Below are 116,897 nucleotides of genomic sequence, written 5' to 3' on the forward strand. Positions count from 1 at the left end.
AAATTTCCTTTCAGGCTCTGCATGAACCGACTTGAATAAATACAAATTCCATTTTGTAACAAAACCTTGTCTGTCTTTCACGGTATTAGCATAACATATTTCTTACTAGAGCAGTTTCCCTTGGCCGATCCAGTTTTCCCCTGTGCCTTTTTCTGGTCCTCATAGCTGCCAGCTTTAGAATACTGGACTTTGGTATTTCCTGTGTAGGGTGTCCCTTTACATAAATACACCCCCCCCCCCCACTCACACACACACAAAATCATTCAGGCAGCAACATAAACTAGAAAGAACCAGATCTAAGGGGAGAAGAGTTTTTTTTTATATGAATATCATGTAGACCTGCTGTCTACAGACGATTTTGTGTTTGATTAGTAACATAGTAAATGACGGCAGATAAAGACCTGAATGGTCCATCCAGTCTGCCCATTAGTTATTCCCATTAAAAATACATGATTAAATTAACTTGGGTTATAGACTGTAAAGTCTGCCTGGTATTGTCCTAGGTTCCAGATGCTGAAGTTGCCATCCTATTTGCAGGATATCTACCGTAAAGTCTGGCCAGTAACATCCTCATGTTCCAAGTTACTGGAATTCTCATTGATGCCCTCCCCAGCCCAGTCCTACACCAAATCATTACATATGGGACACAGACCGTGCAGGTCTGTCCAAATACCGGCCTTAGTTCATTAATTTACATTCTTCGTTTACTAATTAGAGATCCTCTGTTTATCTCACGCTTTTTTGAATCCCATCACTATTTTCCTCTCCACCAATTTCCTCGGGAGGGTATTCCATCCTCTCCATGAAAAAGAATTTCCTAAAATTGCTCCCGAGTCTTCCTCCCCGCAACCTCAAATTTTGCCCTCTAGTTTTACCATTTTCTCTTCTCTGGAAAAGATTTGCTTCTATATTAATATCTCCTCTTCTATCAGGCTTACAGGAAATAAGGAGCCCAAAGCTGTGGTTACTTTGGGCACTATATTAGCTTCAGAAGATCTCACTTTGAGAGGATATGGGTAGTGGCTTCTTCAAAAGGGTAAAAGAAGACACAGCTCTATATCTGTTTATAAGAAAAAAGAAACATCAAAGCATCAATGGCTCTATTCTCCTAACCAGATAACCACTCTGCCTCCAAATCATTAATTACCCACCACCAATGCGTCCTCTAAGAGTTGGCCGGGTGTGTGCAAATGATTTTTTTTTCATGTCAGCAACCAAGTTCTAAAACCCCAAAGATTTTCCAGGTTTGCAAATATTTTTGTGAGTGGGTGTATGAGCAATTGCACGTGTGCTCCACTTAGAGGGAACATAGCCCACCACTGGTTTGCAAAAAGGCACCTTATAGATTTTGAGATTGAAGGCAATTGAAATCCTTTACAACTTATATTCTATCTCCTGGGCTCTTTCGTAAACAAGCAACTAGCAGGGAAGAAATATTCCACAGAATAGCACTGGGTCACTTTTTAATGAAGGCTCTTGACAAAGTTTTCAAAGGCAAGGACCTCTAACCTCTGAAAAAATGGTTTCTATGATAACAGTATAATGGATTTATCCATTTCAATGTTTTGTACGAAGCAGGTCCACATACGTGTTGCTCGGAATAAGCAAATGAAGCAGTTTGACTGGCACTGCTGGAATGAAGGGTGTAATTGCCCCGGATTAATACCTAAGAGGCATTGTCATGGCGGTCAGCCATGCTAGCTGTTCTGCGGTGGTTTGGATGCAGGGCTTACTGTGTGCCTAGCAACATTTTGCTGTCAACTGTTGGTTCTCAGGAAGTCTGAGCTGCTCAGTACCCAGATTTGCAAGCATCTTCCATGATAAAGCTAGCAAGTAGAAGTTGTGGCATCACATGGCTCTCGGTGATTGCAAGACGTTTGCAGGAATGTTGGATAGAATGAGCCTGACCTGGTGCTTAACCTATTCTTAAAATCCTTCACTGACGGAGCTTTCACCATCATCCATGTAACATGTTCAGTGTCCTCAGGTACAAAGGTCTCCCCAAAGGTTTGCTAATGTCTTGTCTCGCTGCAATTTAATATTACAGATCTTTTCGTTTAGAAATGACCTCAGAAATGCAAAGTATTAAAGTTCTGGATAGGGCTCTGGGCTCACAGTATTCGCCATACCAGAAACCTTTAAAAATATATAACTATGTATTATTTAAGAATTATTTGTCATGATTTAAATTAGTTTTCCATTGCCTAATAAGTGTGTGATTAGTATAGACATTTTCTTCTTCTTGGAGCACAGCATGGCTCACTTTAGGTGTCTCACCTTGCTAAATGTGCCAGAATCCTATAAATTTCCAGCAGATTGCTTCCTCTGATCTTCACAAAATGACTTGCCTAAGCACCATTTAAGTTTTGGTTGGGACTCTTATCCCAAAATCTTGCTCACACTTTCTGATTCTATTCCTATTCTTGAAATGCTGGTCGACATCCCTTTTCATATGTTTTCTTTTATTCCTGATTTTTGGGCCTGCTTTCACAGAGAGCCGCGGATCCCACAGATTTGGGGCACCTTCCTTTTTCAGTGCTTTGTGTTCACTCATTCCTGGCTCATTCTTTGAGAGGCTATAGGATGGGGTAGAAGTTGGTTTTTGGGGCTCCTTTTCTCGGAGAATTTGTACATAGGAGGTTTGGCGGCTGCTACAGCCGGCTTTCTTATAGGGACAAATGAGAGAACAACTGAAGGGAGGACCTGTTAGATGCAGGCCTGTTAAGGAGAAATACTTCATAGGTAGCCATACCAGCTGCTCCCTACCTGTGCACCTGCCTTGCTTCTCCACCTGGAACGCCACTCTATCGAAGCTGTTGAAATTTAACTTAAGCTGCTTTAACTCTTGGAGCTTTATGGAGTTCCTTGGGCTGAGAATCTTCTCTGTGTGGCTCACAGCGCACACTTTGGGACTGGCTAATCGGTGCTTATGTTGCATCAGCCCTTCTCTCATGAATGCAGCTGCGTTACATATCAGTGAGGTTTCATCTTCCCATTTGGCTTCAAAATTGCAAGGATACCTCAGTCTCTCAATATATGTTACTATATTGTCATCCTTCCACGCAGCTTTTGCTCTGTTTTCTTTCCCAGCGATGATCTTGCTCCTCGGCTCTCCTTGATTCCTCCAGCAGTCTGAAACTTTGCCCGTGATGGGCCAGAAGAAGTTGGGGGTCATATTGAAATTGTACTTGCGGGTGCCCTGCTGCCCGTTTCTCAAGTCTGCGTTTGGTCTCAAGCTTCTAGATGGTCGTGGCAGGGAACTGCATTTCTGGGTGTGGTAGATGATATCGGAGGCAAAAGTGGCTTCATTTCTTGGCTTTTGGGTTCGTGGTTTTTTAACTGTGGATCCTTCCACCAAAAGACTTATTCCTAAGTACTGGGGAATTTCTACAGCTGGCTAAAAAAAGAAAGAGCACATTAGTCTATAGTTTCAACTGCTGGACTCATAATTTTTCATCTTATTTGGCATAAATAGAATTTCAGATATTTGTAAGCAGCGATTCTATTACCTCTTAGCCTTTTCCTCTCCATTGTGAACATTCTTCACTTTTCTAGTTTTAACTCCTAGCAGAACTGCTCCGTATAGCTACCGTGTTTCCCTGAAAATAAGACCGGGTCTTATATTAATTTTTGCTCCACAAAACGCATTAGGGCTTATTTTCGGGGGATGTTTTTTTTTTGTGTGGTTTTTTTCCATGTACAACAATCCTCTCTCCCTTCCTCTCCTCCACTCCAATTCTTCCTATTTCTTTTCTCCCTCACCCCCCATGTGCAACATCTTTTCTCCCTTCTCACCCATTCCCTTGTGCAGCATCTTTCTAGCCCTCCCTCCATCCCCCTGTTCAGCAGAACCCCACCAGCTCTCCCACCGTGAGACTGACATACCGTACCTCCGAGGCCTCCAAAAATAGCGGCGGTGGCAGCCCTCTGAATGGGCTGCTTCGCAGCCTTCCCCGCCGGGGCCTTCCCTCTGCTGCATCACTGATGATGTCATCAGTGACACAGCAGAGGGAAGGCCCCGGTGGGGAAGACCGCAAAGCAGCCTGTTCAGAACGCTGCTGCTGCTTTAGGAGACCTCGAAGCGGAGGTATGTCAGGTCTCATTGGGGTGGGGGCCACTGAATCGGTGACCGGACAGCACTAGTGTCAGGAATGGAGTCAGGGAGTGTCGGGGGACTTCGGGGGTCAATCTTAACTAGGGCTTATTTTTGGGGTAGGGCTTATATTAGGAGCATCTTTGAAAATCATTCTAGGGCTTATTTTTGGGATAAATCTTATTTTCAGGGAAACACGGTATTGTGTAACAGCCTTATCCTGTGTTCTTCTATTTACAGTTACTTTTAGGAGGGGGGAATAGGACATGATATCCCACCTTTCTCTGGTTACAATCAAAGTGGTTTACATTTTGTACCTGGGGCCATGGAAGGTTAAGTGACTTGCCCAGAGTCACAAGGAGCTGCACTGGGATTTGAACCCACTGCTTCTCAGGCTATTGCACTAACCTCTAGGCTCCTCCTCCCCACCGAAAGCCTTTCCCATGCATAAAGCAATTTTGCACCTGCACATATTGGTGCTTTGGTTTTTGCACCCCCCACTTCAGCGGGGAAAAAGGATGCCTGTTTGAAAATGCACACAGTTTTAGATAGTGTCAGGAGGCAGAGCCCAGAGACGGGCACATAAAGGGCAGGTCTATAACGAAAGCACTCACATTTATACACAAATTTAGCGCATAAATTCTGAAATGGCATATGCAAATAGCATATCACATAAATGCAAGAGGGGCATAGACATGAGCGGGGTTCCCATAGAATCTTGTCTGTTACATGGGTCTCTGCTGCATTAACATGACTACGGTTACGCCAAGTCTGCAGCTGATATAACTGCAGGCATGTTAATAAGGTACCCCAAAAACAGATTACACTAGTATTCTATAAAGGAATTTGGATGCCCAGAAGCTGTTATAGAGTAGCCTCTCACTGCATGTTGACAGGGTGCCTAAATTGAGGGCCCGCCTGCTTGCTTGTGAAAAAATTAGGACACCCCATGAAATATTCAGTTCTTTCTTAAGAAATGTTCACATATCAATACCAAATCTTTTTTTAATTTATCTATGGAAAAGAAAGTGATGTAATTGCAGGTAAACAACAAATATTTTCCTTGATTTACTCATGAAACAAAAGATATCCACAAAAATGTGTATTCTTAATTGAGGAATAAATTAGGATATCCCCACATATCCTCCCACTTAAAATGGCTCAAATCACACACGGGTGTTCACATCAGGTGTACATGATTACAACATTGTTACTCAGCATTTTGAAGGAGGTTTGCCCTACTTCGGTATATAAGAAATAAATTATTATTATTATTACTTAAACCTCAGACATTTAGTTTGGTGAACTCATGACTGCTGCGGTAAGAGTGAACACCATGGTGAGATCAAAAGGGCTGTCTTGAGGCCTTCAGAAAGACGATTGTAGCAGCTTATAAGTCTGGTAAGGGGTTTAAAAAGATCTCGAAAGAATTTGACATTAGCCATTTCACAGTCTGGAAAATAGTGTACAAGTGGAGGACTTTCCAAACAGCTGCCAACATGCCCAGGTCTGGCCGTCCAAGCAAGTTGACCCCCAGAGCAGCCCGCAAGATGCTAAAAGAAGTCTCCAAAAACCCTAAAATTCAAGCTTATTAAGTTTTGATATACTGCTTTTACAAACCAAAGCGGTTTACATCTTTACAGTGTTAAAAAAAAAAAAATAGTTAAAAATCAGGGGAATAGAACAAAACTTAAAGTAACTATTGAGACAAAAATTGAAACGAGGGGAGAAAGGATAAGGATACAATTTTAAAAATAAAAGGAAGAGGTACAGGGAAAAACATCAGGGAAGTAGGGTTGACTGGAGCAAGCATCTTTACTTTTTTTTTTAATATTGTGTTTTTTCCAATTGTCAGTCATAAATCTTATAAGTGTCTTTAAAGAGAAAAGTTTTAAGATTGATTTTAAAGTTACTTCAACTAGTTTCTTGCATAGGGAAAGGGAAAGTGCATTCCAAAGTGTTGGCGCAACTACCGAGTAGATGGTTTTGCGTGTTGTGTCGTAGAAAAGCTGTCAGATTGAAGGAATGGTCAGTAGATGTTGTTGAGATGATCTCAGTGACCTAGAAGATTTGTAAGGGATTAAAAGACTGTCAATGAACATGGGAGAGTGATTGAATTGAACTTTAAATGCTAGTAAAAGAGTTTTAAATGAGATTTCTGTGAGTGAAGGGTAACTAATGGGCATTTTTAAGAAGAGGGGAGACATGGTCAAATTTTTTTGCCTTAAAGATAATTTTAATAGCTGTATTTTGGATTATTTATAATCTCCTGCTCTGTTTTTGGGTGATTCCCTGGTAGAAGGAATTGCAATAGGCTAAGCTGGAAATGACTAAAGAATGGATTAGAATATTGAGATTTTGGGTCGAGAAGAGATGAAATAGAGCGTATCATCCTTAGTTTAAAAAAACATTTTTGCACAATGGAGCTGATTTGGGCTTTATAGAAAGAGTATTGTCGATAATTGCACCTAAAAGTTTAATAAGCGGTACCAGTTGGACTGGAGTGGAAGAAATGCATAATTGAGACTTCAGTGTTTCGTTTTCTTTAGTTGGAAAAAGCATGGCCTTCATTTTGTTGATGTTAAGGGCAAGTAAATTTTGAGATAGCCAGTTGCTGATGAGGGTAAGTTTTGGGCTGATTTCCTGAATTTGCACAAGATTGTCTGATTGATTAGGATGAATGAGTTAGATATCATCCGCATATGCAAAGATAGTAAAGCCGATGGATTATGTGATAGTAAGGAGAGGAGAAATAAAGCGATTGAATAACATTGGCGATTAAATGGAGCCTTGAGGCGCTCCTGAGTCTTGTGTGTAAGATTCTGATGAAGATGTTGAAAGGCAAACCTGGTATTGCCTTTCTGAGAAGTATGATTGGAACCATTTTGATGCGGTCCCAGAAATGCCCAAGGCGGTTAAGAAGAATTGAATGATCGATAGTATCGAATGCAGCAGTCAAATCTAATAAGATCAAGAGGACTGATTTTCTTTGCTCAATGTAATTCCAGATGGTTGTGATTAGGCCTAGCAGCGAGAGCTCTGTGGAGTGATGTGGTCTGAAACCAGTTTGGTTAGGGTGGATTGTGTTAGTTTGTTCCAAGAACAGAGCTGGCTGATAATCTTTTCAGTGACTTTTGCAAGAAAGGGGATGTTGGCTATTGGGTGGAAATTGCAGCAATCTGGAGAAGTTCATTTCAAAATTGGCTAGATACTAGCTAACTTCCATTGTTTTGGCATAGTGCTGGTTCCTATTAAACTTTGGATGAAAGGTCCGAAGATGGGGAAGTGTTTTTTTTTTAAGTAGGAAAGGTGGCAAGCAGTTGCTTGATGTGTTGACTGATTGGATAACTTTTTGGATTTCTGACAATGAGGGGGTATTGAATTTGGTGAATGAACTAAAAGAAATGGAATTAGGCTACAGCAGGCTCTTGCTACCGTTGATGTGCCTCTACGGTCAGAAAGAGACTTGCTTGGGAAGTGTGCAGGGAGGAAACCTTTGCTCTCTTAGAGAAACATCAAGGCCAGACTGGTTTACCAGAGAGAATGTAGACACTCCCCAGGACTTCTGGAAGTGTTCTATGGACAGATGAGTCTAAAGTTGAATTATTTGGACACCAGAAAAGAGGACATGTTTGGCGTACACCAAATGCAGCATTCTAGGAAAAGAACCTCATTCCAACTGTGAAGCATAGTAACATAGTAGATGACGGCAGATAAAGACCCGAATGGTCCATCCAGTCTGCCCAACCTGATTCAATTTAAAAAATTTTTTTTTTTTCTTCTTAGCTATTTCTGGGCAAGAATCCAAAGCTTTACCCGGTACTATGCTTGGGTTCCACCTGCCGAAATCTCTGTTAAGACTTACTCCAGCCCATCTACACCCTCCCAGCCATTGATGGAGGTGGAAGTGTTATGGTTTGGGGATGCTTTGCTGCAGCAGGATCTGGCCAGCTCACCATCATAGAATCCACCATGAATTCTACCGTCTATCAGAGGGTGCTTGAAGAACATGTGAGACCATCTGTAAGATAATTAAATCTGAAGCAGAACTCGACCCAAAACATATCAATAAATCCACCAAGGACTGGCTTAAAACTAAGAAATGAAGAGTCCTGGAGTGGCCGAGTCAAAGCCCTGATCTTAATCCCATTGAGATGCTGTGGGGTGATTTGAAACGGGCTATACATGCAAGAACCCCTCAAACATCTCACAGCTGAAAGAATTCTGCATTGAGGAGTGGGCCATTCTCAGGCTGATGTCAGAGATTGGTAGATGGCCACAAGAAGCTTCTCACTGCAGTTATGTCAGCCAAAGGGGGTAACACTAGCTATTAGGGCATAGGGTGTCTAATTTATTCCTCAGTTAGAATACACATTTTTGTGGATATCTTTTGTTTTATGAGTAAATCAAAGAAAATTTTTCTTGTTTACCTGCAATTAATTACATCACTTTCTTTTCCAAAGATAAATAAAAAATAACGATTTGACATCGATAAGTGAACATTTCATAAGAAAGAACTGAATATTTCATGAGCTCGATTCTGTAACTGGTGCCGAAATCAGCGGCCGCCTTAAAAGCGGCAACCAATCGCATGTCAATCGCGCATCGGCGCTGGTTTCAGAATTGTGCACCGGAAATTTAGGCCAGGATTTTCCAGACCTACATTTCCGGCACCTATCTTTGCATGAATCGCGCCTCCCTAGGCACTTTAGGCCGTCTAACTTCCCTTTCGGTGTTGGCCACACTTATTGTGGCGTTCGGCGATTCTGTTGCCTTGCATTTAGGCACTTCAGCCTCGCCATTTCTAAAGGCATTCTTCCATTACCTTAGGCGCCATCGCACCTAAGTTTAGACACCGGTTTTAGAATTTCCCCTATGCTGTATATATACGAGGGTTCTTCAAAAGGTTTCTGCGCTTTCATATTTTTGCAGGAAATAGGGCTTAAGAAGTTGTAAGATGGCGTGTCGTAGAATGTCGGATGACTAGTCAGGCAAAACAGGGTGATTATGTGGAAAAGTGATGTAATTTGCTTTTGAGATATTTAATAAATAATTAAAAAAAAAAAAAAAAAGTGCGGAAACCTTTTGAAGATCCCGTGAGTGTATATTATACACACACATTCTGCACTATCTTTACCATTCTAGGCCGATTACAAGTCAACATACAAATTCAAATAAACATAAAATAACAATAAACAAACAATACAATATCAAAATAAAATCATAATAATTAAAACAAACCCATTTTTACAAAGCTAGAGCAGCAATTAATAAAACTACAAACAACTAATAAGAGGGCTGTCTCAAATGCAGGTCCTAACCTTTGGAACTCCATGCGTCACGGCTTCCTCGAGGAAACATCCTACTTCTCCTTCTGAAAACTATTGAAATCAATTCTGTTTCTTCAACGTTATGGATTTCTATGCAATACTTTCCAAATTCCACAAATGAGCGCCTTCCACTATTTCTTTTCTCCTGCCTGATTTAGTCATTTATATTTATCTTGTTGGATTTACTATTCGATCTTTTTCTCTACAATGTAACCACTCTGCTTCACTTTCCCTGGTTCTCTACATCTCTCTGAGGCTCCTTCCAAAGTGCCTAATGTATTTACTTTTGTAAACCGCTTAATACTCTTGTATCAAATATAATCAATACAATACGTTGTACACATGATTTCCTGCAGTAAAATTATGCATACATAAGAAGATGTAATCTCTGCATACTGGGGCTAATAGTCACCTGTAGGGTTGCTTTGATTACCACTGAAGACCCCACAGATCAAAGTAACTCTGGACTTCATACCAATGTGATTATTGTATGTATTTTTTGTAAATTTTTTTTATAAAACTCTCATTCAATAGGGACTGCAGTTTGCGCTATAAAATACACAAATTATACATAGTAAAAGCACAAACCAAATAAATAACATAAGGCCTGTGTATTCTGAATGGGCTCTTACATGTAGTATGGTGGTTTTAAGCAATTGGCGTGTCTCACCTGCTTGCAAATGAGTTCAAAGGCCCCAGTGGTACAGTTGCGGTCAAACTTGCGGTCAATCACCACCCGGATGGTGTCCTCCTGCACGTTTTGGCAGAGTTTGCTTGTGACTGCTGTAGACGGAGCCATGGTTGGACTGGCGTTAATCTCAATGAGCCAGGGTTGGAAATCTTCTCCAAACATGAAATCTGCACCGTACAGCTCAAAGCTGTTCTTTCGAAACTCTACCACATCCTGGGTGGTCTGCATGGCATGGATCACTGCTGCCTTCATGCCAGGAGTAATGACTTCTGACCAGACATGTTTGGCTCCCACCTGTTGCAGGTACTCCTGGAACTGTTCACTTGACCACATGTTGTCAGCAGGAACGTGGGGATTTCGGCGCAGCGAGTTTACATAATGTTTCTGTATAGAGTTGTTGCAGAGATGTATAGAGCTAAACAAGGTAGATAACAGCATGTCAGACTTTACAAACTGGACCATCTTATGTTGAGGATGCCCCTCCCAACTCTTTACCTATGTTCAATAAATTAATTACAAATGTACTGGCCTGACATTGTGTCGTGAGGATGAAATGTCAATAATTCAGCCACAGGTGTAAAGTTCAAAGTTCACTGCGAGGACAGGAAAATATCTGGTGTCCAAAGCGAAGCCAAGGATCACGAGTGGACATCAGATATTTTCCTGTTCCTTCTAAATTTGACCTGTATTGAATGCTGTATTTATGTGATAGAACTACCAGCTGTTGAGACTCATGACAAAGGCATAGTTGCCGAAACACTGTCAGTGTCGAGTCTTTGAGTCCTCCCAGTGCTACTATCAATAAAGTGAACTTTGAACTATTCAGCCGTGGCTGAATTATTGACATCTCAGCCTCATGATTCCTTTGTTGTACCTTGATTGTCTCGTCGTTGAGGCCTCCTTGGGCTCCCTTTTTGGTGTCTGAGTGTGTCGGTCATTTGAGTTATGTTTCCTATTAAACAGGCCGAGACCCACCATCACACTGTCCCTATTTACAGTGTGTGTTTCATGTTATTATCGGTTCTTTAGTAATATTGGAATACAAAAACAAATATGCTACTTCCATAATTCTTGTTTATACACTTTATTATGCAAAGTGTCTCTTAAAATTGAGCTCCACCCCAACTGCAATCGGCAAGCATGATGTATTAAACCAGTTTCACACTGGTTTCTTCAAATATTCAGTAAAGCAGGAACCCATACAGTCTACACTAGGATACTCTCAGTTTAGAATTAATCCTGGTGTTTGATATTTACATCATGGCCGTGAGAACAAAGAGAAAGGGGAGCAATGAAAGAAAGTATTTGCTGGAAGACAGCAGGAGAAAATGCAGCCATAAAGGATGGTGATGTCATGTGATTGATGACAGCGGGCAGCCAGATGCAGACACTAGCAGAGCAATTCAATTGAAGGCTTCTCTCCCTTGCACTCAAATATTCCAATGTTTCCTGTGGCAGTCTTTTCATGGAAAACATGAAAAGATTTGCAAACAGTTGGAAGAATGGTTTAATGTTTGGCAACTTATAATTCATTGCAAAGAAGTGCAGAGTAATGCATTTGGGGAGTAGAAATCTGAGGGAGCTGAATATACAGGCAGGTGAGAGGCTGATGTGCAGACAAGGAGAGAAACCTTGGGGTGACTGTGTCTGAGGATCTGAAGGTGACTAAACAGTGTGATAAGGTGGTGCCTGTAACCAGAAGGATGCTGGGCTGTACAGAGAGAGGCATAACCAGCAGAAGAAAGGAGGTGTTGATAGAAACATGGCAGATAAAGGCCCATCTAGTCTGCCCATCCGCAGTAACCATTATCTCTTTCTCTCTCCAAGAGATCCCATGTGCCTATCCCAGGCCCTCTTGATTTCAGACACAGTCTCTGTTTCCACCACCTCTTCTGGGAGACAATTCCATGCATCTACCACCCTTTCTGTATAAAAGTATTTCCTTAGATTACTCCTGAGCCTATCACCTTTTAACTTCATCCTATGCCCTCTCATTGCAGAGTTTCCTTTCAAATGAAAGAGACTCGACTCATGTGCATTTACATTATGTAGGTATTTAAATGTCTCTATCATATCTCCCCGCTCCCGCCTTTCCTCCAAAGTATACAGATTGAGATCTTTAAGTCTGTCCCCATATGCCTTTATGATGAAGACCACATACCATTTTAGTAGCACCTGTACCATTTTAGATGCATCTGTACAGGTCGTTAGGCTCCACTTGGAGTACTGTGTTCAGTTTTGAAGGCCGTATCTGGCTAAGGATATAAGAAGATTTGAAGCAGTTCAGAGGAAGATGACGGAAATGGTAGGGGGGTTTGCACCAAAAGACATATGAGAAAAGACTGGAAAACCTGAATATGTATACTCTAGAGGAGAGAACCGTTCTCCTTAATTGTATCATGACATCTTGTTTGTCTGTCTTGCCTGTTTAGATTGTAAGCTCTTTCGAGCAGGGACTGTTTTCTTACTCTTTGTGACTGTCCAGCGCTGCGGGCATCTGGTAGCGCTATAGAAATAATTAATAGTAGTAGTAGAAGGGATAGGAGTGATATGATACAGATGTTTAAAAACTTAAAGATATTAATGTAGAAAAATATTTTGCAGAGAAGGGAAAAGGGTAGAATTAGAGAGCATAAAGGTTGCGGGGTGGTAGACTTATGAGTAATGTTATGAAATGATTTTCACAGAGAGAATGATTGATGCCTGGAATGCCCTTCTGAGAGGTGGTGGTGGAGATGAAAACGATGATGGAATTTAAAAAAGTGTGGGATGAACACAGGGGATCTCTAATTAGAAAGTGAATGGTGTAAATTGAAGAACTAGGGCCAGTACTGGGCAGACTTGCAAGGTCTGTGCCCCGTAAATGGCAGTTTGGTTTAGGATGGGCTAGGGAGAACTTTGACGGGAACTCCAGTAATTTGGAACATGAGGATGGAGCTGGGCAGACTTTTTTAGGGTTTGCATCCTGCAAATGATGAGATGGTTTGGATAGGGAGGAGTGAGCTTGGATGGCAACTCCAGTAGTTGGAACCAAAGGACAGTAATAGAAACATAGAAATTGACGGCAGAAAAGGGCCATAGCCCATCGAGTCTGCCCATACCAATGACCCACTCCCTGACTTTTACTCTCCTATTGATCCCATGTGAATATCCCATTTTCTCTTAAAATCTGACACGCTGTTGGCCTCAATCACCTGCTGAGGCAGCTCGTTCCAATGATCGACCACCCTTTCGGTGAAGAAGTACTTTCTAGCATCACCCTGAAATTTCCCTCCCCTGATTTTCAGCGAGTGTCCTCTGGTTATCGAGGGCCCTGTAAGACTGAAGATATCATCTTTCATCTCTATACGCCCCGTGATATACTTAAAGGTCTCAATCATGTCCCCCCTCTCTCTTCGCTCCTCCAGCGAGTACATCCGCAGTTTTTTTAGTCTTTCTTCATATGTGAGATCCCTGAGCCCCAAGACCATCCTGGTAGCCATTCGCTGAACCGATTCAATTCTCAACACATCTTTCCGGTAGTGTGGTCTCCAGAATTGAACACAATACTCAAGATGAGGTCTCACCATGGATCTGTACAGTGGCATTATGACTTCAGGTTTTCTGCTGACAAAACCCCTACGGATGCAGCCCATCATTTGTCTTGCTTTGGACGAAGCCTTCTCCACCTGATTTGCAGCCTTCATATCATCGCTAATGATCACTCCTAAATCACGTTCTATCGTGGTACTGGACAAGGTTTCACCATTTAGTGTGTAAGTTCTGTGTGGGTAAGTACTGGGTGGACTTATGGTCTATCATTCAGTAATATTAAAGAAAAAAAAACTATTCAATTTAATCATGAATTTATGATGAGTGTAACTATCGGGGTATCACAAATAGAGAAAAAGTATCACAAATGAACTGAGTGTTTCAACGTCAAGTTCGGTAAGACAACGAACAATATCTCAAGGATATTTGTCAGAAAATTGAATCAAAACATGTAAATGGGAAAACCAGATTAGCTTTTCAGGAGATTAAGAGATTGCGGCAGAAATTCCAACCTTGATTGGGGATGCTTAAAGATGCCAATGGAATGATATTGAATGATCCAGAAAGAATATACGGAAAATGTATACAAACAAGGCAATGAGGATAACATTGGGGAAATTGAACTGGAAACTGAAGCTGAAGAACCAGATAATTTAAAAGAAGAAGTCATAGCAGCAATTAAAGCTTTATCGAAAAACAAGTTACCTGGTGCTATCATGGCCCTCACTCAACTGTGTCAACAGATTTGGAATGAAAATACACGGTCAACTGATTGGAGAAGATCACTGTTCTTGCCTATATCGAAGAAAGATGACACCAAAGATGGTAGGCTAGGAACAATTTTTGCATCCCTCATATTTGTGCCTGCATTGTTTACAAAGCTCTTGGTACAATGCTGGTTGAAGATTGTGACTGCTTTATTGGAAGGGGCTTTTCCAAAAACAAAACAAACTGTACTTTGTCTCATCCCTAAAGTATCATATTGATTAGATTCTTGGTATGCCACCTTTCAGTAGTGAAACCCAGGTCGTTCACGTTCTCTGTTCTTCGTGAGCTCACAGTCTAAATTTTGTACCAGGGTAATAATGAGGGTTAGAACAGTTGCCCAGAGTCATAAGGAACTGCAGTGGGAATCGAATCCTGTTTCAGTCCATTACACTAACAGTTAGTACTCCTCTGCTCTTTCATATTGTAACCTCCCAAGGGAAGGGCTTTTTCCTAGAAGACTGAATTTTGACAATTATCTCTTTTTGTCACAAAATTTGCAATGCAAAAATTCAAAAAGCCTGTAAAACTCTCATAATTTTAGGTCACACGACAGCTTCAGTTCCTGGCTTACCTCTTAAGCTACAAGATATCTGTAACTTTGGTAATGGCAGCTAAAATTTCAATGGATCTAATAGACTCCAGCAACTTTCCTTCAGAATCAACATAACAGACATAAACTAGCTTCTTTATGCCCATCCCACCTTTTCTGATAATTTCCAAGGTTGTACAGAAAGTAATTTGGTATAGAGCTACTATCATTCTCATAAAGGGAGTGTGTGACGCAGTGGTTAAAGCTACAGCCTCAGCACCCTGAGGTTGTGGGTTCAAACCCACGATGCTCTTTGTGACCCTGGCCAAGCCACTCAATCCCCCCAGTAGATTGTGAGCCCACCTCGACAGACAGCAAAAAAATGCTTGAGTACCTAAATAAATTCATGAGCTCATCTAGGAGAACAGTATGGAAAATTGAATACATAAATAACACCTTATTGGTTTTATCAAATTTGGTTCCCTTGTGCTAATTGCGCTGTCATTAGATCATTTGCTTTTCCTGGGGGGTCACAACTGAACGTGCCTACACACCATGAAGTCACCTATTGTACATAAACGAGCAAATGTAGCAAAGGAGCAGTACCTATTGCACCCCTGTGTGAATTTCCTCAATTTCAAGGCATAGATACTGAAAGATACTTGCTCTCAAAACACCCAGTCTCATTGGAGATACAGGACATCCTGTTAGCCTCAAAAAAGCCTTCAACTGTTAAATCTTACCAGTTGATATGGAGTCAGTTTGCAAAGTAAGTTGAGCATAATCATCAAAACATCCTTTACTTAGCTCCATTAATTTCAGCCTGCAACTCACTCTCTCCAAGTGCATCTATCAGCCATTTCCACTTAAACAGACATAGGATTGGCAGACCTATATTGGTTCATCCCTTAAAAGCTCATTTTATGCAATAACTTATGTAGGAAGCCTGTTCCATTTTGGGATCTTAATATCTTGTTGGTACAACTCTTTAGATGCATCTTTTTTAATCTCAGTTGGAAATCACTTTTCCTGACCGACATTACATCAGCATGCCAAGAGAGTGAACTTCTGGGCTGGCAATAGTATGTTATTCCCAAGTTCAACTTATTTAATATAGTTTATTTAAAATTTGATAAAACGCTTTACAATATATATTTCAAAGCGTTGTACAATTAAAATCAAAAATAAATAATGGGTAAGGACAATACAAGGCAGACATACTAAGGTAGGAAGGAGGAATAAAACAAAAGGGAAGTGTGGAAGAAAATTACAATTAAAAAAAATAATAAATTAAAAACAGAGGGAAAAAGATAGGGGAGAATTTTAGAATTGATAAGAAATAAAGGTGAATTAAGATTGTATAAGATACATCAAAATTGAGTCAGATACATTAATCATATGCATCTTTAAAAAGGAAGCATTTTAAGCTGCTCTTAAATTTAACCAAGTTTTGTTCAACTCTTAACTGTAAAGGTAGTGAGTTCCAAATAGTGGGTGCTGTTACGGAGAAAATGTATGAACGACGAGTGCCAATTATTTTTAGAGATGGAACGTTAAGGGTAAATTGTGATGAGGATCTTAAAATTCTAGGGGAGTCATCTGGAATGAGTAGTCTGTCAATAAATGCTGGTGCATTAGTCTGACGGGTCTTGAACGTAAGGAGGGCCATTTTATAGATGATCCGATGATGACTGGGAAGCCAGTGGGTATTTTTCAACAGAGGAGTAATGTAACCGCAAATATAAAACCAGATGGGAAATCTAAACGGTTTACAATAAAAAAAAATTTAAAAACCAAATAGGGTAAGAACAGAAAGAAGACAAAATGTAAAGGAAGACAATTGAGAACATGAGGAAAGAGGGAATCGGGGATTACAATAAAAATAAAAAGGTTGGGGAGAGGGATGAACAATGTGGTAAGGGAGGGACAAAGAATTTAAATCTGTCCACACCGAAGAAAAGTAGCCATCGGGAGGAATTAAGTTAAGAGCTAAAGGCCAAAGAGAAGTAGTATGCCTTTAATTGTGCCTTAATAGAAGCAAAGAATTCCAGAGAGCAGGAGCCATAACAGAGAATAAAGAATTCCTATGGAAATCCAGAAAAAGTTGTCTAAATGAAGGAATGACTAATAACTGCTGTTGTGAGGAGCGTAAGATTCTTTGAGGCGAGTATGGGACCAGAAGATTTATATAAAAACGAGGGAAGACCACTCGATAGAATCTGGTGGGAAAGGCTATTATATTTAAAGGGGGTGCGATGTGACCCCGGAAGCATGTGTTCTGATCTTAGAAGGGTGAGATGTGATTGATCTTAGAACAGTGATGGAATAATCTCACTGCAGTGTTCTGGACATATCTTCAGTTCTATTTTAAGCAGGTGGTGCTTCATTCACGTCTGAAGATATTACCAAAGATCTTTTCAGATTTTCATCTCAATCAAAATATCACACTTCCTGGTTCCACCCCTCTTCCCCCCAAAACCATACTCGCTCCCAGGAGTCAAAAAATTACATGCTTTTGATTGTAAATGTGTTTTATCTCTTTTTAAATGCTTGAGTGTTTTCTTAAGATTGGCTGTCTAGTTTCCAAAATTATTCAAGATTCTGTTCCTTTATATTTTTTTTCATTTGATTTCTGACATAATCTAGATCAGGGGTAGGCAGTTCCGGTCCTCGAGAGCCACTGGCAGGTCAGGTTTTCAGAACATCCACAATAAATATGCATGAGATAGATTTGCATCTCAAGAAGGCAGCGCATGCATATTCATTGTGGATGTCCTGAAAATCTGACCTGCCTGTGGCCCTCGAGGATCGGAACTGCCTACCCCTGATCTAGATTATGTCAGAAATCAAATGAAAAAAAATATAAAGGAACAGAATCTTGAATAATTTTGGAAACTAGACAGCCAATCTTAAAAAACACTCAAGCATTTAAAAAGAGATAAACACATTTACAATCAAAAGCATGTAATTTTTTGACTCCTGGGAGCCTACCCCTGAACTAGATTATTGAGATCTTGTTTCCAAATTAATTAAATGTTTCTGGCACTGGAGCATTAGTGGAGAGGAAACTTAAATTAATTGCGCTGGCAGTGTCTCTGCATCGCTTGCATTAGTTGGATGACACTACCCTCATCTGTGGCTGCATTTCCTTGTGGTCAACAAAGGACATCCATTACATGTAATGAATTTTGCTTAATTGATAGGGAGCTCTTATCAAATTCACTGAGCACAAAAGTTGTAAGTGAAAAGGGGAAGGTGTGCAGAGAGACACAGTTAACAGCAGGAATATGGCAGTCCCAGTTCTCGTGTCCCACGCGTGCTCTCTAGTCACACCTACGTGTCCAGGTTGTCCAGAGAGAATGGCTGGGTGGAGAAACGTATGTAGCTGTACCGATAGAACCAAATGGTTAAAGGGTTCCAGTCTGTCACTAGAAACCACTGCCTTAGGTCGAACTTTGTGCCAAAGATGAGGAGGGGTTTCTCAATGTACTTCTGCACCACCCATTTGCCGTCCAGGACCACTGTGGGGTTACAGTCCACCAGTTTGAGCATCTCATCCAAGCGGTCCATGCAAATTATCCCTATCAGAAAAAGATTGAAATGCAATTTCTCACCTTCATGCTCAAAGGAGAGGCATCAATACATTGTTTATTGTTTATTTAGTTATTTGATTAAACGCTTTATCAATTCTACAAAGCGTTGTACAGAGTAAAAAAATTTTTTCCTTTAGACAAACAATATTACAGTTAATACATACTTTCTAAAAACTACAAAGCGAACAATAATACATGCAAAGTTATTGTGGACGAACGAACAAAAGGGAGGAAATACAATAGCTATAGTAAATGGAAGAAACATTAATGGCAAGTACAAAAGGGCAGGGAGTTAAAAAAAACAAAAAAAAACTAAAATGACATCAGTTAAAATCAACTTTGAAATAAAATAAAACTTCAGTTAAAAGCATATTTAAAAAGGAAGCATTTTAAGTTGCTTTTGAATGTTTTTAAATGATTTTCCATTTTTAAATAAAGCGGAAGAGAGTTCCAAATCGTTGGGGCTGTTACAGAAAAAATGGTAGTACGGCGTGTGCCAATTATTTTTAATGAAGGGATATTGAGGTTAAATTGGGATATGTCAGTGGCACAAGAAATGGGCAGTTGGAGGGGTGGGGGGGGGCCACATGGCCTTTATCTGCCATCATCGTTATGTCTCTTTGAGGTTAAAAAAAAGTTCACTGATAAAGCAGAGTACATGGTGATGGAATGTTATGTGGGGAAAATGGCTATATGGACATCTATAAGCAAAACCTTTATGGTCTGGCTGAAGCCATGCAAAGGAGCCCTTCATGCCTCAGCAGTCGGCCATGTGCTTTGGTACACAATTATCCTTTGCTTACCTCTGCCACGGGATTTTGCTCCTGGCTTTACAATCCAGACATTTCGGACTCCCTCAATGTTCAGCTGAGGGGTCACTAATCTCAGCTGATCCAGGGCACGTTCACATTGCTTTGTGTAAGCCTCCGTCCGTTCTATGATTGCACCATCACTAGGAGCAGAGACAAACAGTGGAAGACCTTATTGGTGAACCTTAGTCCTTGTTCAAGGAGGAAAGAATCATCTTTCACTATAAGGATCTGGCTGTTCTACTGTACCTGAAGTGTATAGAGCAAGAGACACACCATGTCACCAGAAAAACGACATTCTTTGACAAAAAAGGGATAAACGGCCTAGAAGAGGATTCATATACGAGAACATACTTTCCTGTATTGTACATATAATACACCAAATCGGAGTGTGGCAACAAACTTGACAAGTCTGTGGCAGACGCAATGCATAGTGGAGTTATTTGTACGTTATAACCATTTGGGCTTAGAAATCATGATCATACTACCTGGCTAAACAGTTCCCTTTAAGACAAATTTGCCCCTGTGGGATCCATAAAGTATTCAAGGCTTATGCAAATGAGGACAGAGCTTGCAGGGATGTAGATCCCACGGGGACGGGGACAAATTTGTCTCCTTGTCATTCTCTGTAATGGCCACATATTGCTACATACTGAATAACTTGGTAATAGCTCTGCAGAAACTTCTCCCACTGAGAGTTGGACAAATTGAATGGTGATTTATTCTGCGTGTCGATATCCTCGTGTTCCAGGCTGTTGAGATATTCGTCACAGGTGCATAGAGCCATCTCGATTAACTGAGACGAAACACGATCTCCTTTCTTCTTACCAGCCTTTTTACCTTCTGTAAGGGAAAAAAATTGCTAATGGTAGATGCTTAAAGAAATGTAGCGTAGTCAAAGAGCGGATTTTGGGTGGGCCTAAGAGGAGAATGGGTAGCCACAAAAAGAGTGCTCTCTCCTCTCCCCCCAAGACACTTCCCTGCCGCTGAAACTCAACCTTCTAAATAAAATTATAAGTGACTGGAGCTGGAGGGGATCCCGCCAAGTTGAAGATTTCCCTTATGGCAGCCAACACACCGATGTTCAGTTTGGCGGTCGGCAGCTCCATCCTAGGCTGCTAACGCCAGCACCCCTGTGCCTACTCATTTTCTCCACATGTATGAAAAGTGAGCATGCGCAGAGTACTAGCACTGGAGGCTCAGGAAGCAGCTGCCGATTACCGAGCTGGACACAGGTGCTGTTGTTGGGTGGGCCTTAGCCCGCTGGTGTGTTTGGAGGGGAAGGGTAAGGGTGTGTTGGGTTGGTACAACCAGATTTCAGTTGCAACTCTTGTGTGAAAATATTGATATTTGCAAAGCAGAGGCACTGTATCAGATATTAGTGAAGGTAAGGATGGAAGTTAGCTTAGCAGAGTGGAATAACAATGTGAAGGGTCATTAGGGTTGGTGCAAAATGCCGACTTTGAATGTCAAGGAGCGAGTAATCTCCATGCCTTAGTACGTGCCAGAGCTGAGTTAGGCAGGTCTATGTTTATGACACAAGAGAGGTTCACGCGAGGTCTGTTATGTTGTGTTTCTATGTATCAAAGAAGTTTAATTGATCTCTATTGTGCTCATGTTCTATAAGTAAATGGGAGATGGGAATTGCGCCAAGGAGAAGGTAAAACTCTACTTTTTGTTGATATATGTACGCTTATATAGAATAGGTGATGTGTGTGTGAGGTGGGGCTGTGGGTAGGGTTGATGGCAAACAGTGCTTTGGTATCTGTTGATCTGATGGGGAGTGAATGTCCACGGGATATTTTTCTTCTAAAAGGAAAGCCAGGAACTTAAAAATGTTTGTCTATGCAATTGATATTACTCTCAGCCTAACAGAGCCATAACGCAGTGAGTTACCTGGCTGCCTGCGATCTTGAAGGAAAACGTCTTGGTTTGTTGATATATGCCTCTCTTTGTCTTTTTGCACCACCAATTTGAGAATGCTTCTGGCAGCAGTCAGCCAAAAATCCTCTGAAGGGGAAACACTGAAGAATTAGCTACCGACAGTCAACAAACTCATCGGTGAAATACTCTCTTCTTCAACCACATCACAACTTTCCTACACTCAGAACTTGCAGCCTCTCGGGCTCAAAGCTAATGTTGTTTTCTCTTGCATTAATGTTGTCCTAGTATCCTTTGATGATACTAGAAATAATGGAAATAGAAAAATAATAACTAGTCCCAGGCTTGGATTTAGTACAGGCAACATAGGAAACTGTCTTAGCAGTGGCATAGTAAAAGGGGGAGGGGGCCACTTTGGTGAGGGCACAGGCACCCGTCTTCCTCTCCATCCCCTTCCACGGCCATGCACATGCACCGCTTCCATTTTCCAATACTGCCGTAACATTCCTGGTGTGAGCAGCAACCCCCCCCCCCAACCTGCCAGCATTGGCTCTTCCTCTGACGTCACTTCCTGGACCCACACCTAGGAAGTGACATCAAAGAAGAGCTGACACTAGTGCGACAGCAGGTTGGGGATTACTGCTCGCGCCAGGGATGTTGCAGAGGTACGGGGGGCAGGGAAGGAGTGTGTGGAGGTGGGAGTTGGAGAAGAGGGAAGGGGAGGGGTGCCATTGCCCTGGATACCTCTCAACCTCGCTAGCCTTAGGTGCCAAGTTGTATAGGCACTGGAGGTTGGCACCACTGTTGTGTCTTACTCTGGGCCTGCCTCTGAAGTGCCATTTGGATGATCCTATGGAAAGTATGCTAAACCTCAGTTTTGTGGATTTGTGGTTTTTTGGATTTGGAGGAAAAGTCCATAGTCTATTATTGAGAAAGACATGGGGGGAAGCCACTGCTTGCCCTGGATCGGTAGCACTGAATGTTGCCATTCTTTGGGGTTCCAGGATCTTGCTATTCTTTGAGATTCTGCCTGGAATCTTGATAACTCTTTGGGTTCTAGAATCTTTTGTTACTTTTTGGGATTCGGGAATCTTGCTACTCTTTGGGTTTTGGCCAAGTATTAGTGACCTGGATTGGCCACCGTGAGAAAGGGCTACTAGGCTTGATAGACCATTAGTCTGACCCAATAAGTCTATTCTTATGTTCTTATATCAATATTTATCTATGGACTAAGCTAAAAGAAAGTGAATTTCAGATTTTTGCATGTGATTGAATGGGTCGTCTCCATTGGTCAAATAGACATAGGTATGATAAATGGGTTAGCCCACTTGTCTGTAAGACTATCCTTGCTTTCAGTGTACTTTTATTCAACGATTCTATATTGTAACTTATCGCTGACTGTCCAGCGCCTCTTGTTGTAAACCGCCTCGAACTACCATGGCTTTGGCGGTATATAAGAAAATAAATGATTATTATTATCCTTTGCTTCTGTAGAACAAAATAGGCCTGAGCAAGACAATTCAGCATGGGACCTACCAGTGCTTGTGTGCTGACATGCCCTACAATGACTCTCAGTGGGTAAGGGTTGCCAGATCCCAGGCTATAGTTTCTTTATGGAGATGCTGTAGTTGGGCTCCGATGATCTCGTTCTACGTGACCAACGTCACCATGGCAAAGGTGAGAGAGAACACCAGGCCAGGAGAATAGCTGGACAGGGATTTTTTAAATTTATTTTTAAAACGTATCCATCGCCTAAAACTTAGTCCGTTTCCATGAAATTAAAATTCATAAAATAAATGGCCAACAAATCATAACATACAAAATATATATATATATATATTGCCCACAGGCTAATAAATTCCTTCCATCTATCCACTTTTACAGTTACATAAATGCTTTTACAAAAGTTGAGTTTTCAGGAGAGGTGAGCCATCTCTCTTCCCCCCCCACCCCCACCCCCACCCCAGATGTCCACGGGCATTCACAATTCAAATCTGGCCCTGACTACTGACAGGTTTACATATGCTTTGTTAGGTACCAAAGATACAACATGTAAGTTCAGAGAATGTCCTTTCTTACCAATAAATGCTTGTTTCTCGTCCTCAGCACCTAGCCTGTAGCATCGGGGGAAAAAGGTGTCGGCGTCGGCTTCATCAAACCAGTGCAGATTCCGCAAATTGAGACACAGTCCCACCTTGATAGAACAATTCAGCTTAACATCAGATTCCTCCCTGAACATTTCTGACTAATCCATATTCTCCACAGGGCGCCTAAAGTTAAGCAATATAATGCTGTTTGCCAAGTGCAAATTCTATAAGGATAATAATGTGCCTAATTGTTTTTATAGAATACTAGTGCAAAGCCATAGCAACCCACCAACATTTAGGTCCACTGCTTCCACCATGTGAATGGCTGGTGTAAATGCTACAACTTGGCTGCTCAGGGGTGATATAATAGAGGTCTGTAAAATAATGAGTGGAGTGGAAAGGGTAGATGTGAATCACTTGTTTACTCTTTCCAAAAGTACTAGGACTAGGGGGCATGCGATAATGCTACTAAGTAGTAGATTTAAAACAAACCGGAGAAAATATTTCTTCACACAATGTGGAATGAAGCTCTGAAATTCTTTGCAGAGAATGTGGTGAAATCAGTTAGCTTAGCAGGGTTTAAAAAAGGCTTGGATAATTTCCTAAAAGAGAAGTCTGTAGGCCATTATTGAGATGGTTTGGGGAAATCCACAAATTCCTAGGATAAGCAGCATAAAATCTGTTTTTCTACTTAGGATCTAGCTAGGTACTTGGGACCTAGGTTGGCCACTGTTGGAAACAGGATAGTGGGCTTGATAGACCATTGGTCTGATCCAATATGGCAACTCTTACGTTTTTATATGAGCCAAGTATAGGGCAATCAAGCCATTGTGACATCACTGATGAAGTTGGCTCTTAGGCATTGGTGGAATGAGGCATTATGACATCACATTCTCAGCTCTGGAATGTTGCTGCTCTTTGGGTTTCTGCCTGGTACTTGGGACCTGGGTTGGCCACTGCTGGAAACAGGATATGGGCATGATGGACCTTCGGTCTGTCCCAGGATGGCAATTCTTATTTTCTTATTCTAGAAGCTTAGGAGTAAATTCTATATATGTTGCCTGAAAAATTGGCGATGAAAAGGCCAGCATTTAGTACAGCTCTATAAACCACCTCCAGAGCTAGGTGTAGTTTATTGAATCATGTGTAGCACCTGTCCACATGACAAACATTTGGGCACCAGCATTTATGCCAATGACAACAGGGCCTAAATGACTAGGAGCCAGATTCTCTGAGCTCTGATACCACGGTAAAAAAAAAAAAATACCTCGGTGGGAGTGATTTTTGTTTTACTGGCGATATTCAACATAATAGCATGCAAATTACATGCATAGGTGCTTAAAATCGCTGGTGAAAGGGGAGGAGCTGTGCTCAGAAGAAAAATTGCTAGCCCAGCTCCTCCTCCTGCCTGCCTACCTATCAAAAAAAAGCAGCCCCTGCTCTCCCTGCCTGAACCGGTAAGCAGAGAGATCAAAGGCTGCTTTTTTTAAATGGGCACAACTGTTGTGTGTGCACAACATACAAACTTAAAAGCTGTGCCTTTAAAAAAAACAACACCCCTCTCCCCAGCAAGCTCCATCTTCCCATCTCCATCCCCCCCCCCCGGTACCCCAACAGTAAGATCCCTCCACCAGCAGCAAGCTCCCCTCGACAGCCCCCCACCACCAAGCTTGATGGTCTAGTGAGCTATTTTCCCCTCTGACCCCCCCCCATACCTTTTTTAGAAGACCATCAGAAGGGATGTTCACTCCCTCCTGCCGGCAGGCCAACCTCTTCAAGATGGCAGGCGTCTGAGTCAATCAGGCCTTCGGCACCTCCCTCTGTATCCAGGATACTGAGGGAGAAGCCTAAGGCCCTGATTGGTCAAGCCAATCCTGCCATTTTTGAGGGGTTCAGTGGGGGGGATGGTGGCTGGGAGGTGCCTGGCACGGGGTGGGGGCTTTTTTTTCTTTTTGTTATGGGACAGATTGTGCGTATGTAACACACAAACATTTGTGCCATTAAAAACAACAACCAGGAAGCCCTAACCTAAGCTTCACCTGTCACTGCTATTAGGGCTTTGCACATGTGTCAATTGCTCACTGAGCGATTGATCGGTCATGTTTGCATGCAAACTTGATAGCACATCAATCGCTGCTGGAGAATCAGCCAGAAAATCGGCCAACAGCGATCAAGTTGGTATCTTTTAGTGCAGGGGTAGGGAACTCCGTTCCTCGAGAGCCGTATGCCAGTCGGGTTTTCAGGATTTCCCCAATGAATATGCATTGAAAGCAGTGCATGCAAATAGATCTCATGCAGATTCATTGGGGAAATCCTGAAAACCCGACTGGAATACGGCTCTCGAGGACCGGAGTACCCTACCCCTATTTTATTGCATCTAGCCCTAAATGCACTTACACGCATAACTGCAACTTAATATCAATTAACTCCAATTATCACTGGTGACTAATTTTCCGAATAATAAGTGTATTCTATAACCCACGTGTGCAATTTAGCGTGCCATGCATAGAAATGTGCATGAAAGATTATGGAATCAAGCGGATAATATAAAAAGCAATGGACACACTTTATAAGGACCACCAACACTGCCTAGGATAGGGGGTACATCTACAATAGCATCTCCTTCTTTTCTTATCATGTATATTAGCCCCCTACTGCAGCCAACAAACTCTTAGAACAAGTTAGCAAAACCTACTTAGCATACCCATGTTTAGACAAATAATCAAGAAACTTGAAACTTCAGCATTCACCTTGGTTGTGAATGATCCGGCCTTAGCATAATGGTTTGTCATCTGCTCCTTTCGTAGGCATCTACAATCGACTGCATCTCGACGTGTTGTCCAGAAAAAATAGACTATTTCATTTTTAAGAAGACGAGACTGAAATTTAAAAAGCGGTAAAGGACATCAGTAGCAGATTCTCGGCCAGGTAGGGCTAGAAAATAAGGAATGTATAAGAAATTTATTTATTTACAATTATTTGTAGCCCACCTATCTACAAGGCTAGGCGGGGACAAATGTAAACATGCACAATGAGCAAATAACAAACAATAAAATACAATCTCAGTACACATTAAACCCCCCCCCCAAAAAAAAAAAATATTATAAAACATCTGAGCATCTTTACATAATCATAAAATTCATCTTCAAAAAGAAATATATGCAAAGCTTTTCCAGGGGTACTTAGAATAATTTATTTTTAAACATGAATAAAACCCTCATCTTTGGGCAGGCAGGTGATGAGACTGCACCAGACCATGTAGACTTACAGACGACCCTGTAGCTTAATTTGAGGTAGAGAATGACACGGGGACAAATTTTTCCCTGTCCCCGCGGGAACTCATTTTCCCATCCCATCATAGCGAGTTCTTTTCCTGTCCCATTCCTGTAAGCTCTGTTCTCATCTGCACAAGCCACAAACACTTTAAAATCCTGCAGTTAAGGTAGAACTTACAGGAATGGGGCAGGGACAGTGACAAAACTCATGGGAACGGGACAGGTGACGTGCATAGGAAGTGATGTCAGAGGGAGAGCCAACAGGGTCGCGAGGAGCATGTTGTTGACTGCCGTGAGCAACAACTTCAACTAGAAGTATGGGAGAAGGGAAGGGGCACACATGGCAGGTGGGATCGGGGAAGGAGCAGGGGGCGGAGATGGTGGACACTTCTCACCCTCGCTATGCCACTGGTTGTGTGTGTCAGAATAAAGATCTTACACTGAAAATGGAAGTAAACATGATTCAAGTCTACAAAATCCCGAATTGACGTCAGATGGGGAAGGTTGGTTGGCCCGGCGCTTCAGTGTCCTCTTTACAACGGCAGCCTGTTTCCTGATGGCGGCAGCGGTGGCGGCCTGTTCCCGGATGGCGGCGGCAGTGGCTTGGGGGAGAGCAGGGAGACGGACAGAAATGGGGCATGGAGAGAGAAAGACAGGGAGACAGACAGAAAGGGGGCATGGAGAGAGAAAGACAGACATACAGAAATAAAGGGGGGGCAGGGAGACAAAAAGAAAGGGGCAGGGAGACAGAAAGAAAGATGGAGAGAAAGAAAGGGGAGGAGGGCAGGGAGAGAGGAAGAAAAAGTTGGGGGAGGGAATGAGATCTGGAGGAGAGGAAGCATACAGGAGGCTGAAAGAAGGGAAGAAATATTGGATGCACAGTCAGAAGAAGAAAGTGCAACCAGAGACTCATGAAATCACCAGACCACAAAGGTAGGAAAAATGATTTTATTTTCAATTTAGTGATCAAAATGTGTACGTTTTGAGAATTTTTATCTGCTGTCTATATTTTGCACTATGGCCCCCTTTTACTAAACCGCAATAGCGTTTTTTAGCACAGGGAGCCTATGAGCATCGAGAGCAGCGCAGGACATTCAGCACAGCTCCCTGAGCTAAAAACCGCTATCACGGTTTAGTAAAAAGGGAGGGGGTATATTTGTCTATTTTTTGTATAGTTGTTACTGAGGAGACATTGCGTAAAGTCAGCTGCTTTGACCTCTTTGAAAACCCGCGGAATATAAATGATAATTAACATATTCTCTGCGTACAGTGTGCTTTGTGTTTTATAAAATTTTATTGTTGGAACATCATTTTGACTTGGTCAGTTTGAAAGTAGCTCGCAAGCCCAAAAAGTGTGGGCACCCCTGCTCTAACCCTTCTCTTGCAGCCCTCTCAAATCAAGGCCCAGCCCAATGTTTCTGCTAGTGGCAGTCTTGTGGTACTACCGCAAGGTTTGTTTCCATTTCAGGGCAAAGAAACTTTTATTTGGGGAGAACCGCAAGAGGGGATTAGATTGGGGGGGAGGGAAGGATGCTCTGACCACATCTATTTGGTACAGCAGCTGGTCCCTTTAAGATGCTTCCAAGTGGTATAATAACAAGCTTTGTGCTGGGGTTATTTTACTGACTATAATGTGGCTTGCAGTGTGCACGTGAAGCCACTTTATAGTATTTAAATAGCAATGAACTATACCACCTAACTAATGCTGCATTACAGCATTGTAACTTATTATTGAAGAGCAAATAAAACAGTTTAGTGCCCTAAGTCAGGACTCTTTATCATGCAAATAACACCAAGGAGTACAAGAATGTAATAACTAACCATGAGATTATAAATTCCATCTGGATCATCTCTTTCATCATCTTCCTCACCATCGTCATCTAAGGTAGAGAGTTTATGGTCAGGTTTACATATGGCTGTCTTAAAAATCTCCAGAGGTATTTCAGACCTACAGTATACCTAGGGGCCAGCCCAAGGGTTTCTAATGCTCTAGGTCAGGGGTAGGCAATTCCGGTCCTCGAGAGCCGGAGCAAGGTCAGGTTTTCAGGATATCCACAATGAATATGTACGAGGTAGATTTGCATGCACTGCCTCCTTGAGATGGAAATCTATCTCGTGCATATTTATTGTGGATATCCTGAAAACCTGACCTGGCTCCGGCTCTTGAGGACTGGAATTGCCTACCACTGCCCTAGGTGAACTTTTAGCCATGTACTCCGCCCTAAGAGCAGCTCAAGCCCTGATCCCTCCCCTTCCCCCCTATGTCCAGCATCTTCTCCTCCCTTCCCCTGTGTCCAGCATCTCATAAGAATAACCATACTAGGTCAGAACAATGGTCCATCTAGCCCAGTGTCCTGCTTCCAATGATGGCCAGTCCAGGTCACAAGATCCTGGCAGAATCCCAACGAGCAGCAACATTCCATACTACTGATCCTAGGATTAAGTAGTGGATTTCCCCATGTCCATCTTGTGGACTTTTTCTCCAGGAACTTGTCCAAACCTTTTTTTTTTTTAATTCAGATATGCTAACTGCTGTTATCACATCCTATTAGTTTTAAAAGTATTACCATGTAACTACATGGAGTGTTCCCTAGTCTTTGTACTTTTGAAAGAGTAAAAAATAAATTTATATTTATATGTCCTTTTGCACTCAGGATTTTGTATATTCTATCATATCTTCCCTCAGCCATTTCTTCTCTAAACTGAAGAGCCCTGACTGCACCACTCTAGAAATCAAACCCATAGTAAAAGTGAGCTAAGTAAAGGACAATGAAGCTATTGTGACATCACTGATGAGGTTGGCTCCTAGGCATTGGTGGAATGAGGCATTATGATGTCACAATACCAGCTCTTGTCTGGTTATCAGAGGCTGAAACTTTTCACACTATCTATTTATTCAGTTTTCTATACTGTTCTCCCAAGTAGAGAATGACACAGGGACAAATTTTTCCCCGCCCCCTCAGGAACTCATTTTCCTGCCCTGTCCCGGCGAGTTCTTTTTCTGTCCCTGCCTCATTCCTGCAAGCTCCGTCCTCATCTGCACAAGCCTCAAACACCTTAAATCATAAGTGTTCGAGGCTTGTGCGGTTAAGGCAGAGCTTACAGGAATGTGTCAGGGACAGTGACAAAACTCGAGGGGTCGGGATGGGAAAATTGAAATCCTACGGGGACAAATTTGTCCCCGTGTCATTCTCTACCCTAATCTTTTAAGCCTTTCCTCATATAAGAGGAGTTCCAGTCCTTTAATAATTTTGGTTGCCCTTCTTTGAATCTTTTCCAATTCTGGTATATCTTTTTTGAGATAAGGTGACCAGAATTGCACACAATTCTCATAGTGAAGTCTCATCTTCCCCATCTGTAGCCCTCCCAAAGCGTCCAGCATCTCATCTTTTCTTCCCCTGCCCCTTGTCCAGCATCATCTCTCTTTGCTCCCCACATGTCCAGCATCTCATGTCAAGTTTTTCATTTATTTATTTAAAATTTTATGTTCACGCATTGTCAAATATTTCAAAGGACAATACAATACATGGACAAAATTTCCCTTTCTCTATCCTCTCCATGTCCCAAATCTCATTTCTCTTTATCCCTCCATGTGCCTAGCATCGCATCTCTCTTTAACCCATGTCCAATGTATCCCCCCAGTTCCCTTTCCCCCACTGTGATCCATGTGCTGGAAATGGCAGTATATCTATCAATCAATCAATAAATAAACTTCTATCACCACTGATAGACATATGCAGCGCTGTACATCAACACATTTAAACATAAACATCGTGTCCGCCTCCAATGGGTGAGATATGGCAGGGCTTGAGCACGGGCCTGTACTGGAAGGTTTTGCTGCACAAGAGCCATGCCACCACTCCCCAAATTCTGCTACCTAAGTGGACACCTAGTCAGCCTGCTGACAGGACCAACCTTGAGGAAGATTCACTTAGTATTTTAGCCCTTTCATTATTTCCCTTTCACTTTGCCACTGTTGGAAGCTAGATGGACCTTTGGTCTGACCTAATAGGGGAATTCTAAAGTTATGCTCACTTTTCGTTCTGAAATCTCACTCTTCCTAGGATCCAGCAATTGTGGATCTGACACCACAGGAACCTTAGTGAGCTGGGCTTACTCCCTGGACTATGTGTCCACTGGGAGATGGCAGACTGGGAGCAAATGTTGTGCCCATCCATATTTGCGCCAGTGTTTGCAATATGTTTCCAGGCTAGCTCTCTACATTGTATGGAACCTTAGAGACCACACTTCCCCCCAGTAATATGACAGAAAATATTGGCAAGGTCCTGAGCTGTGAACATGAAGTCCTCATCATCTAAAGTCTTCATATTTTAAATTTACACATTTCCTCTCTGATTTTGGACCTATTTCTTTTCTGTTGAAAAGTCCGCAAATACTTCATTTCCCCCCTCTCTTATGATTACTTGGCCTCTCTTAGCTAAAATAGTTATAATCCCTTTAATCTATATCCGGTTATCTGTGTTATCACACCTGCTGCAGCTCATAGAGTTCCTATGAGTGTCGGGAGCAGCGCGGGCCATTCAGTGCGTCTCTCTGCGCTAAAAACTGCTAGTGTAGTTTAATAGAAGAAGGGGTAAGTGAATAGCCCTCGATGGAGACTATGTTGAGAAATATAACTCTTTTTTAAAAAATATTTGTTTAACTTGATTTTTTACTGAACTTTTCAAACCACGCTCGTATGTTCCTCTCTATGCTGTCTATTAAAATGTTTTCATATGTTTTTCAACGGTGCCACTTTGTGTAAAGCCCTTTCCAGGGTTCTATACTATTCTGTAACTAGACATTCAAGATCCCCTTCAAAGTCAAGCTGAGCAAACTCATTTCCCATGGCAGTTAATAAGGTCTCCATCTCAAAAGAAGGTCGAATGAACTTCTTAGTATGGTTTTCCTTAATATTTGTAGAATACACAAATTCAAGGGTGAATTCAATCAAGTAATGGTCTGTCCATAACATGGGAGTAACCTGTGGAACTTCAACTAGACCACACCTCAGTTTTTCTTCAAGAAATACCAAATCTAACATATGTCCTCCTACATGAGTACTTTCATCAATAATTTGAAAAAGTGAAAATGTTTCAACCAACTCTATAAAATAATCATGTTTATAAAGATCACCATCAGCTGGATTGGTCGGGATATTAAAATCTCCCAACATACAGAGACTATCCATATCTAGCTGGAGATTCAAAAGCATTTCAAACAATGTAGACAGGTCAGAACGTAAGTTTTTGGGTGGACTATAGATCACACAGATTGATACATTTGAGTTTGTCACTACCACATATTCTAAACCTGAATCTATCTCTGCAGCAGATAATTTAAATCCCAAATCTGTCTTAAAAAATACAATTACCTCACCTCCACATCAATCTTCCCTGTGTTAGAAACATAGAAATATGACGGCAGATAAAGGCCAAATGGCCCATGTAGTCTGCCCATCCACAGTAACCATTCTCTCTTTCTGTCTCCGAGAGATCCCATGTGCCTATTCCAGACCCTCTTGAATTCAGACACCTCTTCTGGGAGACACTTCCACGCATCTACCACCCTTTCCATTAAAAAGTATTTCCTCAGATTACTCCAGAGCCTGTCACCTCTTAACTTCATCCTATGCCCTCTCATTGTACAGTTTCCTTTCAAATGAAAGAGACTCATTACGTAGGTATTTAAATGTCTCTATCATATCTCCCCTCTCCCACCTTTCCTCCAAAGTATACAAATTGAGAGATTTAAGTCTGTCCACATATGCTTTACCACGAAGACCACGTACCATTTTAGTAACCTTCCTCTGGACCGACTCCATCCTTTTTATATTGTTTTGAAGGTGCGGCCTGCAGAATTGTACACAATATTCTAAATGAGGTCTCACCAGAGTCTTATACAGAGGCATCAATATCTCCTTTTTCTACTGGCCATACCTCTCCCTATGCACCCTAGCGTCCTTCTAGGTTTCGCTGTCACTTTTTTCAACCTGTGTTGACATGTGTACTGCTATAATTGTCCATTGCCTGTATTTCTTCAAAAAGATGGTAAATAAATCCTAATAAATAAAATAAAACTAAACAAGTTGTTTCCTTAATTTTGATTGGTTCATCTCTATAACTGTAGATAGACATCTGTTGATATCAGCTGACAGACATCTATTGTAATATACACTTTATTTATGGACTTTGTTAACTGCCTTTATGAAGAGATTCTGCCAACATAGTATGTACATTCATAAATATAGGGGTCAATCACTCTCTAAATGCACCACTGTCTGTGTAGCATAAGTTCTCGGAGTTTAGGTTACAAGGTTAGCATTTTTTAAATGATCTGTGTTGATTTGATTTTCTGACTGTTGTTTTCATAACAAACCAACACAGTGGAGAAGATGTTGGTGTGCAGAAGATTTTACGATTTGTTGAATAAAATTGCACTATCAACATCTTCCATTGTTCCATTTGGATTGAGGGGGTTTTCTCCTGGTCTTTTTTTGCTGTTGTTTTCATAGCCACATATAACTTGGCTTAAGCTACTACTGAAAAGGCCTAATCTAAGAATTACATTCACTGACAGATAATTACTGGACTACTCCACAGTGCTGAGTTCTTCCACCATTTGTGGTTGTTTTTATTGTTTTGTTATTTTGACATCGTAATGCTAGAATTGTAGGATAGTGCGGTCTCGAAAATTTTTAAATAAATAAATAAGGGCTCCTTTTATTAAACCGCGGAAGAGCTTCTTACCGCGGACTTGTGAGCTAAATGCTCCAATGCTCATTCAATTGTCCCCCCCCCACCTCTTCGCATCAGCGTCCAAGGAAATTATCATATGGATCAACTCTCTTCTGAACAAATCCCTAAACCAAGGATGCCTACTGGAAGAAATGAGAAAAATAGCTTTAACCTCAATTCCTAAATCTTCTAACACAGATCTCGCCACTCCTTCAAATTACAGGCCCATCGTTGGCATCCCCATTCTCACCAAACTTCTTGAAACCCACATAAGCAAACAACTAACAGCATACATAGAGCAACATTCATGCCTTCATCAGACACAATTCGGTTTGAGACAACACAGAACTCTTCATCCTGACCTTACTAACCAAAATCAAACAACTGCTAAGTACAGGCCGTCAGGCCATACTCCTTCAATTCGACATATCCGCAGCTTTTGACTCAGTCAATCATCAATTACTCTTAACAAAACTCTCACATAGGGGTAACAGGTACGGTACTGCGCTGGTTCACCGACTTCCTCATGAACAGAGAATACACCGTCAAAAAAGACGGCATTTACTCCAACACCTGGAGAGCCTTCTGTGGAGTTCCACAGGGATCACCGCTCTCACCTATTCTTTTCAACTTGTTCATGAGCTCACTCGGAGACATCCAACTTGAAGATGAGAGCATAATATCATACGCAGATGACATCTTACTCCTCATACCGGTGGCAGGAAATCACTGACACTCCCAAGAAAATCTCTGATAATATAGAAAAATCCAAGCATGGGCAACCACTCAAAAACTAAAACTAAACGCCACCAAAACCAAGGTTCTCTATTTCCACAATGTCCAACAAGCAGCGCCAACAAGCATCACGCTCCAATCGAGCAGCATACTTACTATAGAAAAAACCTCTAAAATTCTAGGCTGTATACTAGACTCCACATTATCCATGGAACCTCAAGTATCCCGTCTTCGAAAAAAAGCCCTCTTCACCATGAAACAACTAAGACTCATCAGGCCATACTTTCACCAGCATCACTTTGCCACCATTGTCCAGACGATGATTCTATCCCAATTGGATTACTGCAACTCTGCCTACCTGGGAATCAACACCACCTTCACCCACAAAATGCAACTTATCCAAAACACTGCAGTAAGACTCATCTTTGGTCTGAAAAAATATGACTCCATCTCAACCTACCGCAAACAACTCCACTGGCTTCCCATCACAGCTCGTATAAAATTCAAAACAGCCAGTATCGTGCATCACACTATCTACGGCAACTCAGCAGTCCCACTCATCAATCTCTTAACTGATACATGGTTTATGGTTTATTAATCTTGTTATACTGCTCGTTCATTTTACTGGTCCAAGCGGTTTACAGAATATAATAAAAGTAAAAATAAAATAAAACAAATATAAAAAATAACTCCATTATTAGATAGTATAGATCTAGCTCATATAAACAGCAAACATGTTCCAAGCATGGTCCAACTCACGCAGAATTCTCAACAGGATCCAATTGAACCTCTCCTCAACAAAAAATGTCAAGTACAAAAGAATTTTCCAGTCTATGTTCACCTTCCTCGGAGTCAAAATCTGGAATGATCTCGCAGAGACTGTAAGAACGGAAACCCTATTCCGAAAGAAACTGAAAACTTCACTCTTCGACAATTAGTTCTTCTAGGATCATCATTAACACCTGACCTTTACTTAATTCGCTTAAGTTTTATGTTTCCTGTCCCCCTTCCGCTCCTTCCTTCCACCCTAACCCTTTTCCTTTCCTCAAGTCGCCTAGAGCCTGTTTAGGTGTGCACGACACACTAATATTAGATTAGATTAGAGCAACAGAGCATTTACCTCGCCTGCCCGCGTTAAGAAGCTCTTCCGCACTGTAGTACAACCCAATGTAAATTAAACTCTAGGGGAAATGCAAGCTTCCCAGGTTTCATGGGCTTCCCTTTTCTCTGATCTCTAGCAGACGTATGTCCTAATCTGCTGCTACTCTGTTGCCTTCCCAATGCCATTTACCATCGTCATCATCATCAGAATCATTGTCATTGTCGTCATCAGCTGTTTTTTTTTTCTGCACCCCTCTGGAGACTTTAGGAAACATTTTCTCCACCCAGCCTCTGTTGCGTAAACTGTTCCGGATGACTGGATAAGGACCATGGATGCTGAATATTTTCTTTTGCTAGAGATAAAAAAAAAAGAGGTGGAGAAGGGGGATGCAACATGATTGGGAAAAATATGGAAGATATGGATAATAGAGATACAGTTTTGAAAAGCAGGAGGAATTACAGAATATAAGCTCCAGAGATAAAATGTCAACCATAAGACATCAATGGCGAGAGTTAAAATCTTTATCTATCCAATCTGCTTGAAAAAGAAAAAGGTGGAAGAGTCAGGCAAGCAAAACACTTAGGTGGACAGACACATATGACATACAGGATTGGTGAACAGACATTTGCATTGATAGAACTAACCTTAACTGCTTTATCCACCCAAACTTTGGCATTTTTCAAGCGATCTGGGTTGATTATCTGACTATTGTTGTTCTTCCGGAGACGGCCCTCTGACGTGGGTCCTGTGTGACCTGCACATAAAAGAATAACCTAACTAAAGTTTCCAGTTCCCATCTGACAAAGAACAAGATCATCTGCCCCCATGACTAATCCTGGGTGGAGCCTCCGAGAGAGAGACACAGGAAAGTAAGAAAATAATACACCGATTTGTTTTGAATGTATGTCTCTTCAGGGCTTGGCACTTTTGAGAAGGAATATCTTGAAATGTAAGGAATGGCGGAGGCGGGGCCCCATTTTCTCCACTTTCCCTCAAAAATGATTCTAGAGTCCTGATCCGCTAAGGCTTTTCTGTGTCTTTGGAAGAAAAGCAGGATCAGCAACAGGGTGTGCTGGCCAAACCTTTTCCTTATACAGTAAAACCTTGGATTGCAAGTAACTTGGTTTGCAAGACAAGCAAAACATTTTATTAAATTTTAACTTGATATATAAGAAATGTCTTGCAATACGAGTACATACAGTATACACGCATCACATCATCACAACTGAGCCAATGGTTCTTCCCTCTCTGACGCTGCAGGAGTGTAGTGACTGTTCTAAATCAGCGAGGTCTTGCAATACGAGTACATGTAGTATTTTGAATTAAAGTTTTTGGGTTGTGGAACGAATCGTCTGAGTTTCCATAATTTCCTATGGGGAAATTCGCTTTGATATCCAAGTGCTGTGGATTACAAGCATGCTTCTGGAACGAATTATGCTCGCAAACCAAAGTTTGACTGTATTTAGTTTTACATGTTGCGTACAAAATGGTCCTACTTCCCATCCCACCCTCCCGATACTCCAGGGCCTCACGATTCCTCAGAGGCGCTTTATCTACCTGACGCTGTTGACAGTCAAACGATTGATCTTACAATATTGGACCCAGACGGGGGCCATACCCCTGGATTGTTGGATATATCAAATGCATGAGTTAGCCCGCTTTGAGCTTAGTTACTACAAGCACTCTACAAATATTGAGGTACTAGCCTACCTGGCCTTATGGCAGGCTTTTCTACATCTGCCTATAGTTTCCAGCGAGGAGGGTTTAGGGGGGGGGGGGGGTCTGGCTGATGGGGGTTTGGTTGTAGAGTATGTCTGTGTGTGAGGATGGTGTGTTTGTACGGGTGAATGATGAGATTCTGGTTTGGGGATTTTCCTGAGGGGTTAATTTGTTTGTTTTATGTGTGAAAACAAAAAATTTTGATGGGGTTGCCCTGAGGACCAATTTGTTGCTGCATTGGATTAAGTGCAATGGTTTTTCTGGAGGTGCTTTACACTATTGCTTAGCCAATTGTATTTCTGTTGACTTGTGTTTTACTCTCTCTTCTTTCTGTACTCTTGGTCTCTCTTGTTGACTCCTCAATAAACATATTTAAAAAAAAAAAAAAAAAAGATAATTCAATACAAAGATGTCCACCTTCACAAATCCAGTTTGCTGCTTTAATACGATGAAATCCCAGATTACGTGTCATATTTTAAGCAGAGTTAAACCCCTCCATGCAGATTCAAACGCAGATACTCTTCCTGTTTTCTGAGATATACTTTATTGAGTAAATATAACATAGATACTCACAGTTGTAGAGTTTTCTCAGAGGACAGATGGAAAGATTCCTTCTGGGTACAGCTTCTTTATTCCAGTATGATGTAGAGGTGAAAAGGTTTGAAGAGTAGAGGGGAAGGGGAGAGGCACATACCGAAAAGTCCAAGAGCCAGAGAGGGGAACAGGATGATTCTTGGGAAAGGTCAGACGGAAAGGGTGAAAACGATGGTCCGTTTAATCAAAGAGAGACATCAGGGTGGCCTAAATTGCCATGTGACCAGACCATGTGGTCAGAGGTGAGTTCCAGCACGACTGCCAACACACAGTGGCTGCAGGGAACCCACCAGGTAAGAAAAGGGGGGCACTAGAGAGAGGCCAATCAGAGCTGAGATTAGCTCTAGGTGGCTGAGGAAAGGAAGCACCTTGAATGACCTTATCAGGCAGAGGTCGGAGATAGCCAGGAAGTGAGAATAGACAAAAGGAATCCAAGTTTAGCTGAGAGGGAAATACAGACCAATAGAAATATAGTTTATACAGTTTCTCAGACTACATTTCCCACAATACTTATCTCACATGTCCTGGCTGGAAATAGCTATAACAGTGAGATCTTAAAACAATACTGAATTACATAGAGCATATTTTACAACCCTGTTACAATTAGGGTAAGGCTGCAAGAGGCATAACATCCAGCCCTCTGCAACATGCATATGATGTTAATGAATTCCAAAAAGGCTCCCAGTTCATCAAAGATTTCTTAATAGATTAGTCAAGAACTTTGCTAAATCCATGCTGGCTGTTCCTCATTAAGCTACATGTATCCATATTCCAGTAATACTATAGAGAGAGGAAGTCTGCCTCCTACAGAGCACAAACTGACAAATCGGCTCCATTTGAATACATGTGTATTTCTTGGAGGCCATGTCTTTTTTTTTTTCTGTGTTCCTCTTGTCCCCAGAAGCACAGGATCTGAGTGTTTCCATGTGTTCGGCTACTTGTATGTTTTAAAAGTGTACTGTAAAGTATTCACGATGGGTTCACATTTCTGTTGGCCACTAATGAGATTTTGTCAAGTGACACATGAGATCTGGCTCTCTTGTCTCTTGAATAGATGGTGTCTATGTTTCCTTGTACAGCCTTCACTGGCTGCTAATTAGTTTGCATGAGAATTTAAAGTTCCTTCTTTTTCTTTGATACAGGCTACTATCCTACATAAAGTCTAAGGTCCTCCAGGTTCCTTGGTTGTCCTGTGGGTCAAATAAGTTTAGATAGCAGAAGAAAAAAAAAAAAATTTAAATTGAATCAGGTTGGGCAGACTGGATGGACCATTCTGGTCTTTATCTGCCGTCATCTACTATGTTACTATGTTACTATCTGTTTCTTGTTTGATGAGTCTTATGATGTGGAACACCTTGAGACATTCTACGAGGGGTCTTCAAAAAGTTTCCACACTTTTATTTATTTTTTTTAACATTATTAAATATCTCAAAAGCAAATTACATCACTTTTCCACATAATCACCCTGTTGTTTGACTGGCTGGTCACACACCCTCTATAAACCAATTCTATCAAACCTTGAAAGTGTTATGATATATACAGTATAAAAGTACATTGACGCCCTACCCTCCTGCTTGTGTTTCTCTGCTCCAGGCCCAGGATTCATTTTATGTGGTAAGAGGTTCTGAAGTATGGCTTCAGGATGTCGTCTCCCATCATGGCTTTCTGAGTTAAAGTAGAAAAAACCCAAAGTTTACAACTCACGAGAATTTCCACCAACAATTCAGAATTGCCTAGGTTAGGATTTTTAAAGAGTTAAAGCAAAGCTTCTCAAACGGTAGATCAGGACCCCAAAGGGAGTCACAAAACCTGCATTTGGGGTCATGACTTGGGTAGGCCTTCCATAGCTTCACTTTGGGGGGGGAGTCGTCACAATTTTATTTCCCGTTATGGGGTCATGGCCACAAAAAAAAGATTGAGAAGTACTGGATTAGAGGTTCAGTAATTCACTTATTTTCCGATTCCCTTATTGCAACCCTGGGAAGTTAAAACTTGGAACTCATTTCTATTAAAGGTAAGATAATGATGGATAGTGAAATCGAATTATTGATTTTCAGAATTTTTTTTATAATTTACATTCTGCATATCCCACAATTCTATGTGGATTACAAATTATTCAGGTACTCCAGCATTATTCCCTAACTGTCCCGGCGGGCTCCCACTCTATCTAATGTAACTGGGGTAATGGGGATTAAGTGACTTACCCAGGGTCACAAGGAGCAGTGCAGGATTTGAACCCACAATCTCAGGGTGCTGGGGTTGTAGCTCTAACCACTGCACCACACACTCCCACATATTTTTTGCCAGAAAGTATAATACATGGGCATTCGAAGATCATATTTGCTAAAGTGCCATCATTTTAATTTCAATGCCAACAAAATTTTGGTACTGGCAATGTTTGCTCTCTACTTTTTAACTGGAGTCCATATTTCCTTATGCTAAAATTGCAGCCAAACTCTTCATTGGTCCAAAAAAAGCTTTCTTTATATATATATATTTTCTTACACTTGTATTTCTCTATAAACTTTCTCCCAATGGATTCTCAGTTAATTAAATACTTATCTTTTATAATCTTGCCATGGATAAACATAAGGGCTACCTCTCCTGACATGATCATGTTTGAATTATCTTCTTCAGGGTCGAGGCACCACTCACTTATCTCGGCCATTATATATAGACTATCTCCATTCTTTCTACGGGCCAAATGTTGATGGCATTCTGATGGGAGAATCCGATGGCCCAAGAAAAGGTTTAGCTGCAATTTGAGTATAATCATATTAGCTCAAAGAAGCCTTCTGAGGATCCATGAAGAACCAGTGCTATTCAGAGGGACTATACAGTCCATACAGTCAGTGTTTGATATTGGCGAACTGTCAGTCACTATTAGCCATCGAGTGAGTGAATGATTTATTGCCCCAAAGGCACATGACCTCACCTTGCTCTCTTTCAGCACCTCTGCTGTCTTTGGCGTCAACCTGTCCCTTAGTGCTTTCTTTTTCTTCAGGTTTGGCTGTTTGAATAGGCTACAAAAGCGAAAGAATTGAAAAATTCAGAACCAACAGCCTGCAATATTTATAAAAGAGAAGACATGAAGATCCCTTCCCTCCTCCTCCGAAGATAAAACTGGTAATGAACCCCTCCCACCGTCCCTCAAAACCCCATTAAGGAATGTGAGCAACAAACGAAGCCCTCTTACGTCTATATTGTGCAAAATGATTTCACTGTTTCGGTAAAAACCCTTACGTCCGCCTTACCAATCACAAGAGCTCAGGATATTGGATCCTGCAATCAAGGTCACGCACCTTCAAACCCTCGTCTGCATAAGACTGAACTTTGACCTTGGTGACCATGGTGACAACCGGCCTCCTTGGTTTCTTATTCTTTGGCATATAGTAGCTTGCGACGAATAGGTCTGTCACTCATGGTTAACGGTCCGCCTACAGATGCAGCAGCAGAGAAGACCATGCATGTGAGAAAGCAAATGGGAGGAAAGAAGAAAAGCACTATTACAGAGAGAATAACACAGCGGAAGACAGAAGGATGAGAGCTTTGGCTTGGTGGCATTAAGCAACTTGCCTGGGAATTTCATTCATGTACCACCTGCATCCTGATTCTGCTGCAACAGATTTGTAAAGACATGTCAGCACTGACTTGCAAAGCAACGAAAGCAGCCAGATTCCAGAGTAATGCAAACAGAACGTTGTTTGCCAGTGACTTTGCCGTACAAATGTCTTGCAACCACACATCTCCCTGTCCTATGCAGCTCTTTCTGCATGCACGATACCAGACGGGTTCTGGCCATGTAAGGCTTTACAGCATTGTTGGATCCAGTGGCGTAAGCGAGGGTGAGTGGCGCCCCTCCCCCGCCCTCTTCTCTGCGCCCCTGCAATGCGTGCCCCGTGCTCCCCCCTTCCCTGTGCCTTTTAAATTTTCCAGGAGGGAGCAACAGCTTGAACTTGCTACCCACGTCGTGTCGGCTATCCCTCTGACGTCATTTCCTAGGCCCGGGGCCCGGAAGTGACATCAGAGAGAGGCAGCAAGTTCATAATGCCTCTTGTGCAGGGAAATTGAAAGAGGTACGTGTGCAGCGGGGGGGGGGGGGGGGTTGGATGACTGCGCCCTTTACAAAGACTGTGCCTGGGGCAGATCACCCCCATCCCCCTTAATATGCCAGTGGTTGGATCATATTAGATTGGAATTCTGTGGCGTGAATGGTAGGGATGTGTAGTCAAAAATAGAGAAATTCTATAAATGGCACCTAAAGTTAGGAAACGTGTACCGCCTTTGGCATTTCAAATGCTGACATCAAAGCAGCGGGCACTGGAGGATTGAGCGACTTGCCCAGGGTCACAAGGAGCAGCACCGGGATTTGATCTCACCACCTCTGGGTGCAAAGGCAGCAGCTCTACCAGCGAGCCACAGTGTGTCTCAGTCTGGCAGTTCTTGTGTGAGCTGAGTACAGGACAATCAAGCCATTGTGACATCACTGAAGAGGTTGGCTCTCAGGCATTGGTGGAATGAGGCATTCTGACATCACAATCTCAGCTCTGGAATGTTGCTACTCTTTGGGTTTCTGCCAGGTACTTGGGACCTGGGTTGACCACAGGATACTGGGCTTGATGATAGGGAAAGGGGACTTGTATGCTGCCTTTTTGTGGGCACTGGAGGACTGAGTGACTTGCCCAGGGTCACAAGGAGCAGCACCGGGATTTGATCTCACAACCTCTGGGTGCAGAGGCAGCAGCTCTAGCAGTGAGCCACAGCCTCTTAATAGGCTCAATAATTGGGAAAAAATTAATTGTGTGAAAGGTGCCTATCGGATTCTATAAAAGATAGGCACCTATCGCATGGCACTTAGCAATACCTGATGCCTAAGTGGGCATTTTTATGGGCGGGATGTGACTTAGGCGCCGCTGATAGAGAATTATCTCCCCTCAGCCATCTCTTTTCCAAGCTGAAGAGCCCTAACCGTTTTAGTCTTTCCTCATACGAGAGGAGTTCCAGCCCCTTTACCATCTTGGTCGCTTTTCTTTAAACCTTTTCTAGCGCCATTATATCTTTCTTGAGATAAGGAGACCAGAATTGAACGCAATACTCCAGATGAGGTCACACCATGGAGCGATACAGAGGCATTATAACATTCTTAGTCTTGTTAACCATCCCTTTTTTAATAATTCCTAGCATCCTGTTTGCTTTTTTGGCCGCCGCCACACATGGAGCAGAAGGTTTCATTGTATTGTCTACGATGACACCCAGATCCTTTTCTTGAACACTAATCCCCAAGGTGGACCCTAGCATCCGGTAACTGTGATTCAGGTTATTCTTTTGGAAAGAGTACACCAGAGGTCCCTCCTCTCAGAAACTGCCCGCAAACGCTCCTACTGCCACTTCATTCCCCATCTCTGGAACCAACTCCCCCCCCCTCAACTCAGACTACAGAACTCTTTAATGACATTCCAGAAAATGGTAAAGACCCTCCTCTTCAACTAAAGATCGCCCTCAGTTTACACCCCTCCCCTTAGGCCCCACCTCTACTCTTAGAATATAAGAAGTTGCCTCCACTGGGTCAGACCAGAGGTCCATCTCGCCCAGCGGTCCGCTCCCGCGGCGGCCCATCAGGTCTGAGACCTGTGAAGTGGTTTCAGACCACTTCTATAACCTACCTCAAGTTTTATCTGTACCCCTCTATCCCCTTATCCTCCAGGTACCTATCCAAACCCTCCTTGAACCCCTGTACAGAGTTCTGGCCTATCACATCCTCCGGAAGCGCGTTCCATGTGTCCACCACCCTCTGGGTAAAAAAAAACTTCCTAGCATTTGTTCTAAACCTGTCCCCCTTCAACTTCTCCGAGTGACCCCTAGTGTTTGTGGCTCCCCTCAGTTTGAAGAATCTGTCCTTATTTACTTTCTCTATCCCCTTTAGGATTTTGAAGGTTTCTATCATGTCCCCTCTAAGTCTCCTCTTCTCCAGGGAGAACAGCCCCAGCATTTTTAACCTGTCAGCGTATGAAACATTTTCCATACCTTTTATCAGTTTAGTCGCCCTCCTCTGCACTCCCTCTAGTACCGCCATGTCCTTCTTGAGGTACGGCGACCAGTATTGGACACAGTACTCCAGGTGCGGGCGCACCATTGCGCGATACAGCGGCATAATGACTTCCTTCGTCCTGGTTGTGATACCCTTTTTTGATGATGCCCAGCATTCTGTTTGCTTTCTTTGAGGCTGTCGCACATTGCGCCGATGGTTTCAGTGATGTGTCGACCATCACCCCCAGGTCCCTTTCAAGGTTACTTACCCCTAGCAGTGATCCCCCCATTTTGTAGCTGAACATCGGGTTCTTTTTCCCTACATGCATGACCTTGCATTTCTCTACGTTAAAACTCATTTGCCACTTTTTTGCCCAGTCTTCCAGTCTCGTTAGGTCCCTTTGCAGCTCTTCACAGTCTTCCGTGTTTCTAACCCTGCTGCAGAGTTTGGTGTCATCAGCAAATTTGATAACCTCACATTTTGTCCCCGTCTCCAGATCGTTAATAAATATATTGAACAGTAGAGGTCTTCCTCTCCTTTCTAATCTTCCCCCTAATTCCTATACAGTCCTCTCTCAGCCTGTACTCAAATAACTCGTATCTAAACTTAACAACTTATATTTAAACTACTGTTCTTAATTTGCTGTATAGTCCCTATATTTAAACTGCTGCACAGTCTTGTATGTCCAAGTATTTAAATCTACTGTATAATCTTGAATGTCCAATTCACTCCATTGTGAATGTTTACTTGTAAACAATTCTGAGATACTGGGAGGACGGGATAAAAATTGAAATAAATAAATAAATTAAATAAACATCTAAATTACGTGTGTGGGGGGGGGTTCTTGCTCATTTTAATTTGCAATGACATTAACCCAGTCCTCAAGGCATCCCCAGCCACAGGACATCCACAATGAATATGCATAAGATAGATCTGCATACCAAATAGGCTATACATGCAAATATATCTCATATATATTCAATGTGGAAATCCTGAAAACCCAACTGGGTGTGCCTTGAGGACTGGATTGAGAAGCCCAGCACAGGACATATCAGTAGGAAGCAATGTAGTTTCAAACAATGCACGTTACTAATGAACATTGCTGTCAGTTTGGCCTTAAAGCAACAAATATCCTCAAATCTAAATGGAATTCTACTGTTTTGAATATATCTTTATATTTGAGTCTTACGTGGTTCTCAAAGGCCAGTACACTTCTCCCTCCGTATTTGCGGTTTCAGCAATCGCGGTTTTGATTATTTGCAGTTTTTAGCTTGCTGGCTCCTCCTCCCAAATTACATCAGCTTGCATAGAGAAATCGCCGATTCCCGGCCCTTTCTTCACTGTGTTTTGCCTCTCCTTCAGGAATAGGCCAGGTCTCCCGCCATTTTATTTGCGGTTTTACTGTATTCACAATGGTTTTTAATAGAAAACTGCAAATAACATATGAAAAAGTTATTTGCAGTTTTTCTGTATTTGCGGGTCTGTTTATCCTCTATCACAGCGAATACGGAGGGAGAAGTGTAATGTGAGTTCTATGACTTGGTCTTCCTTGCGAGTAGACAGAACTCTTCAATATGATCAGGCGGGGGAGGGGGGGGTCATCCCTGGTCGCCATGTTGGTGAGGGCGCCTCTCTGCCCCGTCTCCTCCGACTCCCCCCTTGCCATGCATGTGCCCCCCCTTCCCTCTCTAATTGTTCACCACTGCAATAAGTTTGACATGCTCATCGTGACCACTACATCTCTTCCGCTGATGTCACGTGTGGATGATGTCAGCGGGAGAGACGACAGGGGTCGCAAGAAGCGTGTTGAAGTTCTTTTTGCTCATGACTGAACAATTCAAGGTACAGGGAAGGGAAAGGGAGCATGTGTGCGGCAGGGGGGATCGGGGCAGGGGGGATCGGGGAAGGGCTGGAGATGAGGGTGGGGGAGGGGCCTCTCACTCTCGCCACGCCCCTGTGATCAGGAGCTTAAGCCTAAAAAACAATATACAGAGCATGTTATATGCAATCTTATATCCAGCTGCATCCTCGCAAATCGGAGTTCTAGGCAGGTTCCAAGCAGAATATCGCTACACAGAATTATAAAGTAGACTCTCAGTTAACCGGCACCCATGAGGATTGATAGATGCCTGATCAATGTAGTTTCTGGTTGTTTGAGAGTTACTATTAAAAATAGACCTAACTAATACTATACCCCATACCATAAACTGATCCAGACAAACTACTGGACGTGCTAGGCAAGACGTGGGCGTACTCCGGTGTGGCGTGCCAAGTTTATACTTCAATTTCTGCCAGAAATTGATTTTATTACAGTATTTTTTTGATTTTTTTTTGCTGGGTGCTTGCGTTCCAATTAACAGAGCATCAACTGTTCATAGAATCATACATGTTGCATAAAATTATACATGCAAAAAGAGAAGTAAGCACTCACCTTGTCATTCTGTAGAGAGTAGACGTTTATTAACAACGCTGATGCATTTTCATTTACTAAACCATATCTATGAGCGTAATAAAGAGCCCAGAAACTCGGAGAAAGCACTCAATCAAGTTCCATAATCTACTCAGAATGGTCATGCAACAGAATTAAAATCGTGTCTTCTGCCTGCAGAAAGGCCAACAATGGTTGACTCGAGTTGACCTTGAACAGAGCAGGCAAGAAAGAAAACTTTGTTGTGGCAACTCGTTCCCTAATCTTTGGTGAGAAGCTCTTTGTCAAGGCATTTTGCTTTCAACAGGTGTCAACTCGAGTCCCAGTGGCCTTTGTAACGTGGCCTGTCAATGTCAGAGGGCGTTTGTGACGTCATAAACGTACGTGACAGCGTTAATCACGTCCGACTGGTCGGAGACGTCTATTGCAGAATCATTCTGAAAAGCAAAGTTGCATCTTTAATTGAAGGATGGGCGGAGGCCCAGCCTCAAGTTAGGCATGATTCTGGAAATAAAACTCAGCTCTGCAAACACGCACTCTTTCAAGACGAATAGCAACCAGAGAGCAAAACTATTTAATATATATACTCGTGATGTGAAACAAATTTTTAAAATAGATCCAGATTCCTTCCCACTTGGATCTGCATCGAGACGAATCCGAAAATCGGCTAATGCACAAAATCAAATGCTGATTTTAGGCACAAAGATGGATCTAGCAGGGAAACGTCTTTATTTGCTGCTTTGGCACGCGGATTTCTCCCTACTGGCGATCTGGGAGCCCCGTTTGAGACGGAATCGGTGGGACGATTCACTGTCATATGCTCCCCGGCAAATCGTGCCTATCGCACCCACACACATGGCGATCCATGCTGAACTATGCACATCCGTCCAAAGCGCTTTTCAATCGGAAGCAGAAGAGCTGACAGAGAATTGCACGCTAAAAGTTTGCATTTTCCTACCCAGGGCAAGCTTCTCCCTCTCTTCGCCGTCCTCCCCCTCCCCATGCTCCTGCCAGAAGCAAGCGAGATGCTAGAAAGAAAACCCCTCCCCTCGTTTGTTTGCGGTTACCAGGGGAACGATTTCCACGACAACCGACCGGCACACCCGCTGCCCCGTCCACATGGCAGGGCTCCGGGCTTCCTTTTGCAGAGTCGAGGCAAACGGAATCTGGAAAACCATCCGGCACTGGTTCGATCGCACCCTTTATTAGCATTTTCTCTTGCAACTCCTTTGCCCCTTTAGAGGTAGCTCTGGGAGTGTTGTGGGGTACTTGAAGAGGTCATTTTCATTGGGTTTAGCACCCCTAATAATTTGAAAAAGTTGGCTCCTCTAGTTTGCTCCCCCCCCAAAAAAAACAAAACAAAAACCAAACAACCTCCCTTTTCAAAGAGCCCCTCCTTTAATTTAGATATCTTCCGATATCCTCTGCTGTTAGTCCCTTATTAAGAGACTTTTTTGCACTTAGGAAAATGACAAGCTAAGCAGTGGGTGAAATGTTCATTTATTAATGTTTTTAGCTTTAACAGGCTAGTAGAGGTCTGAAGCATGAGCTAAAAGGTGAAATTGCCTGTTTCATCACTTCGCTTCTTGTTCCTTTTTCACAAGGCCATCTAAACACAGCTAAGCAGGTACATCATTACAAAAACAAGCAAAAGGATATTCCTTTTACAGTATTATGGACCCAACCTAGACAGGAAAGGCACATGTTACATGTCACCCCTACTTTATGAAGGCACTTATGTGACTTTTATAAAATTGCCCTAGGTAAACAGAAAAAAATGAAGGCAGATAAAGACCACATAGTCTGCTCATTCATGCCATCTATTCTCCCTTTGGGACAAGCTTTCTTGAATTCAGTTAGTTTTTTCGTCTCTACCACCACAAATTCACCCTGAAGAAGTATTTCTTCAGGTTACTTCTGACTGCCCCCTTTCACCTTATACCTGCTTCCATCCCCCACCTTTCTTCCTATGTATACAGTACATATCAAAATCTGTTCCCATACACTTTATAACAAAGACCGCTGACCATTTTAGTAGCCGTCTGCTGGAGAAAATGTTTTGTTTTTATCCAGCATTGTACACTGGTATTCTAAATAAGGTCTCATCAGGCAGAAGAGCATTGTCACCTTTTTCCCTCTCCTTATGCACCCACACAGCCTAAATTTCACGGTCACCTAAGAATTGCTGCTGCTGGGTTAGACCAGTGGTCCATCGTTCCCAGCAATCCGCTCCCGTGTCAGCTCATAGGTCAAAGACCAGTGCCCTAACCGAGACCAGTCCTACCTGCATACGTTCCGGTTCAGCAGGAACTTATCTAACTTTGTCTTGAATCCCTGGAGGGTGTTTTCCCCTATAACAGCCTCCGGAAGAGCGTTCCAGTTTTCTACCATTCTCTGGGTGAAGAAGAACTTCCTTACGTTTGTACGGAATCTATCCCCTTTTAACTTCAGAGAGTGCCCTCTCATTCTCCCTACCTGGGAGAAGGTGAACAACCTGTCTCTTATCTACTAAGTCTATTCCATTCATCATCATTATTTTGTAAAGAGCTAAGGCCGGTACTGGACAGGCTTGCACGGTCTGGGTCCCATATGTGGATGATTTGGTGTAGGATGGGCATCAATGTTACTGGCCAGACGTTATGGTAGGTATCCTATACACAGGATGGTTGGATAGGCTGGAGTGAACCTGGACGGCAACTTTAGCATTTGGAACCTAAGACAATGCCAGGCGGACTTTACAGTCTATGACCCAGAAATATCAAAGAAGAGACAAGTTAATTAAATCATATATTTGTAATGGGTATAACTAATGGACAGACTGTATGGACCGTTCAGGTCTTCAGTTGCCGTCACTTACAATATAGATTCATCCCTCATTGCTGGTATCAAGGAGAATTTCCAACATTTAATAGACACTTATTTTCCTATTCATTCCCTACACAGTTTAGGTTTTCTTCTACATCCAGGTACCAAAACCAGATCAAAACACAAGACTATGTGTGATTTATAAACAGTTGTACAGAATATTATCCTTTTTTATATTGAAAAGATTTAAATGTAAAATAAGTGTTCAAAGCTTGTGCGAATGAGGACAGAGTCTGCGGGGCCGGACAGGGAGGGATGGGGCAGGGACAAACTTTGTCCCTATGTCATGCTCTATTAAGGGGCTGATTCTATAAGTGGCACCTGAAAAAACAGGTGCCTACAAAAAATGACATCTTCTTCATGATAAACTTAAGCGCTGGTACTATAGACCAGGGTTTTAAAGGCCATTTCCGGCACCTAGGCTCATCATAGAATCAGCCTAGTAACATAGTAACATAGTAGATGACGGCAGATAAAGACCCGAATGGTCCATCCAGTCTGCCCAACCTGATTCAATTTAAATTTTTTTTTTTTTTCTTCTTAGCTATTTCTGGGCGAGAATCCAAAGCTTTACCCGGTACTGTGCTTGGGTTCCAACTGCCAAAATCTCTGTTAAGACTTACTCCAGCCCATCTACACCCTCCCAGCCATTGAAGCCCTCCCCTGCCCATCCTCCTCCAAACGGCCATACACAGACACAGGCCGTGCAAGTCTGCCCAGTAACTGGCCTTAGTTCAATATTTAATATTATTTTCTGATTCTAAATCTTCTGTGTTCATCCCACGCTTCTTTGAACTCAGTCACAGTTTTACTCTCCACCACCTCTCTCGGGAGCACATTCCAGGCATCCACCACCCTCTCCGTAAAGTAGAATTTCCTAACATTGCCCCTGAATCTACCACCCCTCAACCTCAAATTATGTCCTCTGGTTTTACCATTTTCCTTTCTCTAGAAAAGATTTTGTTCTACATTAATACCCTTCAAGTATTTGAACGTCTGAATCATATCTCCCCTGTCTCTCCTTTCCTCTAGGGTATACATATTCAGGGCTTCCAGTCTCTCCTCATAAGTCTTCTGGCGCAAGCCTCCTATCATTTTCGTCGCCCTCCTCTGGACCGCCTCAAGTCTTCTTACGTCTTTCGCCAGATACGGTCTCCAAAACTGAACACAATACTCCAAGTGGGGCCTCACCAATGACCTGTACAGGGGCATCAACACCTTCTTCCTTCTACTGACTACGCCTCTCTTTATACAGCCCAGCATCCTTCTGGCAGCAGCCACTGCCTTGTCACACTGTTTTTTCGCCTTTAGATCTTCGGACACTATCACCCCAAGGTCCCTCTCCCCGTCCGTGCATATCAGCTTCTCTCCTCCCAGCATATACGGTTCTTTCCTATTATTAATCCCCAAATGCATTACTCTGCATTTCTTTGCATTGAATTTTAGTTGCCAGGCATTAGACCATTCCTCTAACTTTTGCAGATCCTTTTTCATATTTTCCATTCTCTCTTCGGTGTCTACTCTGTTACAAATCTTGGTAGTATCTGCAAAAAGGCACACTTTTCCTTCTAACCCTTCAGCAATGTCACTCACAAACATATTGAACAGGATTGGCCCCAGCACCAATCCCTGAGGGACTCCACTACTCACCTTTCCTTCCTTCGAGCGACTTCCATTAACCACCACCCTCTGGCGTCTGTCCGACAGCCAGTTTCTGACCCAGTTCACCACTTTGGGTCCTAACTTCAGCCCTTCAAGTTTGTTCAACAGCCTCCTATGAGGAACTGTATCAAAGGCTTTGCTGAAATCCAAGTAAATTACATCTAGCATATGTCCTCGATCCAGCTCTCTGGTTACCCAATCAAAAAATTCAATCAGGTTCGTTTGGCACGATTTACCTTTTGTAAAGCCATGTTGCCTCGGATCCTGTAACCCATTAGATTCAAGGAAATACACTATCCTTTCTTTCAGCAACACTTCCATTATTTTTCCAACAACTGAAGTGAGGCTCACCGGCCTGTAGTTTCCTGCTTCATCCCTGTGACCACTTTTATGAATAGGGACCACATCCGCTCTCCTCCAATCCCCAGGAATCACTCCCGTCTCCAGAGATTTGTTGAAGAAGTCTTTAATAGGACTCGCCAGAACCTCTCTGAGCTCCCTTAGTATCCTGGGATGGATCCCGCCTGGTCCCATCGCTTTGTCCACCTTCAGTTTTTCAAGTTGCTCATAAACACATAAACACTAAGCGGTGCTTAGTGATGCCAAAGGCCGGCTCTACCTCTAAACATTGCCTACTTAGGTGTTCAGCTTCAGTAAGTGCCACTAGTTGGCCAGGTGTTAAGTCAGGTCCCGGGATGTGCCTAGATTTTTTTTAATTGGCTTTTAACAGCACAATGAATTATCACACCACTTAAAGCCAATTAAAACAAGTTAGGTACTGGTAGGTGCAATTTAGACCTGTTGGCATCTTTCGCTGGCTTTTTTTGAAAATCTGGCCATACCTCCTACAAATACTGTTGTCTGCGGTCGTGTCTTTTTTTAATGTTTTTACTGATAATGGCAAACAGTTCAGACAAAGAAACATACACAGCATAAGGGCAATGCAGAATCACATAAACATCTAAAGCTGTACAGATAATACACAGATCAGCTGACAAAAATGTAATTATGCAGCTAACTTAGCATATCTGCACCTTGCTCATTTAGACAGCTGGATTAGAGAATTACACAGGGACAAATTTGTCCCTGTCCCATTTCTATAAGCTCTGCCTTAACTACACAAGCCTCGAACACTCATGATTTTAAAGTGTTTGAGGCTTGTGCAGATGAGGATGGAGATTGCAGGACTAGGGCAGGGACAGGAAAAGAACTCAAGGGAATGGGAAAATGAGTTCCTGCGGGGACAGGGAAAAATTGGTCCCCATGTCTTTCTCTAATCTGGCTCTCTCTTTGGGTGTTCACAGAAAGATATATGGATAATTCAGCTGACCAGGAGCATTCAAGATAAACCAGTTCTGAACCTGTAGTGTTAGCCTAACCAGTGCTCTGAGTGAAGAGACCTCCCGCCCCTGCTCTCCGACTACATTTTAACAGGGCCCTCCCTTTTCAGTGCTGGGGAAAGGGAGAGGCCAGCTCATCCCTTGCCTCAGAAGTAACAAACTGCCTTGAGCTCAAAGTCTGTTAATGTTAAGGAAAAAATGGATGGTACAAAGTACAGGCAGATCCTGCCACATACCTTTGAGCAAAAGCTCCAATCGTTCTAAATCCAATGGCATGTACAGCAAGACTAGATTGTAATTTACAGGCTATCCCAACCAGCCCTATAAACTGCACCATCCCCCTATGCAAAGTCAGCAGACTGGCTATTTCTGCTGCAAAAGGGATTTTTACCAAGTACTGGCTTGAGATGTTTTGGTTTAATTAACTTTTATTTCTTCATTTTGCATACACAGGATTTTGTTGTGCAGATCAATGAAAACCCTTACTTTGATGCTACACTCTTAATTTCCTTCCTGAGCATTTTAAAGTGCTTGTCCAGTTGTTGCTTAGGTCACAATTGGATGACTAGTTCTTTAGATGTAGGAATTACTGAGAACCAGCTAAGTAGGGTTGCAACTGATCCAGACTATGTCCGCTAGTTCAATTTTTTGTAAAACAAAATCTGAACATATTTTTCCATCGTTAGTCTCCCTTCAGTGGTTGGCACGAGACGGTAACTATCACATGTCCCCCCATAGTTGAACCCAGAATCAGTTTCCTTTAGAGGAATCAGATTGAAATGTGTCCATGGGAATCTTGCTTATTTAAATTGGCTAAGCAATAGAATATACTACTATTTGAGCTTTGTGGTTCTTCTTTTTATCAGTTTCAAAAGTTACTGAAATCATTTCTCTTCTCTTGTTTATTTTTCATGTAAATTAGTTTCTAAATGATGTGTAATCTTTTGAATCTTTATTAACCCACTCTGAACATTAATAAGAGATAGAAATATCCATTATCATTTTGAATTGTATTTTTGAAGACAGCAGAATGTCAAAAATGTACAACTGTGAAGAAGTTTACAAAGCACTTAAAGGTTTAGAATCCTCTTTCATTCTTCTCAGCCTCTGCAGCTCTGAGATGAATATATTTAACAAATTTTCTTTGTTCAAAATGTTTGTCTTTATTTAATCCATATCACACTTTTCAGTCTTAAAATATGGTTTTTCCCCTGGGTTGTTAAAGTCAGATTTTAACATTTAATTAAGTTAAACTTTCCCACAAGACAAGAACAGAACCTACAGAAACCTGTCTTGACTGCCTCTTCACTGTCCCCTTAACTCACCTTATTAGATTTTTCCTATGTGTGTTTAAGGTTATTGCAAAACTTAAGGACAAAGAATTACCAAATAAGTCACACTGACTGCTCAGAGAGGACAAAAAAGGCTTTAATAAACAATATGAAAATCTACAGCAAGTGCAAAAAGCAGATAAACGGAAGTTACAGATTCCAGATCCGCTCAGTTCCTTTGATTCAGTGGGTGTTGACTTACATCACCTGCAGGGCAGATGCAAGAGAGAATCAGATCTCCAATTCCTGTTTGCCCCAGGCAAAGGAAGAGGAATTTAAAGACCAATATGTGATCAGGAGCTCTGTGCATATTGGTCTCTCTATTTCGGAATGCAATACCCCCTCCACCCCCAGATCAATGGGAGTTACTCTGGTTAAAAGATGTGCTCTGATTCTGCAAACAGATTCACATCAGAGGCTGTACAAACATTACAGTAGCACTGGGAAATGGAAACACCCTTTGATCTACTTGGGCATTATCCATTACAATTCTTAGGCACCGCCCCTTTTACACCCTACCAGAATCTGGGATGCTGGACCGCTCTCGGGGCTCTCTACTATCTGTCATCTTGAAGCCACAGACTGCTGCACGGAGAGGAGAATTTTCTCTAAAGGAATCCCCTCCTGTTCGCGGTTGAATTCAGTAAAAAAAATCTTAGTATCATCTTGAAAGGAAGATGGAGGTTCTCTGCTGATCTGGGAAGACTAAAGTGACAAATATTCCTGGCTTGTCTGAAGTGTACAACACTGATGAAGTTCTATGATTCCATGCCAGTGGTGATTGCTTTAAGATATGTTGGAAAAGTGTTAGGGTGTATGAGGCTTCTTTGCAATACAACTTCAAGATTCCCTTTTCTCCCCACACTTCTGAGCCCTGAGAAAGATTAAGGAAAAAAATTGGTGTATAGCTCAGTAATTTTTCTTTATAGATCTAATCTGACCCAGCTTCCCCTCCACCCTGAAAAGACCAGCCATAGTCCCTAGGAGAGTCCATCTGAAGAAATTACAGCAAATAATTAGCTATTAGAACAACAAAAAATAAGCACAGGATTCATACAAGCACAGAATTTTAGTTAAAAAAAAAACAACAGGAAAAAAATAAATTGTCCCATCCCTTGGGGATTCTACACGTTTTGCCTGGAATTCTCTCCCAGATCTGACCATCTTTCCTCATTTCGTCATTAACTGTCAAACTCCCACACTGGTCCTCCCCTGCGTTGGTGGAGCAGTGGTGCAGAGATCCAGGAAAGCACATAAGTAACATTTTCAAGTTCATCTGGATGTTTTAGAACTGCGAGGGAAATATAGATTAAAAAAAAATAAAAACATTACAAATGTGAAGATATCAACTACTCCAACACTACCATAGCAATTCCATCATCTGCTTAGAATATTTAAGATAAGTGGACAGAAATTTTTAAATAAATAAAAACAAACCACCTAGACATTGCTCAAGGACAAGCGATTTCTATGGTTTAAAACCCAATATAAGCCATACATACCTAAGAGGACAAAACACAAAACTGTCTACGCTGCTTTTGAAAATCATTCCCTGGCCGAGGAAGCTAAAACGACCAACTCACGTTCTTGAGGAACTCCTCAGCCACAATCCGAGCCCTGGCATTGACAGACAGCTTCATCTCACTAATTTCTTTGTCAATTTCCTCCATAAAATGGATCACGAAATCCACCAATTTGTGTTTGTACATCTGTTCTGTATGGAAGTTTGTGATCAGAAAGCTGATATCATATCCCTGGGGAAAAGAGCAGTCTTAAAACCAAACGATAGAATGAATCTATGCAAACCCACCATCATCGCCACATTCCTTCAGCAATCTCTGCTATAACGAGGGCTTCCAATTTTAGGTTTTAAACTGAGAAAACATGCCTGATGTAAAAATAATTAATGTGTCCCTCCCACCCACCCCGGTCTTGCCTCATATTTTTTACGCCAAAAGACTCCTAAGTGATACAAACATACATATTTGAATCCACCAGAAAAAGGTATCCAGCAACAGCAACTGTTGTGTTAAAATATCACTACACACTGTTTTGTACTCACGCTCCCCCCCCCCACCTAATTACCTGGACAATAAATAGGAATACAAGCCCTAATTTCAATGCTCAGTAATAAAGCCCTTTGTTGTGATCCACATTCTAAGATGTAACTCTTCTCTGGATTAGGCTTGCACTATGTACTGCAGCGCCCCCTACTGCACAAATGGGTAAATGACTCAGTCCCAAAAGAGAAACGAATGCTCTGTTCACTGCAAAGTCTACTGTGGATATTTGTGCCAATAACGTTCTCTTCTCTCTCTCTTTCCTTTTGTTATTGGAGTTCCTTTCATATTTCTTTCATTTTAACGTTATAAACCTCTTAGAAAGTTTTCCAGTTGGATAGTATATCAAGTTTTAAATAAACCTGGAAACAAGCTGGTGGGCACCACTGGCATAGTAAGGGGGTAGGGTGGAGGAGGGATGCCATCTTGGTGGGGGTGTCTGCACCCATCCTCCTCTCTGCCCCCCTCACCACTACTATGCGTGTGCACGTGATGTTAGAGGAAGAGCCGATGCTGGTGTAAGCAGCAGGTTGGGGTTGCTTCTCGCGCTGGGAACATTAAAGAGGTATGGGGGAAGGGGCATGCGCATGGTAGGAGGGGACGGAGAAGGAGTGGATGGGTTGCAGAGAATAGGGTGAGGGAGGGGCGCCACTGCCCCTGGCACCTTATAGATCAACCAGTTTCATACCGTAGAAAAGGCATCTCTTAGTTATCTGCTAAATGAGCTTCCCAGGACCACTTTACCTCGACGTCTTATCTCCTACCATGTGATTTCTCACCGAGTATCTGCATACTAACGGACTCACCTCCACTGGTTTCCTCCGCAAGATGAAAAAGTTCTCTGCTCGCATCATCATAAAGCGCATGAACTTATGGCACAGGATTCTCTCAATCTCATCAGCCTAGGGGGAGAGAGATGTGTTTAAAAGACTGGCTTCTTCATGTGCTCGGGAAGAGAACAGTGTTCTCGTCTCACTGAGCAAGACATCTGCAGTTTTCTCCACAATCCCTATGCGTTACCATCTGTGAAGAACAGGCGTTACGTTTACACACAAGCAACTATATCAGCATCCTTTTCATCTAAGCACATTGTTATCAGAAGCAGCTCAGCTATCCTCTAAACCAGTGTTTTTCAACCTTTTTACACCTATGGACCGGCAGAAATAAAAGAATTATTCTGTGGACCGGCGGTTGAAGAACATGGGGTTAAGTGGTGGGCCAGACTCCGCCCATATCTACCCAATCTCCACCACAGACACCGCCCCATAATAGTACTAATCGCACCTTGCACGTCCCGTCCCATGCCTCATCTGGAAGCCTTCCCTCTGACGTTGCAACGTCAGAGAGAAGGCTTCCGGTTCAGGTGCAGGATGCCCGTAGGAGCCACTGCCCATGGCTTTGTGCACTGAATCAGTTAGGAAAAGGGAGCTGGCTCGAAGATAACGCCGCATCGATCACACCGTGGACCAGCGGTTGAAGAACACTGTTTTGGGCCTCATGCATGTGCTGGCCGTGTGGACCGGCAGGAAATTTCTGTGGACTGCCACTGGTCCATGGACCGGTGGTTGAAGAACACTGCTCTAAACCCAAGCATGGCTGCATACCTGCACAACATCACATTGAACTCCTCAGCTCAATCATGCCTCCGGTCCAGCCTATGCTGTCCTACTCTGTCCCTTGGATCCTAAACATAGCCTGACCTCGTACCAGAACGATTCTTCACCTTTCCTGCAACCTCACCTGTTTCACCGCAATGCTGACTCGTACAGAATTAATGGAGCCCTCAATCAGGACCTTCTCTTTCTCATTCCTGCTAATTACCACTGGCTGTAGTAATAGCTCCTTGCTACTCCTGAAAAACAAAATGCAACCGATTCATGCTAGTGAACCATCCTTACACAGTACTTTTGACACTACCAAAAACAACCGCTTTATACTGCATTCCCAAAAAGTGTGTGTAAGGGGAATTTGTGAAGTTACCTTTTTTTCTGTTTCTCTCTGCATTAATTGTAAACCACTTAGCTATATTTTCACGAGCAGTATAAAGTAAAATCAAATAAAGAGTTTAGTCTGAACATTGCTATTAAAAAGTTAGTAAAAGATCATTTCTTTTCTGCTTAATTTCTCTAAATAGTTAAATATAAATAAAGACATCTTCAGTTTTCCCCATATTCAATAATCACACCTTGAATTCTTAACAATTATTTTAATCAAGATGATGTTCTCCAAAGAGTGAAAGAGAAAAAGAGGCAGATTCTCTGGCGGCAGAGTTTTGAGCATCACTGGTCTGTTTTTAGCGACTGATGCTCAACACAAACCGCATGCAAATTATATGCACGCTCTTTGGGTTAAGGACTGGCTGCAAAGGGGGTCGGCACTTAAGGCATGCTCACAAGGTAAGCACAACTCATGTCCATGGAACCCCCCCTAAAAAACAGTGGTCCAGTGGACCACACCCTATTCGACCTAATCCTCGCCCCCCTCCAAAATAAAGATATCTTTGGTGGTCCAATGGCCTGACCAGGTCCCCAGCTTGATAGCCCTCCTTACACCCCCCCCCCCCCAAATTATGGTGCCCAAGCTAAACACACCCCTCCTTCCTGGTACTTTTTCTGTAGTGGCAGAAGGGAATTGGCATCTTTCTCCTGCTGGGCCTATCCTTCAAAATGGTGGTGCCCTGCTCCTACCACTGGAAGAGCACAAGTATCATATAAGAAGGTGGGGGGGATATCTAGCTTTGGCACTATAGTCCAGGGGGTAGGGATGTCATGAGAGGTTCAGGAGTGGGTCCGTGAGGGTTCTGCTGGACCACCAGAGATTTTTTTTTTTTTTTTTGTGAGGGGATTCACTGGAGCCCTGGGGATTTTTGCAGGTCAGGCTCATGATTCACCAACTTTCCTGTAAGTGCCTGAGCCAATCAGCACCTAGGCACTGACAAGAAACTAAGCCCATGACAGCTCAGACCTACTGGAAAAGTTTGCACGCTAAAAGGTGGCCATTCCTTGTTGTGCATTGCATGGAGTGCTCATTTTAATACTAATGAGCTCCTTGTAATGCACTTGCATAGGATTTTCGATGGCTACTACCTCTATCGGTAAAAGCCACAAGAACCCCTTTTGTGCATTAGAGGCTGAAGTAATGTGCAAGCTAGACTGGCTAAAAACACTCTTTCTTGCCCCCAAGTTCTGATATTCCTGTGGCTGGTGCCGCTTTGGTGGAATATACTATATGGGCAGCACTTTGTACATATCAGACATAGACAAGAGAGAGACTCCAAAGGTCAAACATTTTTGTATGCTTGTGAGCTTCTCACACAAATTTCATAGTCAAACCAAATAATTGTATTCCCCATTCAAATTATGGATAATTTCTACTGTATCATTTAATCAGTATACATTTCATAAACACCTCACCCCAAGGAGGTCATGTACTAACAGCACGTGCTGCCACAGGGCCCATAGGAATAATTTGGGCTCTGTGGCCCTAAACTGTTAGCAAAACAATTCCTCCCACCCCCTTTGCAACACTTACTTAATGATGCATCTATCAGTGCACCACAGATAGACACCACTGCCTGATACTCGGATCCAAATTAATACATGGCTCTTAATCACGCAAGGGCTTTTTCCTATATACAGCATTAGCCCCACCAGCAAAAGCGCAGGCAGAAAGAAGAATGGCAAAAGATGTCAAGAGAGGTGACGAGACCTTTTTCAAATATCTAGGAGGAAGGCTCAAGATGCCGAGACCCAATATGTAGAGAGTGACGAGGAGATAGCGGATATGCTGAACAAATACCCTGGAGAAGGACCAGAAGAATCTGCCAAGGGGAGTATAGAAAGTGAGTAAGAAAAACTGAATGTGGACAAAGCCATGAGACTGAACATCCCAGAATACTGAGGAACTCGAGATAAATTCTAGTGGATTTATGTAATAGATCCTTGGACATGGGAGAGATTCCACAGGACAAGGTGAGCAGGATGTGGTCCCTTTTCACAAAAGTAGAGACAGGGAAGAAGTGGGAAAGTACAGCCTAGTAAACCTCAATTCAGAGACTGGAAAAACGGAACTGCTGCTGATTGTGAATATCCTAAAATCCTACAGGTTGCAGGATCCAAGGCAACGTGGCTTTACTAAAAGGAAATCCTGCCATACAAACCCGATTCATTTCTTTGACTGGGTGATCAGAGAACGGGATAAAGGGCATGCACTACTTGGGTTTCAACAAAGCCTGAGAAAGTCCCTCAGAGGAGGCTCTTAAAATACGTTGAGTGAGCTGAACTTAGGACCTAAAGGGATGGGTTAGAAGGAAAAGGTCTGTCTTTTCACAAACGACATGACGATATCTAACCGAGAAAGTAGAAAAGATGAGATCTACAAAAATTAGAACGACGGACTAAGGCAAGGGTGTCCAACCTGCAGCCTGAGGGCCGCATGCGGCCCCATGAAGTATTTTGTGCGGCCCCGGTCGAGGGCGATGCAGTGTTTTCCTCTGCTGCCCCTGGGTGTTTACTGTCTTGCCGGCTCCCTCCTCTTGTCTTGCTGCAGCGTTTGTGCGGCCCCAGGAAAAGATTTTTCGGCCAATGCGGCCCAGGGAAGCCAAAAGGTTGGACACCCCTGGAAGGTCTGGCAGTTAAAATTGAAATAAGCTATTAAAGGCTATAAACTGCTCACTTATAACTTATACAATTCAAGTGTAACCGTTAAGAACTATATGAAATAGATAAAAGTTACAATGGAAACCAGAATTAGCATTGAACAAAAGGTTTTTGTGGAAGGAGTATCTGATAGTGCTCCTTCCAGCTGCTGGACTTGTAGCATGATTAATAGAACACAAGCTTTGGAAAGTATCAGCTCGCATGCTTGATTGTGATCTTGTCAAGGTTTTGAACTCTTTTTCACTACATTTATTTTTTTTTGTAGAAATTTGGGTCATCGAAATATGTAAAGATGTTTTGCTCCTGAGGAAGCTGTTTCCATAAAGGACAAAGTTAAAAGAAAAAAGCAAAAAAATCTTGGATCCCTAACATAACTAAGGAAAGAGGATTTTTTTCAGACTAATGATGGCTCTATATATGTGAGCAGTACACGAATGCTATTATACTTCAAAGTTCTGTCTTTTTCTTAACGGTTACACTTTAATTGTACAATTACTGAGCAGTTTACAGCCTTTAATAGCTTAGTTATTTTGTACTGCTTTTGTAAGAAATTGGGTTTTTTCAGCGTGGGCTAGAGTAAAATTTAATACAAAGAAGTGCAGTGATGACTTGAGGTATAGATGTACAAGATAAGGGGTGAGAGACTGATGATCATAGTTCAGAAGATACACCTTAAGGTGACAGTGTCTGAGAATCTCAAGGCAACAAAACAATATGACCAGGCGGTGGCCATAGCCAGAAGGATGCTAAGCTTCATATAGAGGAGATATAACTAACATCCACACATCAAACCCATTAAAAAAGGCCTGCAACCTTATTTATAATGGCCAAACTGGCTATGTCACTCAAAGTCCAAATGATGAAGTTACGACTGTCATTTTGGTCATACTGTCAGAAGAAAAAGATCATTGGAGGAGGACATCATGTTTGGAAGATCAAAGGAACCAGGCGAAGGCAGCAAATTCATCAAACAAAATCTGCCTTTGCTGAAACTGTGCTGGCTGGTCCTCATCAGACCGTGTTCATCAAGGTGATCAATGATGTGGTCCTTTATTAGCGCCTCTACCGAGGTCAGACTCACCGGTCTGTAGTTTCCCAGATCTCCCCTCAAACCTTTTTTTGAAGATCGGCGTAACATTTGCCACCTTCCAGTCTTCCGGAATCTTTCCTGATTTGATCGACAGATTGGCTATTAGTTGAAGCAGTTCAGCTATAGTCCCTTTCAGTTCCTTGATGACCCTCGGATGGATGCCATCCGATCCCGGGGATTTATCGCTCTTAAGCCTATCGATCTGCCTCTTCTAGACCGACTGTCAACCCTTTCAGTTTCCCGTCTTCGTTTCCAGCAAAACTATGTGCCTCAGTTTAGCAAGGAAATGGGTTTATATGGAAACCTAAAAAACAATGGCATTTACAACCTATCCAGTTTGCCCATCCCTACAAAACCCTTTTTTCTCCCTCAGCGATCCTTGCCTCTCAGTCCTCATCTCCACTCCCCCATATTTCTTCAGATTACTCCTCAGTCTGCCCCCTTTCACCTTTACCCCAGGACCCTTGTTTCAGAGATTCCTTTTAATTAAAAAAAAAAAGCCCCTGTATGAATGAGGAATAGTTGGCTACCTTTCCAGCTTAGGGACTACCTAGATATTAGCATTTCTTAAGCTTGTCGGACCTTTTTCAGGATATTTCCATAGCCTCAAGGAAAGAAACCCAGGCTTGGCCAAGTTAGCACAGTGTATCTCATCTTGTTCAAGACCCTGAAACAAATCAGTAGCTCTCTACCATCCTACATGTTTCAGAATCCTCTAGCAGCACTACTTGGATACAAAGTGGATATCACTGTTCATAAACACACTCTCCAGTAATATAAACTGCTTACGTATTATGATTTGCAGTACATGAAATAAAGCTGAAACCTGACTGATGAAGCTGTGCCTTATTGTTTGGAACGTTCTTTAAGAGCAGCATTCTAGAGTGCTGACAATTGATTCTGCCTTGTGCCTTAATCCCTATTCCTCGATTATTCGGCTCACGGATGTCCTCCTCTTACCTGACTTCCACTTCAGGCTTATTGTGCCGTTCTACCACCTGGGAGGAGAAGTTCTCCAGACATACTGCTGCCTGGAGAGTGGCTCGGACTGCATTAAGGTAAGGGCGGAGTGTAGCAGACTGAAGGGAATAAAAATAATGGATTAGTGCAACTTATAGTTCTAAAACTGCTTTTTCTACCAGAATTCTGTTTTTGGCTGGCTTCAAATTCAGTTAATGGCAAAAGTTTAGAAAGTAAGTCCTCATACTAACCTTCTAAAGTCTGTAATAAAAAGGCAGGCATCCAGCTCAGTTAAGATAATTTTGTCTTAATGAACTTTACCTATTCCTGATCTAGAAGAATGCTGTACTAAATATAGCAAATAAAGGCCTCCAAGAACACAGAGATTACACCTGTGAAGCAGAGATCAACTACTTCCCCTATGCAATAACTTGTTTAATATCAATACTCTGCTGCTCTGTCAGGAAATTGTCTCCCTCAGAGTCTGCTCTCTTCATGTAGAATTTAACAGCTAAGGAATGCAATGTTTTATTTCAATTAGAAAAAGCATTACAGGCTTGGCAGACATTTAGACTCAGCCGCCGTGCCTTTAAATAGACCAGATCTTTCAAGACACACTATGCTAAAGAGTGATGTACACTGTAACTTGTGTGTAAAACGGCAAGACTTGATCCCTAGTGGTGCCTTCCGACACCCTACTAGGGGTCAGTTTGCTAAATAAGGCAGTATTCGAGCACTGTATTATTTAGCAGGTTGAACTGTTAGAGGGTCAGGCACCACCACTTAGAAATATCCCCCTTCACTGACACTGTATCCAAAATGGCACCAATGAACCCTAGTGGTAGTCTTGCAGTACTACCACGAGGGTTATTGCGGAATCCACCGTTCTAGGATTTAAAAGCAAACTAGATGCACATCTCCTTACGAGAGGCATAGAGGGATATGGGTGACTAAAATTACGCCAGGTGTACACGTGGCTGGGCCTCCACGTGTGCGGATTGCTGGACTTGATGGACCGAAGGTCTGATCTGGAGATGGCAGTTCTTATGTTCTCCTTCCATATGTAGAGATGTATTCCGTATCTTGGAAGATGACCCCCCTAGCAGTAGCACCACAAGAAAATCACTAGGATACATTGGTATTATTTTGGATATAGGCACTGACCTGGTAGGCATCAGAGGGGAATCACTGCTATCTGAGCTCTACCAATTTGGACCCTGGATAAGCCCAGAGGTGGTTGGGAGAGCAAGTGAAGATTAGGAGTAGAGTGTTTTATATTGGAGGGGTGTAACATAGTAGATGATGGCAGATAAAGACCCGAATGGTCCATCCAGTCTGCCCAACTTGATTCAATTTAAATTTTTTCTTCTTAGCTATTTCGGGGCAAGAATCCAAAGCTCTACCCGGTATCGTGCTTGGGTTCCAACTGTCAAAGTCTCCGTCAAATCTCACTCCAGCCCATCCACACCCTCCCAGCCATTGAAGCCCTCCCCCGCCCATCCTCAACCAAAAGGCCAAACACCTCTGCTTACCTCAGATCTTTACTGGGACTTTAGGCAAATTAATTTTTGACTTACAAGTCATTTAAAAAAATATCTTACCTTTATGGCCTTCTAAAATACTTAAAACCTTAGATCAACTGTGAAGCCAAATCAATTTTCTAATTTATAATATTTCTTAATTCTAAAGGCTCATTCATGTCTTATGACCTCAGGTTGGGGTTGCACCTTGCAAATGGGTTTCTATTTAAGCCACTACAGCGTAGGTTGTCAAGAATTCAGATTGCACGTGGCTTGTGAATTAAAACGTATCGCTTCCATAACATTCTGCACAGCAGGTCTGAAATCTGAAAGTTATGACCTTCTAGCACCTTATTGCAAGAACTAAAAGATGCCACCCAGCCTGTAACGCAAGATGGTCAGTAGCAGAATAAGCCCACACAAGCATGCCAAGCTTTCATTTTTCAGACACAGTGGCCATCAGGAGACTCCCAATAGTCACTTGTCAAGGCAGTAGTATGCACTAGAGAGTGACAAGGGGACAAATTTGTCCCCCTCCCTGTTCCGTCCCTGCAAGTTCTGTCGCTATCCTTGCAACTCTGTCCTCATCTACACAAGCTTTGAACACTTTCAAATCATAAGTGTTTGAGGCTTGTGTAGAGGAGGACAGAGCTTGAAGGGACAGGGACAGAACTCGTGGGGATAGGACAGGGATGGAGATAGATTTGCCCCTGTGTCATTTTCCAGTATGCTCTAACCCAGGGGTGTCCAATGTTGGTCCTCGAGGGCCGCAATCCAGTCGGGTTTTCAGGATTTCCCCAATGAATATGCATGAGATCTATGTGTATGCACTGCTTTCAATGCATATTCATTGGGGAAATCCTGAAAACCCGACTGGATTGCGGCCCTCGAGGACCGACATTGGACACCCCTGCTCTAACCTTACCATTCACTATTAGTAATTGCACTGAGACAGCATCAAGAAGAGAACATTTCACTTGTAGCCAAAGTGTTTAGAAGCAACTGGTATTCTCTCTAGGTAAAACCAAATATACGTGAAACCTGCTTTAATAATGCTCTAACTTTATTTTCAGCTACTTATGCCATTTAAAATTATATCTAAAAAGACATTAACAAATACACCTATTTTAGAAGGTGCCTGAAACTATCCCCCCTTTTACTAAACCGCGCTAGCGTTTTTTAGCACTGGGACCTGCGCTGAATGCTGTGCGCTGCTCCTGACGCTCATAGGAAGTCTTTGAGCGTTGGGAGCAGCATGGAGCATTCAGCGCGGCTCCGTGCACTAAAAACTGCTAGCGCAGTTTAATTTTAAAAAAAGGGGGGGGGGATGTCTCCTCTCATCCTATCCAATCTGCCAAGCTTTTCTCAAAACTAGTGGGCACATTGCTTGATAGCCCGCATCACTGGATCACACTTCCTTTAGCTACCCTTTATTTTTCTCTTCACCTCTCCCTCTGAACCAAAGGGAATGAAGGGTGAGTTGTAATTCTGCAACCAACTCTGTAACTAATATACAGTCAGCCCTCCGAATCTGCGGTTTCAGTATCTGTGGATTTGGTTATTAGCAACTTTTCTTTTTTTTTTTTTTTTTAAATAAGCTGCATTCCGGACCTTCCCCGCCTCCCTCCTGACATCCCAGACCTTATCTGGTGGTCTAGCGGGCTTTCGGAACAGGAGCAATCTTCTGACGTTCCTGCCACATCACTCATAGCAGATGGCTGCGGGGAGTTCCTGTCATAGTCTCGAGACTATGGGAATTCGCAGCAGCCATTTGCTGCGAGTGATCTGTATGGGGCAGGAGCGTAGGAAGATCGCTCCTGCCCCAAAAGCCCGCTAGACCACCAGGTAAGGTCTGGGATGCTGGGAGGGAAGGTCAGAACCAGCCCAAAAGTTATTCGTGAATATTCAATATTCGCAGGCCGGCTCTGCCCCTAACCCCCACAAATACGAAGGGGGAAGTGTAGTACAGTCACAGAAGGTAACAGATGGGGATAGTTAAGCTAAGATCTGTTAGACTGCCCAGTCATAAAATGGGTAAACTAAGCTATTTCTGCCTCCCTCCCCTCACTTCTTCACTACAGCATCTTTGAATTAACCACGTTTGTTTGTTTTATCTATCACCTGTCCCAACAGAAAGCCATTCTAGACACCCACTTATCCACAAAGAAGTTATTTTATAATATCACTCCTGATTTTCCTTAAGCGGGAGTCTACAATAGCGTAGTTTCTAGAACATTCCTTCTTCTCAAAGGTCCTCATACACAACACTCCAGCATCACAATAAAAAATACCAAGGCAAGAACGATTTTTCTTTATCAGGTGATGCTCAGCCAAATAGCATACAAATTATATGCCCGCTTTTCATGCGGAGCAGTTCCAGTTAAAAGGGGAGGAACTGTTCCTGGCGCTTACTCAGAAGAGTGATCGCTAGGCACCGCTCCTCTTCCCTCTGCCTGGCTGAGAGCAGCTCTGGAGCCACAGTCAGTGAGCTGGGAGAGCAGTGGCTGCTGGCTCTGGAGCTGCAATCAGCTTTTATTTATATATATTTTTAAGAAGGGCGCAGCTGTTCCGCATGCGAGTGCACAAACATGAATAGCTGTGGCTATTAACGCCCCCCCCCCCTCAAAAAAAACACCTGTCTGCAACTAAGCCAGCAGCCCCTGCTCTCCCAATCGGCCCCCCCAAAATGCTTTAATTGACAGTGCTGTCAACACACACAGGACAGCAACTTGCTGGAAAATTTTGCCCCATAAAGGTGGGGGGGGGGGGGGCATTCCTTTTTGTGCATCACAAGGAGAGTTATTTAAATATTAATTAGCTCCGGATTCTCGGTTGCCATTGGTAGCAGCGATGAAGAACCCTTTTGTGCATGGGGAGGAAGACTTTCTGCAGCACTAAGACTGCCATGGAAAGCTTTTATGCATCAGGACCAAAGAGAGGAAAAGTCTCTTCCTTTTTTCAACTTCCTCTATCATTTTCCAAAAGAAAAACTAGTTTGTGTATAGTTATTTTTGATATATTATTTCCCCAGAGCTGGGAGTGCTGCTATAATCCATAAAGAAATTAAAAATCCACACGGCTTGGGGGGAGGGGGAGGGGGTGTCACTGCTGAAATATATCATCATTGCTTCTTTTGTGGCAGCTGACAGGATCAGCCTCTGGAGCTGGGGCAAGAGGAGGCAGCTCTGTAGCAAGCCCGGTGGTTAGAGCAGCTGCCTCAGCACCCCGAGGTTGCGCGTTCGACTCCGGCCAAGTCACTTAACCCTCCACTGCCCTGGGTGCAAAATAAGTGCCCGTCTAAACTAGGCAAACCGCTTTGATTGCGCAAGCGCACTGTGTTCAGGGAAGACGCTTCGATCGTTGATCCCGACACCCCCCCAACCCACAAGTCCTTTGCAAGGGGGGGGGGGAGATCAAAGCGGCCAACGCCACCGGGGTCCCCGTCGGCAGCGAGCGTGGGCGGACCAGCTGCTGCCGTCGGTTCCAGGAGGAAAAGGCCCAGCCCCCTCGCCACACTGACAAGGCGAAGAAAGAGATCGGTCGGACCCCATCCCGAGGGCGAGACTCCCCCCCCCCCCCCCCCTGGCCGCCCGTCGACTGACCCGCCAGCGCCGAACACTCACCATCGCTCCCCAAGCCCTCTAATAGCGGAAGTGGCCGGGCCGCGCAGGCGCACTCTGCCGCCGCCCAGACTGTCAGCCGAGGGACGCTACCATCGACATTAAAGCCGGGGGGGGGAGGGGGAGCGGACGTGCTACGGGGAAGGGCTGGAGCCGTACGTCCGGCAAAGGGGTCGAGCGCGTGGCATCGTAGAAACATTGACTTATAGTTCTGTCGACCATATTCCTCCCGCCCGCAGGCAATCCGGCCGCTTATAGGACGCGGACCAAAGAGCCGCGCGCACCACTGCACCGCCTGCCACGATCGAAGCGGCCTCCGAGTTTTCTCCATATTAGGGAATGTGGAATGTGGGTCGGACCAAACTGACCCGCGTGCCGGGAGGGGACGAGGAGCACTTGTGCGGATAGGGGGATGGCTGAGAGGCGCTCGTCGCTGCCTTCGCGGAACTCAAAAGCTTTTTATGTGCACTCAAGTGAAAAGTATCCACCCACTTTTTGCAACGGGGCAATCTAGTTGTCCTGCGGCTCAGGAAACGCACATCGAACGCCCCTCGAACTGCGCCCCTCGTGCCACCTTCCCGCCACTTCCATTCACTCTGAGGGGGGAGCGGCTTGTTCCATGTGCGTCGGGGATGGGGCGGCCCGGGAGCAGGGTGCTGGCGGGGCGGAAGTGAAATTGTGCAGCAGCAGCAGCAGCGAGCGCGCCGCGGCCTTGCCCTCTCCCGCAGCGGGGGCTGGCTGAAGCCGCGGGGCGGAGGAGGAGCACCTGCTGTCGCTTTCCGGCATCACCTCAGCAGCCCAGGCCCGGGAGCGCGAGCTTGCACTGGGTAAGACCGCGCGGCTGCGAGAGGCAAGCGGGAACTCTCCGCAGCTTCCAGCCCTGCACGTTCCACCCCCCCCCCCCCCGGGTCACCTGCAGCCGGCGCGCCCCCGCTTGCTCCTTCTGCAGGGGAGGGGGAGCGCGTGCGTTTTCACTAGTGATCACTACAATAGTGATGTTGGATCACAAGAGCCAGCTCTGAGCAACTCCCTCATTGTAGCACATGGGGTTTCTATTGTGTCTGGGACCCAGAACCAGTTTGGGAAAAATGCTAACTTTGTGGGTGTTATTATGCAAACTATGACTGTCTCCAAGGGGGGGGGGTAATTTCTATTAAATTTTAGAGAGGGAGGGGGCAGATTCCCTCTGCCCTGCCTCCAACTAAATCAGGGATCTCAAAGTCCCTCCTTGAGGGCCGCAATCCAGTCGGGTTTTCAGGATTTCCCCAATGAATATGCATTGAAAGCAGTGCATGCAAATAGATTGCATGCATATTCATTGGGGAAATCCTGGAAACCCGACTGGATTGCGGCCCTCAAGGAGGGACTTTGAGACCCCTGAACTAAATGATGCACTTCCAAAACATAAAGAAAAAAACTGGATAGTTGGTTCATACGACAGTGAGATTCAATGACAGGTTTTACAAGGGGGTGCTGAAAAGTTCTCAGCCCAACCAACAACTTCCTAAATTCTGAGCATTACTTTGGCACTGTAGCTGAAAAGAGCGCTATTTTATTTTTGCAATGTGCCCGTTTTGCAAAAACATAATGCTATGTTTTTGACATTGTTTCAGATCATTGATTGAACCATGTCAATTGAAAGAGTGGAACTCGGAGCTGTCATGAAGTTCCTATTCCTGTGGACGAAAACTCCAAAGGAAATCCATGAACATAAGATGCAAACATCGAGTGGCAAATGCCCATCACACTCCACAGTGAAGTGGTGTGCGGGCTTTCAGCGGTGCAGATTTCGAGACTGAACATGCAGCAAGGTCTGGGAGGCCTCAAGCGGTGTCAACTCCTGAAACTACCCCAGACTGCAAGATGTTCAGAAAAGAAATAAAAACTATACGCTTCAAGAAATTCCTGAAACAGTCCTAACATCACATATATCGTCCTTCGCCACACTGAAACTACCTGACTTACTCTTTACCTCTCTAGAAATGACAAATGATCTTCCATTGTAACCCACCGTTTATAATTCTTTTGTAATCCGTCTTGAACCGCAAGGTAATGGCGGAATAGAAATCTCTAATGTAATGTAAATTGTTGACCTTGTCCATGACCTGATTTTGACAGATCAACAAATATTGGCTAAAACAATTGCTGACGCACTATAGTTATCCAGGGAATGTGTTGGGTGTATAATCCATGAGCAGCTGTATATGCATAAGCTGTCACGCAATTGGTTGTTCAAATGTTTAAATGCTGATAAGAACATAAGAACTGCCATCTCCGGATCAGACCTTCGGTCCATCAAGTCCGGCGATCCGCACACGCGGAGGCCCTGCCAGGTGTACACCTGGCGTAATTTATAGTCCACCATATCTTTATATGCCTCTCTTAAGGAGATATGCATCTAGTTTGCTCTTGAAGCCTAGGATGGTCGATTCCGCAATAATCTCCTCTGGGAGGGCATTCCAGGTGTCAACCACTCTCTGAGTGAAGCAGAACTTCCTGACATTAGTCCTGAACCTGTCTCCCCTTAGCTTCATTACATGTCCTCTAGTTCGTGTCAAATTGATGAGTAATGACATGGAGTGGACACTTCAAAGTTGAGTTTGCTGCATTTTTAGTGAGCTGGTGCCAACATTTTGGGATGACTAGTTACTGTTGATGAAACATGGTTATACTACTATGATCTTGAGACAAAACAACAGGTTCTCCAAGGCCAAGGACATTCAAGACCCAAAAGTCAGCAGGAAAGGTCGTGGCCATGGTATTTTGGGATGTCATAACTGACTGTCTTCCAAGGGGCCAAACAATTAATGCAGAATACTACTGTGCCGATTAGATGCATTGAAAGAAAAAAGGAGAGGGAAGCTGTGGAAAAGGACTTCTCTTTTTGCAAGACAATGCACCAGCTCACAAGGCTCGATGGATGTTTTGATGCAGTTGGGGTTTCAGTGCCTAGACAATCCATCCCACTCACCAGGTCATGCCCCATCTGACACTTTTTTGTTTCCAAACCTTAAAAAGAGTTTGAAAGAGTGACAATTTTTGAGTGATTTGGAGGTGATTGCAGCAACAGAGCAGTATTTCGGTGACCAGACATCAGAGTATTTTCTGAAAGGGTTACAGAAACTTCAGGCACAGTGTGCCAAGTGTGTTGAACTTAGGGGAGAATACGTGGAATACCTTCTAAGTTTCATGGCTCCACGTCATCCCCTTCTTGGTTGGGCTGAGAACTTTACAGCACCCTCTCGTATTGCAAGATGAGCAGGCCTTTACAAGGATAAATGAAATACGCTATACTGTAATTGTATTGAAATCCAGGTACTTCTGCAATTTCTTATGAGAACAGGAGATTTTTTTTTTTGCCTTTTTTTTCCTTTAACTTTCTTGGCATCAAGGCTGTTGATTTCATTTCTTATATTTGATATACTGCTAGCACATAAGTATTAAGCATCCATCTTTCAGCACATCAGGGTAGTTTGTTTTTAATTATTTTATTGCTCGACCTGTTGCCAGTGCCTTTGTGGCATATCAAGTCATTAATTCATTGACCATATAGAGCTGTGGTTCTCAACAATGTCCTGGGGACCCCCCAGCCAGTCGGGTTTTCAAGATATCCCTAATGAGAGAGATTTGCATACCTGTCACTTCCATTATATGCAAATCTCTCTCATGCATATTCATTAGGGATATCTTGAAAACCCGACTGGCTGGGGGGGGTCCCCAGGACAGGGTTGAAAAACACTGATATGGAGGTTCAGTTCTTTGGATTTCAGAGTGAAATAATCTGTGCGTAGTGGTTTGGATAGGCTGGAATGGGCTTGGAAAGCAGCTCCAGTAGTTGGACAGTACTGGATGTATGACCCAGAAATGTCAAACGGAGACATTTTCATCATGAATTTAAAAATGAGTGCGAGTGTTGGGCAGACTGAATGGACTATTCAGGTCTCTCTATCTGCTGCAATTTACTGTGTTACTATGAAGACTTTGAGTTGAGCTCCGCTTAATTTAGTCTACAATGTTAAGTTGTACCTGAAAGATAGTCCTGTAGTATCAGCCTGAGCTGTGAGGAGCGTGTGGCGCAGTGGTTGGATCTACAGCCTCAGCACCCTGGGGTTGTGGGTTCAAACCCCGCGCTGCTCCTTGTGACCCTGGGCAAGTCACTCAGTCCTCCATAGCCCCAGGTACGTTAGATATATTGTGAGCCCACCGGGACAGATAGGGAAAATGCTTGAGTACCTGATTGTAAAAACCGCTTAGATAACCTTGATAGGCGGTATATAAAATCCTAATAAACTTGAAACTTATCATAAATCGGGATCTGAAAAATATTGAGAGGAGTAAAACGAGCTGACGAAGATAAAAAGGGCCAGCAGTCTCTTCGGGGCTTTGGATTTTCTTTTACAATATAGAACAGTGGTCTCAGACTCAAACCCTTTGCACGGCCACATTTTGGATTTGTAGGTACTTGGAGGGCTTCAGAAAAAATAGGTAATGAATGACAATTTTGCATGAGGTAAAACTCTTTCTAGTTTGGCTAAGTCTTAATCATAATATTGTCATTTATAGCTAAAGAGACATATGATCAAGAAACTCTTTTATTTTACTTTTCTGACTATGATAAACATACCGAGGGCCTCAAAATAGTACTTGGCGGGCCGCGAGTTTGAGACCACTGGTATAGAAGGTTTAAAAAACAGATAAACGTATGTTGCAAGCAGATATACCAAATAAGCAGAGACAATACTCGCATGCCAAGTACATCAGCAATAGTACTAGTAAGAGAAGAAGCAGAGACAAGTGGTATTTGCAAGTGAGCCACAAAATCTGGTTGACGAAGGACAAGCTGGAGCTGCAGTTCCTCTGAATATAAGCATAAACGTGTTTGATTCAAGAACTCTTACAAAAGAAACTAACCAGAAAATGGAACAAGCAGTAAAAATAGGGGTGAGACTGAGGACCTGTCTTTCTCAATTCCCTAGAGCAGCATCTCTCAAACTGTGTGCCCTGAAGAGATTCCCGATGTGCCACGAGAGTTTTCAGGATTGTACTTTATTTTTAAAAATTGCCTTCGTAAGTATACACTAGAATAGATGACATGTACATCGTGTACACAATGGGTTTCTTAAATTATTTATTTACACATTACAAATTTTATATAAAAAATTCAGGAATATCCAATTACAACCAAAAACATAATCATTCAAAAGGAAATAAAATCATTCAATGCACAGGGCAGGAGTGTAGGACGATCGATCCTGCCCCGCGTCGCTGCTAGGCCACCAGGGAAGGTCAGGGAGGCAGGGATGGGTCAAAGCCGGCCCTGAAAGTTATCCACGATATTTCAATATTCGCAGGCCGGCTCTGCCCCAAACCCCCGTGAATATTAAGGGTCTGCTGTAGTTATCCTAACTTGAGAAACAAAGCAATCAAGGTTTTGTTATCGTTTGGATCTTTTTATCTTTGTGAACTTGGATTTTCAGCTCTGATAGAAAATAAAGAGAGAAAAAAAAAGAATGACCGCAGATAGTGGATGATAAAATATGTGTTTGCTTGTCGACTATCAAGCTGCGTTTTGAGTTAATCTGCACTCAAAAACAAGCACATCCATTGCATGAAGCAGTTCCTTCTACTTTAGTTTCACCATTGCTACAATTACCCATACATAGCTTAAAGAACTTTAAATAAATAACTCAAACTTACCCCTTCCTTTACAAAGCTGCGCTAGCGTTTTTAGCGCCGGCCACTAAACTTCTATGAGCTCCGATGCTCATAGAATTCCTATAAGCATCCGAGCCGTTGCTGCCACGGCCGGCATTAAAAACGCTAGCTTTGTAAAGGAGGGGGGGGGTTAATTTTTTTGTTGGCTTTGCAATTTTACAATTTCCGTTATAACGTGCCGCGAAAAGCATTTGCTTCGTTTAGTGTGGCCGAGCTAAAAAAAAAAAAAGTTTGAGAGACACTGCCCTAGAGATTCGGAAAATCAGCTGTTGGAAAGCTAGCTAACCCAGCAAAGCAGACCGTGTGCTGTTTCCTTATCACCTTTTCTCAACTTTCACTCAAAAATATTTTTCCCAAATTTTGTTTCCCCTTCCTTTTTTTTTTTTACAAAATCACGATAGCGTTTTTCAGTGCAGGCTGGCGCACTGAATATGCTGCTCCTGACGCTCATAGGAACGATACGAGCAAAGGGAGCAGCGTGGAGCATTCCGCACCCAGGCTTGCGCTAAAAATCGCTATCGCGGTTTTGTAAAAGATGTGTGTGGTGGGGGGGAACAAAATTAAATTGTCCGTCTGTTAGAGGAGGACGGTGATTATTTAACCCTTTAATTGGCAGATGGTTAAAACGGCTGCTTTACGTAACTTGATGTTTCTCCTCCTGATTGCCCCGGGATCGGTAGCATGGAATGTTGCTACTCTCTGGGTTTCTGCTGGCTACTTCTTGACCCAAGTGCCTCCGTAAAAAGGGAAACCAACCAAAACAAGAGACTTGTGGAGGGTGGATGTCCGGGATGAAGGCTTTAATGAAACAACCAAATACACGGAGAACATTTGGACCCAACACGGTCTGCGTTTCAGCACTGTCTTCCTCAGGGGTCCTATGGATAGAAATATGTAACGAATGGGTATGAAATGTATGAAAGTGGAATAAAGCTAGGTCCGAGTGACAACAAAGACTCGGCAAAGTGACTGGTGCCGTCATACATAATGGTGGATGATAGACTAGTAAGACTATGTGAGAAAAACATTGTGTTGGTGGGAACGTAGAGCACACCTTGTCAAAAGAGTATAGAGTATTGATACGAAGCACATATATATGTGGCCTGCATAACAATCGGGAGAAAAGGAACAATAGACATGAAAGTTAATAATACATATATATGCGAGCGGAGTGCCAACTCAAAGAAACAAACCAAACACCATTCAAAAAAGTAGGAGGGTAAATACCCTATAGGGCAGTGGCTCCCAACCCTATCCTGGAGGACCACCAGGCCAATCGGGTTTTCAGGTTACTCCTAATGAATATGCATGAGAGAGATTTGCATATAATGGAAGTGACAGGCATGCAAATCTCCTCCATACATATTCATTAGGGCTGTCCCGAAAACCCGACTGTCCTGGTGGTCCTCCAGGACAGGGTTGGGAACCACTGCCCTATAGGTCTGTAGGGCACTGAATATCGGCGGCCACCGATTGTGAGTCAGTCACGCGACGGTACCCTGTAGAGAATCGCGCTTCTGTGAAAGATGGACACCGGAAATGTAGGCCAGGTTTCTCGGACCTACATTTACGGTACCTATCTATACCATGAATCACGCCTGCGTAGGTGCTTTACAGGGCCTAACGCCACTTATCCCAGGACAAGCAGGCAGCATATTCTTAACGTATGGGTGACGTCACCGACGGAGCCCCGGTACGGACACTTTTTACTAGAAAGTTCTAGTTGGCCGCACCGCGCATGCGCGAGTGCCTTCCCGCCCGACGGAGGAGTGCGTGGTCCCCAGTTTCTTCGTTTCCGCGGAGCGAAGAAGTCGCATGTGTTTCAACGGCTGTTGAAATCATTTAGTTTGCCTTCCCGCTCGCGTATTTTTTCGATTTTCTTCTTTTTTTTTTTCCTTTAATTTTCTTTTCAAAAAAAAAAAACTCGTTGAGTTTTCTTTATTTTTTCGAGCCGGCCCCCGCGGGGCCTGTTGTCACCATCCAGGCCTCTGGCTTTGATTTTGCGGAGGCCGTGTTTCCCTTCATGCCCCCTCAACCGGGCTTCAAGAAGTGCCAGCGGTGTGCACGCCCGATCTCTCTCACCGACCCGCACAATTGGTGCCTGCAGTGCTTGGGTCCAGAGCATCGGGCTGACACCTGCACCCGCTGTGCTACGCTTCAAAAGCGCACTCTGAAAAATAGGCAGATCCAACAAAATATTTTGTTCGGTACCGGATCTGCCATGGAATCTGCTGCGACGTCGACGGCACCCCAAAAGTCGGCACCGACGACGTCGACACCACCGGACCCTTCCTCAGGGTCGTTGGGCCCAGGTAAGCCGGCTAAGAAGCCTTCCACTTCCCTCGAGCGCCCTCCTGCCACGGTTGCGACACTGGCCCTCCCGGCACCGCACCGACCCCGCAAACGCTCCGCTCTGATCTCGGTGAGTGCCTCATCATCGGCCTCCTCATCGCCGGAGCGTAGAGCGGCACCTTTGGTACCGAAGAAGAAAAAAGCGGTACCGGTGCCTCCCCTGGATGACCGCATCGCGGCCATACTCCAAACACAGTTACAGGAGCAGCTGCAGCAACAACTTCAACAACTGTTGCTGGCACCGCACCTTCCGGTACAGGACCGGTCCGAGCCTCGCACTGTCCCATCGGTGTCGACCCCCTCGGTACCGATTAATACCTCCATGCCGGTGCTCTTGGCTGAAACACCTACAGCGCATACCCGTGCTGCTGCCGACCCTGCCCGGTCCCGGGAACGACATCGGTCTTCCTCACCCGGTACCGCCTCGGTGCACTCAGGCAAATCTCTCTCAAAGACCCGCTATGTCGAGCCCTCTACACCGTTAGCCTCGCCCATAGTGGTGGTAAGCGCTGTAAAGTGCCCACATAGGTACGGTTTCAACGCCTTTTATTCAGGCAGGGTAGGCGCTTTAGTTTTGCCATTTCTCGCCATTTTAAACGGCGTTTCTCAATTAACCCTTTCAGGACCAAGGGACATATTTGTCCCATAACTTTAAAATCCTATAAATTTTGATTGGGATAGTCTACAGTTCTAAATTTGATATGTACGGATTCCATATGATACTGCCTTTATGTAAACAAACTGGTTCCGACATTCATTCATTAGCGTCGTTGCTAGATTGACGAGAAGATTCACTTGCCACACTGTCCATAAGCCAGAAGTGTGATTTTTTTAAATAAAAATAATGATATTTCACAAAAAAAATCAATTTTTTGGCATCTGCAAGCCCTTTTTACCATAAAAATGTCGTCAAAACCACAAAAATTGGCCTACGATCCTTATGGTCCTGAAAGGGTTAAGTTGGGCGCGGCCTAACTTGCGATGCACAGAATATCCCCCTGTGTTTTAAGGATACTGGGCTAAATGAACCACTGGTCTGACCCAGAATGGCTGTTTTTATGTTCTTATGTAATTATGTTTGTAAGTCTCTCAGACATAGCCCCCTCTTCTACGAAACCGCGCTAGCGTTTTTTAGCACGGAGTGCCGTGCTGCTCCCGACGCTCATTGAGTTCGTAGAAGAGGGGCATAGTCACTAATCAAATTAATCTGTGTGTGTATTTGTATCTGTATTTTTATTTATATCGCTTTATGTGTTCTGAAAAGTGAGCTCTATATGGGATTTCTTGTTGCTGTCAACAATCGCTCTTTGGATGGATTCCTGAAGGATAGGGGGATTGAGGGATACAGATAAGGGTAGATAAGAGTATGGAAAGAGTATAGATAAAAACAAGGGGGCTATAGGGCTAAATCAAGATAACATGACAAGTCATGGACCTGATGGGCCGCCGCGGGTGCGGACTGATGGGCACGATGGACCTCTGGTCTGACCCAGTGGAGGCAAATTCTTATGTTCTTTGTTTCTCTCCAGTAGGTTCATTGTTGTCACGATTGCATCATGAGCGAGTTGAAAGATTGCCCCTTGCAATTCCATGACTTTAAGTCTGTGGATCACTTAAAGGTGTGTCCTCGATACACGGCTGTGCTCTCGCGATCGGAAGATGACGGGATTGGGATCGAGGAGCTGGACACCCTGCAGCTTGAGCTGGAAACTCTACTGTCCTCCGCAAGCCGGAGGCTGCGGATCCTGGAAGCAGAGACGCAGGCGAGTGTGTCGGGGGTTATTTTTCATTAGGGTGGGGCGGGAGGGAAAAAAAGGCTGTTTGAGAGGTGTCAAGCCGTACACCAACCTAACTTTTTTAGGTCAGGGGAAGTAGCTGAAAAAAAAAAAACAAGTTGTGAAAAGCAGCGAGTTTGCCAAGGTGCTATTTATTTACCCCTTCCCCCTTTTACAAATCTGTAGCACGGTTTTTGGCAGCGGTAACAGCTCCGATGCTCATAGAATTCCTATGGCTGGCGCTAAAAACCACGCTAAGGGGTTTTTTTTAAAGGGGGAGGGGTGTTATATATTGGGATTTATTAACCACTTCTATGAAGAGATTCACCCAAGACAATATAAAGCAGGTACAGTTTTAACATAAAAGTTATGGTTTTGTTAACAGCATAAGAAAAGTAAATTGACCAAATATAAATACAATCAATGAGGTAAACTTGGAAACAGCAAATTTAAGGCTATAATAGGACTAACATAAGACTAGCCTTCCTGGGTTAGACCAATACTCCATCAAGCCCAGTAGCCCGTTCTCATGGTGGCCAGTCCAGGTCACTAGTACCTGGCCAAAATCCAAAGAGTAGCAACATTCCGGAACCCCAAAGAGTAACAAAAGATTCTAGAACTCCAAAGAGTATTGGGATTCCGGAACCCCAAAGAGTAACAACAGATTCTAGAACTCCAAAGAGTATTGGGATTCCGGAACCCCAAAGAGTAACAACAGATTCTAGAACCCCAAAGAGTATTGGGATTCCGGAACCCCAAAGAGTAACAACAGATTCTAGAACTCCAAAGAGTATTGGGATTCCGGAACCCCAAAGAGTAACAACAGATTCTAGAACTCCAAAGAGTATTGGGATTCCGGAACCCCAAAGAGTAACAACAGATTCTAGAACCCCAAAGAGTATCAAGATTTGGGGCAGAATCTCAAAGAGTAACAACAGATTCTAGAACCCCAAAGAGTATTGGGATTCCGGAACCCCAAAGAGTAACAACAGATTCTAGAACTCCAAAGAGTTTTGGGATTCCGGAACCCCAAAGAGTAACAACAGATTCTAGAACCCCAAAGAGTAACAACAGATTCTAGAACCCCAAAGAGTATCAAGATTTGGGGAAGAATCTCAAAGAGTAACAACAGATTCTAGAACCCCAAAGAGTATTGGGATTCCGGAACCCCAAAGAGTAACAACAGATTCTAGAACTCCAAAGAGTATTGGGATTCCGGAACCCCAAAGAGTAACAACAGATTCTAGAACCCCAAAGAGTATCAAGGTTTGGGGCAGAATCTCAAAGAATAACAAAAGATTCTAGAACTCCAAAGAGTATCAAGATTTGAGGCAGAATCTCAAAGAGTAACAACATTCCGGAACCCCAAAGAGTAACAAAAGATTCTAGAACCCCATACTTGGACTTTGATTATGGACAAAATGGTATCATTGCTATAAGCTTACCAAGGGGGGTGGGGGGGCTGTTGGATAGGGGGGATCTCCTGAAGAAACAACAGGGAGTCTCTCTTGGAGTGCTCAGGTTTAGGGGGCTAGGGGTGGGGATATGGGGTTTATTGTTGTGCTGTTCTGCAGTGTCTTTTGTACATTCTTGGTTTGCTGATTGTTTTCTTGGTACAGAGGTGCCTCGCATAACGGACGCCTCGCACAGCGAACGCTGCGCACAACGAACTTCTTGTCTTGATTCGTACAACGGACTTCGTTTCACACAACGAAGTCGCCCGAGCTGCATCCTTCCGCGCAGTGTGCGTGACGCTACCGGCTACCATCCTCCTCCTCCATCAACCAAATGGGAAGTTACATCATGAGGGGAGAGGAAGGAGGAAGGAAGCCGTTGGCAGCATACGCACTGTTAGAGCCCCGTGGCTTGTGTTAAAGTTGTTTACAGACTTCAACAGCAGCGGGAGAAAGCAGTCGCCAGCCCTGTTTCGCCGATCGAGGGGGGGCCCTGTTTCGCCGATCGAGGGGGGGCCCTGTTTCGCCGATCGAGGGGGGGCCCTGTTTCACCGATTGAGGGGGGGTGCCTGGTGTTGCCGATCACTGCGGGGGGGGGGGGCTTTGGCAGAGGTGGGAGAAAGCAGTAAATGAGTGGAAGTTGGCAGGCCTGGGGATGGAAGGGCAGTCGAAATACGGTATGTTGGAGCAGGGGATGAGAGGGAGGGAGAGAAGGGGAAATATTGGACAAGGGCAGAAGGGATGCTAAATCATAGGGTGACAGGCAGAGAGAACAACAGGAAAAAGAGTGGAAGCAATCTTGAACCCTGAGGGTGAGGGAAGAGAGAGGTGGTGAGATGATTGATCATGGGGAGAGGGACAAAAGGGAATAGAGATGGGATAGGAAGATAGTGGAAGTAAAAGGACAGGGAGATGTATGTTTTTAGATGTATCTAAATAAAAATAATAACAAAAAATTTATCTTTTTTTATGTCATCTTAGCATATTTTATGCTACAGAACGAATTATTTTTTTTAACATGTATTGTTATGGGAAAACGCGTTTCACATAACGAACTTTTCGCATAACAAACTTGCTCCTGGAACCAATTAAGTTCGTTGTGTGAGGCACCACTGTATACTTGCTGTTTTTGCATTTATGCTTTGACCGGTGTCCATGTTTGCTGTTTTCTATTTTCAAAATTTTCAATAAAAATTTAATAATAATAAAAAAAAAAAGATTCTAGAACCCCAAAGAGTATCAGGATTCCAGGTAGAATCTCAAAGAATAGCAAGATTCCGGAACCCCAAAGAATGGCAACATTCCATGTTACTGATCCAGGGCAAGCAGTGGCTTCCCTCATGTCTGTCTCAACAGCGGACTATGGACTTTTCTTCCAGGAATTTTCCCAAACCTTTTTTTTAAAACCAGCTATGTTAACCGCCCTTACCATGTTGTCTGGCAATGTGTTTGGAAATATTTTCATATCTCCCAGAAAGCATAGGAGAGGTTGCTGCTCTTAAGTTCTGCATTTCATTAGTTGCATTGTGTCGTGAACACGTCAAGCCGTCATTCAAGTTATATGTTTAATGCTTTTTCTCTCCTTGTTCTTCCAGATCCTGACAGACTGGCAGGATAAGAAAGGCGACAGGCGATTCCTGAAATTGGGCAAAGAGCATGAACTGGGTACCCCGGTCAAACACAGCAAACCCAAAAAGCAGAAATTAGATGGGAAGGGAGGTCATGGAACCGGTCCTGGCCCAGGAAGGCCCAAATCTAAAAACCTGCAGCCTAAGATCCCAGAGTATGAATTCACAGATGAGCCCATTGATGTTCCCCGAATCCCCAAAAATGATGCTCCTAATAGGTAAGCAACTTGGCAAGCAAGCTGACATCACATACTAAGGCACCATCGTGGCTTACAGTAAGATTCAATGATTAAAACTCTATTAGGAACATAAGAGTTGCCATACTGGGACAGACTGAAGGTCCATCATAGAGAATGACATGGGACAAATTTTTCCCCATCCCCGTGGGAACTCATTTTCCTGTCTCATCCCCACGAGTTCTTTTCCTGTCTCTGCCTCATTCCTGCAAGCTCCGTCCTCATCCGCACAAGCCTCAAACCATTTAAAATCATAAGTAGCAACATTCCAGAGCTCAGATTGTGATGTCATAATGCCTCATTCCACCAATGCCTAAGCTCCGTCCTCATCTGCACAAGCCTCAAACACTTTCAAATCATAAGTCGCAACATTCTAGAGCTCAGATTGTGATGTCATAATGCCTCATTCCACCAATGCCTAAGCTCCGTCCTCATCTGCACAAGCCTCAAACACTTTCAAATCATAAGTCGCAACATTCTAGAGCTGAGATTGTGATGTCATAATGCCTTATTCCACCAATGCCCAAGCTCCGTCCTCATCTGACTTTAAAATAATAAGTAGCAACATAAGTGTTCGAGGCTTGTGTGGTTAAGGCAGAGCTTACAGGAATGGGGGCAGGGACAAAACTCACGGGGACGGGATGGGTAATTAGCGTTCCAACGGGGACAAATTTGTCCCCGTGTCATTTTCTAATCCATCAAGCCCAGTATCCCATTTCCAACCGGCTAATCCAGGTCATAAGTACTTGGTAAAATCCCAAAAAGTAAACCAGATTTGTTCTAGAAACAAGAAGTGGATTTTCCCAAGTCCATCTTGATAATGGCTTTTGGACTTTTCTTGTTCAGATAATTTCCTAACGTTTTAAAACCCTGCTAAGCTAACTGCTTTCACTGCATTCTCTGGCAGCAAATTTGAGAGCTTTAATACAACACTTCTTCCTGTGTCTGTGTTTCATAAGATGCTGGTAGAAAGTCGAGGAAGAGTGGTGAGTTTTACAACAGATAATGGAGGGTATGGCTAAGCGATTTGTCAATGAAGCAGATCAGGACAGAGAGTCGAGCCTGCTCGCAAAACGCCAAGAATGAATACGCTGTGGCTACTGAGTTTTGGGGACTTATATGGGAAGTTGGGCTTCAAGCCGTGCTTAGATTTCATGATCATGTTTATGCATTCTCTCTATTTTGAACGGTATAGTTTATACACTTTTTCAGTTGCTCTGCTTGGAGCACCTACAGAGTGAGCATGTAAGCAAGTTTGAAATCACATTATGACCTTTTTTTTTTTTTTTTTTTTTTTATCACTGTTCTAGGTATTCAGTTTGGAAACTGATCCCCAGTCTGTTCAAAGTAAAAAATGGAAATAGGCATATAAGGTCTCATCTCGACAGAAGTTCTCAAAAATTAAAACTTACATTTTCCCTCTCTTAGTGGTAAAAACAGAACCTTCACGAGATTTACTCTTTTTTTTTTTGCTTATAAATTAACCAAATTCTGGAATGCTTTACACTAAGAAGTTTAGGCCCCTTTGCTTTATTCCAGAAAGCTCTGAAAACCTTCTTGTTTGCTAAACATTTTGGAAACTAACTACTCTAGTCTACTTTTTCTTGACAAGTTTATGTATTATGCATTACATTACTTTAAACCAGGGGTCTCAAAGTCCCTCCTTGAGGGCAGCAATCCAGTCGGGTTTTCAGGATTTCCCCAATGAATATGCATGAGATCTATGTGCATGCACTGCTTTCAATGCATATTCATTGGGGAAATCCTGAAAACCCGACTGGATTGCGGCCCTCAAGGAGGGACTTTGAGATCCCTGCTTTAAACCGAGTCGAGCTCCTTTTAGTTGACCCGGTCTATAAAATTAAGTTTTAGTTTAAGGAAAGAGGGAAGATATCCAGGGTTAGAGCTCTCTGGCCGGTACATTGTATCTTGGTTGCCAGAGCAAAAGGGATTAGTCTTACCAGTAGAGGTGGGCTTTGACTGTTTCCTAATGAGCCCGACTTGTCGTTCATTGCTGCTCTCTTTGCTCCAACTTTTCACGAAATGCCTCAGTTGGAAGATGCTTAGTGCTGTGTGTCTGTTTGGGACCTCAGGTTTTGGGCCTCAGTGGAGCCGTACTGTGCCGATATCACCAACGAAGAGATCCGAACGGTAGAGGATCTTCTGAAGCCTCCGGACGATGAGGCTGAACATTATAAGGTAAAAAAAAAAAAATCAGCTTGCAGATATCAAGGGGTGCATTCATGTCTAATCTCTTCTATAAAAGAGATGAAGGGAATGCTGTTCCTGGTTTTCATTTATTTTAATGTTTCTTCTATTCCCCGTGTGTCTCCTGAAAAATATAGGACTCCTTAGCTAATTACACTTCCCCCCTCTGTATTCGCGGGGGTTAGGGGCAGAGCCGGCCCGTGAATATTAAAAAAAACACGAATAATATTCACGGGCCAGTTCTGCCTCTAACCCCTGCTTCCCCAGCTATTTTAAGCCCTGAAAGCCCCCCCCCTTAAGCCTTACCTGGTAGTCTAGCGGGTTTTCGGGGCAGGAGCGATCTTCCCTCGCTCCTGTCCCATGCAGATCGCTCACAGGAAATGACTGCCTTGATCTCCCATAGTCTCTCGAGCCATTTCCTGTGAGCGATCTGCACAGGGCAGGAGCGTAGGAAGATCGCTCCAGCCCCGAAAACCCGCTAGACCACCAGGTAAGGCTTTTTTTGGTTTAAAATCGCGAATAAGCGAATCCGTAGATACGGAATTCACGAATATGGAGGGGGAAGTGTAATAGTGATGGAGATTCCATGTTCTTCTAGATCCCACCTTTGGGGAAGCACTACTCCTTGCGATGGGCTCAGGAGGATCTTTTGGAGGAGCAGAAGGATGGGGCCCGGGCAGCTGCTGCAGCTGAGAAGAAGAAGGGCCTGATGGGACCATTGACCGAGCTGGACACTAAAGGTACCGTCACTGTGCCGGAAGCACAGAAACCAGATTACCGAAAAGGAATGAATTTGACAGTGGTGTGCGAGCAAAGGCACTTCAGAATATGCCCCTCTGCCTTGCTTCCCACCAGTGGTTTTTATATTTAGCGTAGAGGATAGTGCAGTCTTTCCGTGTTTGCAGGTGTCGCCATCTTTTCTTTCTAGAGGTGGACGCCCTTCTGAAGAAATCGGACCCCCAGCATGACCAGCCAGACGACGGCTGCCCCTTTGGGCCTCTAACACAGCGTCTTCTACAGGCTTTGGTTGAGGTGCGTCATGAAAGACTGCTCAGCTAACGTTTTGACCTCAAGATTCCCGTAGATCTTAATGGATACCTGATTTGCTTTTCGCCAACAGTTCCACTCGCCTTACTGCAGTTTAATTCCCCAACTCTTTGCTTTCTGTTCTCTACTTGATCAGGAGAATATTATATCCCCAGTCGAGGACTCTTCGATCCCAGAAATATCCGGCAAGGAATCGGGAGTGGATGGGGCCAGCACGTCTCCTCGAAGCCAGACCAAGCCTTTCAGGTGAGGGTCAAAGTGGAGGTATCTAGTGTCCTCGAATGTACCATTGGGACCGATTTGGCTGTCGAGTGTGCCTTCTCATATCTGGGGACGTGCTTGAGCTCCCCCTGTCAAGGACCGGATGGTTTGATTTCTGCCCTTTGACCTTTTCCAGAATAGCTTTTAACAGTAACTTGGAGAGACCACTTTCTTCAGTAATGCTTTATTGGTAAGCTCTTGCAATGAATCCTCTGAAACAGTGTTGCCCGGGATAGAAGGTTTTAAGTGCCAAAATAAATAGCAAAGGCAACTAAAAAAATTAGTTGAGATGTTGCTGATTTGCTTTTTTAAGCATTGTGCCATATCTTAAACAATTAACTTCCTGTGGAAAGTGATGGGTTCGTCTTACGCAGAATGCATATTAGAGAGCGTTTTAATAAAAAAATTTTTAAAAAAACCGATTCTGTAGGAAACTAGGTTGTGCTAACTTTTATGTCAAATATATTTTATTGAGCTCAACAAAACTGGAAAACAAGCTCACTTTTTGGTAAATACGATCCCACCATTCCCACCTTCTCAACCTTAATCCGCCTAGTACCCGAAATGTCAAGTACATGATAATGGGCTGACCAGGAACAAGTAACAGCAAAAATACACCAAGCAAATAGAACAAGCTCATTATAGACTCAAATAACAACCACCCCCACCCCCCAGTCCTCCTTCAAGTCCAACCCAAAAGATGGGTTCATAGACAACGGCGCGAACGACAAAGGCGCGCCCAGACAATTGAGCGCAGCGCGGAGGCGCGCGCCGCTCAAACTTACTGTTTTTAGGGGCTCCGACGGGGGGTTTTGTTGGGGAACCCCCCCACTTTACTTAATAGACATCGCGCCGGCGTTATGGGGGGTTGTAACCCTCCACATTTTACTGTAAACTTAACTTTTTCCCTAAAAACGGAAAAAGTGAAATTTTCAGTAAAATGGGGGGGTTACAACCCCCCAAACCCCCCCCAACGCGGCGCGATGTCTACTAAGTAAAGTGGGGAAAAGTGAAATTTTCAGTAAAATGTGGGGGGTTACAACCCCCCAAACCCCCCCCCACGCCCCCCCGTCGGAGCCCTAAAAACAGTAAGTTTGAGCGGCGTGCGCCTCCGCGCTGCGCTCAATTGTCTGGGCGCGCCTTTGTCCCGGTGCGCTTTTGACCTGACACCAACAGATGCCAATCAGGGAGGAGATGCATAGCGTCCCAAAGAAAGCAACAGAGCAACAGTTCACTAAGCGACTATGAGCCACTGGGGTCATAGTGTTCCAAAAAGGCTCCCATGTATGTTGAAATGTGCATAGAGGTATTGTGCTAATTTTTAAAGAATCGGAGGAAAGATGTAGCAGCTCCCGGGAACCCCTTCAGATGAAGGGAATAATCTCATTGCCTTTTTATGTTGGTCCGTTGGGACAATCGGTGCGACCCCCCCCCTAATGTCGTTTGGTCTTGCCACTCAAACATCTCTTTCTGCCGCTTCCCAGTCTTGACAAGAGCAAACGTGACGATTGTTCTCATGCTGTCATTCATGGTGGATGATTTCTTCTTTTTTTGGTTTGTTTTTTTTTTGCAGTGTCCCGCACACTAAATCCTTGGAGAGTCGGATCAAAGAGGAGCTGGTCGCTCAGGGTTTGCTGGAATCTGAGGACCGCCCAGCAGAGGATTCAGAGGATGAAGTCTTAGCTGAGCTTCGAAAGAGGCAGGCGGAGCTGAAAGCGCTCAGTGCTCATAATCGTGCAAAGAAACAGGAGCTGCTTAGGTGAGTTGGGCTCAAACTGAAAGAAACAAAGACTCCCAAGATGGTGAAATCGCATCTGCGCATTACCTGAAACTGCTGGAATGTATACTGCCTTTTAGTGGTTACACATTCAAAGCTTTACATATATACAGGCAGTCCCCGGATTAAGAACGAGTTCTGTGTTGTTTTAAACCATTCTTAACTCGGATCCTGTACAGTACACAATCTATAAAAACATTAAAGAAGCAGGCCTGAAAATACAAAGTGCTGTAGTTTTAAATAGAAAGAAAATACAGGAGGTTTACACTTACACCAGAAGAGGAAGCTGTTCTGTACTGGTGAAGGGGAGGAGTTGAAAGATACAAGTGACACCCTTCAGCTTCAGTATGGAATCCTAAATCTCTGTAACGGAAATGCGAATATCTTGTTTACTTTTTCCAAATATACTAGCACTAAGGGGGGACATGAGATGAAGCTACTAAGTAGTAGATTTAAAACAAACTGGAGAAAATATTTCTTCACTCGTGTAATTAAACTCTAAAACTCATTGCCAGAGAATGTGGTGAAAGCAATTAGCTTATCAAGGTTTAAAAAAGGTTTAGATCATTTTCTAAAAGAAAGTCCATAAGCCATTATTAAGAAAGACTTGTGGAAATCCACTGTTTATCCTAGGATAAGCAGCATAAAATCTGTTTTACTCTTTGGGTTGGCCACTGTCAGAAACAGGATACTGGGCTTGATGGACTTTGCCTGTCCCAGTAAGACAATTCTTATGTTACGTTCTTATGTTCTTCATCCGTCCCAATGTTCCTTCACCACCACATCCAACATTTCTCCCTCTCATCTCTCTCTTCCCCATGCATCTGTACCTCGCGCCTCTCCCACCTCCATGTCCAATATTTCTCTCTTCTTCCCTATGCCCAACAATTCTCCTTTTCTATTCCCTCCCCACCTTAGCATCTCTTTCCCTCACTCGCATTCTATGTCCCAAGTTCATGCTCCCTCCTTTCTTCCTTCCATCCTTTGAAGTTTGTGCTCCCTCCCTTCCTTCTGTGTCCCAACGTGATCCTGCTTCTCCCTTCCTGGGCCAACGCGCCCCCTCTTCCTCCCTTCCATGTTCCAATGCGCCCCTCGTCGTACTTCCCTCCATTCTGTGTCTCAAATTCATGCCTCCCTCTCGCGGGTGTTTACTTCCTCCCAGCCACGCTGCTCTTAGCAAAGCTGCAGCCTCGGTTCCTACACGAGGCCTGCTGCTGACCTGGAAGCCTTCCCTCTGACAGCATGAGGACATATAACATGTAATGTCAAACAACAGAAGAACAAGCGGGGAGTGGGAAAGACCACATCAACCTTGGGGAAAGGGAAGTTGAGGGCTTTGCAGATGCTTATCAACTCTGCTGCAAGATTAATCACAGGGGTTTCAAGGATTACTCGTATAACTCCTGGGTTGGAAAAATTGCACTGGCTACCCATACAACAAAGAGTGCAGTTTAAGATTCTTGCGATTATCCATCAGACATTGTATCATGCTTTTCCAAAGATTTTACAAGAATTCTTTGAGATTTATAAACCAAGAAGAGAACTTAGATCTGTAAATGGGATGAAATTAAGTTTCGAGGGAAGAATATTGATTATGCAGGTTAGGATTGGAGCATCAATGATGTCTGTGGCTGGTGTAGAACTGTGCAACATCCTGCCTGGTATCCTACGATTCTGTATTGGGAAGATAAATTTTAAGAAAATGCTGAAAATGCAATTATTTACTAATGCTTTTCTATGCTGATGCTTATTTCATCTGAAAATACCTTCATCAGAATATTCTGACTGTAATGTTTGATTTAAAGCTTGTTTGCATTTCTGACGTATTTGATTTGTTCTGCCTGTATATGTTGATTGGTATTGTCATTACCATGGCATGGATCATTTGATCCAATGCTTTTTTGGCTCCTTAATTGCTGAATTTTTATTTGATTTCGTATATTGACATTTTATATTGGGGAAGGGGTGATGTTAATGATATTGTCTAGTCATGTCTATGCTACATGTAGAAAACACAGGGAAAGTAAGATTTTATGTATATGATATGAAAACCACATAGTTATATGCAGTATATAAATTTTTAAATAATCAATTCACAATAATAATACACATAAATTCACTTCATAATTCACATTAAAAAAGTCCAAATGATTGAAAGTCCTGGTTAGAAATGATGTCACCGTGTTTCGGCCTCCGAAGGGAGGCCTTCCTCAGGGGTGTAGTATATAGGTCTAAAACAGGGTAGGCAATTCCGGTCCTCGAGAGCCGGAGCCAGGTCAGGTTTTCAGGATATTCACAATAAATATGCAGGAGATAGATTTGCATCTCAAGGAGGCAGTGCACGCAAATCCATCTCATACATATTCATGGTGGATATCCTGAAAACCTGACCTGGCTCCGGCTGTCGTGGACCAGAATTGCCTATCCCTGGTCTAAGAGAATATATTGAAGGACAAGAATGTATACATGAAAATACACTCAAAAAAGTGAATTACCAAAATATAAATTAAAGGATCAAATCAAGCGCTTATTGCTACACAGATATATAATAAAACCGTATCTGTAAAAAGGGGGACATGACCCACATTTAAAACACATTTCATAAAAATATCCAGTTAAACCTCGGTTTGCGAGTGTTTTGCAAGACGAGCAAATCGTGCCTCGCAAACCAAGAGTTGAGTCAATTTGCGAGCCCCCACCCCTGAGAACTGGCATCGCCCAACCACCCAAACCCTTACCGCGATCTGGCACCGGCACGCACCACAAACCCACAGGATGTGCCGGTCCTCAGATGCTCAAGGCCCAGCCCAGCAAAGATCAGCCGCAAGCAGCAGGCCCCACCGGCACGTCCTGTGGGTTGGTGCTGCGTGCCGGTGCCAGATCGCAGTAAGGGTTCGGGCTGGCGATGCTGGATTTTGGGGGTGGGGGCTCACGGGGGGGGGAGGCGAAGCTGGTTCTCGGGGCGGGGTGGAAGCGCGCCAGTGGCCTCGGGGGTGGGGTCTTTTTGGGATGTGGAACCAATCATCCGAGTTTCCCTTACTTGCTAAGGGGAAACTCGCTTTGATATATGAGCACTTTGGTTTATGAGTATGCTTCTGGAAAGAATTAGGCTCACAAACCATAGTTCCACTGTATATTAAAATATATATATATATGTATATGTACTGTTTCATAAAGGGGGGTATGTGTAATTAAAAAAGCAAGCAAAATAATAGGAATATCAAAACAGGCAAATGTCATAAGTAAAACCATATACAGTCAAACCTTGGTTTGCGAGCATAATTCGCTCCGGATGCATGCTTGTAATCCAAAGCACTCTTATATCAAAGCGAATTTCCCCATAGGAAATAATGGAATCTCAGACAATTTGTTCCACAACCCCAAAACTTTAATGCAAAATACAGTCAAACCTTGGTTTAAGAGCATAATTCGTTCCAAAAACATGCATATAATCCCAAAAAACTCATATATCAAAGCGTATTTATCCATAAGAAATAATGGAAACTCAGACGATTCGTTCTGCAACCCCAAAACTTTAATACAAAATACTATACGTACTTGTATTGCAAAACATCTCTCATTTAGAACAGTCGCTGCACTCCCGCAGTGTCAGAGAGAGAAGAACCACCTAAAAACAGATTTGTTCCTAAAGTACTTAGGCAGCTACAGTGAACAATTTTTCCCCCACAATAACTGACCGCTAAATCTTCAATCTGTAACTTTTAATCATTGTAAACCGCATAGAACTTCACAGTCCTGCGGTATATAACTTGGTTTGCAAGACAAGCATTTGCTTGTATATCAAGTCAAAATTGAATAAAATGTTTTGCTTGTCTTGCAATCCAAGGTTTTACTGTATAGTAAAATTAAAGACCATGAGCATGAAAGTAAAATACATAAAAAGTTAAAATGACGGCAAAAACACATTTAAATTGAGTACTATTGACTTGTAAAATAAATGCCAAAAACAAATAAAACAAGCCAACAGAGCATAAAATTAGCATAAATGTACGCACATTAATATGCATAGAGACAAACTCGTGAAATGTCAAGTCATCAAACATTTTTAACAATACAGTATAATCTCGTTATAACAGACTCGCTTATAACGGAACCCCGCCTATAGCAGACGAGGTCCGCTGGTCCTGGCCGTGCGCCATTATGAACATGCAGAAAATCACTGCATGTAGCGGACTCGCATATAACGGGCAACTATTTTGGTCCCCAGAGCCGCTTTTAGCTGTAGTTTTCTTCGGCTATAACGGACATGCACGCTCCGCCTACAAGGCGCGTGGCGTGCCAGTGATATAGTATCAAAACGCAGCCCAGAAGAAAATGATAGTATTTTTCTTTCCAGTACAGTACGACATCTTTTAGTGTTCTGGTTTTGCAATCGTTTCGTGCCATACCAATGTTTTACTGAGTTTTGTTCTTGATGTTGCCGATATGCTTGTGCAGTGACTGTTGTTCATTGTTTGAACGTTGTTTCAAGTTGCCCTAAATAAAGTTTTATAAAAATGCAACTCTGGATATAAGGACTGTTTTTCCAGGTCCCTTGAAGTCCATTCTAATGAGATTATACTGTAACGTGTCCCTATAAAACTCACGGGGACAGGATGAGGAAGTTGAGTTCCTGCGGGAACAGGAGCAAATTTGTCCCCGTGTCATAGTATAAAGCCTGGGTGTGCTGTTTGGACAGAGGGAGACAATGTGGGCCTGTTATGGAGCGCTGCTCTAGTGTTTGCCATTTGTCGTATCTTGTATAGTAAAGCTGAGCTGTTCCTTGTTGCAGACTAGCTAAAGAAGAGATGAACAAGCAGGAGCTGCGCCAGCGGGTGCGGATGGCGGATAACGAAGTCATGGACGCCTTCCGAAAGATCATGGCTGCACGGCAGAAGAAGAGGACGCCAACCAAGAAGGAGAAGGAGCAGGCCTGGAAGACGCTGAAGGAACGGGAGAGTATCCGGAAGCTGCTGGATGGTTAACGGAGTCGGCACAGGAGCCCTGGCCAGACGCAATGTAAGGTTTCATCCGAGCCCAAGTCATTCCTAGCCAGGCTTCTTTTATTTTTTAGCCAATGTCTTCAGGTTTTCTGGCCTTTCCTTCAGACATATTTGAACTTGATTTTCCCTCTGGCACAGAGACACCAGGGAGGGTGGGGCAAACAGAAGATTGAAGCTTTAACGCTGTCCGTGAGGTCACAGACTTGAAGAGGCCTGAGTGGAAGATGGCGTCAGCAGGAACTTGAGAAGGGTTTTATTCTGCAAAAGTTTTGCTGGGACAGGAAGTTCCCTGCATTTCCAAAGTGTTCTTCCGATGTGTTTACTGATACATGAATAACTCGAAAAGCCTTCGGAGGATGCTGGTGTATGAGTTTGTCCTTCCTCTGTACTTTTCCATACTCTGACCACCGTCTTCCCTTAGGAGGTTTCATCTCTGCTTTCTGGGATCTGCAAGGCTGGCGATTTGCCCCTGAAGCGTGTTTGGGGGCTTCACAAATGTCCAGGGCACCTCTGTGGAGGTGGTTGCGGGAGGCAGGTGATACCGAAATGCTGAAGCCAGTTGTGGCACACCTCTGCCCCAGAAAGTAGGTGACAAATAGCCAGGTACCACTAAGACTGAACTACGGAGAGACAATTTTGTAGCTGTTGCCGGCTGTACCTGGCCTTGGTGCTGTCAAGCTGACTTCAGTTCTCTCCAGGGTCTGTTTTTAGGAAGGAAGAATGAATGAATGAATTTTGTGTGCTACCCAAGGCTCACTTGTAACCGTGCTGTTTTTAAACTAGATGTTCCTTTTTATACTTAAGACCTGTGAAATTTGGATTTTTTTTTATTTCAGAGGTTCATTTACAGTTGAGGGGAGGGAGAGATGGTCTTAGAGGGTGGGAATTATTTCTCCAGAGGGGGAGAGATGCTGACAGCTATTAGTTTTGGGGTGCATTAATATTTCCTCAGTGAAATGGTGGCAATGCTTATTTCTATGTCAACTAACCCGTCACATAACCTAAAAGTGAAATTTGGGGGGTGAGGGGAGCTGATGGATAGCACGGGCGGGCACTTTTCCTTCTCTGTGCCCACTCCTGTCCCCCCAAATTAAAATACCTTATCTGGCAGGGAGCCCCACCCCCCCAGCTGAAGAAATAAGGAGCATGCCCTTTGACTTGCCAAATTGGTACTAGGTATGCAAGGGCTTGCAAGAACTAAGTATATCATGATACCGACGGCAATGGCAGCCACAGTAGCCGATTTAAGACAGGGTCTGGATTTCTGTAGGATCCTTGCTAGCTTCATAAATGGTGCACCCAGCCACTGAGGGTGGGCCTATGGCCAAAGTGGAGGGGCTCAGGATCGCCTGCGGTTACACCGCTGCAACCAACGCAATGTTAAAATGGACCCCTACTCCAAAGAGCTTATGATGGACGTGGAAAGGGCGAAAGACACCACGCTGCCCTTTTGAGTCCAAGCCCAAAATCAAAAGAGGATGGTGAAAGCAACCGGTTGCCAGAGCGCCTCTTTGTCCAGCCATTTGCTCTGCTGAAGGGGGTACCCAGGAAAACCAGGAGACGGATTGGGGGTAGGCAAAACAGGATTTTGGTCTTTTGCTTCTCAGCTCTTTACGCTGACCTGCTAGGCCACTTTATGCTCTGGTACAGAACGGAGTGACGTGGAAAGGAAATTATGTGAAAAACTGTAGGACTGAGGATAAAGGTAATTGGGACTTCAGAAAGTATAGGCAGCAAGCTGAAAAGAAAGAACTGTTCTGTTGACTTGAAGCAGAGATGTTGCCTGAAAAGAGCCACATCCACTTCAATGTGGTATCATCCTTTGTTTTCAGATCTTGCAACTCTGACACAAGGGTCTCTCCCTCCATGAAGACTTGCTGGCCCAAGCAAGTGCGATATCCAGGAAGTTGTTAGTTATTCAGGGCTAGGTGGGGTTTGGTTTTTGGGGGGGGTTTGTTTTTTTTTTCTACGTAATGACGCCATTCTGGGATTTCACTTTCTACGAGAGTGAGGTTCTAGCGGGTGACTCGGCAAGAGTCATCGCTGTGTTTGAATTTTACATTTCCGTTTCATGGCTGCCTATAATCACTCCTGTGACCAGAAGAGAGAAACTGTTTGAGCTTCTCCTGTCTGTTACCTTTCTTCCTTCTCCAACTTTCTGGCTGCTGTGTTGATTGTAATAAAGTATTAACTTCAAACTGTGCAGAAATCCCTGGCACTTTTTATACTTTAACAAAATGATTGTCCAAGAAAGCGTAAGTGGGTTTTCTTTTGCTTTCTTAGGCTGGTGATCCATGGAAAATTGCAGCTATGTTGTTCTGTGTTTTTCCGGCATGATCTGCCTTGGTATTAGGCATTAAGATCGTTCCCTAACCTCCAGGCGCAACTAGGCGCAAAACCCTGTTTCCCAGAGCTCATCTGTCCTCTTCAGTGTTAAATATTGGAAACCCAGGTGAGTTTAGCTGCCCCTAAAGATAGAATGAATATGAGGGTTCCTCAAAAAGTCTCTGCACTTTCATATTTTTGCGCTCGGCCAAAAACTTTCTTTACCGATGGCATTAATAAACTAGTAAGATGGCTGGAGGGGAAAGTGGAGCGCAAAACAGGGCCATTATGTGGAAAAGTGATTGCAATTTGCTTTTGAGATATTTAATAGTGTATAAGAAAATAAAAGTGCCGCGGTAGGGCTTTTATATCACCGTCCGCCGCAGTGTTTGCTCCGACACTCATAGAATTCCTACAAGCGTTGGAGCTAATGCTGCTGTGGCTGGCGATTAAAAAAAAAAAGCCTTAACGCGGCTTTGTAAAAAGGGGGGGGGGGGGGTTGAAGATCCCTCATACTTTGAATTTCTACATTTCTTTGGAATACTCGACGCCTTGGACGTGAACACTGAAGTCTACAAACTCGCAACTGTGTATGTTGGGAGGAGAGGACTACGTGTGATAACTTTTTTCGTTGTTGTTGTTTTTTTTTTGTTTAATGACTTAGGGCTCCTTTTATTAAGCCGTGCTAACGGGGTTAACGCGTGCGATTTTTCATCACGCGTTAACCCCCCGCGCTGGCTTAAAAACTACCGCCTGCTCAAAAGGAGGCGGTAATGGGTAGCACGGCCAGCGGTTTAGCTTGCGGTATTAAGAACATAAGAAACGCCTCCACCGGATCAGACCGAGGTCCATCCAGTCCGGTGCTCCGCACACGCGGCGGCCCATTTAGGTACTCTTTTTTGGAGACCCAACTTTACCGTATCCCTCAATATGATATGCAAGAAGGTGTGCATCCAACCTGCGCTTGAATCCCAGTACAGTAGTTTCTGCCACAACCTCCTCTGGGAGTGCATTCCAAGCACCCACCACTCGCTGTTAAACCGCGTTAAACCGCTAGCACGCCTTTTTGTAAAAGGAGCCCTTAGAATCACGCTAGGAAGAAATAAAATTGGTACAAAGTTCAGGTTTTCTTAACCCTTTCAGGACCATAAGGATCGTAGGCCAATTTTTGTGGTTTTGACGACATTTTTATGGTAAAAAGGGCTTGCAGATGCCAAAAAATTGATTTTTTTTGTGAAATATTTTTTTTTTTTTAAATCACACTTCTGGCTTATGGACAGTGTGGCAAGTGAATCTTCTCGTCAATCTGGCAACGACGCTAATGAATGAATGTCGGAACCAGTTTGTTTACATAAAGGCAGTATCCTATGGAATCCGTACATATCAAATTTAGAACTGTAGACTATCCCAATCAAAATTGATAGGATTTTAAAGTTATGAGACAAATATGTCCCTTGGTCCTGAAAGGGTTAAACTGAAAATAACTCCTCTTTCTTTCTTTTGAACAGTTTTGGATCAAGTTCCACGATAGGAACAGGGGATGGTGACGGAGGTGAAAATTAGACTAGGGCCAAGGACCAAAAGTGGGATCCTTAAGTCCTGGGAAGGATTTTGGTCCTATGCCCACATTTGGATCTGGTTTAGCACTATTTTTATTGAAAGAATCAAATAATTCAAAAATACATTCAATACAATAAGAATCACAATAATAATATTTCATACAAATTTAAATCATTCTTTCAAATTTAAATTTCCATATGAACTAATTCAATCTTATCTACACCCCCCTTAATTCCATCCCACTATCTTCCCCTAAATGAAATCCCTCACCCTGGATGAAAGTTGACAAAAATAAAGAATTAAAATAAAAAAAACTGGAATGTAATTAGTAAACCTAATTTTCATAATAAATCATTGATAACCATACTTTGTATTTTTGGTGAAAGATTCTGAATATAAGGATCCCAAACCTCCATAAAAAGATGAACCTCGAACCTCCCAACTTTCAAATAAAAATAAGCGATGTAATTGGGAAAAAAAAAGAAAAAAAAAAGGATCATTTATGTGCAGAAAATCTGTTTCATAGTTTTTTTCACATTAAACTCCCTTTTACAAAACCGTGCCAGCTGGTATGCTGTTCCGACACTCGATGACCTTTGGAACAGCACGGAGCATTCAGCGTGCCGGCCGACGCTATAAACCTCTTGCGCAGTTTTGTAAAAGGGGGTGGGGATAAATTCGAGAGAAGAACCAAAGGTGGGATCCTTAACTGCTGGGAAGGATTTTGGTTCTATGCCCACATTTGGATCAGTTTCATCACTATTTTTTTTTTTTTTTAAAGAATAATTTATATGCACCAAAGCAACTGCATAGTTTTTTTCACATTAAATTTCTGTTTCTCAGCAGCTTAGATTTGTAGAGCCTTAGGTCGGGAACTCTGTGTACTTGTTCTTATAAACATAAAACTTTTAATGGGGAATGGTGTCTTTAATAAAGACTGAAATAAATGATATTGCCAATTCCATCAGATAACATTGCACAGGATGTCCTGGATATCAGTTTTCCATCAGCTGCACAAGTTCTGCCGAAGGCTCTGCACGCACATGGTATCCACCATATAGGGCAACCAACCCAAGACTGACCCAGGTTACTGAGACCTCGGGGATTTCAGGACGGACTTTTCAGTTCCTTCCTAGCCCTGGCGATGGTGATAAAATTATGCAAAGTGCTGATAAATGGAAATCAAAACTTCCATAACCCCTTGTACGCTTTGGTACACAGTAAATGAAGCACAGCCGTGCTTTTCAGTGTATTTCTACCGCGTCGGTGGTCTAGGTTTGAGCGGTGGTGCTCGCTGCTCTTTCCAAGCTAGAAAGTGAATCTGCAGAAGCTGACCGTAATCTCCACGTTTAGTTTGGGAAGTTCGGGTCTTGTTTGAGGATTAACAACTAAACACACTTCTACTTGTCATCAGAGACAGAACAGGTACACTAATAGAGAGGAACTAATACTGTAAAATGAAAAACGAGACAGCCTCAGATCCCAACCTCTACCCTACAGAGACAGGTGACATGTATAGTTCAAGTTTATTACATTTGATATACCACCTGAATTAATCCTAAGTGGTTTACATAAAAAGAAAAACCTTTGTACAGAAGTAAAAATAATTTTTTTAAAAGGGGTGGGGACATACTTTCACTAAAGGATAAACTGGACACAAAAGGGGAAATGGTAAAAGGATACGCCATATAAACCGGAGGATAAGAGAAAGGGACAAATGACGAGGGCGGGAAAACCGCGAAAGAGAAGAGAGAAGCAGAGAGCCTCAATATTTGCAGGGGTTAGGGGAAGAGCCAGCCCACAAATAGAGACAAATCGCAAACCCCCCCCGAAGGCCTGCACCCCCTTGAAGGTCTGCACCCCCCCCGAAGGCCTGTCCCCCCTTGAAGGCCTGTCCCCCCCCTTTTAGGCCTGTCCCTCCTTGAAGGCCTGCCTGCCTGTCCCCCCCTTGAAGGCCTGTGCCCTCCCTTGAAGGCCTGCACCCCCTTGAAGGTCTGCACCCCCCCCCGAAGGCCTGCACCCTCCCCTGAAGGCCTGCACCCCCTTAAAGGCCTGTCCCACCCCCTTGTAGGCCTGTCCCCCTTGTATGGTTGTCCCACCCCCTTGTAGGCCTGTCCCCCCCTTGAAGGCCTGCCTGCCCCCCCTTGAAGGCCTGCACCCCCCCCGAAGGCCTGTCCCCCCCCCCCCTTGAAGGCCTGCCTGTCCCCCCTTGAAGGCCTGCCTGCCTGCCTGTCACCCCCCTCCCCCTTGAAAGCCTGCCTGCCTGCCCGCCCGCCCCACCCTGAAGGCCTGATGCCCCGACCCACCCCGAAGGACCGCTCGCCCCCCTGGCCTCCCCGCACTACCTATGAAGCAGCCGCAGCAGGATCGCGACGTCAGCGATCCCTGCGCTGCTTAGGCACTGCTTCCTGTGCCGCGGTCCCGCCCCTCCTCTGATGTCAGAGGAGGGGTGGGACCGCGGCGCAGGAAGCAGCGCCCAAGCAGCTCAGGGATCGCTGACGTCGCGATCCTGCTGCGGGCTGCTTCACAGGTGGTGCAGGAAGGTCAGTGGGGCGAGCGGTCCTTCGGGGGTGGGGGGGGACTGAACGGCAAGGCCCGGAGCACCCCCTCAGGGCTGGCACCCGGGGCGGATCGCCCCTACCGCCCCCCCCCTTGGTACGCCACTGTGCCTGCCTATCCAGTCTTCAGTGGTTATGCAAGTTGTATTGCTTGAATGATGTAGATGTAGCCATGATAATGTCATCTCTTTATTTGTGTGTCATGAAAAATATTTGCTCCGTTGGCGTGCTACAACTAAAAAAAAAAAAAGTTTGCAAGACACTGCTATACATGCTGCTATACATGACAAGGCAGATATGGGTGCTTTACAAGAAGGTTGGAGTTAGGACTTAAAAGCAGCTTCAAATAAAGTGGAATCGTAGCATGGATTTGAATCCTGCCAGAGATGAAGCTTGACGTATCAAGTCAGACAGTTTGTTCCAGGCATATGGTGCAGTGAAGTAGAAGTCGGGAGTTGGCATAAGAGGAGAAGAGCACAGGCAAGAAAGAATTACCTAGCCTCTTTTGATCCCTGTACACCTGGAAAAGGTATCGGGATTCTTACAATATTTCGCCCAGTAATTTTGCCAGAAGCTACTTTCTGCCACCATGATCTGAACAAAAAGTGGGAACATAAGAACATAAGAAGCGCCATCTCCGGATCAGACCTTCGGTCCATCAAGTCCGGTGATCCGCACACGCGGAGGCCCTGCCAGGTATACACCTGGCTTACCCTATAGCCAACCATATCTCTATATGCCTCTCTCAAGGAGATATGCATCTAGTTTGCCCTTGAAGCCTAGGACTGTCGATTCTGCAATAATCTCCCCTGGGAGAGTATTCCAGATGTCAACCACTCTCTGTGTGAAGCAGAACTTCCTGATATTAGTCCTGAACTTGCCCCCCCTTAGCTTCATTTTATGCCCTCTTGTCCGTGTCAAATTGGACAATGTAAATAATCTTCTCTGCTCTATTTTGTCGATTCCTTTCAGTATTTTGAAGGTCTCGATCATATCCCCACGCAGTCTCCTTTTCTCAAGGGAGAACAATCCCAGTGTTTTAAGTCGATCCTCATATTCCAGTTTCTCCATACCCTTCACTAGTTTAGTTGCTCGCCTCTGCACCCTCTCCAGCAGTTTTATATCCTTCTTTAGGTAGGGAGACCAATGTTGGACGCAGTATTCCAAGTGTGGTCTGACCATTGCCCTATAAAGCGGCATTATAACTTTCTCCGATCTACTCGAGATTCCTTTCTTTATCATGCCCAACATTCTATTTGCCGCTGCCGCGCATTGTGCCGACGGCTTCAGGGTCCTATCTATCAGTACACCCAGATCCCTTTCTTGTTCACTTTTTCCCAGAGTTGCACCTGACATTCTGTACTCGTATTCCTTATTTTTACTGCCTAAATGCATTACCTTGCATTTCTCCACATTGAACTTCATCTGCCATTTCTCCGCCCAGTTTTCTAACCGACACAAATCGCTCTGGAGTTCCTCACTGTCCTCCTGCGATCTGATTTCCCGGCAGAGTTTTGTGTCGTCTGCAAACTTGATGATCTCACTGGATGTTCCGTTTTCCAGGTCATTGATATAAATATTAAAAAGGATCGGCCCAAGTACCGAGCCCTGGGGTACACCACTAGTCACTTTCTCCCAGTCGGAGAACTTCCCATTTATGCCCACTCTCTGCTTCCTATTTTCCAGCCATTTGCCTATCCATCTTTGTATATCTCCCTCTATGCCATGGCTTTGTAGTTTCCTGAGAAGTCTTTCGTGTGGAACTTTGTCGAACGCTTTCTGGAAGTCCAAGTATATTATGTCCACCGGCTTTCCACTATCAATTTGCTCGTTCACGGTCTCAAAGAATTGGAGTAAATTAGTCAAACACGATTTCCCTTTCCTGAATCCATGTTGACTGGGTTTCATCAAGTCGTGTGTGTCCAAGTGCTGAACTATGCTATCCTTGATCAGTGATTCAATCATCTTGCCGGGGACAGACGTAAGACTCACAGGTCTATAGTTGCCCGGTTCTCCTCTCGATCCTTTTTTGAAAATTGGCGTGACGTTTGCTTTCTTCCAGTCGTCTGGTATCTGACCAGTTCTGATTGACAGGTTTGCAAGTTTTTGCAATAACTCTCCGATTTCAACCTTCAATTCCTTCAAGACTCTTGGGTGAATTTCATCCGGTCCAGGGGATTTGTCACTTAAGTTTGTCGATCTGATAGTATATCTGATCTAAGTTCACTTCAACTGTGGTGAGGCTGTCCTCTATTTCTCCTGTAAACAGTTTCTCCGCTTCAGGTATTGTTGAGGTGTCCTCCTTCGTAAAGACGGACGCAAAGAAGGAATTTAGTTTGTCTGCGATTTGTTTATCTTCCTTGATGTACCCTTTTCTTCCCTTGTCGTCCAGGGGTCCCACTGCCTCTTTTGCAGGTTTTTTCCCTTTCACGTATCTAAAGAAGGGCTTGAAGTTTTTAGCCTCCCGGGCTATTTTTTCCTCATAGTCCTGTTTTGCATCCCTCACCGCCTTGTGACATTTCTTCTGTTCATCTTTATGTTTGTTCCAGGCTTCGGTTGTCTTCGTGCATTTCCATTTTCTGAAAGAGTCCTTCTTTTCTTTTATGGCTTCCTTCACCTGTATGGTAAGCCATGCCGGTTCTCCTTTGCCTTTAGTTCTCCGATCTTTGGAAATCCTCGGAATGTAGAGATCTTGTGCTTCTGCAATAGTATTTTTCAATAGGCACCATGCCTGATCTACTGTTTCAAGTTTGTCCACCATCTTCTCGAGTCGTTTTGTTACCATGGCTCTCATGCAATCGTATTTACCCTTTTTAAAGTTTAAGGTGGTGGTTAAGGTTTTGGTATGTTTCCCTTTCCCGATGTCAAGTTTAAAGTTGATTACATTGTGATCACTCGTTCCCAGTGGAACCATGACTTCTACTTCTGTTATCGGTCCGGTGAGACCATTTAGGACCCCAACCAGTGTGCATATGTATGTGTCTGCCCACACCTGTTGTACCAGCTGGCTTCCATTAGATTTTATTATTTTGTCCCTGCTGCTATGCCTAGGTAAGCAAAACCAATTAATATTTTGGCAACCACAAGCTGCTAAGCCCTCAATAAACCCTGTAGCAGATTGAAGTATGGAATTAAGTTTAATTGATGCTGAGCTGTCTGAAGGTAATAAACTAATTTACTGATTTCATATTGGGGGCCAAACTGTGTTTCTTTCTCTGGGAGCTCTGCCACTGAAAAAGAAGCAACCGCAAGAATGTGCATCATGTAAGAATTGGGAAAGCGGTCTGAAAAGGTGAACAGTGACTTTAAGCTTAGCTGGGTTTGAGAAAGGTTTGGACAATTTCCTGGGGGAAAAGTCCATAGTCTGTTATTGAGAAAGACATGGGGGGAAGCCACTGCTTGCCCTGGATCGGTAACATGGAATGTTGCTACTCCTTAAGTTTTGGCCATCGTGAGAACGGGCTACTGGGCTTGAAGAACCATTGGTCTGACCCAGTATGGTTGTGCCGGTCAAGCCATTGTAACATCACTGATGAGGTTGGCCATGGGGCACTGTGGAATGAGGCATTATGACATCACAATTTCAGCTCTGGAATGTTGCTCTCATTGGGGTTCCGGAATCTTGCTATTCTTTGAGATGCTGGAGTGTTGCTATTCCTTGGGTTTTGGCCAGGTACTAGGGACCTGGATTGGCCACCATGATTACGGGCTACTGGGCTTGACGGACCATTGGTCTGATCTAGTGGGGCTGTTCTTATGTTCTCCTAGAGAGGAGGAATAACATTGATTCCTAGAGTTCTGGAGTCAGTAGAAAGAGAAATGCATCTATTATTTCAACAAAATGATTATTTAAACCTCTGGCAGCTTAAAGATGTGAGCTCTGAAAAACAAAGTTCCAATGAGGGGTCTCTCGCAGTTTTTTTTAATAAAATTATAACTATTTTAACAATTTACATTAAAAAACAGAAAAAGAAAATAGCAGATGAAATTTAATGTGGACAAATGCAAAATGATGCACATTGGGAAGAATAACCCAAATCATAGTTACCAGGTGCTAGAGTCCACCTTGGGGGTTAGCGCCCAAGAAAAAGATCTGGGTGTCATTGCAGACAACATGATGACACCTTCTGCCCAATGTGTCGGCAGCTAAAAGAGCAAACAAAATGCTAGGAATTATTTTAAAAGGTGATGGTTAACAAGGCTAAGGCCCTGTTTTACTAAGGTGCATTAACCAATTAGTGCGTGCTAATCAATTTAGTACACGCTAAATGCTAACGTGTGCATGTTAGTCTATGGGCAGGGGCCATTCAATCTGTTTGCAGACCTTCCCCAGGGTCAGATTTGTTTAATATACCGTATTTGCCGGCGTATAAGACGACTTTTCAGTACCTTAAAATCCTCCCCAAAGTCGGGGGTCGTCTTATACGCCGGGTACTGTTTACATGCCCTTACTTTACATTAGAGAGCTGCACGGGGATGCCCCTAGGGTCGCGGGGATCCCGTGGGGACGCCCCCTAGGGTCGCGGGGCTCCTGCGGGGCTGGATGTACTCAGTCTTCTGGATGTACACGGCTCTTCTTCTCCCTACCTTCTCTGCTTGCAGCACAGAGCCGAACGGAAGTCTTCCCGACGTCAGCGCTGACGTCGGAGGGGAGGGAGGGCTTAAACAAAGCTTAAACAAAGCCCTCCCTCCCTCCGACGTCAGCGCTGACGTCGGGAAGACTTCCGTTCGGCTCTGTGCTGCAGGCAGGGCAGATAAGGAGAAGGAGAGTAGCCTCGCGGTTCGAGTGGCTACCAAGGGAGAGGGGCGGCCCGCCCCGCCCCGGTTGCAGCACAGCCGGCCAGGTTCCCTTACTTTTGTGGCACTTCCCCGACCGACCGATAACAGCCCGGGTCCGACAATCCTCCCTGTCCTGTAGCCGCGAATCTAAATTACCTTCTTACAGCAGCTGTAAGAAGGTAATTTAGATTCGCGGTTAAGGGCAGGGAGGTTTGTCGGACCGGGGCTGTTGTCGGTCGGTCGGGGAAGTGCCACAAAAGTAAGGGGACCTGGCCGGCTGTGCTGCACCCGGGGCGGTAGAGAAGGTGTGCGGAAGAAGGGGTAGTCTTATATGGCGAGTATATAACAAACTCTATATTTTAACTGTAAAAGTTGGGGGGTCGTCTTATACACCCAGTCGTCTTATACGCCGGCAAATACGGTATCTCAGAATCCTTTACTTGCACTTCTGGACACAGCCACCACACAGTAATGTAATGCTGACAGTAGCAAGAGGGAATGACAACAGATATGGGTGCTTTACAAGTTGGCAGCTTCAAAACAGTGGGTAACTGGGAAATTCACGCGTGGCCATTAATGGGGAACATAGAAAATGCAGTCATTTTACAGATGCGCTAAAAGTAGCCTCAATGAAAGCCCTACGCTTCTGATACCACAGGCCATATATTAACCTAGTAAAAGTGCCCCTAAATCAAGAACAACAGGAATGTTCTGCTCCAGCCAGCCTGCAGGGAGAAGGAGGGAAGAGATAAGTCTCTCAGCTTCCTAATCCATCCCCCCTTCTGTTGCTTGTTCCCTCCTGGGTCGCCACAGTTTCACATCCATTTTTTCTACAAATTAAGCCCTGGTTTGGGTACTGCCACGCAGTGGCGTACCTAGGGTATGTGGCACCCGGGACCCATCATTTTTTGACCCCCCCCCCCACCCACCCTCCATGTAAAAAATATTTTTTGTAATAACCATGAAACGGTATAAGTGGTCAGAATAGAAACAGGGAGTGAAAATATTATTTTATTGAACCTCATATATGTAACCATTATTCCAAACATAACTTAACATAAATTATGTCTGAATTGTCATGACATCAGAAGTACGTATGGAGTAGTTGCAGGTGATGCTTGGGACAGTTCTGATTGTGTTAGTTCGGTTTTATGTGTTTTTTGAATAGAAGGGTTTTTATTTCTTTTTTGAAGGTTTTGTAGTCTGTGGTCGAGGTCAATAGGTTGTAGAGTTGGGGGTTGAGTGTTAGGAGGTTGTCGAACAGTTTTTTTCTTTTGACATTTTGGTTGGAGGGTGTGTGAATGGTGCGTGAGTTCTCCTATGTCTGTTTGAAGTGGACTGAATTATTTAGCTGAAGAAATTAGTTACCCCCTCATCCCACACACATTAATTCTCTTCCATTTTTGTTCCCATTATAAAAAACACTGATAAGTTCCCAGAAAAAAAATACATTAAAATAAGAAGTGAAAACAAAGGCCCCTACAGATGAGAACATAACATAAGAATAGCCAAACTGGGTCAGACCAATGGTCCATCATGCCCAGTAGCCCATTCTCATGGTAGCCAATCCAGGACACTAATACCTGGTCAAAACCCAAAGAGTAGCAACATTCCATGCCACCGATCCAGGGCAAGCAGACACTTCCCCCATGTCTTAATAACAGACTATGGACTTTTCCTCCAGGAATTTGTCCAAACCTTTCTTAAAATCAGCAATGCTATCTGCTTTTACCATAACTTCTGGCCACTTCATTTTTAAGCTTAGATCTTTCCTTCCAAACAGAGACCTTGCTAGATGTCAAATACAACACAAGGGAACTTCACACGGACTTAGCTGTGCAGGAAATGTGAATCTCCTCATACACCCACCTATAGTGCAAAAATGTGCAAAGGTCTGTTTTTTTTCTTTCGATCACTAGGTAGCCTAATGCCACACAAGCAGCACTGTTACAAAAGGTCAATGCTAAGGTTAACAAAGTTTCCTTCCTTGGACCACAAGGAAGGAAACCACTGGAAGAGATCCCAAAACAACTACCTAGGCATAATACCCAAAGACCCACTCAGTCTGTGAACCAGTTGAGTGGAGTGGACTAACTGGAGGGTGGAAATGGGCCCGGAGTTTGCTCAGGAGAATTTCTCAGACCACCTCTTCCTCTCAACACATTGACACACCACTAGGAACACCTCACTGGGTAGGCCAGCAATGCTTATAAACTTTATAAAACACATTATTATATTTTTTTTATAAAGCACATATTTTAACTGAACTCTCAGTTAAGGCACTGGTCTTTGACCTAAGGGCTGCCACATGAGCAGACTGGTCTGACCCAGCAGCGGCAATTCTTATGTCATTAGGCAGCCTCAATTATGGTGCCTAGCAACACCTAAGGTGCCATTTATAGAATCAGGCCCTAAGTACATTACCCTGATACCTTAAGCTTTTCAAAAAGGGACAGGACTGCCAAGAAACAATATTTAAATATATCAAGATTTAAACAGGAAAACATCATTGGTGTTAAGGAATCTCTGCTTGAGTACCTGAATAAACTCATGTAAACCGCCCTGAGCTCTCCTGGGAGAACGGTATAGAAAATTGAATAAATGAATATAATCTCATTTTACCTTCAGTTTTTCTTTCCAACTATTTGCTCCAAGATATAGTGGAAACAGTTAAATACCTCAGAGAAAGGTACAGGGGGAGTGTATAGAGAGGTATGAATAGGTAATATGGAAATATATTTTGGAGGAATGATAGAAATATGTATGGAATATTAAAATTTTGATTTTAATTCTAATGAATATTTTATTATATTGTATATTTATTTGATTCCTTCAATAAAATGTTTTAAACTAAAATACCTCAGAAGTCTAAATAAGTCACAAGAAACAAACCTTTATCAGACAAAAGGAAGTTTCTAGAGTTGGAGGCTCAAAGGTAACATAAGGCAATACTTCTTCACAGAATAATAACTTCCCAGCCATGGCAATGTTGGCAAAAGCACGGGGACGTAAGTCTGTACAGGCCTCTTGTTCAGTTGTTACCCTTTACGGCTCAAAAGCCACATCCATCATCAGGCTTTTATAGCTCTGTCTTTGATCCAGTGCAGCCTGCAAAGAGTTTAGTCAGTATAATAACACATCTACAGCACCAGGTAGTGGAATCGAATCTGCTGTCAATCAGATTTGGGTACATTGTGACATAAGGTTTCACCTTTGGATCAACTGATATTCCTGATGTGGTCAGAAAGGAAACAGATAGAACGTTAAAGTAAACAGTCGGCATTCGTATTTCTTCATCTCGTGTGAATAATTCAGGGCTGCCATCAGGGCAGTACTACCAGTCCTGCATTCAGGGGCCCGGAGCTGACAGGGGGCCTGGGCCAGTAGTGTGCCTAGGGGGGGGGGGGTGGGTGCGCAGGAGAGAGAGCTGAACGGGGACGATGGGGTACCCGCAGGGTTAAATATAACTCAAGCCGCGAGGCTCGTCTTCTACTACAGCAAACAAACCAAAACTGCAGGCTTTGTACACGGTGCAGGCAAATTTTATTATGACAAATCAATCTTAACTAAAAACCTTTTACCAGGCAAGGGACCCAACACGGTCCATGTTTCGGACAACCTTCATCAGGGGTCCTAATAGGTACAAATACATTATTAAAACCATCATATAAAAAATGATAATAAAATAAAAATTAAAACTTCAATATATAAATATTGTGTAATATGATGATCCTATTTGTGCTTAAGATAGATGTATGGAAAGCGGGAAAAGAATATGAGACAGAGAAAGAAGGAGAGAGAAAAATGTGTATAGTTATAAAAAGTTTATAAGATATATGTATATTAATGAATCTTCATATTCAATATGCATAAACGAACTAAATAAATCTAGTGAAAAGCTCTATCAGACCAAGAAAAACCAAAGATGAAGTGAATTAAAAAAGAGGGGGGGGGAAGAAAAAAATTATCATCAGTATAGGAGAAAGTGAATAACCTAAAATGTGATGAAGATAAGAATAAGAAAGTAAGATATAAATAAACAATACATACCATGGTGATAAAGGAAAAAAGAGGAATTTCAAAAAAAAGCCTAGAGAAATAGCTATCAAAGAATATGAAAAGAAAGAATATAAACATGAAATAATCTTAAACATATATCATAACCAAAAAAGCAAAAAAGATAATGTATTACTAATAAGGTGTAAATTAGAATGTAAAATAGTAATGAGTAAGCGATCATCAAAAGTTATCATATGGATTAAATAATTTTTACAATGGAAGTAAAGCCTTAAATAACCAACAAGTTTTTTTAAAACCAATGATACATATAAAATAATATATAAATTGAACGATTGAAAACAACACAACCAATGAACAATTTAAAAATGCTCATCACATTATGTTAAAATAATGGTATAAAATGTAGAGAAACGCCCCGAAGGGTAATGCATAATTATACTTTGATAATTAATTGCAGCAAAAAAAAAATCCATATAGAGGTGCTTTTTCAGAGCTAACTATGAAGAATTACAATCGTGATTGAAAGTGATTGCTACATAATTTAGAGTCTAAAGACGAGCCACATATTATAGAATCTAAAAACGCTAGGCATAAGGCAAACAACCAAGCATATAAACAAAGAATAAAAGGAGCATAGATCGCCAAATTTATCTTAAGAACTTACCGTTTGGTGACACGCTAAAAAAAACGCCAAAATGCAGTAAAAGTCCGTCGTAGTAAAAATTGCTGTAAAGTTACAGCAAGCTATAAACAGAATAGAGCCATAAAGTGAGGTCATAGAACTGTCGTAAAAGCTAAAAAAATCGTCGGATCGATTATATAAAAAACTAGGGCATACTTTAAACTGAAAAAAGTTTTATGTATAAGAAAACATATATATATGTATAACTTATTACATAAAAAGTATGAATAATATAAATTTGTGTGCATGAGAGAAAGCTTAAAATCAGAACGGGACTAGCCAATCGGCTTGATTGTGGGCGTGTCGATTTGCTAGTATGTGAAGTTAGAAAATCAAGGAGGAAAAAAGCCAGACCATCTAAAAAACCTGAATTGGACGTATTGATTTGGCAGATACATTAGATTTCATTTATAAAGTTGCATAAATATAAAAAATATATAAGGGGAGATGTGTATACATTTTTAGAGATATGAGCAGCCTTATGAAGCAACATTGTTATAAAGTAACAACAAAATTATATAATATATAGCACAAATTGAGTATATAGCAATAATTAAAAATACAATAAATAAAAATATGTATATATAAAATCTAAAAAAGTGGAACATATAAAGTACATTGTTGTACAATCAAAGAACAACAATGAATCATTAAGATTACAGAAAAGGACGATAGTCAATCTCTGCATTAAGACCTACAGGTATAATTGTGTTAAGTTCAAAAATGGTCCTTTGTTCTGTGCGTAACAGGACATTATCAATGTCACCACCTCTCCAGCTTTTTTTATAAGTTTTGAATACCAGAAAACGTAGCTCTTCAATAGTATGTGAGAAATCCTTCCAATGTTGGACCAAGGGTGCTGTTATGATCTCTCTCAGAATACAGCTCCTATGTTCTATAATTCTTGTTTTGATCATATAAAAGATCGCATGGACATCTGATAATATAAATAACATACTGAGTATTACAATTACTACTAAAATTTAGTTTATATGTTTTTCCAGTCCGTGGATGTTTGAAGAAGGTGGCTTGCATAGAATGCTTACAGACTGAGCATGACGTGCATGGTTGATGCCCAGTATGAACATGCTGGGCCGTGTTCTCTACATGAAGTGCAGAGGGTACAAGTTGGTCTCTTAAATTTGAGTTGCGTGAAAGTGCAATCAGAGGTGTCTTGCCTTTGAAACATTGATGTAATTCCAAAATATGCCAATGGGATTTGATAATGCGTTGAACTTTCCCAGAGAGGTGCGAGTGCTTCAGGACACAGGTAAAATCTGGTACCTTGCGTATTTTGTTTCCTGTTTGTAGTAAGTCTTCCCGGTGTTGACATAGGGATCGCTGATAGCATTGAGAAACCTCTGTAGTAGGATAACCTCTTAGAATGAATCTTTGAGCCATAGAAGGAGCTTGTCGTTCGAATTCATTTTGTGTTGTGCATAATCTTTTGAGTCTCAAAAATTGACTGTATGGAAGATTCTTTTTGAGTGTGTGCTGATGAAAACTAGAATAGTGTAGGTAATTGTTCTTATCTGTTGGTTTTTTGTAAATAGAAGTGTGGAATCCATATCAAGTTTTTGAAATCATAATGTCCAAAAAAGCAATGTGATCTTCATGGAATTCCATTTTGAACTTCAGGTTATGATCACACGTGTTCATCCATTCCAAGAAAGTTTTGAGTTTAGGAATGCTTCCTTTCCATAGGATAAAGATATCATCTATGTATCTCTTGTAGAGTCTTACTTCGTTTTGATATCCGTGTTTAGTAAGAAATTTTTCTTCAAAATTTGCTACATATAAATTAGCTATATCAGGAGCCATAGAGGCTCCCATAGCTGTCCCTTTAATTTGTAAAAAGAATTGGCCTAAGAAACTAAAGTAGTTCTGTGTCAATGCCATAGTTGCGGCTGTGATAATAAATCTATTGGGTATACGTTCAGAAGTATTTCTATTGTTTAATGTTTTTTCAATGATGCTTATTGCTTCCATTTGGGGAATGTTAGTGTAAAGAGACTCGATATCGAGTGTTACCAAAATAATGTCTTCTAGGTCTCCGTCAAAATTATCTAGGATGTTAATCATGTGAGCTGAGTCTCGAATATAAGAGGGTATGAGGGGTACATATGGTCGGAGAAAAAAATCAACAAAATCTGAGAGGGGTTCTAAGACTGAACCAATTGCTGAAATAATGGGCCTTCCTGGCGGATCTATCATTGTTTTATGAATTTTTGGAAGTATATATATAGTGGGTATTACAGGATATTCGTTGATCAGAAACTGTTTCTCCTTTTGGGTAATATAACCTGCACTATGTGCTGTGTCAACCAGTTCTTTAATTTCATCCATCAATGAAGATGTGGGGTCATGATCAAGAGGAATGTAAAAAGTAATGTCTGTAATTTGTCTATGGACCTCATTAACATACTTTTCCCTGTCCATGACAACTATACCGCCACCTTTGTCTGCAGGTTTAATGACCAAGTTGAAATTTTTCTTAAGCTCATAGATTGCTTTAAATTCCAAAGGGTCCATGTTTTGATTGTATTTTATAAATCTTTGTTTTCTCTCCAACTTTCTCTCCAACTTTTAAAACACACTCATAGAATGTACTAATAACCGGATCACATGTTCCTGGGGGGATCCATTTTGACTTCTTTTTTAGAATAGATTTATCTATGTATGTGTTTATTGCTTGGTCCTTATTGAAAAAATGATGGATGTGTAATTTTCTTTTAAATTTGTAAAGGTCTATACGTGTTTGGAATGCATCATATTTAGTTGTAGGGACAAAGGACAAACCTTTTTGTAGAACATTAGTTTGAATTGCAGTTAATGGGTGAGATGATAGATTAATGACTGGTATTTCATTTGTCAATCCTTGTAATAGGGGTTGAAGGGAGCCCTGCCCCTGCGTGTGCCCCTGTATCCTCCCCTGTATGGAGCCCTGTATTGATCCATATGCCCCTGAAATCTTCTGTTCCGACCACCCTGATTGTATATGTTGTTCGGGTTCTTGTGATTCATTGTGTTCCATAGTAGCTCTAAAAAATGAGTATCATTGTTCTGTGGCTGTCTTGGTAATGGTATATCAGCTTGCGGACTAGATACTATAGGAATGTTAGCATTTGTGGGACTAGTGACTGTCGATGTGTACTCTTCATCAGAACAGCTTCTAATACACTTTCTACCACGGTCTCCACCCTGTGTGTGATTGGTGGTGTTAAAATGAATTTTATTATCCCTATTATCTCTGTTATATCTAGTCCGAGACCTAGAATTACGTGAATTAGATCTATGTATTGATCTCTTTCTTGGGTAAACTTTAGATTTCCCCCATGGATATATATCTCCATTTTGGTAATCTGAAATATCCCTTTTTAGTTTTTCTTTTTTATTTGCTTTAATATCATTTCTATATTCACTCATTTTATTATCTACGTCCTGTATTATATGGTCAAAATTGGAATCTTCCTTCTTAGCGTACTCTAATTTGTCCTCAATTTTTGACCTAATTGTCTCAGATTTCTGTTTGGAGGTTTCTATCAAAAGAATCATCAAGTCTAGTGAGCATTTGTTTAAAATACAACACCATTTGTCTAAAAACGCCTGATCATCAGTGTACATCGTAGGTCCTTTCATAATTCTCAGACCTCTGGGAATCATCTGTTTCCGGCAATATTCCAAGAGATAGGCAAAATGAAGATCTGCTCTGATTATTTCTCTGTTCATAACAATAATCTCTTTCCAAGTGTCAAAAATAGATTGTGAATTGTCCTCTTCGTCCTCAAGAGGAGGTTGTTCTTCCAATAGGTTATTAAGCCTCTCTTCCGGGAAATTGAAAATATGATCCCAGGCGGGAAAGGCCATGTTGGAACCAAATAAATGCAAAGCAACAAAACAAAAAAAGAAGAACCAAAAGGTCCAACTTCGTCTTCTACTACGACTGCCCTGCTGCTCACACAGCCGATCGGAAGTCTTCCCCGACGTCAGCGCTGACGTCGGAGGGAGGGCTTAAGCAAAGCCCGCCTTCCAATTGTCAGCGCTGACGTCGGGGAAGACTTCTGGTCGGCTATGTGTGCGCGGCGGGACAGGCAGGAAATAGAAGACAAGCCTACGCGGTTCGAGCTACATTTTGCTGAGAAAGTTGCTAAGAAGGGCTGGGAGGCAAACGGGGAACATAAAAGGGGGAGGGAGTGCATTTTGGACACAAGGCATGAACTTGGGAGAGAGGAAGGGAGGGAAAGAGATGCTGAGGTGGGGGATGGAATGGGTTTTTGGACACAGAAGGCATGGACTTGGGAGAGAGGAAGGGAGGGAAAGAGATGCTGAGGTGGGGGAGGGAATGGGTTTTTGGACACAGAAGGCATGGACGTGGGAGAGAGGAAGGGAGGGAAAGAGATGCTGAGGTGGGGTTGGAAATGGGTTTTTGGACACAGAAGGCATGGACATGGGAGAGAGGAAGGGAGGGAAATAGATGCTGAGGTGGGGGAGGGAATGGGTTTTTGGACACAGAAGGCATGGACTTGGGAGAGAGGAAGGGAGGGAAAGAGATGCTGAGGTGGGGAGGGAATGGGTTTTTGGACACAGAAGGCATGGACTTGGGAGAGAGGAAGGGAGGGAAATAGATGCTGAGGTGGGGGAGGGAATGGGTTTTTGGACACAGAAGGCAAGGACTTGGAAGAGAGGAAGGGAGGGAAAGAGATGGTTGTGTACACGGGGAATAGAAGAAAGGAGAATTTTTGGTCATAGGGAGGGAATGAGGTACAGACAGTGGCATACCAAGGTGGGGGTGGGGGCGGTCTGCCCCGGGTTTACGCCCCAAGGGGGTGCACATCTGGCCACCCTCCAGTGTTCTCCCTAGGCTGGCAAACTGCGTCTCTTTAGCCACTTGAGTGCCACCGCCGCCATTGGGAACAGGCCGGTGCCAAGTTCTCCCTGCTTTTCCCTGTGGGGCCGACCAACTCTCGCCACCCGTGTCAATTCTGACGTCGGAGAGGATGTTCTGAGCCAGCCAATCGCTGCCTGGCTGGCCCAGAACATCCTCTCCGACGTTAGAATTGACGTTGAGTGGCGAGAGTTGGTCGGCCCCGCGGGGAAGAGAAGCAGGGCGAACTTGGCGCCGGCCTGTTCCCGATGGCGGCAGTGGCAGCCTATTCCCCAGTGGCGGTGGCAGCATTTTCCCAATGGTGGTGGCAAAGGGGAGGGCAAGGAGAAAGAAAGAAAGGGGGGGACAGGGAGCCAGAAAAAAAAAAGAAAGGGGGCTGGGTAAAACAAAGAAAAATGGGGCACGGAGAGAGAGAGAAAGACAGACATACAGAATGAAAGGGGGTATGGAGAGAGAGAAAAAGAAACAAGGGGGCAGGGTGAGACAAAGAAAAAGTTTGGGGAGGGAATGAGGTCTGGAGGAGAGGAAGCATACAGGAGGCTGAAAGAAGGGAAGAAATATTGGATGAAGAATAAAGTGCAACCAGAGACTGATGAAATTACCAAAGGTAGGAAAATGATTTTATTTTCAATTTAGTGATCAAAATGTGTCCGTTTTGAGAATTTATATATGCTGTCTATATTTTGCACTATGGCCCCCTTTTACTAAACCGCAATAGCGTTTTTTAGCGCAGGGAGCCTATGAGCTTCAAGAGCAGCGTGGGGCATTCAGCGCAGGTCCCTGCGCTGAAAACCGCTATCGCGGTTTAGTAAAAAGGGAGGGGGAATATTTGTCTATTTTTGTATAGTTGTTACTGAGGTGACATTGCATAAAGTCATCTGCCTTGACCTCTTTGAAAACCCGCGGAATATAAATGATAATTAACATTTTCTCTGCGTACAGCGTGCTTTGTGTTTTTAAAATTTTATTGTTGGTAGATCATTTTGACTTGACCACAAAGGTAAGGGGGAGGGAGGGGAGCTGCTGAAAGAGTCTACCTTGACGTGGTTGCAGGCTTACAAATCTTTTGGTCAAAGAGTGCGGCGACAGAGAAAAGTATGTGTGTATTCGGCCCATGGAAGAAGGGGGGGGGGGGAAGGGGAGGAAGGGGTGCGTGGGGGGCCCAATAGGATTGCTCAGTAAGGAGCCCAGAAATTTCTGATGGCGGCCCTGGAATAATTGCCCTCTCTCATCATTCACTTTGTAAAATTTGATGATCACAATCACCGCTAGCCATAAGTAACAATTTGCAATTCCACCATGACTGTTTAGAATACTTTAGCCTGATCCACAAATCTTCCTGTGTTTACAATCTAAGGGACAAGCGTATATCAATCATGGGACTAGTAATGGGGTACTTTGTTTTTCCAGGTTTGACTCATTTGTTTGATCAAATCCATGGCTGGTATAGAATGTTTATGTGTCACCATATATCACATCTTCTAAATGAAACCAGATTTGGCATGAGATCATTACATGCATCTTGAAATCATCTGCCACATTTCCCAGACTATCTACCTTATGACCAGCAACACACACTTCCCTGTTAGGTTTGAACACAGAAAACTGAAATCTTACTATACACATACAGGGGGCAATTTTCAGCCAATTGGTGGGTGCTGGGTACTTTTGCATCCATGACTCTCCAAGCTAAATTTAACTCCACAGGGAAGGTTTGTATTCAAGACTAACAGTTTAACATTCAAATATTTTATTAAACTATTGGTTTACCACCTTGTTACAGAACAGACTTTCACAATCATTATAAAATTACTTTAATAAACATATACACAAAATTACACAAGAGAGACCAAACATTCACACACTAAACACCATTCATTACATCCTCAAACCTGCAGTTGTCCTTAATATCATTAGTTCCTTTTTCTAAAACTGCTATATATGAATGTGTTCATGAACTCCAGATCCCACACAATGTTCCACAATCTTATAAAGGTTCTTCTACACCTAATATGCAGTGTAGCCCAACACCAAGCTGTGTTTCGCTGTTATGCATCTTCAGGATTTGTGTCTGTAAGGACTCCCAGTGTCATCTAAACATTCATACAAAAAATATCACAAAATAACTATACACATCCACCATTTTAATATACCTTATGCTTAATAAATGCTACTCATCATTATATACTGTATACTAATTTGTTATCAACTTAAAGCAGCTAAATTTTGAAGAGAAATTAGCTGGGGTAGTTTCTTTTTAAAAAATTAGCTACAGTAAGATCAGTGGTTACAAAACAATAACAAAATGCAGGCAGGAACTATGTTCTTTTCACAACTGAGGAGGGTAAATAGTGGAGTGCCGCAAGGATCTCTACTGGGACTGGTGCTATTTAACTTATTTATAAATGATCTTGTAATTGGAATGACAACTTAGGTTATTAAATTTGCAGATGACACTAAACCAGACATGGGCAACTCTGGTCCTCGAGGACCGGAATAAATATGCATAAGATCTATTTGCATGCACTACTTTCAATGCATATTCATTGGGGAAATCCTGAAAAAACCCGATTGGATTCCGGCCCGACATGGAATCCACTAAACTGCTCAAAGTTGTTAAAATGCATGCAGTTGTGAAAAATTGCAGGCAGACCGTAGGAAATTGGAAGACTGGCCGTCCAAATGGCAGATGAAATTTAATGTGGACAAATGAAAAGTGATGCACATTGGGAAGAATAACCTGAATCACAGTGCAAGGGTCCACCTTAGTGCCCAAGAAAAGGATCTGGGTGTCATTGTAGATAATTTGATGAAACCTTCCGCCCAATGTGTGGCGGCGGCCTAAAAAGCAAGCAAGATGCTAGGAATTATTAAAAAAGGAATGGTTACCAAGACTAAAAATGTTATAATGCCTCCATGGTGTGACCTCACCTGGAGTACCGTGTTCAATACTGGTTGCCTTATCTCAAGAAAGATATAGTGAAACTAGAAAAGGTTCAAAGAAGAGTGACCAAGGGATGGAACTCCTCTTGTATGAGGAAAAACTAAAAAGGTTCATGGCTCTTCAGCTTGGAAAAAGAGATGGCTGAGGGGAAATATGATTGGTCTACAAAATTATAAGTGGAGTAGAACAGGTACAAGTGGATTGATTCTTTTTTTACTCTATCAAAAACTACAAAGACACTCGATGAAGTTACAGGGAAATGCCTTTAAAACCAATAGGAGGAATATTTTTTCATTCAGAGAATAATTAAGCTCTGGAACCTGTTGCCAGAGGATGTGGTAAGAGTGGTTAACGTAGCTAGTTTTAAGAAAGGTTTGGACAAGTTCCTGGAGGACAAGTCCATAGTCTGCCTGCCCTAGATCAGTACCATGGAATGTTGCTACTATTTGGGTTTTTGCCAGGTACTAGTGACCTGGATTGGCCACCACGAGGACAGGCTACTGAGCTAGATGGACAGTTGCTAATTTTATAGGTGCCGTAGGCACTTTAACGTTAATGTTTTCATCATTTTAAATGGCGTCTCTTAATTAACTTAGGTGCCAGTAGGGCGCCTAATGGCAACTAAGTTTAGGCGCTGTATGTAGAATTTCCCCAAAGTGATTTAGTGCATGTTAAGAACATAAGAACATAAGCAGTGCCTCCGCTGGGTCAGACCACAGGTCCATCCTGCCCAGCAGTCCGCTCCCGCGGCGGCCCAGACTGGTCACGACCTGTCTGTATCACCAGAAGAGGCTCTCTTGCCACCTTGGTTTCTCATTTAAGTCCTGTCTTCCTATCGAAGTCCTAACCCTCCGGTCTTGCACATGCACGACCTGGTTTGGTTTCTATACTCATTACCTGGTTAGCTTTCTATACTTGTGTTACATCCCAGCTCCTCCCTCAGTATCCCATGATCCCTTTATCCTTCAGGAATCCGTCCAATCCCTGTACCGTACTCTGCCTGATCACTTCCTCCGGTAGCGCATTCCAAGTGTCCACGACCCTTTGGGTGAAAAAAAACTTCCTTGCGTTTGTTTTGAACCTATCTCCCTTCAGTTTCTCCGAATGCACTAATAATTAGAGTGCGCTAAACACTAAGATACCTGTAGGAATAAAAGACCTGTTCAAAAAGTTCCAGGACTGACTTTATAAAAATTTATTAAACAATCTTACAACTTATTCCATTCAAAGTACTCTCCTTCCCTATGTATACACTTCTCCTTCCCTATGTATACACTTTTCCCAATGTCATTTCCACTTCTGGAAACAGTCCTTAAATGCATGTTCAGGAATCGCCATAAGTTGCTGCGTCAAATTTTGCTTTATGTCTTCAATGGTGTCAAATCGCTTTCCTTTCAGCGTGGATTTAAGTTTAAGAAACAAGAAGTCAGCAGGGGCCAAGTCAGGAGAGTAAGGTGGCTGGGGAAGAACTGTCATCGTGTTTTTGTGCAAAATTTGTGAATTTTGAGCATACGCTATATCTCTTAGCACCAGTTGATGGATTTCCCCCCTTAATGTACACTGATTCCTTTGCATGCGCTAAATCCATTATCACACCTTAGTAAAAGGACCCTTTAATTCATTAGTGCATGTATTTTCCTGTGGTCCCTGACTCACGTAGTGCACATAAATGTTATTCGTTAATAAATGACCCCCCCTCCCCAATACTGATTGTTCTTCATTTTCATTGGTCAAGCAGGCAGAAACACAAGGACAGAGGCACACAAAGATCTTTTAAATTATTCAACCATTTAAAATGTTTAATATTAAAGTCTACAGTTTTAATCTGGAACACTTATTATGCGTAGATAATGGCAAATACAATTTCTATGGTTATAACAAATACTGGAAAATAAAAACTTCTGAGTTAAATAAAACGTGTATATGTGATCACATAGATCAGGGGTGTCAAAGTCCCTCCTTGAGGGCCACAATCTAGTCGGGTTTTTAGGATTTCCCCAATGAACATGCATGAGATCTATTAGCATACATTGAAAGCAGTGCATGCAAATAGATCTCATGCATATTCATTGGGGAAATCCTGAAAACCTGACTGGATTGCGGTCCTTGAGGAGGGACTTTGACACCTGTGACATAGATGAACACTCATTTCTATCCAACCTTTTTAACTTTACTTGGAACCGCAGTCTGGTTTGAGGATAATGCAGCTTTTATCTGTAGAAAATGAAAGCATCTCTTACATATATTCAAAGCTTTATACTGTATAATATTTGGGTTAACATATCACAACAGACAAAACAAGGTTTCCAACTACTCTGTTAAAACAATCTAGTCAGATTCATCCTAGTTTATAATGTCTAGAGCAGTGTTCTTCAACCACCGGTCCATGGACCAGTGCCGGTCCACAGAAATTTCCTGCCGGTCCACAGGGCCAGCACGTGCATCAGGCCCAAAACAGTGTTCTTCAACCACCAGTCCACGGTGCAATCGATGCGGTGTTATCTTCGAGCTAGCTCCCTCTTCCTAACTGATTCAGTGTACAAAGCCACGGGCAGTGGCTCCTATGGGCATCCTGCGCCTGAACCAGAAGCCTTCTCTCTAACATTGCAACGTCAGAGGGAAGGCTTCCAGATGAGGCACGGGACGTGCAAG

The 116,897-nt window shown here is 43.2% G+C and overlaps 2 protein-coding genes across 3 annotated transcripts; one reads left to right on the forward strand and one right to left on the reverse strand.

Moving 5' to 3' along the window:
• Window positions 1-1,339: 1,339 nt before the first annotated feature.
• LOC117351380 lies at window positions 1,340-67,189 on the reverse strand. Its single transcript, XM_033926606.1, has 19 exons — window positions 67,040-67,189; window positions 61,897-62,015; window positions 56,929-57,040; window positions 55,995-56,090; window positions 54,712-54,882; window positions 40,777-40,854; window positions 40,410-40,497; window positions 39,041-39,139; window positions 35,806-35,915; window positions 35,351-35,513; window positions 28,409-28,467; window positions 26,063-26,191; window positions 23,305-23,419; window positions 21,241-21,354; window positions 19,998-20,187; window positions 19,339-19,487; window positions 18,280-18,523; window positions 10,094-10,529; window positions 1,340-3,397 (listed from the first exon to the last, which is right to left on the reverse strand). The coding sequence occupies exons 1-19, from the start codon at window positions 67,040-67,042 to the stop codon at window positions 2,360-2,362; spliced, it is 3,513 nt and encodes a 1,170-aa protein (XP_033782497.1). The 5' UTR covers window positions 67,043-67,189; the 3' UTR covers window positions 1,340-2,359.
• A 92-nt stretch (window positions 67,190-67,281) lies between these two features.
• On the forward strand, window positions 67,282-92,701 carry TADA3 (transcriptional adaptor 3). Of its 2 annotated transcripts, none has more exons than XM_033925998.1 (9): window positions 67,282-67,863; window positions 76,633-76,866; window positions 79,928-80,178; window positions 82,290-82,395; window positions 83,003-83,144; window positions 83,333-83,436; window positions 83,588-83,697; window positions 85,286-85,471; window positions 90,282-92,701. In XM_033925998.1, exons 2-9 carry the CDS (start codon window positions 76,660-76,662, stop codon window positions 90,472-90,474), a joined length of 1,299 nt encoding a protein of 432 aa, XP_033781889.1. In that variant the 5' UTR covers window positions 67,282-67,863; window positions 76,633-76,659; the 3' UTR covers window positions 90,475-92,701. The 2 variants fall into 2 exon arrangements, with proteins under 2 accessions (XP_033781889.1, XP_033781890.1); XM_033925999.1 differs by having other exon boundaries at window positions 76,636-76,866.
• Window positions 92,702-116,897: the final 24,196 nt, after the last annotated feature.

The sequence above is a fragment of the Geotrypetes seraphini genome, chromosome 17 (genome assembly GCF_902459505.1).
Source record: "Geotrypetes seraphini chromosome 17, aGeoSer1.1, whole genome shotgun sequence".
Lineage (NCBI taxonomy): Eukaryota > Metazoa > Chordata > Amphibia > Gymnophiona > Dermophiidae > Geotrypetes > Geotrypetes seraphini.

Excerpts from the sequence above, each read along its gene's own strand:
- LOC117351380 (XM_033926606.1), bottom strand. Across the intron at positions 56,091-56,928 it reads TCAGCATTGCGGTGAAACAG|GCTGATGAGATTGAGAGAAT; the intron begins GTGAGGTTGCAG and ends CTCTCCCCCTAG. Across the intron at positions 20,188-21,240 it reads TCAAGATCGCAGGCAGCCAG|AAGGTAAAAAGGCTGGTAAG; the intron begins GTAACTCACTGC and ends TTTCCCTTACAG.
- TADA3 (XM_033925998.1), top strand. The coding sequence starts at position 76,660 with ATGAGCGAGTTGAAAGATTGCCCCTTGCAATTCCATGACTTTAAGTCT. Across the intron at positions 80,179-82,289 it reads AAAAATGATGCTCCTAATAG|GTTTTGGGCCTCAGTGGAGC; the intron begins GTAAGCAACTTG and ends TTGGGACCTCAG. Across the intron at positions 85,472-90,281 it reads AAGAAACAGGAGCTGCTTAG|ACTAGCTAAAGAAGAGATGA; the intron begins GTGAGTTGGGCT and ends TCCTTGTTGCAG.